This window comes from Cololabis saira, chromosome 5 (genome assembly GCF_033807715.1).
Source record: "Cololabis saira isolate AMF1-May2022 chromosome 5, fColSai1.1, whole genome shotgun sequence".
NCBI classification, from domain to species: Eukaryota; Metazoa; Chordata; class Actinopteri; order Beloniformes; family Belonidae; genus Cololabis; species Cololabis saira.
In genome coordinates, this window is record NC_084591.1 from 22,599,693 (window position 1) to 22,718,216 (window position 118,524).

The 118,524-nt window shown below is 41.0% G+C and overlaps 1 protein-coding gene across 2 annotated transcripts; it reads left to right on the plus strand.

Moving 5' to 3' along the window:
- The first annotated feature begins 30,187 nt into the window (after nucleotides 1–30,187).
- smpd3 (sphingomyelin phosphodiesterase 3) lies at nucleotides 30,188–115,628 on the plus strand. 2 transcript variants are annotated; one of them, XM_061721225.1, is made up of 11 exons: nucleotides 30,227–30,316; nucleotides 59,877–60,121; nucleotides 73,031–73,756; nucleotides 77,382–77,627; nucleotides 77,712–78,663; nucleotides 96,894–96,969; nucleotides 99,932–100,093; nucleotides 102,851–102,940; nucleotides 107,983–108,046; nucleotides 108,446–108,614; nucleotides 110,293–115,628. In XM_061721225.1, the coding sequence occupies exons 3-11, from the start codon at nucleotides 73,455–73,457 to the stop codon at nucleotides 110,392–110,394; spliced, it is 2,163 nt and encodes a 720-aa protein (XP_061577209.1). In that variant the 5' UTR covers nucleotides 30,227–30,316; nucleotides 59,877–60,121; nucleotides 73,031–73,454; the 3' UTR covers nucleotides 110,395–115,628. The 2 variants fall into 2 exon arrangements, with proteins under 2 accessions (XP_061577211.1, XP_061577209.1); XM_061721227.1 differs by lacking the exon at nucleotides 59,877–60,121 and having other exon boundaries at nucleotides 30,188–30,316.
- Nucleotides 115,629–118,524: the final 2,896 nt, after the last annotated feature.

Sequence of the window (118,524 nt, forward strand, 5' to 3'; positions counted from 1 at the left end):
AACTACTCTGCAGCCAGCTAGACACGTGGAGCAGACACACTTAACACCTGTCACTAACAAAACAGTTGAAGTGGAATCCGTAGTCTGAGTCCATCGACATGTTGCCTTGATGACTTGCCCACTAGATTTTTAAGGTCTGTGCTGAGAAGTTTGTTACCACAACTCGCTCATCTTGTCAACATCTCACTTCAGACTGGAACATTTCCAAGGGCCTTAAAAGTGCTGTCATTAAGCTTCTTCTAAAGAGCAGGCTTTAATGCACTACAGTACTGAAGAACTATTGGCCCCTATCAAACTTGCCATTCGTAGGTAAAGTCCTAGAAAAAGTTGTGTATCATCATCTTATTGACTTTCTCCTGCCTAACAATGCTTTTGATACTTACCAACCAGGCTTTAGGTCCCACAACAGCACTGAAACAGCTCTGATAAAGGTGACAAATGATATCCACCTGAAAACAGACACAGACAAAGCCTCTGTCCTAGTTCTTCTGGACCTGGGTGCTGCTTTTGACACGGCTGACGATGTGATCTCATTACAGAGGTGAGAAGACACGGTGGGAATCACTGGTACTACTTTAAGCCTGATTTAAGGCCGTGGGTGGCTTGTAGCTTGCATTACGGAGCACAAGTCTTTTCCTGACCCTGCACCCCAACCTGGGACTTGCTGATTGGGCCGGAGCTTCGGGAGCTGTGTGCTGGCCTGCGGTCCCCACCCCCGGTCATCCCGTTGCTGCTTCCACCTGCCTGCTGTGCTGTTGCCGTCCCTGACCCACCAGTCTGGCCCTCGGCAGGAGGGTCCCCCCTGATGAGCCTGGTCCTGCTCAAGGTTTCTTCCCTCCTAAAGGGGAGTTTTTCCTTGCCACTGTTTGGCTTAAGGTTTTTCTCCCACTAGGGGAGTTTTTACCTGCCATTGTTTATGTAATAACTGCTCGGGGGTCATGTTCTGGGTATGGGTCTCTGTAAAGCGTCTAGAGACAACTCTGTTGTATTAGACGCTATATAAATAAAATTGAATTGAATTGAATTGAATTTAAGGTTCTGCGTTAAACCAACGCAGAGCCTACGCCGTTGCTGTGACGCCGTCGTGAACCCTTCGGACTTCTCCGTCACTCCATTTCGCAGTGGTGCAATATCCCCCCAGAGCACTAGTTGATACTTTGTTTAGCTTCCGGCTTTTCCAGTCACAGTGAATCAAAGAGATAAGGACAACTATTGTGCAAAAAAAATCATACACACACGAAGAAAAGAGCGCTGAAAGTTCACTACTGCTTGACGAACAGGAACCGGAAATGCGTTGCTACCAAGCAAACCAATCACAGCCCTCTCAGTCTGCGTTGGGTCCGCATCGCTGCTACGCGTAGTTAACTTTTTTGGGTGGTGCACGTCAGGCTACGGCGTAGGCTACGGAGAGCCTACCCTACGGCGTAGGCTCCGCGTTGATTGAATGCAGAACCATAATTCAGCCTTTAAACTGGTGCAGGTCCTGGTACTTTGTTGAAATTGCTAACTGTGTAGTGTCCTCAGGTAGAAATGGTCGAGTCTTTTACTGATGTTCAGGACTGGAGTTTATTAAGTTCCTTTGCACCGTAAGAGCTGCAGTAAACAGCACATTTTACCACACACTTCAAACGAACATTTACAAACGCGTTGTTCATTGACAAAGTTACAGTTTTCCTCTCTAACTGAGGCACTACAACAAAAGATACGTTGCAAATCTCTCTCCGTATTCTTAGCAAAAGCACGTACACGCACGCAGCAGCTGCAGCAACAGAGGAAAAAAACAAGAGCTGCGATACAGGATATCCTGTCTGAAAATTCAAAATAATTCATTTTCAAAATAAAGTTCCTGTCATCCTTTAAATTAAAGACAATAGTGTAAACGATAAATATTTGTACAAAAGAAGTAACCAAGTAAAAAAATGACCAAATAAGGACAATTGGTCCTTTATTAACTGTGTCTCAGACCAAAAGGTGACCTGCGGGGTTCCCCAGGGGTCAATCCTGGGACCCCTATTGTTTAATCTGTAGATGCTTCCATTAGGCCAGCTAATATGCAGCTATAATGTGTCCCACCACAACTATGCAGATGACACTCAGATCTACTTGTCACTGACAGCAGGAGAACATGGGCCTGTAGATTAATTGTATCACTGCATCAAACAGATCAGTGTGCAGATGCAAAACATTTTTCTCCAGTTAAACTCAGACAAAACTGAAACCATTGTCTGTGGTCCACAGAAACAAAGAAAAAATGTTACCTTGGGATTCTCGAATACCTAAAAATCAGGTTAGAAATCTAGGGGACTCAGAACTAAACTTTAACAGTCACATGAATCAATGACATCAGCAGCTTTTTACCATCAGAACCAAAGGAATAGTGTCTAAACCAGATTTAGAAAGACTGATCCACGCGTTTGTCTGCAGCAGGTTAGACCACTGTAACAACCTGCTCACTGGGCTCTAAACGAGCTGGAAGACAGCTGCAGTACATCCAGAATGCTGTTGTTCGGGTCCTGACTAGAACCAGGAAATAGGACCATATTAGTCCAGTCCTCACGTCTCTGCACTGGCTCTCTGGGGCTCAGAGAATAGACTTTAAAACAGTTTTGCTTGTGTACAAGTCTCTTCATGGCTTAGCGCCAAAATACATCTCTGACATATAATTCAATTAAATTCAAAATAATGTATTAATCCCCAAAGGGAAACACATTTTCCAGTACAGCGCATCCAAGAGAAAACAAGCAAAAAAACAACATACCGTATTTTTGCGACCATTAGGCGCATATAAACGTCTTATTTTTTTTTTTTTAAATGTGCCGCGCGCCCAATGACGCAATGCGCCCATTGTATTATGGTAAAGGCTGATTTATGGTTCCGCGTTACACCAACACAGAGCCTACGGCGTAGGGCTGCGTCGACTTAACGTGGCTCCATAAGGCGGACGTAATTGAGGCCACCATGAGAACGTTAAAGGGGGAAGGGGTGGGGCGTGATTTGCGGACGTAGTAGGGACCACCATAAGAACGTTAAAGGGGGAAGGGGGGCGCGTGAATGGCCCGTGATTGCCCGGTGGCGGCTCTGTGGTGGGGCGTCTCCGGGGAGACTCTGGCTCCCTACCGAGAAGAAGACGCTGCTCCCGGGGGAGCTGCGCTGCATAGGCGGGCCGGAATGCTGGACGAACCACCGACCGAAGTCGGCGGGCTCCGTCGTTTATTGTTGAAGGATTGTAGATGCGTGGGCTGACGTGTCGGCTGGGTTGGACTGTTGTTCGGGCTTTTGCAAAAGCCGGCATCATCTCCGAGGGGCCGCACGGCACGGAAAATGACTCGGCTGCTCAGCGCGGCCAGAGAGCTGCGGGCTCTGCCGGTCTCAGCTGATCAGTTCTCCCTGTCTCAGCGTGATCAGGCTCGGATGAATGCAGAAACGGAGGATGAAGATTTCGATGGGTTTGATTAATGTAATAACTTAAATAAAGTACAATCAAACTAAGTTTTGCTCCCGCTTTATTTTAATTTTTTTTTTTTTTGGCTCTGTGTGTGTGTTGTGCGGGCGTGTGTGTGTGTTGTTGTAAGGCGGCGCTCCGTGTGTGTAGACAGCGCCTTTTCGGTCGGTGCACCGTGTGTGTGTTTTAAATCAAAAAATTATAAAAAACTGAGGGTGCGCCTTTCCACACGGCGCGCCGAATGGTCGCGAAAATACGGTAGGACATGGGTAGACAGGTGTGTGAGACTGCAGCCATGGGTCAGCGCTGCCCTTTCATTAGATAAGCAAAGGATGACACTAGGAAAGCTACGTGTGAGAGCCATATGAACCAACTCGGACCTTGAGACCATCAGGGAATGGTCTCCTGCTGGTGTCCAGAGTCAGGACTAAACAAGGTGACTCTGCGTTTCAGTTTTATGCTCCAAGAATCTGGAACAGTCTTCCAGAAGATGTGAGACAGGCTTCAACTCTGACAATGTTCACATGCAGGCAGAAAACAGTTCAATTTAGCTGTGAATATGACAACTGAGAGAATTGTATATGCACTCTTTTTTTTTTATTCGCCTTTCTTGTGATTTTATGTAGATGTAAACTTTAAAGCACTTTGAATTGCCTTGTGTATGAATTTAGCTCCACAAATAAACTTGCCTTATACCTTTTTTTACCCCTCTGTAACATCTTGCCCTTTTTCATGTTTCCAGGCTGGCATGTGGCCATTTGATACAGAGGCTTTTAGAGTTAAATACCAAAAAGTTGATGTGTCTTTCTGCAAAGACCAGCAAAAAAGTCTGCAAAGGCCTTAATATTGCATAATATCATAAAGTACAGAAGAGTAAAAGATATATCTAATGTATCCCATATCACTGTATGGTGCACAATAGAATCACCCTTTTATTTCTGTGTAAACATAGCAAACCTACAAAGTGGTTGACCAATCATTCAGACTGATCGCATATGAATTCTTGTTATTGATTGTCGCCAAACATCAAGCCCACCCACCACTGAGATCCAACACACGGAGTTGGTGTGAGTTCTGCCCCACAGCCAACATCCAAATTATTGCTGACCACATGCCCTTCTTTGCTGAAGGCCTTTCAAACCAGTGAGGGTTAATTATGTGTGATAAACTGAAGCAGGCGGAGGAGTGAAAGCACTTGGGGAGTGGATCAGCTCAAACACTCTTTAATCTCATAATCTTTAATGGAGTAGCTCTTGTTTGCTGGTTTCAGCTCCAGAGGAGAAGTCCACGCCGCGACTGCTCCTCTGTTTCTGCCAATTACGGTTCTGTTAACATGCATGCACATGATCAATCACAGCAACACACATTTAGTGTTAACACTTACAAATGCTGCAGGCTGATTAAAAACAAAAAAAAACCCAAGCAGCTAATACAGTTCAGCTGCGTGCCAGATCTAAAATGAAAAGTTTCACTTAATTGAATCAATCGATAGCTACAGGGCATGGTTTCTGTTTTTTTTTCCTCAATCCTCACATTTCTGTTAATCACCAGCATTGCGTCTTAAGAAAACTGTTCAATCCAATCCTTACTCCCCCGTCATCCCATGTCTACAGTACCTGTCCAATCATCAAATTAAACCCATACTTCAGTGCTGTTTAATGCCTGCAGCTTCCATAGGGCCAGTGCCATATCATTCATCTTACTGATGAGGACTTCAATCAGCCAATAGCTGGAGGCAGCACACAGATTACCACAGATGCATTATTCATTTAGAGACTCAGTCCCAGCGAGCTAGACATTTGGACAAGGGTGAGCTGGTTGGCCTATGTAGGTAAATCAAAAGAGTAAGGAAAAACAAAAAAAAACACCCGCCTTCTATAAAGGCAACATATCGTGGGAAAAAAATCATATTTCTTTTTAAAAAATCCAGCCTTTGAAGCCTTCGTACTTTTTTTTTTAATGGTAAATGAGCTGCATTTAACACTACAAGGGACATTAACCCATCCACACAGCACTCTTTGTCTTCATTAATCTAGTGTTGTCCATTTCCGTTATCCATGGCCCACTGCCCTGCATGTTTTAGATGTAGGCTACCTGCTCCATCAAAACATGGCTCAAATGAACGGGTCACTAACAGATTTGTGCTGACTTTGATGACAAACTGATGGTGATCCACACTGATCTTCAAGGATTTATTTTCTAAGGAGTCTACTTAGTATTATCTTTTCCTATCGTAAAACACAATCACACACCAATGAATGCATCAGAGCCAGTGTGTGATCTGGGCTAACGGCACTTTGGCATATAGATTATGTGGCCAGTAAACAAACCACTGGCTGACTGCCAGACAGCTACTCTACTTTAGCCACATTCTTTTACAGTATTTCCATTATCAGGGCCCGAGCACTGACAGTGCAATGTCCCTATTGTATCTGTAGGAATTGTTTTTTTTTTTCTCGTTTTTTTTTTATTTTCCCGACAAAATGAGGGCGTTTTCGCCCCCCTAAACGTGCCCCAAAAGTCACCAAATTTTGTACGCAAGCCAGGCCTGGCTAAACATTTGATATTTAATGGTTTGCATTAATGGGCGTGGCCTAATGGCTCAACAGCGCCCCCTAGAAAACTTTGTGACTCAAGCCCCACAATACGGTTTGACGTACGTGCACGAAAATCGGTACACACCTGTATCATGTCGCAACTTAAAGAAAAGTCTCTTGCACACCATGGCCGAAACCGAAAAGGAAGTCGGCCATTTTGAATTAATCGTCGTCATTTTGACGCAATTTATGCCATTTCTTCGGCCGTTAATGCGGCCCGAACCGTAACGTGCACCCAGGTGTGTTATACATCAAAATGTGTGTCTCGATCCTGCGACGACGGGCATTACTTTTCTCAGTCAAAAGCGCGCCCCCCCTTCATTTGATTGGTCCATATTTGATAGTTCCTACTTTCTGCCATAACTTTTAAATGTTTTGAACATAAAGACTCGTGGGTGGTGTCATCGGACTCGGTTTTGAGTCCTTGAACATAATTGGTGCAAATTAGCCCCGCCCCTTCTTCTGATTGGTCAATATTTGTTAGTCCCTATTTTCTGCAATAACTTTTCAATGGTTTGACATAAAGAGTCATGGGTGGTGTCATCGGACTCGGTTTTGTGTCCTTGACCATAATTGGTGAAAATTGCATGTGCGAGGGCCCGTTCATCGCTGCTTGCAGCTTTAATTAGGGCTCGAGCACTTACAGTGTGAAGGCCCTATTGTATCTGTAGGAATTGATTTCCACCTTCTTCCGATGAAATGAGGGTCTTTTTGCCCCCCTAAACGTGCCCAAAGAGTCACCAAATTTTGCACACAAGTCAGGCCTGGCGAAAAATTTGATATTTAATGGTTTGCATTAATGGGCATGGCCTAATGGCTCCCCCCTAGAAAACTTAGTGCCTCAAGCCCCACAATATGGTTTGACGTACATCCAGGAAAATCGGTACACACCTGTATCATGTCGCAACTTAAAGAAAAGTATCTTGGCGCCAGGGCCGAAACCGAACAGGAAGTCAGCTATTTTGAATTAATCGTGTAATTTTGGCGCAATTTATGCCTGTCACAAGGTGTGGTTTTTGAGGACCCAAACGCAGGAGAGCAGGAGGCAGGAGTTGGCAAAAAGCAGGATTTATTAAACTTGAGCAAAACCAAAGCGCTGCTAAGCAGGAGCAAAAACTGGTAGAACAAAACAGGGATCCAGAAACTAGAGGAGAACATGGAGGGAGCAATCAGTATGGACCGACAGGGAGCAGGGGAAAGACAAGACTAGATATACACAGGGGATAACGAGACACAGGTGCAGACGGGATGCGGGGAGCCGGCTTAGGGGCAGACGGGATGCGGGGAGCTGGCTTAGGGGCAGACCGGATGAGGCGAGCCGGCTTCGGGGTAGACGGGATGCGTGGAGCTGGCAGAGGGGGAACCCAGGTCCTTGGAGGTGGCAGAGGGTAAAACCCTGGTCCTTGGAGCTGGCTGAGGGGGAACCCGGGTCCTCGGCGCTGGCTGAGGGGGAACCTGTGTCCTTGGCGCTGGCTGCTGGGGGTCCGGGACCATCACCGGAGCAGGGGCTGATGCATCCGGGACCACTGCCGACACAGGAGACGATGCGCCCGGGACCACCGCCGGAACAGAGGCCGATGCATCCAGGACTACCGCTGGAACAGGAGCAACCTGGGGCTGGGGCTGGGGCTGGGGCTGGGGCTGGCGCCGACGCCGTCGTCGTCGTCTCCCCTGAGCCTGAAGGCTCCTGGGCCCACCCAGAACCAGGCGTGTTCCCCAGAAGGGGGACTCCTCCTCCTCGGCCCAGCGCATGCTCTTTGCCAATTCCCGGCAGAAGAACTCAAGCAGCGTGATGAGCTCTCCCGCTGGGTCCATCTGGTCGGTCCGTTCTGTCAAGGTGTGGTTGTGTTGAGGACCCAAATGAAGGAGAGCAGGAGGCAGGAGTTCACCAAAAACTGGGTTTATTGAACCAAAACCAAAAGCGCTGCTGTGCAGGATCAAAAAAGGCTGAACAAAAAACAGGAATCCGAAACTAGACGAGGAAACATGGAGGGGGTCGGTCCGTTCTGTCACAAGGTGTGGCTGTTGAGGACCCAAACCCAGGAGAGCAGGAGGCAGGAGTTGGCATAAAGCAGGATTTATTAAACTTGAGCAAAACCAAAGCGCCGCTAAGCAGGATCAAAAACTGGCAGAACAAAACAGGGATCCAGAAACTAGAGGAGAACATGGAGGGAGCAAACAGTACGGACCGACAGGGAGCAGGGGAAAGACAAGACTAGATATACACAGGGGATAACGAGACACAGGTGCGGACAATCAGGGCAGATGGGAAACAGGAGGGACATAACTGAAACTCAAAAACTTGGGGAAGTGTCAAACCCTGACAATGCCATTTCTTCGGCCGCTTCTTCGCCCGAACCGTAACGTGCACCTGTGTGTTATACATCAAAATGTGGATCTCCATCCTGCAATGACGTGCATTACCTTTCTCAGTCAAAAGCGTTATCGTGGCAATGATAGATGCCAAAAAGCGCGCCCCCACTTCATCTGGTTGGTCTGTATTTGATAGTTCCTACTTTCTGCCATAACTTTTGAATGGTGTGATATTACGAGTCATGGTTGGTGTCATCTGACTCGGTATTGAGTACTTGACCTTCATTGGCATGAATTAGCCCCGCCCCTTCTTCTGATTGGTCGATATGTGATAGTTCCTATTTTCTGCCATAACTTTTGAATGGTGTGACATAAAGAGTCGTGGGTGACACTGATGCAACGTGCTGTTAGATCTCAACGATGCCCGGCTTCCCCGTGTAGATTGATGTGCCGCTGATTTGACACTCATTTCAGATTTGCAACCACAAAAAATAGTCAAAACTCACCCTCAGTGAGAAATCTTTGTTTCTTGGTTACAGATTCTGGGCTTTGGTTCTCAGATTATGGGTTTTGAGTCACAATAGTTTTGGGCCACAGTCCTATGTGAACAGGGGAGGCCTTGATTTCAACTTTAAGGCCCAGCTCTGAGACCAGCCTCGATTTTATTACAACTGACCGCATGGTTTTGAAACAAAGAAATTAAGGAATGACTACAAAGCCCAGCGGGTTTTGTAGTTTAGGGGTTCCCAACCTTTTTTGTGCCAAGGACCAGCAGAAGTATAAACAAAAAGCTCAGGGACCGGTTGACAATTTATGTCAATTTTAATAAACATTTTAGAATTATTTTAAAATGCAGGCTATCAGCGACGTTAGCTGATGTTGTGGCCTTTAAAACTTGCTTCTGCAAATCTAACTCACGTTTTTTCCTTTTGAAAAAATCCACTGGTTTGTCTTTGAGAGAAGGATGTTTTGTATTTAAGTGTCTTTGGAGCTTGGATGGCTTCATTGCTTCGTTGGCGAGCGTTTCTCCACATATAATACATAGTGTGTTTGGTGCCTCCAAATCGCCCGTTGCAACAAATCCGTATTTTATATACATAATGTCGTATTTGCGATTAAAGCTTTTGCTTTTCTTTTTGGTAAGATTTTCCACTTGTTCATCACTATTTCTTTTACTCAAACAACTAGTAAAGAAACGGCTCATGGAGGTTTGCTGAGGTCCGCTCATCTCTGCAGCTGACTGTACCTAACCTGCATACAGCACCTGTGCATTGCGCTGTTCAGTCCGGTCGGGTACCAGAACTTATTGTCCGCCAAGCCATGACAGGGCTGCCACTCAAAGAAACACATTTCGATTTATACAAGTTTTGGATGAAATTATATGACAAAAAAATTCAAAAATTGTTTTCTTAAATTTAGTATGAGGTTGCTTTAATTATGTGGCAAATGATAATAAACACGAGAAAGATGGTTACTTCAATGAAAAACAAATATTTTATTCAACTTTGCTGCTGTTCATACAAAAAGTAAATAAAAAAACCAAGGACAGGCACAGTGATCAGTCAAGGACATGCCATGTTCGTGACAATGGACTTCTAATATATATACTGACTCTGTTTTTAATGACAGATGGCAGAACTTCGCCAAAACTCGCCTGCTGACTGAATGAATGTGGAAATCAAATGTGCGTGCGGCTCTGAAAGAGGCGGAGACACAGAGAAACTCCAGGTTCATTGACATAAACCTGGTCCCGACCAGGTTAGGTTCAGAGTCTGTTACTACGGTAACTGACCGAGAGCTTAAGTTACCTCTCTTTGTGAAACAGGCTAGAGTTACTCCTCTTTCTCTGGTTTGAGTTACCTCCCTTTGTGAAACGGAAAACTCAGAGTTTCCCTCATTTCAGGGTTAACAGACTCAGAGTTTTCACTAAACCTGCTTTGTGAAACGGACCCCTGCTCATATCACAGATCAGCTGCAGTATTGATCAGTGAGCGCAGTCGTCTGGTGCGGGGAACACGTCTGCTTCTTTTGCAGAAAGGGGTCCATGGTGGCTCTTCATCGGTCTGCATGCATTTAATTTAAAATACTTTTGTCAGGCACAGTCAGGCATAACGTTAAAGCTCTCTTTTAAAGCCAAAATACGCTTAATATCTTATCAAGGCGAGTCCGTTTCGTTCAACTGTCCGAGGTGTTTTTTCTCTTCAAATGCTCGTGCATTACAAACGTGCTCCGGTGATAAGCAAGGTCTCCTTTGCAAACCTTACAAGTCTTCTTTTTATTCGCCGTATCCAGGCTAAAATGCTCCCGAACTTTTGAAGTTTTGTTACATGCAGCTGCGCTGAGACGCAAAAAACGTCTGGTGAAAATTGCCGACAATTTCAATTATCGCTTTTTGTCGACAACGTTGATGAATCGTTGCAGCCCTAATTATGATCGGAACACAAGCCATTTCACGGCCCAGTAGTAACGGCTCTACGGCCCGGTACTGGTCCGGGGACCGGGGGTTGGGAATCACGGTTGTAGTTCATCGCCGGAGAGGTGTCAAAAGGGGGCGGGCCTGAAGTCACGCGTGTATAGCAAGGACAGTGAATTGGACCGCAGGCGCTGCTGATGAGAAGTGCGTCCTCTTGGAAAAAACATAGAAATTGAGAAATATAGTTTGTTCTATCATTCTAAGCCATGAATGAAGGCATAGAATCATAGAATTTTCAAATTGGGTCAATTCACCATTTAATTTGCAGATTACCTTTGTAATACTGTATTTGACTTGGATCATATGGAAATGTGATTCTTCACATTGTCAGCATGAGATGATATGATTGGGTTGACTGTTACATGAATGTGAAACAAATCAATCATTTGTCCTTTATTTTGTTTATAATCACTACTGATGATTTACAGCGTCAACAGGGTTGGGTTTCGTACAATGAAATTAGCGGCTGTGTTTTGGATACAGTGGAGTGAGGCTGTTCATGAGCCTACTGTCATTTGTATGTTAGTGATATTTTTACACAGAAAGGGTTGTATGGAGGAGAAACAAACCCGTTGAACAATCTTTTTAGAAAAGAAAAACTCTGAGTGCATACTAGCCTATTCACACTGAAAATGTGTACATTTGTGATCAGTGTTGCTACCATTTAGGTTGGGAGTTAAATTTGAAGTGCACCAATTGAGTTTGAATAGTTTAGTTTGAGGAGAAATAATTTACACATATGCACTGACACACGAATCCACATATAGATGATCTGAAGTGTGTGTTTAATGTTAGTGGGTTTTTGTCTATGTGTAGTTTACGCATGGGAATTTATCCCACAATTTTCTTAAGACTTCTATAAGTCTTCATAGAAGAGCATGCATTTGCGTTGCAGCATGCAACAATCTCAACAATCTCCTGAAGACTATATGATTGATCTGGAGACAATTTTCTGACAATTTTCTGGCATTCCTTTTGGACTTGCTACAATATAGCTTAACAACAGTTGAGAAGGCATTATTTGATAGGATGCTTCTTTCAGTCCGACGTTTTGTGACAATGACTTATTGTTTATATATATATATAAGTTCACTGAAGACTACTGTTTACGTTGCAGGAGAGTTGCTGCACTGACAGTTTTTGTGTGGTGTTACTTTAATAAGACCATAACGTTGAAGTAAGAAAGTTTTGAAATAGAAGAGTTCTGTGGTCCTTGGCTCAGATAGGAGACTGAATTTAACAGGTTTTTTGCCCCATCTATTCTGGTGATGGGAGGGGGGATCTGGGGGATCTGAGGGACATAGATATCCGACCCTAGAGAATCATTAAGTAAGACCTGCCGACCTGCCAGGATGCAGAGGTCAAGAAGTGGGAGGGCCACTTATCTGGGGAGGAGTCAGGACTCAGGCAGCCCTGACCCCCCTCTATCCCCTGTTGACATTCGAAACAATGCTCTTGCAAAGACAGAAAAGCATTTGGCTAAATGAAGGTGCTACTGCAACTAACTAACGTAACTTCAGAAGGCCTTTGTGTGGTGCGAAGCAAACTGGTGCTTCCAAGGAATCTGTTCTCCCTGGTGGCTAAGTTGAGCCATAAGGAGTTTCTATGGCTCAAACAGGAGGGAGTAAGAGTATGGAAGGGTACATATGATACATCATGAGGATTAAATACTAAATACCCTTTAAAAAATTTTTTTTGTAGGAGCTTTCCGACATGTTGCAGATACAACATGTAAGAAGTTAAGGCTCAGGAAAGCCATGGCCTGAATGACGGCCATTAGTCGGAATGTACATGACAATGTTCAAAAGTTCTTGTGGGCTGCTGTTTTCTTCCTCTCCCTCTCCTAAGCAGGAACTGCTGAAATGGGTGACCAGATCCTGGGTCGAGTGGTGAAACGTCATCACCCGTCAGGACGGGCCCTTTTGCTGCCCAGATGAGAACACCGGCAGCAGTAAAAGGTTGCTGAACGATCTACTGTGTTCACCAGTTGCAGTGAAAGCTAGCAGAGAAATTCCAGGCCCTGAGTAGTGCGGGAAGTCGGACGGTATTCAAACCTTTGTCCGCTGAAGAACTCAACTGATGCCTATCTCACCAGCCACGGCCTGAAGAAGATGACTAGCCAAACTGACTTGCGACAACAAGCTGGAGAGGAGTCCGAGAGAGATGGAATTAACTTTTTCATTACTGAGTCATGCTGACATAGTGACTGAAATTATGATTCTGTTCACAAATGTCTTTGTACTGTTCTGTGTTTTCATTACCTGTATGTTTACGATGACACTGGAGTGTTTTATTTTGGGTGCTGTGAAGTTTCAAAATGACAGGAGGAGGGAAATGTGAGGTTAATCAACTCTTTTGAATTAAGTTGTCATTATGAAACAATCAGAATCAAGTCAGTTTGGAGAGCTGACTGTGTTTTAGACAATTGCTTATCACATGTTACCAGTTACAACAGCCACTCCCTAAACTGCTCAGGGGTTTGGGCTGGTCCACAACTGTCTCATTTCAGTTGGACAATTCTGTTGGAACACCCTCAGCAGAAAGGATTTCTGTTTGCTATGCAGAACATAGATTAGTTGTTATTCAACTTAAATGTCCTGTTTATCTGTTTGTTGCCTCCCATTGTCCATCCACTGTCTACCATTGGTTGTCTTAACATAGCCGACGCCTGTCGGTTTCTCAAATAAATACCTCCGGCAAGCATTTCGTCGAGAGCCACAGAGAGAGAGCCATGTTGCTCGACAGGGCTCCGACTTTGCTTCACTTCTGCGCAGAAGGCCTTAAAAATCATTCCACAGTCTCTGTGTCTTTCCTAAGTTATTAATTTATGTATGTTGATTTAGGAACCTAACACTTTCGTGCTTAAAGAGCCTAAACAGCTGCTCTGCAGTGGTAGTCTGCAAGTACAAGAAACTGCCAATGTGGATTGTCCTCCTGATCACATCCATCCATTTTCTGTGCCCGATTAAATCCATCAGGGTTGGGGCCAGGGTTGTCCGCTGGAGGCTATCCCAGCTGTCTCCAGGCAACGGAGACATACATCTTCACATTCTCACTCTCCCTACTACAGCCAAGTCAGAATCACTGATAAGTCCGACATTCACATTTTTGAACTGCTGAAGAAAGCTTGAGTGCCTGGAGGAAACCTGTGCATGCTCCACAGAGAAGGACCCCAGCCAGCATTCGAACCAGGACCTTCTAGCTGTGAGGTTGGGAAAACAAATGGCCAAACATTTTCCAGCTACTTTGCAAATATCATCATACATCCAATATGACAATCTTCTTTAACACTGAACTAACACTGGTGAAGACTGGTTCCAGTTAGTTCCAATCTCAGATGAATGAATGTCAGTGTATTGTCCTCTGAATCGATGCAAACATGTCTGCATGTGTGTGCAGCAGAGGCTCTATGTAAGAGGATCAGCGTCCTCATTAATGAAAGCTGCCAGCACCCGGTAACAGAGTGGCTTTGTGCACTGAACGACTGCCTGGAGAGATAAGAGCACATCAGCTGGGCGGACATCACCTGGACAAAATCCTTTGTAACAACGGCTCAGGTTCAGGTGTTTGAAGACAAACACACTGTTCCTAACAGCAGAGAGCTGATCTGACTGTGAAGGGCTGAAAAGGGTGGAGCGGATGACTTCCTTTAACTCCAGCTGAGTTAGAGCTTTGTGCGGGGAGAATTGTCAAATCATCTTTATCTTATCCCAATATTGTGATTAAAGATTACTACTTGCAGTGGTCATGTGCATAATTTTGTTATGTAGAGAAATTGACTGGTATAGTAGGCTGAGGGCCCGATTTACTAAGATCCTAAATAAAGAGTACTAAATTGCGTGTGCACTGAAAAAGTTTGCGCGTGCTGTTTGCGTGTGGTTTGCGGGTGATCAACTAAGATTGCGTGCGCAATTGATAACAGGTGCAAACAGCAGTATTTAAATGAGGTGTTGCGCGTCTTAAGGTTTGCGAGCGCAAACTCTGCGCCATGGAGAGTCTGGATGGAATGCACAGTCACAAGTCACAAGCGCAAAATGAAATTGAACGAGTTGGAGTTAGAGATTTTAGTGGAAGAGGCAAATAAACACATTCATGAACTACAGCAAAGAAATTTAAACATTACCAAAAGAAACGCAATATCGGAGAAAACCTGCGATAGAATAAATGCAGTTGGTAACACAAAAAACGGAAAAACGTCTGGTTTTTCATATTTCAATTTTAGGCACAGATCAAAAATACGAAATAGAAAAACGGGCCACAGGACTGAATTTGATTTTAATATTGAATTGGTCGGGTTTGCGTGACCCGGCGGTGCTCGGCATGATCTGAGGAGAAAAAGACAATCAGACACAGAGCTGGAAAGCGCTTTGATTCATCTATTTATGAGTTAAGTTTTTATTCAGATGTCCACAGTATATTGCAAATATTATATATTATATAGCAAACACTGACAGTAAATGTGTGACAGACGGGACCATCATATGGCAAGAAGAGAAGAGACGTGTTCAGAACAGCGCACAGAGCGCACACTAAAGGCTGATTTATGGTTTCGCGTCACACCAACGCAGAACCGACGGCGTAGGGTACGCGGCGACGCACACCCCACCGCGACCCTACGCCGTCGATTTAACGCAGAAACATAATTCAGGCGAAGCTGCAGTCTCTGCGCTGATCCTGACACAGCGGGTCGGAGCGGATTTGGTCATGATGTTTAACCTGTGTTTTGTGATTAATAAGCACGGGTTTTAATTAAATGTAATTTACGAAGGATGATTTCACGTTCAATAAGATAAGTAATCAATAAAATACAAAGTTTTGGCACAAAGGCTTGGCCTGCTTGTGGGCGAGTGGAGGGGGGCACATTAAAAGAAGGTGGCAAGAAGGTGAAGAACTAAAGAAAAAGTGGCCTTTAATAAAACTTGTGCAACCATTTTTAAAATAGCATGCAGCAGAATAAAGACTCTCTCTCTGCGTATTCTTTGATTTTGGATGTCGCCTCCTTGCCACAATAACAGCAGCAGCAGATTAGCACCTTCCTTTCGAACGTATTAAATACAGACGCAATCACAATACGCGCAATTACTTTCAGGCTTGGTAAATCTCATTGCGCGTGGTAAATTAACCTATTTGCATCTTCCCCTCCCAGTATTTAGCGCTCTCTGGCGGTTACGCCCCATATTGATTATTCATCAGGGCAAAAGTACTAAATGAATTTCGTGTGCAATTTTGCTCATTTGAGAGGCGCAGTCCTCTTTGCACGCTGTTAGTAGATCAGCTCGCACATTGGTTTGCGGGTGCTGTCAAGTTTGCACGCGTTTTAACACACGCAAACCTTTAGTAAATCAGGCCCTATGTGTACTAAAATTATTCTGAAGTGTGCAGGGTCTGTTTTTTCCTACATTTTCGATGAAATAAGCTGTAGATGGTGTATTTCACTTCTCTCTCACTCGGTCTGTCTTCTCTGTCAAGAATATGTATATTATTGTCCTCAAGTGTCAAGTGTCCTTGAAATGCACATGGACCACTGAGTTTTGACTCTGCGTCACTGTTGTTGTTGTTGTTGTTGTTGTCATTTGTCTTTAAACTGAACCAGTTTTCTCCTGAGGTTTCTTAGCTACTCCCGTCACATATGGACTGCCAAATCTTACTTGTTGCAGCTTGTATCCTCTTTGATGCCATAGTATTGTTTCCAGATTTCTTATCCAATTTGACAAATCCCCAGATTTTGAGAGAAATCTAGATCTTTCAAGTGCTTTCTTGATGTGTTTATGCGTTGACTTGGTATGAATAGTCTCAGTCCCATGGTGCAGAGTTTTTAGTCCATAGTGTGAATGTTGGATTGGAGTAAACCTTTTGACATGGTGTCGGTGTAAGCAAGACTATTTACATAATCTTAATTTCCCTTCAGGGATTAATAAAGTATTATTTTAATTTGAATTATGCTTTGGGTCATTTATGCTAATGCTTCCCATTCACAGAAATAGTCAGTCTACAATCAGTGTATTTTTTTAATAAAGATTAATCCTGGCAAGAAAAATGTAGTGAGTGCCCTCGGTGCACACCGTCTGCAGCACAGGGACCTGTTGGGGCCTTGAGGACTGGTGCACGTGACGAGGTTCACTCCACACACGCTTCATGCATGGCCAGATGTGAAAACTATGAACTAGCTTGAAGCTTGGCAGGCACAGATCTGCAGGGTACCTTAAATTCAAGTCACATAATGCAGGCCTCTTACTCCCCGACTGAGCATCAGGAGTGCAGGGCAGAATCATGATGAGGGAGTCAAATTCAGCTGCCTGGGGAGTGCACCTCATTATAGTGGTTTGTTAGGGATTAACAATGTAAGGGTCTGGCTTTCAGCCCTTGGAATGATATGGACAGCCTTCACTCTCAGAGCACCTGAGCAGCACTGTTCAAGGGGAGTTCAATCTTTGTTGTTGAGATAAAAGATACATGCCAGAGAATGCATTTGTCAATAATGTTATCAGTGAAGACAAATGTATGTGTTTCTTGGATTCTGTCTGGTATCTTAAACAGCAAAATATTTTATGTCTAGTACCCTGTTTACCAGAACTCCAAACCTCATCATTTTTGTTGCTGCTTTCATCTGGATCTGTGATGTCACATTACCCTGAAAATCTACGCTGCTCACGGAATTAATGTTTTCACAAGGAAAAGGCTCAACAAAAGAAAAGAAAAGAATTGAATGTTGTGTCATGTTGGAAGTTTTGATTTGTTAGTCACTTTAGGCTCCCGACTGTATCCCTTCATGAACAGAACAAACTATTTTTTCCTACTATATTTCCTTTAATGGTCCATCCATTTTCACAGTTGAAATAATTGGAAAATTAGAAAATTACTTTTTTTTCCCCCCTTGACAAGATATGGAAATTTAAAGTGTCAATTTAACCTGGTTTCAGAGTAAAATAGCAATTTGTGTCAACGCATGTCAGGATAGATGGAATATTTTCACTTCTACTGGACTCTTTGGTTAATCGTTCCACCTGTCTCTTGTCAGTGTATGAGCTTTGTCTCCTCTATTCATTTCTGATGTGCCTCTGGTGCATCCCTGCCTTGCCAGTTTGCCTCATCTGCTCATTCTACCTCTTCCAGGACTGTGGCATGATTTTGTTTATTTCTATATTATTTAAAAAAATCCTATTTGCTATTCCTGTTCCTTTTCGCTTCCGAAACCTTCTCTTCCACCTTGATGGTGAGAAAACTGTAAGACGTGTTCATCGTAAAACGTGAGTACAGTAGTTCAAAGTGATTTGGGCAAGAGAACAGGACAAGTAGACAAAAATGTTCCCAAAGTCCTATATTTTCTTCTTAGTCTTACAGTTTTACATTTCTAAATTTGGGAAATTGGTGAAACTTTTTTCATGTTGATCATGTCTGAGCTTGTACTGCACCGTTTACAAAAGTATTATATGGGAATCAGAAGGCTTTCTCTGACAAAGGAGATTCAGTTGCAAATAAACCAGGTGCTGTTCACATACTCAATGGGAAAAGAAAAAAAAAAATCACCTTTGACACTATCTGACTCGCAGATCACCCAACCACAGTGATGTAAGCCCCCACAATCCCTCATGCCCCAAATTCATTGTTACAGCCCTTCTCGTCTGCCTTCACTAATCTCCCTCTGGTTCTGTCTGAGGACTGCTGAGGTCACATGCCGGGCTCACAGCGCAAATGTCGTGCAGAAAAAGCTGTCAAACGCTCCATCTTCTCTTTCACAATAAACGCTGATTTCAATCCGGAAATCGGCGTTTAATCTCTGAGAAAGAGATTCTCCAGTTTGAGTTCAGATCATTGAAATTTCACACACACACACATCCACAGCCAGTCAAAACACGTTGATGAATGTGTATTCATTTCCCTCGCCGCTCAATGAAAAAAGAGTAATTACGCCACATTCATGTGACAGTAGATGCACCTCAGATATGAACCATCAGCCTAATTTTGCATTCATTTTTGGAGGTACATATTAGCAGCATAGGATTATTAAACACAGCACGACTGAGCAATATCTGCTCCTGCACATAAGAGATTTTAAATATTTTATAGACAGTTAAATGTGCTTGCTGACAGACAGAACATTTTCTGCCTGTATCTGATCAAATGCAATATTTATTCAAAGTATTTCAGTCTTAATCTTCAGAGGATCCATGACAAACTGTAAGGTTGTCTCTGTATGCTTGAAATATGTGGTACCAGATACACATTTGGAAAATACCTGAAACATCACAGTCTGAAACAAAGCTAATAAAGACCATTTATGTCACTTGAGAATGAAAGACACTTTATGGGTTATTATGGGGTACATTCATGGCAGCTTTGTTTGGTCCAGAGATTAGGATTTCTTAATTTCGTTTGGATTAAAATTAGAGGTCTGAAACATCTCCTGGAAAACAACAAACTGTCAATCTTACACATAAAGCTTAAATTTGTCTACAGTAAAAAAGAAGACTTATAACTTTTGGGCCATTAGCAGTAGGTTTTTAGTATTTGGGGAAAGGTGTTTATCTTTTTTCCATCTTCTGAAAGTCACTTTAGCAGTTTGGCATCAAATAAAACCATTTCCAAGGGCTGCTCAGAGGACAGTAAAGCACATAGGTCCTGTCGACTACCAATGTGCCATCAAGTGTACTATATGGTGTTAATTTATTCAGTTCAAACTAGTTATTGAAACTTGCTACAAAAACAACATCATTATGTTGACAATGAGCAGATCCTATCCATTTGTTTCTCTTCTCATTAATGTAACTGGCAGGTTTCCTCTCCAGCAACAGACTCTAAACCAAGTGTGTTGCAGTATTTCACCTGGTTTATGAAAACAGTCACATAACAACGTTTGTATCAACACACACTTGTAGCAGTTACAAGCTGTTACTTTATGATGAAACTTCCTTTTCTTGGTGTACATTGAACCAAAAAACATGAATGAAAGTGATGTCAGTGTTTCTCATGAAATAGTTTTATTCAAAAAAAAGAGAAAAAAAGATTTAAAGACTAGAGGATACGAATGTGGGCATGTACTTTCTTTTTATTTGCCAATTACATTTACTTTATCGATTATGTTCACATAGCCAAATAATCTGGATGTGTTTAGGCATTAACCATGTAAAATGCCTTGAATAATATTAAATTATAAAAAAAAAAAACACTGAACCCATAATATACTACTTTGAAAGTCTTTTGAACTATTTATAAATTATAAAAACTGTAAAATTATAAAAATTATATTATTATAAAAAATAATAAAAAATTATATTATATATTATAAAATTATAAAATTATAAAAAATTATGAAAAAATAATAATCATTAATGAATAATAATAATAATATAATAATGTAGTTGAGCTAAAATTGGTTATCTTGTACTTTTAACTCAAGTCTGAGTTTTTCCATTTTTGGCCTTCATTTTGGTTTGCGGTGTGGTCATACCGCAAAAAAGACACTTCTGGGTCTACTCTCATTTGGCCAACGAGAATCTCCCAGCACCGTCGCCCATCAACCACGCCAGGCTAGACAATAGCCAAACCAGCCGAGACGAACCAGAGCGCAGTCGACCAACTGGCAGATCAACTGCAACATCCCCGAGGAGCTGCCATCGGGCCCGGATCATCCCACTGAGGCCGTCTGTTCGTCTGCTTGGCAGAATTCCACTTCGGTTCAACCGGTCTACGGCTCGTAAGGCAGGTCATCTGGCGTGCGTTGGTGTCTCCTACAACCGAACCAAGGAACTCAACCTTCATTCTTCTTTAAAGTTAAACATCACATTTTTGGTTAATTACCATCTTTACTCACTCATTTTATATACTTATTTTAGATTAGATTTTTGGTCAGGAAAACTCTTCATTTCCTATCCTTTAATGTCTGATGTTAACCAGATTAGTCTAATGGTCTTATAAGTCATTATCTATTCTCAGTAGTGTTCTCCTCCACTCCCACACTATATAGATATATATAAACAGCATTTATATGTCTGTTTATTTGAACTTGTAATAAATTTCCCTTGAATCGATCCATTGTTTGTTTATTAGATGTACTCAGACCAATCCAGATTAATACCCACTTTCAGATAAGAGATTGATAAATTCAATTTATTTTCTTTTGTAATCAAAGGTGGTGCCCCAACCAGTTTATTCAATTAAGTAGGAAAGCTACACATGACTTGTATTTAATATGTATCTATAAGAAAAGGTTGTGTCCATTAGGGCAAAAAAAGTGCAACACTCAACTTTTATCATTAGCATTAGGTAAGGTTTCTTCAAAAAATTATAAAAAAAATAGTAGGACAGGAACCTCTTCCTCCAACAGGTTGAGAGTTTCCAGCATCAGGAATAAACTGGGCTGAATAGAGATAAACTGAACTAAACTGGAATAAATTGGGTTGTTCTGAACTGAATGTTATTTCGCTGAAGTATTACAGTGTGCAATATTTGATACAGGCTGAAATCACAGCTTCAGATTCCCTCATTTCCCTCAATGTGATCATCATGCCATTACTTTTAATCATGTAACAATTATTGAAATCAAGAAAATGGACAAAAAAAAAGTACCTCATAATGGAGCAGACATAGATTTCTCCCAGAGTTCAAGACGCATCTGAACACCAACTGTTGGGGAGTAAACTGTAAAATAAGACCATTGCCAAACTGCTCCAAAGAAAAAGAGGAAGACAATTAAGATGAAGAGAACAGTGTGGAGCATCTATTTTAGCCTCCACAGCAGCGTAATGAGTTTACTGGAATGATCCAGGATCACTTGTTGAACGTATGCTATGGGGGGTTCATCATACACAGCAGCTGTCACACCCTTCTCTTTCCTTTCTCTCCTGTCAAATTAAAAGAAAATGCCCCCATGTGCAAATATTATAAACAAATGTGCTTTAATTAAATCACTTTTTAATACAGCACCCGCACAGTGACCCATACTGAATCAAGCACATTCATTGTGACTTACAGGTACATGCCGATCCATCAGAACCTTCCGGCTGTGACTAATGAGGAAGTTAGTCCTTAAGGGAGCCATGCAACGCTTTTTTTTATTATCTCTGCAAATCATCTTTCAGCTTCATGTAGTCATTTGTTTTGAATGACTTCGAGGAGCACAGTAACAGAGAGCCTGACTGGAATAATCACTTATGAATGAACAGGCGCACGAACGCAGAGCATCTCTGGTGAAAGCTTCCAGACAGGTGAGTACAGAAACTGGGATATAATTCACTCTACTGTATTTAGCTCTGTTTTTCAGGGATAAGCCGATCACTTCATTTACCTGAGTTCTGAAGCCCTCTTAGAAAACATAAATGTAAATCTTTCATCATTTGTGTCATCATGCTGCTCATTCTCCATCAGCTGTGGATCTTACTGTGTGATCATGCGTAGCGTACATATGAAGATATATCGGAGTCCATTAAATGTCTTGAAATATGTAATTGGGTTCGGCATTATCACTCCCTTCCATCTCCTGCTTGTCTTCCGCATCATGTTCCCATATCATATTTACATGGTAAATGTTTGTACTTTTGGAAGATTTGATATATATATTAGTTTGATTATTTTTTCCGTACAAATAATAAAAAAAGAAAACAAACAACAACAACCTCTGAAGTAGTTTCCACAGAGGCTATCCCTATGGCAAAATCAGGGATACATCAATATATAGAGACAAAAAAAATGAAATGTGATCTTTTCAAGAGGAACAGAACTGCTCCCTTTGTGAAACCCTTTTAGAAAATCAGGAGAAGGGAATGAAGATTTGAGTGACAGCAGGACATTTCCTACCTATGCCTATCAAATGATTTGAAATTCAATAAAAATCTCAATAAAATGGAACTGATGATCTTATAGGAATAAGAAAATCTATCATATAACTCTTACCAAAATATTTGCCCTGTGATCCAGGATCAAGTAATATAGGAAGGAACTGATCAGTGCTGAAGTAACATTTGTGACAGTTCAGGCTAAGATTTATGTATTATTTCATAGGTGGGAGGAGAATATTATTATGAACCGACCTCCACAATTAATTTAATTAACGGCAAGACTGGGCCCAACCTGAACCAGAGTTGTTCTCCACTTGTTGCATTTAAATCTGATCCCCATAACTCTCTCTCTAGATCTGTGCAAATCTGGTTTAAGACACTCTTTCAGCAACAGGGAATACCTTACAGGAATAAAAGGATGTGTTCTGCATTCATGTAATAATTTCTCCACATCTGAGTATTGCTTCCAAGAAAGGGCCTATAAAATGTATGTATATATAGTGGTGCTGTCAAAATTGAGTGATTAATTAATTAGGATGTGTAATTAATTCATGTAATGAATCGCTTTTTTAATCTCAGCTAAAAATTGCTGAGAAAGGCCCTCAACTTCAGGTGCTTTCCTTTAAATTGATTACATTATTGTGGCAGGTCAAAAGATTTATGTATTGTTGCTCTCCTAGAGTCTAGTTTGGGGCGTTGCTGTGGCAACATCGTTGCTGTGGTAACATCGTTGCTGCTAACGTGAGCTGCGGCTGCGCTAGCAACCGGGTGCTTTGCGTTTATGTGGCTAAACTTGAGCTGCTTCAGTGGGAAGCAAAGTCCTTTCCACAAAGACATACCACTACTACACTACTTTTATCAATGGTGCCGTTGGGCATTTTAGAAATGTAAATCCCCAATTCACTGGACCGACAACTTTCACATGCTGCTCCATTTTCACCTCTCTCCTCTGCTACTACTTAGGAAACGTAACATAACAGCAAAGATCCTCTATACACAAGATAGCGCATTGCCGTTACTGGCAATGGTTTGAAATGGTATACACTTCCGGTCTCCTAAGTGGGCGTGGCCGCCCCTCTCCCTACATCGTTTTGGAACATACAACACTAGATACAGTACAACTTTCTTCCAAAAAAGGCTTAAATAATAAAAATAACAGTATTATTAACCAAAGAAGCAAGTTTTATATTAGTTTTAAACTTCATTTTATCCGTTGGGAAAACGATGAGAGCCAAATCTCGCGAGAGTGTGTTGCTCAGACAGAGACAGGTCTCAAACAAAGTTCATTTTCTCCTAATCTGTCGGTCTGAAAATTTCCATTTTGGTGTCAGAATGTTCAGAAGGTTTGTGGCTTTTGAAAAATGGGTCCCATATTTACTTAGGTTACTATGGGGCGAAAGAATTGGTAATAATCTGTGCTCACGTTCACTTTTCCCATAGGACTCAATAGACTCAGGACCTACTTCCGGTCTCCTAAGGGGGCGTGGCAGTCACGTGACAGAGATACAAGAAACACAACCGTAGTGGGCTGTCTCGGTTTATAGAACGTCTCTGATAACAGTCCTTATTTAAATCCTATTGAATATCTGTGGAATTACCTGAAACATGAAGAAACCATTTAAACCTGCAACAGCTGAATCAGTATGTTCATGAGGAGTGGACCAAAACGCCTCTCTACAGGTGCAACAATCCTATTCAGAGTTACAGAAATCACTTGATTGTAGTCACCTCAAAAAATGTTGTGCAGCAAATTATTAAATTGAGGATATCAACTAATTTGTCAAGGCTACAGTAGTTTCATAAGTTTTGTTTTTTATTTCTCACAATTCAAAAGCAATCTCCACTTTTTTTAGTAAATTGTTATTTATTACTACTTTTGTCAGTTTCAAGGTATTTCCTCTTTAATATTTTCCAAGTAATGGATTCCTTTCATTTTCAGAGTCAAGTGAATTAGTTTTTGTTTCAACGATCATGGTGGTAGTAAAATTCAGAGTTTCATCAAATATTATTGGAAAGGATTGTTTTGTCTTTTGGGTTCTGGTGTTCTAGTTAAGGCTGGATTATGGTTCTGCGTTAAATCGACGCCGAGCGTGCGCCGCAGGTTGCGCCGCAATGAGCACCCCACGGCGCACGCCACGCCATGCCTGATGTGCACCTCCCAAAAATTGTAACTACGCGTCAAGAGGTCGCAGACCCAACGCAGACCGAGAGGGCTGTGATTGGTTCGCTTGGTAGCAACGCATTTCCGGTTCCGGTTCCGGTTGGCGAAGCAGTAGTGAACTTTCATCGCTCTTTTTCTTTGTGTGTGTGTGTGTAATTTTTTTTTGTTTTGTTTTTTTGCACAATAGTTGTCCTTATCTCTGATTCACTGTGACCGGAAAAGTCGGATAAACCATTCAGGAAAAGAACGCACCCCCCTAGCGCTCGTGGGGAGTATTGCACCGCGGCCAAATGGAGTAACAGAGAAGTCCGAAGGATTCACAACGTCGTCACGGCAGCGGCGTGTAGTGGTGTAGCGCAGAACCATAATCCAGGCTTTATTCCTAAAATCACAAATCATATTTTCTCCAAGGATTTTACCTCCTAAGGCCCAGTACATTTTTTTTCCTATTATGATATAGACAACACAACATTTGATGTCCATGTGTGTATGTCAGGTTTTAGGAGGATAAAGCAATTTAAACCCAATAGAGAGCAATATAAACCCCAAGCAATACAAAGCTGGGTAACTGATGACCTCCTCATCTATGGTCCTAAAACAAATAGTTTTTCCAAGAACACTACTTTATCATTTCACATGAATTCTTATTTTCAAGAGTTAAAAAAAAAGACAGATAATGGGATGTCCGGCGACTGGAAAAAACACTTTAGTCTTGAAAGAATCCTCACCTGATGCAGTCCAGTCTTTTAATCAAAGTCTTAGGCAGATCTGTACATGTATGTGAATAATCCTCGATTTTAAAGAGCAATGGGCTATAGTTGAGCCTGTAATTATTGCCAGCTGTTATTTTATGTCTGTTTTTGCCATTTTTAGAAAAAGAACATGAGCTCTTGTTGCTCCTCATCTCTGCTTGAGGCAAGTGACTACGAGCTGCTACTGACTTCCTGCTCTAGGCGATAAAAAAGGCAGTGTGGGTAATGCAAGTGTCACATTAGGTACAGATGAGTTGCGTAAAGAACGTTCCATTCATATTCCATTTATATGTTACAGGGAATATAGAGCAATGGTGACTCATGCCCGCATCACATCCCCCAACTACACTGCAATGCTTGCACTCATCCAAAGCTTTCATTATTTTCCTGTTTTTTAAAACAGAGCCTTACTCAGGTTTATCCTTCATGCTCAAATTGTGTCTTTGTACCCACAGCCATCATCTCTGTATTCACCTCAAACTTTTATTGTAATGCCGCTATTATTGTAAAGGGGCTGTGATGCTCTAATTCAACCCTCAGGTCATTCAGTCAGAGACTGAATGGTTCCCCTTATTTGATCTAAGACTAAAGTTATAAAGGATTTTAATGCTGTGCATTTGTCTGTCTTTTCTGCCTGCTATTGAATCTAATGTTCTTATTTCTCTTGCTGTATTTTATTGTGATGCAATTGTGCATTTGTATTTCTCTTGCTGCTTGATGCATTTGTGATTTTTTTTTAAATCTGCAAAAAACGTTGGTATATGATTGATTGTGACTTAAAAAAGTAATACCTTTCTGTGCAGTTAAACATACTCACTGAATAGACCTGAACCCAAACTGAGAGCTGGTTCTCAAACAGAGCCAGATAACTGGGAGCTCTGGGAAGTATGCCCATGTGAGAGCTCGATGTACTTTTTTAATTCGTCTTCATCCAGATTTTATGATCAATATTTTCATTTCAACATTCACTGCAGAATCTGAGTTTATATGAACTTCTTATAATTATTAGTATTTCAATTTCTATTTTATTATTTTTTATTTTGGCAATACAAAAAGGTGAAAAAAAGGGCTGGTCTGATGTATCTTGGTGTTTGTGGTGATCGCTGGAGGGTATATATCCTGGTAAAATACTACTACTACTAATAACAATAATATTTCAAAGCTTTCTGAATATAGAGAGAAAGAAAAAAATTGCTTTCAAGAGTTGGGATGTTTAGATCCAAAGATGACTTTTAATTTTGGCCAAAAATAATTAAGCGTGGCCTTTCTATATGTAAGATATCATGTAGAATTGCTTTAATCTCATTTTATCAGTTATATATTTCTGAGTACCATTTGTATAGCAATAGAACTTTGTGCAATGCTGTCTAATATCACCTGACTGGAAACAAATAAAGTACAACTAATTGGTCCAAGCACAGAACCGTGTGGAACACTGTGACTAACTCTACTGTAGCAAAATCACTATCAGACAAATATGACATAACCAGGCTAATCTTCAGGGGTGCACACAAGCCGGTACTCGAGGGCTGGTCTACTGCATGTTTTAGATGTTTCCCTGTCTTCAACACACCTGATTCTAATCACTGCTCGTCATCAACATGTCATCAAGGTCTACACACTCTGTTGGTGACACAGCCTTGTCTATCAGGGTTGTGTTGAGGCAGGGAAACATCTAAAACGTGCAGTAGACTGGCCCTCGAGTACCGGCTTGTGTGCAGCCCTGCTAATGTTGTACCTTTAACCCAGGGGTCACCAATCTTGGTCCTCGAGGGCCGGTGTCCTGCATGTTTTACTTTCTTTCGCTGCTTCATTGCACCATGATAAAAGTGACTGTGTCGTTAAGAGAATTGTGCAGACCTCAATGACAAGCTGATGACGATGATTAATTAGAATCAGGTGTGTTAAAGCAGAGAAAACTCTAAAACATGCAGGACACCGGCCCCTGAGGACCAGGATTGGTGACCCCTGCTTTAACCCTTTAATGGCCAGGGGTGCACACAAGCCGGTACTCGAGGGCCAGTCTACTGCATGTTTTAGATGTTTCTCTGTCTCAACACAACCCTGATAGACAAAGCTGTGTCACCAACAGAGTTGTGTAAACCTTGATGAAATGTTGATGACGACCAGTGATTAGAATCAGGTGTGTTGAAGACAGGGAAACATCTATAACATGCAGTAAACTAGCCCTCGAGTCCTGGCTTGTTTGCACCCCTGTTAATGGCCAACATATACAATACATAGATAGAGAAATCTTTTTTTTTTCTTTATTTCAAATTACATTGGGTAATTCTATTTTTTTTTTACATTTGAATAAAACCGTTGTTTATTTGATTATGGGGTGAGGTGGGGGGGGTTATGATCATTATTATGCAGAGGTATAAGAACTTCAAATATGATACATCCAGTATTATAGCGTTAAACACAAATAGAGCTCCACAGGCTGGCAACTCAGCTCAGCGGAGTCCAGAGCCTGCAGCATTGGCTTCTCTGCCTCGCTTCTGGTATACTAGTATAATTTATTCTCCTGCTAGGTCCGCGATTTGGCAATCGATACTATCAGCAGTGATATGTACTGTAGGAGGACCCAAATGCAGAAGACCAGGGAGGCAGCAGGAACAGTGATCAAAGCCATTTATTGAACTGAAATATAGAAGAAGAAAAAAAAGCCGAAAACCCAAAAACTGACAAACAGTGCAGCAAAACAGGGAAGCATGACAACCAGTCTGGCATGGCAATAAGGAGAGACACGAAGATAAACAGACGCCAGGGTTGATGAGACACAGGTGTGATCAATCAGGGTGGATCAATCAGGGAAGGGAACGAGGCAGAAGGAGATTCGTGAAAACACAAAACAGTTATCAAAGAAAGCTCTGGAAAAATGATTAACCACAACCATAACCGGTGATTATCCATCTTTTTTAAAGATATGTGTTTTTTATGAATCTTTCTCACTTTTATAGCCAACAAGTGCAGGGTCTGTACCAGTTCAAGCTCTATTAAAGAACGTATCATTCTGCAAGTTTTTCCACTATAATACATATTAAATTGTAACATGATTCTTATATTTCATGCAATTTTTTAGATAAGATATAGGGAATTAAATGAAACAAGAAGCTTACAAATGACAATTTCTTTCTCTTCAACACAAGCTGTTTTATATAAAGAAATCTTTTGTTTTTTCCTAAAGAACTTGAAGCATTTGTGTCATAACTTGATCCATCACTCAGATGAGTCGACATCACTTTAAATAACCACTTCAATCTGTCAGATTTCATCATGGCAGCCAAACAGCAGAGCGGGAAAGTCTGTACATTAAAAGAATTTGCACAAGTGTTCACATCTGATAACTAAGCTACAAAATCAGTTCACCTGCATGGTCTTCAAAGAAAATAGGAATCCTGACAGATTATTTACAAGACTGTATTACCGCTAATAAACAGCAGCCTGCAAAGGTTGTAGACAGCCCAGATTTTTCCATGGTGTATATTCAGAGGTGGACAGAGTACTCGACCCCAGTACTTGAGTAAGAGTACAAATACTACTGGTCAAAATTTACTCCGTTACAAGTAAAAGTAGCTCAGTCAAAATATTACTCGAGTAAGAGTAGAAAAGTACTTGCTTACTTGCTTACTTAAGTATCCAAAAGTAAATGCTTTTAAATTTACTTTAAGTAAGAGTAAGAGTAAGAGTAAATTTCTTATTTTCCACATCAGTAAATTACTATATTTTTTCTAAATTAATTTAAGGATCTTTTAACTCTTGTTTCTGAGAATTCGATGTTGAGTTGTTGAAAGCAGAGAGGTAGTTCTGCTTCGGCAGACACAATAAACATTTGAAAATAAATGTCTGTGGTTTGTCTGTGCCCTCGTTTTTTACTCGGTCGAACTCAAACATTGAGTTAAGATACGGCCAAGGATTTTGTGAAAGTCCCTGCTCCGAGTCCGGCTCATTATCAGACTCAGACGACTCAGCGGATTGTCTTTCTTCTCCTGACGCAGGCGTAGCCGTTGTTGCGGCTCTGTCTTGACAAACGCAGGCTACTTTGGCGGTATCGTTTTGAGGAAGCTTGACGTATTTCCGCTTTACGTACATCCCAGTGGAGAGCGTGCACTGTGATAGGTCTCCTCCTTTGACAAAAACAGCTTGTGTCCAATAGGATTTTAGGGAAGAAGAAAAAAGAGCAGACCTGAAAGTAACGAGTACTTTTTAGCCTTCCTAGAAATTTACTCGAGTAAAAGTAAAAATATTTGTCTTGGAAATGTATTAAAGTAAGAGTAATAAGTACCAAAGAAATCTTATACTCAATTAAAGTACAAATCCTCTGGATATGTACTTAAGTACAGTACTCAAGTAAATTTACTCCGTTACTGTCCACCACTGTGTATATTTCTTCAACAGTGTCTAGCCATTGTCTCAGCCCTGGGGAATTGCTTCTCATCCAGTCTTGTCAGGGCCTTTTTAGCAGCAACAGTCAATATTTTGAAGAGGTAGATGTCTCTCTTTTCAATTACTTCAATAGGGATAAGTCCCAGAAGTACTAATTTGATGTTGCTGAAAGGTCCAGAGGAGGAGGAGGAGGTCGCTAGGCAAGTGGGCGTGGCCTCGTATCTCGGCAGTGACGTCAGCGGGAGCTGTTCGGAGTGTTGGTGCTGAAGAGACAACTCCGCCGCCGCTGCGCCGCTCAGCCAGTGCTCGCTCTCCCGCTGCCCTGGGCTGCTCGCTGCGGGAACACTGGATTTCAGCATCCTCAAAACTGTTTGGCGAAACCGAAAAAGCCCATGTGGGGAGAGATTTCAAACAAGTAAGTGGCGTTTTTTTTTTTTTTGAAATACCTCAGTTTATGTGAGACGGAGCGGGAGGGGATGAATAGCCTCATCTAAACGTTTATCGGGTTAGAATTGATAATGAATAAGAAGTTAATGTTTTTTTTGTGGTTGAATCAGCCTTGGTTGTTGGGTGCTGTGTGAATAAACCCGCCGGTGTGTCTTCCAGCCGCGCCTAAATCTTACCTTGTGTTTGCTGGGGTAAAACATTTGACTCATATTTGCATGATCGAATAGTCAGACATGCTCTCTCCTCTCTCTCGCAGACATGCGCACGCACATGTGCGCACATGCTGTTGTTTTTGCATGAATGGCTAATATCTCTTAAAGTGCAACTGAATGAGAATAAAAACGCGGACATTTGGACAACGTTGTGACTTGTGTTAAACCGCCTCATGTAGCCTAGAGAAACGCTGATGTACACCAGGTGGCATCTTACTGGGAGGCCTGTCTGTTGGTGGCCAGGCTCGTTTTTTTCTGTTTCCCAATAGCTCTCACAGTATCAAAGCTTAGTGAAAAGTGCAGGGTCTGTTATGAAGTCTTCTTTTTTTATTTCTTTCCTTTCTTTCTAGTTGACCACATTTAGGTGTGGCTTCAATAGCATCTCCTCTCTTCTCCACTCCAAGTTTCTTTCCTTTCTCCTACTGTTTCCATATCCTGTCCCCTCCTTCCTATTGCATTTCCACCTCTCTTCTGCACATCTCCTCTTTCCTTCCTTCACTTTTCCTATTTTGTGTCTTCAATCTCTCTCTTTGTCCCATCCTCTTAACTATGTTGCTCTAACCTCAGCTTCCTCCCGTCTTCTCATTTCTCTAATTCACTACTCATGTTTTCCTTTCACCTCTTTTCTCTCCTCTATTTCTGCCTCTCACTTGTTTATACAATGCTTTCTCATCTTCCTCTGCTTCCTCCCATCCTTTCTGCTTCTCACTCCCCCCCCCTGCATTGTTTCTTATTTTCTCTCCTTATTTATCAAATGTTTAATCCTCCCTTTTCCCTCCCCTTATCCCGACTTGTTTCCGTTTTATTGGCTTGGCTGATGTGGTGGAAAAACAGTCCAGCCGGGCTGTAAAACTGTTGTCCGGTCATTCACACGCTTTGAAAGCAAAGCGACTGATAATCAATTTTATAGTCCCTTTGATTTTGTTATCTACTCAGCACTAATAACAGCACCACTAAAGATATTATGACTCAGTATAAACTGAGTCAAAAGTGGAAAAAAGTGAAATGTTTGGTTTGTTTATTTTTTGTAGTGACTACTTTGCTAATTGTTTAATAAAACAAAGAAGCACTTATGTTGATGTTTTGGTCTCAAGGCAGACTCAACTTCTTTCTCAGTCACATTGGTGAACATAGACACATAATTGACTGTGGGAAGCAGAAATTAAACTTAAATGTCCGAGATGCTTTAACTGGTCATTTCAAAGTTCCTTTTGACTTGGAGCATATTTTATTTGTTGTATTGAGGAAATGGGTGGCAAGGTGCAGGAAGTGAGCAAAAGTTTCTGTAAACCTTTCCAAGAAATTTCTGTGAATTTTCCTTTCCAGAGGACCTCTTTCTATCCCTACTGTTGCTGTGGAACAGGTTAAAAAAATAAATCTCTTCCATCACATCAATTGTTAAAAAGCCACAACCTTGCTTAGTGACATTGAAAGCTTCCAACTGCAGTAGGGTGTGGTAATGACATCCCCCTTTCCTTTTCCCGCAAGACATTATATTTGCAGTACTGTAGCTTTTATGAAGCTCTGCATAATGATAAATAATGAAATCCACAAGAGCACAAAGCCTGGTATCCTGTCAGGGCCACTACTGTACTGTACATCAAGCACTTTCAACTTCAATTCACATTCCCCAATTTATGTCTGTACTAAAGCGATCCTGTATATTTGGCCATATTGTGCATTTGACTCTGTAACTGGTTCTGTGAGTCGTTCTTGGCTTTATACCAGCACCCCGGAGAAACAGATGTCTTCACAATATGCCCACATCTTTAAACAAAATCTTGAGACCAAGCTTTTCAATCTGGCTAACATGACGTGTCCTCACTTACCAGTCTGATTGCTCAAATGTCTTTCTTTTTTTTTAATTAATTTTTTAATTGGAACTCTGTGATTCATATGTGTCTTTGGTGAGTGGTCGTTAATGATTGAGTGTGTGTGCGTGTGTGTGTGTGTGTGTGTTTAAGTGTGACTGTTCAAATGTTCAATTTCTCTCATAAGGGGCTTCGTTAAACTCAGTGAATGCTGAGAGCTCTCTGGTGATTAATATCTCATGAAAAGGCAGACGGTATATTGAGAGCTTTTTATTGACCGCTTGGTTTCTTGTTGTGCTAAATATCATCCGAGGAGATTGTTATATTTTTATCCTGATAAAAAAGAGGACCTCTTTTAGATTCAATTTCTGCTGGATGGGGACAGATATGAAGGCGAGCAGGTCAGCTCTAAGCTCTCCTCTACCTCCTCTTCTGCTCTGTCCCATCAACCCTCAGTAGAGTCCAGTAGACTAGACCCCGGACAAAGCTGGCAGGTGGCTGTGTGGAGCTGGCAGGTCAATGGGATGGCTAGATAAGGTGGTGGATGGGGTGCACCCAAGGGACGACAGTGACACCTGATGCCGCAGGATCTGGTTTCTCCACCTGCGAGAAGGTTAAGAACCATCAGTAATACTTAACTGTGTGTAATGTGGAGCAATGTTTGCTCCAAAATTATTCTTAGGAAAATGTATGACAGGTTTTTTTTCCCCTATCACCCATCTGAATTGGTCTTAAAGGAGCTTGAGGCAGGATTTATGAAAAAAATGCGTATACGTTTTAAGTTTTCTAGTAATAATGTCAGATGAAGCGTTCCAAACCAAAAAGAATGAGCCCTCTAGTGTATCTCTCCGTTGCCTTGAACAGGCTGTGTGCTGCAAAATGCGCTGCAATTCTGGGCCCGAATTTCCCGCGCTGTCCTGCGGATGTGACGTCACATGACGCTGCATGCGCGTTCTCCCGTGCCGGCTTCGCTGTTGGCTGCAGTAACCCCGACGGTCGTCGTGGCGCTAATGAGTCTCATTTCTTATTCTTGCCTCAAGCTCCTTTAAAGGTCCGTAAGCCTTTCCTGGTACAGCACAGTTTCAACTTTTTTGTTGTATTTATTCCTTAAACATATTTTTGTTTTCGTAGCGGATGCTTGGTAGTTGTCATTTGAAAATATTTCAAGGTTTTTCCAAATCAGTACATATTGAAAAGCTATCTGGTCATTTCCAGGTCCAAGGGACCCCCCTTTCCAATGCCTTCTTTTCTAGCTCTTCTGAGGGAATACTACGGTATTGTCTGACAGATGTAACCTCCTCAGGACCTGGTCCTCTGGGGCTTCGCCCAGTTGGACATACCCGGATTATACACCTTCCAAGGAGGTATCCTAACCGGGTTCCCAGACCACCTCAGAAGATTGGAACTTGCCTTTTAGCTCAACCCTCTCTTCACTGTTACAGGCCTGTGCAGATTCTGCATTACTGCAGGCGCCACAGTAGAGCAGACTCTAGACAGTTTCTTGTGGTGAGGATAGAATCAAATGCAGTGTGAAAAGAAAAATTAAATTAAAAAGAAATAACAAATGAACAACATCAGATGATTTGATGCAGCAAGAGCAAAAATTCTCCTTTACAGTTGTTTCAGTTCATTGAGCGTTGCAGGCATTCATTTATGCATCCCTTAGAATTATGCTAAAGCATTTTTAGTTGGCTTGAGGTCTGTATTTGCAACACTTTGGATCTTGTTTTTTTTGTTTGTTCGTTTGATTGTTTTCTAGCTGTTTTGTTGTAAATGTGCTCGATGATCTAATTTCAACCAGCCTTTAGCTGTCAGATGGATGGTGTCACATAAAGACTGACTTAATAACTGCAAGCGCAAATTTTACCTCCTCCACCACCATGCTTGGCAGAGCTGGTTTGAGTCATTTTTTTAAATTGAAAATCAACATTTAACATGAGGTCTATAGAGGCTAAGATGTAACTCAGATTTAGCTTCTTATTCATTCATTCATTCAATCATTCATTAATTCATTCATTCAGGAAATCCTGCTGTGATATGCACCTGTGGAGAGATTGTCATTTGTCTGGAAAGTTTTCTAGTTTTTAAATCATCTTTCTCGATGTAGAATGATGGATTCCAAATAGTTTAGAAATGGCATCGATCAATCAAGTGCATTAGACTAACAGTAGGCTACTGTGCTGGTACTTACTCTCTGAATTCCCTTGGAAGACGTTTATAGTGCACATAGATGTATACAAATGCAGCCACATTCTAGAAGCTCTGCCTTTGCATTGCTGAACGTTTGCGATTACTTTGTTTAGGACCTCAAAAGTTGGAGATGTACTTTAACATTACTGTAAAATGAATGAATGGGTCCACTAAAAACTAGTTCTGAGTACCGGTACAAAATGTGATGATAGTGCTTTTATTTATTGTTTATTAATTTATATAAAATCCTATACTTTATATTGTGGATATTTTAGGCACATGTGCAAAGTTGCAGAGAAATAAAAGATAAATGGACGGATAAGAAATCCATGTTCAACTTAGGAGTTTTTTTGTGATTGGGATGAAATTACAGTATATGTAAAAGACAACCAAGTAAAAGACAGCCAAGCAAAAAAAAAGAAACCAGAATGCATTGCATTCACTTCAGCCAGTTAAGAGTACAAAGGCAAAAGGGATTTTTCATTTTCAAAATCTTTGCTTTGGTAGTTCAGGAAGATAATGAGCAGATAAACTGATGATGAAAACATCTGGCAGTGGCTGTAATCCCCAGCCTTACTTAAGGAACACTTCTGCTTTCATGGCTGTACAACATCTGCAGATGCAGAGCCCTGTGAAGAGCAAGTGTCAACACTTTTTTGCCTTTCCATAATTTTCATCATTTTCTTCCTCTTTAAATGTAAGTTGTGAGTTCAAGTGCATCTCTCTTGTTTTGTCTCTCTTTGGTAGCTGCTCTCAGACAAATCTGAGCAGTTTGTCACAGCCACCACAGCCGGGAGCAGAATCTTGGTCAGAAAAGAAGCTTGAAGCAAAGTAGGCACATAAAAGTCATCCAGACAAATCCACCCTTCAAAGCTCATTGTAAAGCTGAAACTGAGTGTGTATCTTTCGTGTGCAACAGCGAGCAGTTTGCAGCCAATATTAGAATCTAGTTGCAGAAATTTGAGTGAAATGAATGAGAAACTGAAATTCTGCAATATATTATGTTATATATGATATTTGTGAACACGTGCTGCTAATTTCCACAAGTAAAAACACAAGAACGGATTGAAATGTTATTAATGGCTTGGTCGCTGTTAAACGAGACTAACTGTAAGCGGCACCAGAACAGATTATTGTTTAATAGGATATTAAAATGTAGCCTCCAATTATTGTCTCTCAATGATAATTTGACCATCATTAATGATGAAGCGTTAAACAGACTTAACTTCCATACAGTGGCAGTTGCGTGATAAGCTATCATTAATAAAAAATAACAAATAAAAGAAATTTGAACTATTTAACAGCTTTGGTCATGCACCGACAGACCATTATTTGAAGTTCTCAACTTCACAATCTGTACAGTAAATACTTCAGAGTGAGCGTAAAACAGTACTTCCTCCGCTGATGGAAAATGTAAATAAGAGCAGTTCTCCAGAGGACAAGGCACCTGAGCCTGACACTGGAGGGACTGGTTTTTGTGCCAATCGTTAATGAGATCATTTAAAAGTCAAGCCAGAGTTTTGGCTGAAGACAGATGACATGTAATTCTTTCAGCTACGTCAAATCTGCTGCTACAAACTTCTTCTCAGGGAGAAAATTATAACTCTTTCAGTGTCTGTGGCTGCTTCGAAAAGCTGATGGAGGCACTGAAACGTTTAAAGCTGAAGTGCTGCGCAGTGACTTTGATTACTGAGTTGACTGATTTGGGGGTTTGGTTGGCATCACAATAAGAGGGTCTCTTTGCCAAACATAAACTGTTTTAGTGTGTACTGTAGTTGGAAAATAACACTTATTTATTTATACAGATAAATCACAATAAAAATTCCGTACTCTCTCTGCCAATAGAACATCTTGATTTTCAGATTAGACTTCTCCTATTCTGGACACAAGGAACGATTTTTGCAGACTTATAAAATCAATGCAAGCCACACTGTACGACCTGGATCTGATTAATCCTGGGTAAGATGTCGAGAACAGTGTGTAAGAACTGTGTGATGATGCCCCCCTGTGGTGGGATGTAGGTTGCATCATCAGCTTGCAAAACAGTAAACAAAGAAAAATGTAAAATAAACCGCTCTGTTGTAGCTTTTATGTGTGACAAAATGTATCTAAAAAATAACAAAAGAATGTGTTCCCAGCTATGATTTGGGGAAAGAGACCAACTTTGGATGTCAGTTTTGCTTAGCGCTTGGTATACCGCCATGTGACCCAGGCTGCACATACAAGCGTAACGTGCTATAACTTGCAAGGCCCTTGTAGTGTTGACTTCTGTTGCTGCAACTCTACCAAATCTGATTCTTTCTCACAGTATCATAACGTTTCATTTAGCTTTTTCTCTAATCAATTGCGCTAGGTCGCATTGATACATTTCAAGTTGCATTTCAATTGGCTAGTTAGTAGACTGGGCCACACACGGCCAAAGTTCCGGGGGCCGTCCCCGGGGCCGAGCAGACCAGCGAGAGCGTTCCGGAGGACACCGATGGGGCCGGGCCAACCGGAGAGTCATTTTGGGGGGCGAACCCCGGAACCAGACTCGGGACCAGGCACAGCGGCCAGAGGGCCGTTCTCGGGGCTGGGCAGATCCATCCAGGATCGCCTCAGGAAGAGGAACAGAGATGGGCGGCAGGACCACCTCAGGAACAGAGCCTGGCGGCGGGACCGCCTCAGGAGCAGGGGCAGACAGGATGCGGGGAGCCGGAACAGGGGCAGACAGGATGCGGGGCGCCAGAACAGGGGCAGACAGGATGCGGGGCACCGGAACAGGGGCAGACAGGATGCGGGGCGCCGGAACAGGGGCAGACAGGATGCGGGGCACCGGAACAGGGGCAGACAGGATGCGGGGCGCCGGAACAGGGGCAGACAGGATGCGGGGAGCCGGAACAGGGGCAGACAGGATGCGCGGAGCTGCCTGAGTGGGGACCCGGATCCGAGGCGCTGGCTGCGGGGGGTCCGGGACCATCACCGGAGCAGGGGCCGATGCACTCTCTCCTGCTGGGTCCATGCTGGTCGGTCCGTTCTGTCACGTGTGGGTGTAAGGTGTGGACCCAAACGCAGGAGAGAGAGGGAGGCCGGAGGCAGGAGTTCTCAAAAACAAAAGGATTTATTCCACAACTGGTAAAAACAAAAGCACTGCTTGGCAGGATCTAAACTCAACAAAACAACAATTTCAGAAAGAGGGGGATTTGTGCAAAGAAATGTGGGATACTCTGGCCTTTCTGTTCAGAGTGTAGTAACTTAACTCCAAGAAAAAGCTCCAACTCCAGCCCATTTCAGAAACTTATGCAACTTATACTCTCAGTCTGTTACCATGGTAACTTACTCTGATAACCTGGTAGAAACCAGGTTTTGTTCCACAAATCCTGACTTCCTCTCTGTCTCCTGTCCTTCATGAAGTGGAAATGGGTTGAATATCATTGGGGCTTGAATCTTTTCTTATACACATTTTAGAGATGTCTTTTGCTTTAGGCTACAACTCAACACCAGCTTCAGTATCATCAGTGGTGTACAATAACACTTTTTAATGACATCCTGCTCACATCTCCCTGAGTAAAAGGACTTTTCCTTGAGGATTTCTCAATGTGATGAGATATATTGATGACATCTATATTCCCATTGAAGCTCCTTTAATTATTTTTGGTTTGCCGGGGTGTAATGTTACTATAGTGAGTTACAACTATGAGCCTGTCACATTCAAACTACTTGTCTGAATAATGTTTTATGCTTCATTTTCCACTGCTATGCAGCTGTTTTACTTACCTTTCTCCCCTTAGCAGGATTGCATTAAAAGTGAATTTATAATACATCTACATTCCACCACGTGCCACTCATGCAATATTGTAAAAGCCATTAAACATTTAAATTGTATGTACTCCCACACTGAGTCTTTCCTTTATCTCTTTTAGAGAGAAAGGTTACATATTACTTTTTTTCTGAAAGATGTGATTGAATTAATTAGACAAAGAAAAGTACTAGCTTTAATAAAGAAAAGTAGGAGGATCTCTTCCAATTGGTTGCCGTTGCTATGCTGAATCCTGGTAACGGAGCTCCATTGATGATGGAGCTTTTAATAGTCACTATTCACCTAGCTCAGGGTCAACCCCAGATTTGGAACCAGAACCTAGGGGTTTCTAATCTAAGGGTTTTTTGACTTCGAGTGAGAATTTTAACTCAATTTGTTAAACCTCTTTTCTGAAATTGGCACCAGAAAGCATCTGCACACATGTGCAAGGACACACCACTGAAACAGGGCTGTGAGAGCTGTCACCAATGAGTGGAAAAGAAAAGACCAAAGTTATGTTTTATTATCAAGCCAGTCATTTCGCCTCTGATATAAAATAAATAAAACATAATTGTGTCCTATTCACAAATGACTGTGTGACAAAACAACTTTTTGCTTCTTACATAACTTGCAGCAGATCTGCTGCCTATGATAAATAGAAAAATAGATGAATAAATCAATCTGCCAGCTTTTCAAGATGCAGGCTCTTAAAAGACGGGTTTTCATTGCCTGCAAATCCATGTGCACCGGCATGTACAAGTGATATGGCATCTGTCAACACCAGTGTGGGGCAGATCAGACAGGCAGGCACTGAAAGCCTTTAGGATTAGCTATTTCATGGGATTGTCACCCTGATCCTGTACGTTTGGTTGGGATGGCCTACTTAAAGCTACATCTGGTTCCCAGGATGCTGTATGGGCCTTGAAAAAGAAGACAGGAGTCTAAATAATAGATTAAATTTGTACTGTAGGATGTCTGAGCTCTTTTGTTTTGTCTCTGCTCTGCAAAAGTTCAGCAAGAAATGGGTAAAACATGAAGCAACTCATATGTATGATATACGTAAGCAAACAAAATCATTTTTTTAAGAGATGATTAAACCCAGTCAAGACTCCCTGCTGGATAAGTGATGTCAAAACGTTTTAGATGAAATAAATGTTTAACAGAAGGTCGATTGTCCTTCTGTCTGAGTGTGGCATGACGACACCGATGTCTATTTTGTGTCTCCTCTAGATTATTGCAACCACAAGAGCTGGACACCTTGCTGCCATTTAGCTGACCGTGAACTCTTTATACCAGATTATTCTGCTCACACGTGCGGCCATCTGTCTGACAGCTAAAGCCTGCCTGATGTTTGGTCATGCAAAAAGAAAATTATTGCAAACGGCACAACTAAAACAGGATGCCTAAAATAACTAAAAGGAATCAAAGTGGTTGGATGGCCCAGTCAAACCTCGGCCCGTGTAAAATGTTGTGGTGGGAATTAAACAGAGCTGTGCCTGAACACATGTCCACAAACGTCAATAAACCGCAGCAAAATTGTAAAAAACAGTGGATGCAAAATTCCTCCACAGTGATGTGAGAGACTGATATACACAACTTCTTCAAGTTCCTGCTGCTATCAAGGATTCTGTATAGGTCCGCTAACTTATCAAGCATGCCTTTTCATTTGGATCTTGCTACAGGTTCCCACAGTTGGACTAATTCATATTTTTTCTATTTTTGCACCACCATGGCTAAAGAAGATGCAGCATTGATATGTTTCACTTCTGCTGCATCACATTAGTTTGATTTGTTGATGACAGTTTTTAGATTGCCTCATTAACATCACTGTCTCTGTCACGAAGCGTTTTATGTTTTAATTTACCGTTTTGATTAGCCAGAAGTCACTCTTTCCGGGGATAATCTTGGGTGATGAACATGAGGAAACAGTGTTTTATGTTTTAAATTCTCTTCATTGTCTTTTTTCCATAGATTTATGGTTGTTCACTTTGCCCCATCGTTGTAGAGTTGCCATTGGCTGATTTTGTTTTCTCAGGCAGAAATGTTAAAAATATCTTAAGGCTATACAGTAGATGCTTCAAGATGGACCTCAGGGTTGGTGATGGGAACCACCCTGACTGAAAGCGTGTAGACTGTGTTTAACAGGCAGAATATTGGTATACTTATGGTACACGAGGATGGACTATATGATTGCAGCCCTTGTTACACCCTGCAAAGCTGATTAGAGACCAGATCAGTACCAGTCATTTCTCCACCCTGCTTTCCTCCACGCTATGATTATTTCAGAGCCTGAAATGGACTTCGCCTTTTCATCATGGCTTCATGTGGGTCCTCCCCTTTTATATCTGTCCCTCTTGTGTGTCTGCCATTCTCTCATGTTCCATCCATCCTCCATCTGTCTGTTCACTGCATCCATGCTGGCAGGTATGTGTGCCAGCATGGCAGCATGAATGCTGCACTCTACAACTTTTGATTGTATGTTGTACAGACAGGAGCAAAATATCCAATTCAGAAAGCTGGACACAGCCTGAAATTCTCTTCTCATTTCATTGCGTTCAGCAGAAAAATATTTAACATTTGAAATAGAAAATATCCACTCAGCAGCTCTACTTTGTGAATATTGTGTTTATGTAATAATATAATATACTACTGGCTGGATTATACCAATCTGTGGTGGTTAATAAATTAAAATGTTGCATTTACTTGATTTACAGACTTGTGCTGCTCAGGAAAGGTAATTAATTTTGCTGGATGACAGCCTCTTAGCTAATTTCAATTAGACTTTAACTACACAAATGTCACATTAGTGGTTTTATGTCTAAATGAGATGATCAAGCCTGGAAGACGACATTTTTTTTTCATCAGTGCACCCTTACTTCTAGGCTGGGATGTTGTCCTCCATATTGTCACCTGCATCTGAGGCAGAATCGAATATGTTATTAAATGGTGACGTCAGCATGACGCACCACTAGGTTTATATTCTCTCCCTTCATTTCCAGTGATAGTAGAAATGTCAAGAGTGGACAGTAGGCTGGGGTAGTTGGCTGTTATGCACATATGGTTTTTGCCTTTATTTTTATTTCACATGGTGTGAGGCATGTGTATGGAAGTAAATCTGTGTCATCAGATTTTGAAAGAAAAGTGATTGAATTTCTCGCACTGAATATTTATTCATTGAAATGATGTATCTGAATGTTTTTTAACGTTCAAATATTCAACTGCAAAAAAAGTTCCACCGCAACATCCGGGGAACCCAAGGAAGAGCAATGGATTCTAGATTCAAGACCGAGAACGTGGGTCAAGCAAAAGGAGCGAGCACGAGTCACCCCAGTAACTTCGGCTTGTCAGCTAGTATGGTGACCGGATTTTAGCCCTGTCCAAAAACGATGGGGCTTCATTGTGTTTTAACTCTTCTTTATGGCATCAGTGTGGTTTGTGTCCGTAATATTCAGTAATAGACAGCTGACATTTGTACATTAACAGACTGTATTGGAAATGAACTAAGCAGAAGTTAAACGAGAGATGTGAAAACACATTCAGATACATAATTTCAATGCATAAATCTTCAGAGAAATTCAATCACTTTTTTCTTTCAAAATCCGATGACAAAGTTTTACTTCCATATCCATACATGTGAGCTGTAAGATCTTGAACAAACATTAATAGTTAATGTAGTTGGACAGAGGAGGTTATTATTATGTGCAGAAACAATAATAATCATGTTTTGATCTGATTATAATCATTTTAACTGAACTGAACATCATTGTTTTTTGTAGATCATTGCAGTGAACTAAACAATCCCATTGGTGTCATTTATAATTAGCGCTCGCACTCTGTAGATGCCATTTTCCCTTTAGTTATTGCACTTTGGACTTCTTGCTCTGATTGTGTTCCTCTTTTTTGTAAGTGGCTTTGGCTAAAAGCACCTCCTTAGGGCCTTGTCTCACCATAATGATTTAGCCAGCGGATGTCGACATATGAAAACTTTGGCAAAGACTGGTTGTTGGATAAGTTGTGGGTAGAGTTTGCATAAATTAAGGGCAGGATGAAGCACACTGGCAACGTTGTACTACGGTGAGTCATCGAAGAATCTTGTGCAGCCACAAAATGTCTTGATATATGACAGCGTATGGCTCATAGTCCTACCATACGTTATGCAATCGTTGACGTACTGTCACGAACGTTCCTTGTAAGTTACTCATCAATCGAAATATGTCGAGATAATGTCTAGTGTACCCAGAACTTATGTCTAACCTATGAGTAGTGTACTACAGATGGTGCTAAATTAACATGGCTGTTTCACTCGCGGGATACAAGATTCACGCAATTATAATAATAATTCTGGCTCCCTGCTGCTGTGGGCTGAGAGGTGTCTTCCTGCTCACAGATGCCCCTGGTGGTTGTTTGGCTACACTGCAGCCTCTGGTGACCCCCCCTCCTCCTCCCCCCTCGAACAAGAGACGTGATTCTCACATGAGATCTCGTGAGAATCATGCATTAGTGGCTTCGCATGGAACTTTACCCATCTTGTATGTGTTATATTAAACTTAACTGCAACACATATTGAAATATGTGGATATATGTGACGTGTTCCGGACAACCACAGAACGCCTTGAACGCGTTTTCAGCTCACAGCTATGGCATAATGCTGTTTTAGCAGTGTTTAGGGGAATTGGTATATACAGGAGGAACCATTCAGTACTCGGTCAAGACAATATGATGGGCATACGTCCATCCGAGAGATGATCCAGCAAGGGTAAGGTGAGACTAGCTGTCCTTCAATGCCATCAATTTGACGATCTACCAGTTGCGTGCCAATATAACCAAGAGAAGAAGAGGTAAAAGGAGTAGCAGGAACTTGGTGAGACCATGCAATGGGAGGTGACGGAAGTTTGAAATATGACCAGCTTAAGGTGGAACTCTTTGGTCTGAGGAGGTGGAGACCACGGGTGCAGCTACAGATGCCTCTGATCCAAACCCACGGCCAGGAGACTCCTTGGCAGCGTTCTTCAACGCTTTTGGTATGACAATGTTGATGTTGACACTGTGACTGCTGCAATGCGGCAGCATTTTATAAGCTATGATAAGTGATTGTTGGTGATATGCTGCCTCCCTTGGATAATTTAGACTTTTGCTGGGCATAAGTTACGAATGGCAGCAACACGCAAAGCACTTGTTGATATAAGTCATCGATATATTATCGAAGCATTCCATATGTTTCCAATAAGTTGTGTACAGTATATGTTATGGATACGCCCAGGCCATTAATACACTGTATGTGCCTAAATTTGAAGAAGAAGAAAAGGCATACACCCGCTAAATCGTTAAGGTGTTACTGGGCTTTGAATGTAGTGTAATGCATGTGTGTTTTGTGTGATGTTCTTGATTCTGATACCTCTGTTATAACTTTTCCCGTATCAAACACTGTTGGATCCTTCAAGGAAGTACAAGTGTTCAATCATGGTGAAGAGACCTGAAACATTTGAAGCAGATGTTCTAGTTTATTTAGAATCCACAGTTAATTTGACTAATTTAAAAGAACCAACTGCTTAATAACAGCTTTGAAAAGGCATATGATTTAATTCCTGACATTCAGTCATCTTCTCCATGCTTGATACTGGTATGACATCACAAAAGAAAGCAAATTGCGGTACATGTACTTTGGATATGTAAATAATGTACCGGTATGTAGATTAGAATTTATGTAAAATATATTACATATATAGAAATGCTTATGAGGACTCCTTTAGATAAAACAGATTATTTTCTTTTTATCAAAAGTGATCATTTTTATATCTAATCAGCTCCTGATAGTAGCTCTGGGGTAACTTTTACTTCTTTTAGGACTTTCTACAAGTAATTCCAAGTTGGTCCAAACTAAGCCTTACAAAGTTAAGGAATTATTTAAAAAAAGTTACGTCTTTTGAAAGCAAGACTATAATTAATTCTGGCCTTATATCTTGAAAAAAATATTTTAAAAGAAGATACCTTTCTTTAGTAAACATCTTAAATCAAATCACATATTCATGGGATACTGCAAGAAAGTCAGATTTTTTTTTGCAAGAAAATCTGACTTTGTATCTCAAAATCTGGAAATGAATTAACTAATAATAATAATAATAATAATAATAATAATAATAATGATCAGAAAGTCAGAATTTTAGGGTGCCATCTCATTACCTGATTTTTTCTTTTTTTTGAAGATTGATAAATTTGCAGTGCAAACTCTTGAGTGTCCTATAAATAAATCTTTACTAAATCCTTGGCAGAGTTTAATGGAAAAGAATGAAACAAGCTTGCTTTGCAACAATGTAGGAAAGTGGTGGATTTAAAAAAACAAAAACATCTTCCGCATCTTCCACATCCCCCAACCTCACCCTCTTAAAGTGGGATCTTTCTTTTTAAATGTCTGGGTTCTTGCAGCTGCAGCATTTCTCATCAGTGAGTCAAATCCTGTTAACTTAAGTAACCTTGAATCAGAGAAACTGTTACTTGCTACAAAATTCATAAACTAAATACCAATTCCCATGTGCATGAAAATCCTGGGTTCATCCAGTGAACCTGGCTAGAACAGAACCAATCTCCACAGGCATCATTTGTTTGGGAAACTGATTTGTTTTTTTGTCTCCTGCTTTAAAGCAAGAGAAAGATTACAGTGGTTAGTAGACATCCAGAATGGAGGTGGGCGGCAGCTACAACACAACTCTCCAAATGCAAAAGTGTGAAAACCAGAATATGATCAGAGCAGTCTGCAAGGCGCCTCTATTCATCACAACAAGATTTTCTCCCAGAGCCTCCTTCCACTTATATGGGTTGACGTCACATCATGTCCTGCATTAGTGGAAATTTAAGTTCCATTAAAAAGGTTCTAAAGAGACATCTTGCCCAAGGTCATCGGTCCACTGCAGGGATGGTGATGCATTAATATGACACATGCAGGACATTAATTATAGAAATCCAGTCATGTGTCATGCACAGTTGCATAAACACTCAAAAGTAAAGTCCCCTGTTTGGACGACATCTGCAGCCTTTGTCATTTGTTTTAATTTTATTTCATTTTGTGGCTTTGGTGACCTTTATGGAGCTAGACAGGACATGGGTGCAGAAAGACAAGAGAAGGAGAAGAGGAAGACACACAGCAAGAGCCACTGTAGCCTCAGTACACGAGACATCTGCTCAGCCGGGTGAGATATACGGCACCATGAACCTCAGTCACTTTTGTTGGTGATATTTAACCACTGGAAGTCAACACCGATGTTCGATCTGCTTTGCAGGGAAACTCCAAAATTTGTCAATAAAATCTTATTGAAAACAGGTTACAACAATGTGAAACAGTATTTTTCATTTAAGGTTTTATTCTTTAAATAAAACACAATAATCCATATTCAGTAGTCATTTAAACTGGTACTGTCAATCACACAAAGAAGTTATGCCCAACCTTGTGTCCTAAAAAACAACCTCCAGTGTTTTCCTCTCAAGATTTAGTGAATTGTTTCTTAACCTGAATAAGCACATTTAAACCCATGAATCAATGAAGCAGACCCACTGAAACTAGTCAGTCACGTACCTGCCGGCACGGGGTCATAAAAAATGGAGTGCTTTGGTCACACAAAGCAAGCTTGAAACTTGGAGGTAGCTTGTAACCCTAGAGGATGAATTGGACGTATGGCTTACAGATTTCATACTCAGATTTCCCCGGACGCTGAGCCAGAGGAGGTTTTCAGTAACTTTTCAGGTTTTTGTTTCAGTAACTACAGACATGGCATCCATCTGCCGTCAACCAGTGGACTTAAATCCCACATTGTTCTGGAGAGACTTTTATTTGCCGACCTAAGTAAGAGAACAAGCAGCATTCAGAACCCCCTACAGTTTACTTCATCATCATGGGCTTAGAGGCGAAGGTGCCAGCATCTATCTACTTCAGTGAGCCCAAGCAGGTAGTACTAAAGGCTTGTGTCTCTCTGTTTATTCTTTTCATTCCTCTAATGTGTTAAAGTCAGTTCAGCACAATTGCACAAGAAACTAAATAAATAAATAACACGCAGGTGGTGGATGTCTCCACAATTGCCTGGGTAACTGACTACCAAGCATCCTGGGAGAAAAGGTGGACGAGTAAACCCACACGTCCATCTCAGCCACGTTCTTTACAGACTTCCCTAAAGAGGACTAATCTTTAACCAGAGGCATTGGTAACGTCACCTTCTATAAAGTAAACAGTTCAGGGATCACACAGAATCGATCAAAATGCTCAACTTGAGCCTTTCAGAAGCATTTAAAAGAAGATTTGGAAAGTAGAGCAGTTCCTCTTTGTAATCCATCTGAATGAGATTGGCTGACTGGTGTTTACTCTGGATTATACTTGTTTTTTTGAAATATGTCCATCTCACTGAAGCACCATTTAGCATGTAGGGTGGACAGCTGCGTAGTGGATCGTGAGTGCATGCTCGTGGCTGTAGAGGGGGTTGGTTGCATGCCTGTTGGCAGGTCAGTGTGAACAGACTGTGAACATGGGGAGATTATTTTCCCACCACTGGTCACCTCTGTTGAGAAGTTGAAGAGAGCAGGATTTAGGTTCGGTCCTGCTAATCTTTTTGCTCTGAGGTTTATATTTGGAAACTTTGCAAGTGCGTGGGTGCTGTCAGACACCAGTGCTGTTAAATGTTGAGATCCCAGACTCCCACATCATTCATAGGTTGGACCATGTTCCCTGAAAGTCCAGTTCTTCCAAACAACGAGAAATAGTCAGCTGCAGCCTGTAGTTGGGATGCCACTCTGTCTGCCCGAAGGCCCTCATCTGGTTCTTGTGTGAGGTCAGAAAGAGTTGCTCTGGGTGGAGTCGCGTGCGTTGGAGTTTCAGATGTGGTGGAACTTAATCACATGTTTTATAAATGCATGGAGAAGTGACAGCACATTTATAACCGGGGGAGCAAACCCAAATGAGTGCATCTGTGGCACAGTCTTTCATTACCTGCACAGACTACAGGCCATGTTCTGACCTCGATGAACGACTCCGTGCTTCTTACCGGGGTTGTGGGAGGGGTGGGGTCCACACGAGAGTTAGCCCTGCTTGCTAATTAGTGAGCTGATGAGGTTAAACATGACAGGCAGGCCGGCTGAGCTGCGGCTCTGTGCTGCAGGTTAACCTGATTTCCAACTTCCTCCACATTCTCTTTCTATTCTCAGCTCGCCATGCGGCAGGTTCAAAGTCATTATTTGGCTGCACGCGCTCAAAATACGACGCTGCAGATACAAGAACTGCATCTGGCAGCGCCAATGTGCTGGCTACAAATAGACCGAGTTAAAGTCATTAGAAAGAAATGAGACGTATCCGAGATGGATCTGGTTTAATTTGGCCCCGCCTTGTCTGTTGTTGATAATGCTCAGATGAAATGGGAAATTAAAGCATCAAAGGGACAAAGAAACCTTGGAGGAACATAGTTTATCCATCTACATTTCCATGTCATTTATTTTAATAACGGCTGTGAAAGTTGTCAGAGAGGAAAATAATCTTAGATTTGGTTGTTTAACATAAAAGAACTGAGCCGCAGAGGAAATGAAGCTCAGCACTAAAATCACACCCCAGTTTTCTGTCTCAATAAGACCATTACGTTGTAATGAATGATGAAGTTGTTCCTTTTTTTTTTTTTTACTTTTTTGTTTTTTTAATGAATGCTACGACCCCCGGGAGTTATTTCAGACAGGATATCTCTGCAGTGCGTGCACCTCCTTATTTACTCATCTCAATGGTTTGTTCCAATTACTCCATTTGTTCTTTGACCTATTTAAAGAGCAAGAAGTTTGCTTCTGAGATACCCTCGGATGTCTCAACCTAGCTTGCTGTCAATCTCACCTCCACCTGTGGGCTCCGATTAAAAGGGGGGGTTGGTCCTACACCCCTGTATTTATGTGTAAACCTGATAAACTATGCTTGAATGGAGCCTAAACGCCAAAGCCAAATATGTGCTACAATTAAAGTGTTTCAAACGTACTGCGTGAGTTGTCTGACTGAAATCACCAACTTATCAAACACTTATGTTGAAGGGACCTCTTACTTTCTTGCAGGATCTGGATATTGACCCTGGAAGCTAATATATTTGGGCATTTATTGTGGAAGGTTGACTTTGCTTGGAATATTTAACTCACTACTTAAACCCTAATGAAAAGACATTGATAAAAATGAGCACGTATTGGACCAAGTGAGTATTATGCAGCAATGAACCCGATGAAAATCCTTTTCTGATCCGGATCTGTTAAGAATTTGCCTTCCACCCCACTTTCAAATATTTGCTGCACAATAACAACAATAATACCTAAAACTTTATTGGCTTGGCATTTTTTTCATTTCAGTGTTAAGAAGTGTTTTTTTTTAGTTTTGCTTTAAATGATGGATGTTCAAATACAAATCCATATCTAAGTGTTTTCTGCTGGTTAAGAAAAAATTCCATGATATGCAACCATGGAGCACACATTTACAAAAAAAGTGACTTTAACCAGTGTTTAACATTATGTAATTGTTTATTAAACATCAATAGGATGTTTTCTTGAACTTAAATAAGCTGTTTCATGTCGGAACCTATAAAGAAACTTGTGAGAGTGAGTTAAGTAAAAGGAAGACATTTGAAGTCCTGCTGCAGAGGAAAAAAGCTATTTATCCTTCCCACCAGTTGCAAGCTTTGTTGGTCAGTCCTCATGCAGGAGGAAATTCTACCCTTCAAGTTGTGAGTTATAATGTGTTTATTTAGTCTCTTTAAGCACATTTAAAAAGTTTATTCAATTCAACTTGTTGCTATCAGTCAATTTTTCAGCAAACGTCATCCCAAGGACCGTTATACATTATGTTTTAATTCACTTGCTGTCATCAGAGTGAAAAACGATGCTGACTTTCACAAATCTCTGCAGCATTTTTAAGAGCAGATAAATAATGTTAGCTACCATTGTGTGAAGGGAATAACGAGATGAGGGTTATACCATCTGTGCGAGCTCTCAGCTTTAAGGAAAGAGGCCTGCTTGTCATACCTGCAGCGAGACCCAGATCAGGCAAAACAGCCTTTAGTTTTTCTATCATGACTTCAGACAGGACTGCTTTTACTTTGCAACATATAAACAGTTTTTTTCTTTTTTTCATGTGCTTTCATTTTCAATTTAAGATACATTCTTTTTTATAAGCTTGGGGCCGAAAGGATTTTCTCTCTGCTTAACTAATTAATTATTATGCTCTCTCTCTTTTTCTTTTTTTTTTCAATGGGCAAACAGAAATCCCTAAATGTAACCATTGTTTAATGGAAACCCAGCGTGGTTTGATGAACACACATAATCCCACTGGTCTTGAAAAAGTGAGGTTATAAGGGAAAAGTATCAACTGAGTTTGAAGGGAGTTAGTGGGGGTACAAAGGTGCTGAACCAAGGATTTCCAGTTGTTTTTATCTGTTTTACTGTACTGTATATTTGAGCTATAATTGCCCTGACGGAACCTGCCTTTTACAGAAGTCGCGATGTTACTTGGACATGTTCAACAAGAGTACAACTTAAAAGTCAGAACAGTTCACAAAATGAAAAAAAAGAGCATGTCATTAACCAAAAGAACTGCTATACGTCTCTCATGCCAAATGACAAGAAATATGAGCTTGCAGCCTGCACCGGCACTCAGCCTCGGTCTCTGTCAGCGTCTAAAGTCACACATATGCAAAGAATCATGTGGTGCCACAATAAATACAGGGCACCAAGCAGTAAATCACAGGCACAACCAACCGGATTATATGTTACATAAACTCAGCCTTTTATCCAAACCATTGAACTGGAGTTACCAAAACCAAAACACGCTGACATGTTCATCTCCTGAAAGCATAAGCATGAAATAAAACCCCTTTCAAGGGGAAATTGCTGTGCAACATTTCAAGCATTGTATTTTATGACAGACTATGGATTTAGAAAATCTGACGTTTCTTATAGTATCTTACAATCACAATAATAAAAGGTACATTTGAGTAAATGTATCTTTGTTTGCTATTGTATATCTACCACAATGACTTTAAAAAGGCCTTCAACGGCAGATTTAATCTTGATTTAAAACCATATACTGTTTTGTTACTGATTGTCCAATCAAGTTTTCTGTATTTTTACAAAGCTCCGAGCTAGAAATAAATTCCACTGAGCTGAGGCTTGCTGCAAACGTATTATGTTTTAGTCCATCTCATTAAAGCAACGGCATACATTAAATAATTCACAGCTCCTGAGAATATTGAAATGTGCACATGACTACCAGGGGAAAACTATGGAATACAGATTCACTCAAAAAATAAAAATTCATAAATAAATACTTAAATTATGAAATATTCAATATAATAAATTAATATGAAAATAAAATAACTACAAAATTAATAGAATTTTTATTCTTTTAAATGACGACTTATTTATTTCATGACAAATTTTTTCGTTTTGGAATATTTATTTATTTTGTGGCACTTTTCTTTTGTAATGCCACATTTATGTATTACATTTCATGAAACTTTTATTTTATTTCATGGCTCTTTTACATTTCATGTTCTTATATTCAAATGAAGGGGTGTGGTTTTATAATGTGGGTGTGGCCAGTCGTGAACTTGAGCTGATCTTCATGAGGGACAGGAAAACCACTATACATTTTGTAATTATTTATTTTTAATATTAATTTATTCAATTGAATATTTCATAATTTGAGTTTTTATTTATTTATGAAATTTAGATTGAAACGGCGCTCCATAGACACCAACCATGATGCAGTGCTGACTATAGTGTGCTAACAGAGTCTAAACAGGACAAAGCCGATAAAACTAACTGCTCATACGTGTTTAAAACAATAAAACCACCAACTGGTTCTCTTTACTAAAAAGACGCAGTTGGTGGTTTTATTGTTTTCCTCTGAGGCACACCACAATCAGTCTCATTATAAACCCATTAATTCTACAATTTATTGACTGTTTATTTGTATACTGTAGATGGGAGAGAATGTTACTGTTAGTGATGTTCTGATTAATATGTTGGTTGTGGTTGATGTTGTGCATGTCACGGTGTGGCTGTGTGGGTCCCAGATGCAGGAGACGAGGAGGCAGGAGTTCCAATAACACATGGTTTATTAACTTCAATTAAAGAAAAAAAGCGCTGCTTAACAGGATTGCGAAAAAAAAACAAAAAACACAAAAGCTTTAACATGACCAAGAATCCATAATCCTGACATGACACATGGAGCTAGGACCAGTACGGACCAGCAAGGAGTAAGGGAAACACAGGACAAGATATACGGAAAAGGCTTGACAAGACACAGGTGCAGAAAATAAAGACATAACTTAAACACAAGGACATGGGATTTCAAAATAAAACAGTAAATGTCTTAAACTTACAGTATATATAGCGCTTTCCAGCTGTGCTCCTCGAGCCCCAAAGAGCTTTACACTGTAGACATTCATCCACACACTGGTTGTCTGCCATACAACGGCGCTGGCCGACAACCGGGAGCAATTGGGGCTTCAGTGTCTTGCCCAAGGACACTTTGGTGGACACAGGAGGAACTAGGGGCTCGACCACTGACATTCAGGTTCATGAGCAAACGCTCTACCCACTGAGCCTCCTTCACCGCAAAACAGGATGTAAATACAAAAAGCTGACAAAAAATAGTGACAGTACAAAGCGATATGTTTTCTGTAACGTTTATAGGACGACCTGTCCAGGAATCATAAACTTTAAACTAAGGCTGCGTTCACACTGCAGCTCAATTCCGATTGTTTTGCCCACATGTGACTCATATCGGATTTTTTAATGATCAGGCCACTTTCATATGTGTCCATAAATCAGACACATATCCGATCTGTGTCGAACCGACTGCAATATCAACGGTCATGTCGCATTTCATCTGACTCACAGGAGTGACACCATCATTACAGTTCTGCACCGTGTGCACTTTTGTGCCCTCCTTCTTCTCAATCTCCTTCTTTCCTTCGTCAGTTGGGCATCGTTTTGTTGGTTCCGACTGTGCATGCACTTCCAAAGTGCTAGACAAACACGTGAAGCATCCATATCTACATCTGTAAACACCACGCACTACACAACGTGTTGCTTTCCTCTGAGCATGTGTGTCACTTCAGGGCCCAACTGTTCATACTTAAGTGTGATGAATCTGTGGACATTCACAAGGCACAAAAATAAATCAAATAAACACCTATTTGTTACAAACGTGTTAATAATGAGCTCCTCTGGTGGTTTTAGTTTCTGACCATCAATGTAGATCTTTCCAAATAAACGTTTTTTCTTTTTCAATTTCAGTCAATTTTAGTCCAAATGTGATTTTCATACCAAGTTCAATAGATGCGTCAAGTTTAAAATAAGTGAGAATCCCAGAAAACATTTAAACATCAATCTGTTGCATTTTATAAGTGAATCCCAGCTGGATGAAACATCTGTTTGGTTACGATGTAGATAATGCTCAGAGCCTTTGAAATACTGATCACCAATACCAGAACCAACTGTAACAAAGTCTTTCTTGTACCAATGGAATGCTAGTTTTGGTTAATCTCATAGATAACTTTAGTGTCGGCCACTTCCTGTGATCTTGAATTAGCAGTATAAAGACTTATCAACGTGAACTGGAGTCCACATTAAGCAGAATGATGGTGCACAGTTGCTGATCTCTGTGTGGCCCTGGGATGATGACACGTCCAAGGTGAACCCCGTTTTTTAAACCGGGTAACAGCTGGGTGACGGGACAGAAGACAGAGGGGTATGCACATCCCACTACCATGTAAAATGTGGTGAGACAGGTAATGTAATGGTGTAATTGAGGTTTGAGGTGAACATTAAATAAAATATGTTAGTACCTTTATCGGAAAGCAGGTTTAATCAGCTAAATCTGAGAACAAATATTAAATTAACACAGAATCAGGAACAGTTTTCTTTTGTGTGTAAAAGCACGACCCAGATCCATCACACTGACAACTCCCCGCTTTGACTCATTTCTAAATGATGGTCAGTATTACAGAAAAATAACTACATTCATTTCTCAACTGCACGCGTTGGTGATTTACAGATCAAGAATCTTCCCCTCGGCTCTCTTTTTCTGTTAACAGCTCAATAATTTCCTGCAAGGATTTCAAAGCATTCTGTGATGTAAAATTCAAGGAGACTTCACGGGTCCCACGTGGACGTTTTGTAATAGAAATAAATCAAGCAAATACAAATTAAACAACTGGAGTGCTCTAGCAATCTCAGCACAGCACGCGTTGGCGTATAAAACATTTTTAAAATGAATGTGTTTTCTGCATCCAGCAAGACGAGAGAACAATCTTTTCAGAAGTGTCTCCTCTTGCATTACATAATGTTCATAAAAACCACAGCTGGCTAAAAGGTCCTCAGGCCCGACATCGCTCTGAATAACATGAGCTGAACACTTTGATGAAGCTGACCAACACATTGTAGCAATCATTAATCTGCAGATCAGCCTCCAAACTGTTGTGTTCATCAGTAGAAATGTAATATTGAGCTGCTGTAGGGGTGAGTGATCTGACGATATTAGATCGTGAAGGATTATAACGTGAATACGATCTTTCAAACTGCAGAGATCGTCCCGGACACATTCTCTAAATTGCAGTTCTATGCTGATGCACTGACTGACGAGACGTATTGACGTCTTCAACCTGACCGACCAATCATATCGGATTACGGGCAGTGACACACTTTCCTATCTTTTCCTACCTACTTTCCTTGCACCGCAAGCAGCAGCTAGCAGCTAGCGTGAGACCAAAACAGACAACATAAACAGGCATTTGACAAGTCAAGCAAGCGATGGAAAGACGTTACCTTTTATCTCGCAAAGGACATGGTACCGTTAAAGACAGTACAAAAAGGAGGTGTTCAAACGCCTGCTTAAAGTAGCTGACCGGTGGTACGAGCTGCCCGTAAATACTTTTCTAAAAAGAAGATATTGGTAAAAATTCAGCACAAGGTTTAAAGTGAATTCAGCTGTCAGAGTGCAATTACATCTTTCACCTTAATGAGCGATTTTCTACACAAACAAGCTTTCTAGAAAGTTGGAACACTGAACAAAATGTAAATAAGAAAGAAAAAACTGGCAAAACATGAAAACTAATAGACAAAACGTCAGTTATTGAAACTGACAACTACAATCAGTCAAGATTTCTTTTTCTGGCCCCATTTCTGCATTGAGGACAACGGTACACTGCTATCTTAGTTTTTAATAATGGGTCGGACGAATCTAAACCCAGTTTAGTATTCTCTAAATTATTATCACCTTCAGCAACATGTATTGTATGTTTTTATTTTTTTAACTTTAGATCGTGATAAAATCTAAATTGTGATTTTATTTTTTTTAAATGGTGTTATGATATTTTTGCCATATCGCCCACGTCTAAAGCCGGGCATACACTGTGCGATATTTTGAATCGTATGAGACTGCCCCATCTCACACTGCACGACTAGATCGCGGAGTTCAAAAGTTCAGAGCCCACGATTTATGTTCTCACACTGTACGAGCCGATGCTCGGATGCGACCCGTCTGCTCACACTATAGGATCATTATCCTCCCGTCGGACCTCTGTGTACTGGAAATATAATATATAATAAAATATCTGTACCGTTTCTGATTGGGTGGGCACTGCGCATCATTTTTAGACATAACAATGAACGCATACCGCAAAAGTTGTGTCTCGCGAAGGAACCCGACGTCCCAGCAAAATGAGAAGAGAAAAAAGAGTTGTTCCGAACAGTACAGCACAATGATAAAAACGAAATCACATTATGGGCGATTTTTATTATTTCACTTTAGTTTATAATTCATCTTCATTGTTGCATCATATAACACTGTTTTAGTCATTTTTGTGCACTTTTCGGCTCATTATATTGTATTTTTCTACATATTTGGGAAGACGAGGTTGCGCCAACATTGTATGACGTCAGGTTTGTTTACATCAGGGGCCGCTGTTATTGGTCCAGCGCAATAACGTGACGCGTCCGAAGCGCTCCTCGACACAGGCGACGCTGGAAATAGTCCCGCTATTAAAATAACGATCTTGAAAATACTTCCCAAAAATCCGTGTTCAAACTTTTATCCTATGCTTAACATAAATAGCTCTTTTTTTAAAGTGAAAAGAATTTACACGCAGGAGGTGGGAACGAGATGAAACGAAAAGGTGGGTGACCTGACGGCCTACAGCAGACAGCGCACACACTGAAGGCTGATTTATGGTTCCGCGTTACACCAACGCAGAGCCTACGGCGTAGGGGTCAAAATTGGGCCCGATCAAAAAAAAGTTGCACGACTGGAAAATCGGCTCAAAACGAGCCGATAATCGCACAGTGTATGCCCGGCTTAACCTGCACTCTGGTAAAAAACTCCAAATCTTCAGGTGATGCAAAAAACTGTTTACAGCTTTAACTACAGTACATACAGGCGGCCAAGTTGATGGTTATTGGAGCTCTTTTTTGTGTTGAGAATAATTCAAAATACTTTTTAGCGTCCTTGCTTAGAGATGGATTAAAAAGATATATTTATTAAGTCTTTGCATTACGTTTGAAGGCAGCCTACTGAGCTTCACATAAGCCCTGAATCTAGAGGGAAACGCTGACCTCTCTAAAAGTAAACAACTATTATGAGCCTGAAAGCAAACTTGTTCATTTCTTCATGTGAGAACACAGAAAACATCCTCTAGTTTATACTCCAGGGTTCAACACACAGTGTAGAAGAATTCAGATTTAAAGGACAAATGTTCGTCATCTATGAGCAAATTTAAAAGGTAGAAAAAAAAACGACCACTCTTTTAAGGTGGTTTAGTAAATTCAGTCTTTCCAGAAAACTGCTGAAACCTCTGATGTTTGTTGGGGAATCATCCACCAGTTAAACATAAAGGGAGAAAATAGATGTACAGAAGAAAGAAAAGTCGCAGCAGCATGAGATCTCCAGGCAGTCGCGTATGTGCACCAATGCATATCCTGTATATCTGGATTCAGTTGGGAAATAAACAGCACATTTTATCAGTCTTCCATTAAAATGAATGACTTCAACAAGATTGTTTTCACTGTCTTTCCCTCACAAAGCACACTTACCTGTGTTTGCTGTCGCCTGAACTTTGGGCTGTTTCCATAGCAACATTCATCACACTTGGCGACGGCAACAGCGAGCAAGCGAACATTTGCTCCCGTCTTCTCTCTAAACTCGCAGACTGTCATCCTCTCTTTCCTTTTTTCATTCGTCTGCCAGCCCCCCTCAGCATTTCCAGAAAATGTAAACACCTCAGCTTTTTTTTCTGTTTGTCTTTACACTAATGAACAGAAAAGGCCACCCTGAAAAATAAATTCTGTTGATACCTGCACATTGCAGTCTAGAGGGACCGAAACACAGAATCTGACTTGACTTTGATATTTAGCATACATAATGCACGAGCAAGGAACTGCTGTCACAAGTGTGATGAATAATGAGTCAGACAGGAAGAGGTTTTGGTTGTCAAGCTCGATACTGGGAGTAAGGGAGGCAACTGGTCTTCCAGTCCTTGCTCAAGGGCTCTGGTGGTGATAAAAGTGGAGTCATGAAGTAGCACAGTCGCCAACCAAGCGCTGGACTGGGCGTAGGTTTGTGTTTTTCCCACATCTTTGGAAAAGATGTGTAAATTTGCAAAGCCCAGGGTTGATACAAAAAAGAAAACGTTTCCCCCTAAAGAAAACTGATTCTTTTGTATGTTAGACTTTTTTACTTTACGTAACATCACCACACTTAAAAAGAAAAATTAAGAAATCAGCATTATTCCAGTTTAGTGTGTGGACCGGCACTTTTCAAACAAACAATGAGCAGCTGCCTTCAACTCCAGTCAGATGATCCATGTCTGTGTGCAAAGATGTTCACTCTGTGCTTGACTGTAAACGTTGAATATTTAAGACATGTAAATAATGTAGAATAGTGTCTACGCATGGCTTCGGGGGAAGAAATTGTTACATCGATGAAATCCAAATGCAGCTTTGGAAACACACTAAATGATGCTCTTTTTTTTTTTTTTTTAAGGCAGCATTTAACATCCTGAAACCTTCAAAAACGTCAAATAGGAGCATCGCAATGACAAAATACTTTAAACTAAAAAGAAAATGTCTTATTATTCACATGTTGTCTATACCTATTTCTTTTTTTTCCTTTTTTTTTTTTTTTTATATTCTTATCCCTGATTTTTTTTCCCCCATTTTATCACCCAGTGCTCCTACCTAAGTCGTGAGCTCAAGTCTCCTTCTTGCTTGAAGAGTGAGCAGGCTGCTTCTTTTCACCAGACAGGGTGGGGTTTCTCCGGCTGGACGTAGCACATGGAAGGATCACGTTTTTCCGGCCCCGTTATTTGCGCCCCGGCTGGCCAGAGGGGGCAGTGGTCCATACCTATTTCCACCTCAGCTCTTCTTCTGTTGTGCATTTGTCAAGAATTGGCAATTATCAAAGATAATATCAGCGCAAGCAAAATGAACTGTGAATAACTACGGTCCTGAAACAAGACATTGGCTGCAGCCAAGTATTTTGGGGCAAGCGATGAAAGTGTTGTCGTTGTACAGCGTTGGGGATTTGTTGAGAAACTGCTGCGGTTTGAGCTGTGCACCAAAGTAGCTGCAGAACATTCTGGCTACATGTCTGTTTTGAGAAATTTGAGAACTGCCAGTTAAGTTGGTCACTACCGTCAGTCCAGCTCAGGGCGCAGTTACTGCCGTCATTCCACCAAAACAGAGAAAACGTTTGATATCAGTGTGGGAGGGGCTACATTTACATAGCAGTCCATCGAAGTGATTTACAGTGCTCATTTACACACTCATGCTCATTTACACACTCATGCAACATCCGTGATAAAAAGAAAGGAGCGCTTCGGGCCAGGGAATAACCATGGAACAAGCCAGTTGAGCCTCAAAGTGAATTTTTTATGCGTGTGCTCTGTTTCCTGCTAGCACAATTTTCTTCCTCTCTTCTGCCTCTTCTTCATCTAGTTCAAAGCCGTCAGGATGTTTTAAACTGAGTTCAGAGACAATGCAATTAGCTTTTCATTGGAGAAATCTGCATTTACAACAGCTGTGGAACCAGAAATGAAAAAGGGCCTGGTTTTCAGTGTGAAATGTACTCTTGCAAAGTTCACCAGCTGCATGGGTTTTACTGAGACATCAAAACATGACCCTGTTGCTGGGAACACGCTGGAAAACCACCACAGACAGTATGTTTTCTAAATTAGGCCACATAATGATAGGTTTTGCTCCGTTTTGTATATCTAGGTAACAGCCCAAACATAATTCCAGCCTGAGATCAGAAATTATAGTGGCATGGAAATGTTTGAGGACCAGCCCACATGGCAAGTGGATAGAAGGTGGATTTCCCCATGAATGAAAGGGGTTATGGATTTTGTGAGGCTGTGTTTATGACAGTGGATGAGCTTGCAGCTGTTTGCCATTTTGAGCTTATAAGAGTTTGCTGCTCAACAGTCTATACAGCTTGGTTTGCAGGAAGGTCAGGAACAGAGGCCAATGTGGGCGTATGTTTGTGACTAATGTACAGTATATGTGAAAGATTTTTTTTTATACTTACACAACGTGTGCTCATTTTTAGAGCACATCTCAATGTCGGGATGGATATTGATGACTTAATATACCAACGCTCATGTGAATCTGCCTCTGGATCTCCCTGCGTCTTAATGTCCTGTCTGTAGTTAATGTACGCAGGCTAAGACGTGGGTAAAGGACACAGCCAGAGTTCATTCGGACAGAAAAACAACAGATCGAATACAAAAGGAGAGAAAACAATGAAAATCGAAACCTAGTCTGCAGAGGCTAGTGTTTGTTTCTCCACATTTTTCCCTCGTCTGTGTTGCTGCCATCGCTATCTTTTTTGACACATCTAATATCTGCCATGTCTTTGTCTTAACTTCATTTGTTAATGCACATCTTTTCCTGCATCGCAGACCTTCAAAAGGTTCAATAAAAAGTTGGCACGGTCCTTAACTGCTTTGTAAGGTTGCCATTCCCTGTTATAACACTTAAATCAGGCTTTGATCAGACCAGGGGGCCTGGCCCTCGACAGCTACTGTCCTGCATGTTTTAGATGTTTCCCCGCTTCAACACAACCCTGATAGACAAGGCTGGGTCACCAACAGAGTTGTATAGACCTTGATGACAAGCTGATAATGATCATTTATTTAGAATCAGGTGTGTTGATGCAGGAAAACATCTAAAACTTGCAGGACAGTAGCTCTCAAGGACCAGGGTTGGAGGCCCCTGGTTCAGACCAACCAATAAGCAGGGTTGTTGCGGTTTTTATTTCCTAAGTCTCCTATTTTCCTTACATCTCCTCTTGCGAACAGGCCAGGACTGCAGGACCGCCAGTCCGGACCACTGCCATGCCCGTGTATCTCTCAATTGTTCCCTCCTAAACTTTTTGTGGGACATCCAATAGCAGGAGTGGATCTATATTCACAGTTTCTATTGAAGGTTTTCAGACTCATTTCAGGATCATTAAAAGATTGTATCTTTTTTTATCTTATTTTTCAGTGTTTGAAGCCTTCTTGTCCTGCTGTGTTGTATTGAGAGGACTCGTGCTACCCAGATACCCGTCAGTCTGCGGTATTGATCCACTACAAACTTGCTGACCTGGATTGCATGGAACAAACACGGCAGCAGCTGCTGCACACATTCATGCAAATGTACACACAGGCACAAAACACTCACAATGCTGGTCTGAGCTCCGCCGCTGCTCGCTCGGATCCCATGTGGATGGCTTCATAAATGACTTTCAGGTAATTGTGATTCATAATTTTCATCTGCTGAGTGTAAGCAGGTAGCACAGTGTATCGCAGTTGGGAAGGTCTGAATGGGTTGCATTATCTTATAATGGCTCTTAAGTGGCACTTGGGCATGAGACAATCATTTGCAGAAAAAAAAAAAGATACATAGAAGACACCAGAAAGTTGCTAGTTTACATCTGATTAAAGGTTCTGTGCTCAAATAGAATATGGAGATTAATTTTTAAAGCAGCAACTCACTTGACTATGATGCTCACTGATGGCAGGCAATCAGACTAAGCAAAAAAAAAAAAAAAAAAAAAAAAATATATATATATATATATTATAATTACTCTATCTTTAGGTTAACAAGGTCTTATTGTGAAAGACCGAAGTCAGGTGGATAATATAAATTAAAACATTCATTTAACATTACCAATCCAGAAATGCATTTGTGTTTCTGCAATTTCGTTGATATACTATACAATATATACAATTATATAATGCCGAAAATTTAGCTAGTACAGGTTTAACTGCTTGGCATCTCTGCCTGCCGCACCTCCTCCGGTGCACTTTGAGGTCAGCTGCAGGGTCTTCAGCTGGTGCCACCGTTCACTGATGTTTCGCCCCCTAGCCAGGACACCTCCCGGTGGGGGGGCAGTGGCTTTGTGGGGACGTCTCCCCACGCCACTCCCTGCAACTGACCTCACTGGGGTGTTGAGCCCCAACTGCTGTCCCTCCTCCGTAACCACATCCAGAAACTCGCTTTCTCTGCCTCCTCTGCCAATTCCTTGATGGCCTTCTTCAGGCTGTGACCGGTCATTCCCGCAGCACGAAGGAGCCGGATCGCAGACCCCCCCACAAAGCCCCTGCATCCGACCTCCACCGGGTGAATAGTCGCGGACCAGCCTCCTCCTCTGCACTCCTCCGCCAGATCGCTGTACTTCGACCGCTTGAACTCATGTGCTACTGGTATCCCCTCCTCCCAGGGCACAGTCAGTTCAATTATTAGGACTTTCTTGGCAGCTGTGGACCACATCACAGCGTCAGGCCTTAGCGTTGTCTGTGTGATCTCAGTTGGGAAGACCAGCTGCTTGTCCAGGTCGACGCGCATTTCCCAATTCTTTCCCGGGGTAAGCAGACGTCCCAATCTTCTGGTCACTGTCTTCTGTCCTGCCTCTCCTGGTTTAATGAAGGCAATGTTTTGCCGATGGGGATCGGAGGAGTTGTTTGCCCCGACTCTGCATCTCTCCAACTGCTCTGCCAACTTCCGCAGTACCTGATTGTGCCGCCACCGGAAGCGCCCCTGTGTCAGGGCGATGTTGCACCCTGACAGGATGTGTTGGAGACCTGCATTGTCCTTGCTGCACAGGGAGCACTTGCCCTCGCTTCCGAACCACTGGGCAAGGTTTCGGGGACATGGAAGGGTGTCATAGGCTGCCCTCACAAGGAAGCTGAGTCGTGACTGTGGGGTTCGCCAGATGTCAGCCCAGGTTATTACTCTGTTGATGGTGTCGTCCCAGCGAGTCCAAGCTCCTTGTTTACCCTGGGACACGGCCTTGATGAGGTAGCGGTCCTTCTCCACTTGTGAGACCTCTTCCACCACCATTGTCTTCCTCTGCTCCCTTGTGGCTTTGGACCAGAACTGGACAGGCTGCCCCCAGCCCAGCCCTGCCCGGCTGTCTTGGACTCTCCCCAGGACCTCCTTGTGTTGCAGCCTGGAAACAGCTTGCTCCACTTCATCCTGGGCTTTCCACTTCCGCCCGGTGCGAACAGTCACCTGTGCACCCTTCACTGCTTCGTCTCTGGATTCCCTCAGTTCGAGTACAAGGCGGGTTTTCTCTTGCTTGTATCCAAGGCTGATTGACTTCAGAGGAAGCTGCAGGATGTTCTTGCCGAAGAGGCCTGTGTCTGAGAAGCAGCGAGGGAGGCCCAACCACTTCCTGATGTACCTGTTGGCTGTGCCGTCCATCTTGCTGACCAGGGAAGATGGAATTTCCCCTACTTTCAGCGGCCACATCACACGCTGGAAAAGTGTGAAGTGGTAACACCACACCTTCAGTTTCCCAGGAAGTTGGCTGTTGTCGATCTTTGCGAGCCCCTCACTCAGCTGTTTCTGAACCGTCCGCCCCATCTGCCTGTCTGAGAGCTCTGCTGTATACTGCCTCCCGAGGCTGCGGATGGTCTGCTCTGCCAGGAGTGGTATGTTCTCTCCTCCAGCTGTGAACACCGTCCTGTCATCCCTCACCCCTTTTCTGATCGAAAGGCTCCTGGACTTGGCAGGCTTGACCTTCATCCTTGCCCAGGCTATCAGTTCGTCGAACCGCTGGAGGAGTCGTGCTGTACATGGGGCGGTTTGAAGGATGCTTGTCACATCATCCATGTAACCTCTCAGAGCGGGGAGTCTCCCTCCTGATGGCGATTTCAGGCCTCTGGCCATTTGCCTCGCTCCGATGAGTAACACTTCAAACGCTGCCACAAAGAGAATCGGTGATATAGAGCAGCCCATGGCGATTCCGACTTCCAGACGCTGCCAACCCGTCATGTAGTCATCTACTGAGAAGCACATGTGCAGGTTGTCAAAGTACTTGGCTATGATGTTACTGACGCACACAGGCACGTGGAAGAATTCCAAGGCAAACTCAACCAGCTTGTGTGGTACTGAGCCATAGGCATTTGCAAGGTCGAGCCATACCACGTGTAGGTCGCTTCTCTCCCATTACTAATTACATTACTAATGAATACATTTCTAATGTTTTCTGTCGTAATGTAAAGAGCAAAAACTGGTTCAGACTTTCCACATATATGACAAAAGACCAGGTTTAGCAGCTGATTAGTGTTCATCTTTTCCTTGATCTCTTGAATGAATGAATGAATGAATGAATGAATGAATGAATGAATGAATGAATTAATGAATTAATGATTAATAATTAATTAATTAATGTATTTATTTATTTCAGACGATTACCACAAAGTGATTGGTAAACAGTATTTACAAAAGAACCATCCCAAACAACATATACATACAGCATACACCAGTATCACTTCAGTTGACTGGCGGGTGTGGGTGAGGAAGTAGCAGGTGAACGTGTTAATCTGGTTCATCAGTCATCACTACAACTCATTCATGACCCATGTCCATGATAAACAACAAAAGGCTTCATCCCTTTTGACTGGCCGAGGGATACTAGGGCCCCACCCAGGGGAGGCCTGGAGTGGGGGCCATGTGATCCATGTGATCCAGCCGAGCCAGCTCTGACCAAATGAGCCTCGTGGGTTAACCGTTCTGCGGGCTCATCTGCAGGAAGGGCTTCATGGGGCAGGTGTGATGCATTCTGGGTAGCAGCCTAACGTGTGGGCCACATGCTGAGCCTCATTTTCTTAAACTAGCCCTTGGGACATGGAATACTTAATTTAACCATTTTTGTTTTGCTCATATTCTTTATAAGTAATTAATGTTCATTTATAATTGGATGTATTATTTTAGTATATAATTAATCAGAAAATGTGTTTTGAAAGCATCTTTATTTTCATTTTATCTATTAGGATATCTTAATAACTATCTTTAACTATGTATAGTTAAAGCCATGATGTCTTTGTTGTTGATTAAAACAGCTGCCTGAGCTGCCTGTCCACAAAGGCTATAGATACAACAAGTATAAGATTAAATACATGATAGGCACATGTGCTGAACGTCACAGAAAAGCTCATTTGACGACGCTGCAGTAGGACGCCTGCAGCCTGGTCCGGTCCTGGAACTCTGCGCATGTTACTGTAAACTCATTAAAATCAGAAAATGCCTCTAATGTCAGAGAATTAACTACCATGTGCAGGGCAGGAGCATGACCTGTGTGCATTCTGCGAGACAGACACGGCAGCTGGCTCATAGCTAACCGCAGCGACACGTCTGCGAAAGCCTCATTAAAGGCAGCAGTGGACCCGTAACCGCACTGGGAGGAGTTGCTGTACATTCACGGTGGATGTTCAACAGTATTACAGTATTTCATAATACTCCTGATAATTCTTATGTGCCTCTTCTGAAATCTGAGAGCCAATTCTCCTAATTAACAAGTAAGAGTCAGTAATAATAATTACCTACCTTTATCTACATAAAATAATATTTTCTGACAAATAGAAAGTGACATCATTAGTGATGCAGGTTGCAGATCTCATCACAGTCCTAGTTATAATGTTATTCTGAGCGAAAAGGAATTGTAGAGTGAAAGAAAGAGGTTATGTGAAGTAACTTGTGTGCACGTGCTGTAACCATCTTGTCACAATCTTTTTTACACAGAGTTTCCATCAGCAATACCCACTGAATTTTTTAGCATTTGAACCAGAATCATCACCAGGCTGTATGATATATCACTGGATGAGCTAAGAGGTATTCCATTTAACTAACAGGCCTTAGTGGCTGTCATACGCAGCCGATGAGGCTCCTAAATCAAAAGCAGGTTAATGGCTCTAACAGCAGCCTTTGTGTTATATAAAAGTGCAGAGGTGAGGCCGTGTTGCCCCGCAGAGCGATTTATTGGATCATGTCCTCCGGGAACAGGAGATGGTAAATGTAGGAAAGAGCCAGACTGAGACATGAAGGAAATGAAACAGAAAGGTCACAGGTTAGAATCATGTCAGACAATTAAAGGGGCATTGCAGTGATGTTCCATCCCATTTACTTCAAATTACATATATGTCACGTAACTGCAGTAGCATTACAATGAGAAGGAGGACTGGCGCTCTCCTGGATTTTTTTTTTATTTGTTTGGGGTTTTTTTCTGTCAATACAGTTACATTCCTTCTCATATGTTTCAATGTTTTCAGTCCCTGTTGTTTAGAAAAAGTATGTGAGTCAGACTTGCCCGGCACTTTTTTGAAATGTTTTATTGAGAGCAGCATTGTAGCAGCAGGTCCTTGCGTGCTGATTATATTGTTCCTCATAGAGATGGCCTTATGTGCCTCCACTAGCGGCATTACATAACGTCAATTACACTGATGAAGAGAGGACGTTGTGATTTATATATATATATATATATATATATATATATATATATATATATATATATATATAGGCCCTGTGATGGACTGGTGACCTGTCCAGGGTGTAACCCCGGCCTCTCGCCTGAAATGAGCTGGGATAGGCTCCAGCAGACCCCCGTGACCCTGTAAAGGATAAAGCGGGTATAGAAAATTGATGGATGGATAAGTGTTTCTCAATATACTTAGAAGAAAATATATTGTTGACTAACTTGGGCAGGATTCTCAAATATACAACTGGAATCAAAATGAACTTCATCAAACAACCAGAAGAAAATGATGACAGGCGGTTTGGCTCCCACAGAGCTCTGATCTAAGTATCAGAGAAGCTTCTGAGGGCGCTCAGAGCAGAGGAAGCAGGTGCATTCACAAAGTTGTCTTCCTGTACACGCACCACACATTTTAAAGGGAGCATTGAAGGGAGCAAAGTATTAATTCTTTCAAAGTGTGCTTTTCCATCTCTGATGTGAAGTAGAAGTCAAGGAAGCGACGGCACAAAAAAATCAATGAAAAGCCACCACGGAGGAGTTAAAATCACGTGTTTAGTTATGTATATTTCATCTAACCATTCACAAGTGAGTCCAAAGTAAAAAAAAGAAAAAAAAGAGAATTGTGAGGAAATCAGAAATGTGTGAAGGCCGTGAAATAATACAAAGTAATAGTTCCCCTGCAGGGGAGTCAGCAGGGGCCACGGCAGTGTTGTGGTCCTGTTCCTTCTTTTCCTTACAAGCAAAGATATAAAAGTGTGAAATGAGTGTGTCATTGTCACCCAGCAACATGTCACAGGTGACAGTCATCATCATGTAGGGACAGACTGCAGGTAAATGTCATCAGGATTGAACATCATAACACACCAAGGCTGACTTGAGCTTACAGTGTCACAGAAACTGTGTCTCTGTATTTAAAAAGGTAACTTTTTAGCCTTTTCGTTTTTTGTGAAACTGCAACATTTTGCACACTTGTGTGAAACAGCTATCCCATGTTCAGAGGTTAGGGGACGATCTTTCGGTATATGCATCACACAAACCTGTGACAAGCTCTGATGCTGCAGGAAAGCTTTGTGGGTAATCAACAGGCGGCTCTGCCCCGGTTGATGAATGTTTGACAGTTTATCCAGTCAAGAGGAAAAGTCTAGTCGCTCATGGCAATCGCTGGTCCACCCAGAAAGCTCCCCTAAGACCCACTTCCACATCGCTGCATTGTTGCTGACGGCAACATGCAGCCATCATTCTTAATTCATTGAAAAATACCCGTCCAGGTGTAGACACGCGGATCACTTGCATCTATTATAGCCCCCATTAGACCGTAAAACGTGAGCTACTGTAAACAACAAGCTATGTATACGTCCAAGTGTATAAGCGTGTGTTCCTTGTATGGTGACAAGCAGGCGCACTAGTACAGTTAGTATGTGCATGTGACTGGGTCACCATGACAACAGAAGTCCCTGGAGCATGCTGTGAACACAGTGACGTCACTGGCCTTTGCAGGTCCGTGTGTGTGTGTGTGTGTGTGTGTGTGTGTGTGTGTGTGAGGCAGAAGCTGCTGGAAACAGAAACAGACAAAATGACAAGACAATTAGAAGAAAGAAGAAGACAGAGATGAGAAAGGAATATTAAGAGATGTGTAGTTTCAGAGAGTTTGGATATGGTATTATGCCGTATGTTGTATCATCACATTTCTGAGCTGTTTCTGTGGTGGCTGTGTGGGCTGTATCTCTTTTTTGTTAGTTTTTTTTCCCTCCAAAATAACAAAGGGGTATTGATCTGTGTCACATTCAGCCACTGCTCTACATTGTGAGGTCTAACACTCACGAACAGATTATGTAACAATAACCCCTTGAGCACAGACGTGTGAAAGGCCTGCACTACTAGGTGGGACACAAATCAATGATAGACAGCACAGCTAATTCAGCGTAGGATAGGACGGTTTCCATTATGTTTGTAGCTAGCTTGCCATTTGTTTCCTTTATGTTATCGTTGGAGCCATGAGGGTCACTTTGGCCATTTTTGTTGCACAGTTTATTTTACTTTCCTATCGTGTTTCAGTATTATTTATTTTTAGCCTTTTTTTGTTTTCTTTTTCTTTAATGTTTAATGTTTTATGTCAAGCACATTTCTCATTTTACACTTGTTTGTTTGCATTGTTCTTGATGTATTTTGTATTCTATTTTGGTTCTTTTGTGTCACATTTTTGGCATTTCTTTTAATTATTTTGTTTTATTTGTGTTCCGTATCTTTGCAGTTCCTTATTTGCCTAAAAATGATCCTCTTTGTAGTGATTCTGTATTCTTTTGAGGAAACTGCATCACATTTCAGCTTTGTTTCTTTTTGTGGTCATTCCAAATTTTGTCATTTGCATCTTAATTTGTTTATATGGTTTATTTTCTTCATTAGGTTGTTACACCTGCGATTTACACAGTGTGTGTGTTTATGCACCTTGGCCGCAGTGTATATCCTGCGCTCTTTTTTTGGTCTGTCAGTGTGAACAAGTATACCTCAGACCTTAGAGCGTTGATGGTCTCGCAACAAGTGAACAATTTAACACAGTTCTATAGATTTGTTTGTCAAACTCACATTAAAACATTGTTGCGTACTTCGAGGGATTGTGCATAATTTTCTATTGTTTATCCAGACAGACAGTCTATATTGTAGCTGAGGTGGAAATTCCCTGAGGCGGATATATATATTGTATATATTGTAATGCAATTCCCAGGCAGACTCTGTCATTTATCGCAGATATCCTGGCTGTTAGTCACTGCTTCTTAATGAGCTCCCAGAGAGTCATATTTGTATCCTATTTTTTTTTTAGAGTGTTTTTATAAAGTATATGTAGTTACTAGTGCAGTCAAAGTAAACCTAGGGTTACATTTTTAACACAAATCTCACTTAAAACAATAGATGCAACGTTAACGGTACACAATCCCACCTATTTTACACTTCACCAGTTGTTTGCACACTGCTAAATGTTTATAGCCTGCACATTTTGCTGATAAGGCCAAGTATGTCAGCTTGTGTTGTCCAGCATATCTGTGATGATTGATGGCTGTTTGGGTGTTTTTCTGGGGTTTGTTGCAGATTTTGTCTGCATTCAAAAAAATCCTTGATAAAATCTGAGGATAACGGCTGTGCTGAAAGGTGGATACTTAGACCTTAAAAGAGTCGATGTGATTTAAGACGGTAGGGAGCTTTAAGCACGGAGGAGTGAGCAACAAGCGAAGCTTGTTATGCCATCTTCTTTCGCAGTCAACCAGCAGCACCTTGAAACACTTTGCTGAGCTGTATGCTTTGAAATGGTCTCTAGCTAAGATGAGAAATACATCAAACACACATCAGGCAGTCCTCAGAAATGGCATGAAAACCATCTCATTCTTAAGCTATACTGTGGATCAGGGTGACTCATTGATAAAGCAAAAAGGAACTGCAAATATCTTTGTGAGAAAATTCTTATTTGTATTGATGCATAAAATACCTGTTAACACATTGTAGTTGATGGTTAAATGAACATACTGAGTCAAACTGTAAAATGACAAAGACGCGAGTGGCATCAATCTCGTCTTTTCATTCAGCCAAGACAACAAATAAGTCTATTTCTCCAAACAAAAAATATTTTTCTTCATCTCTTTCTTCTCTTTTTATACTGAACTTAGCACTGACTGCATTTCACCAGACGGACCGATAATACAAAACGGCTTTCAATAGATCTTCCTTTACAACTTTCTTTAACAAATAATTCAGAGCTTAGAAACATTTGGAACGTCGTGAGGAAGGAAAAAAAAACACACTTAACTTTGGAATCATTTCCACCAAAATTATTGGTTATAATTGATTGATTTTTCCTGCAGTGAAATAAACAAATCTTTGTGAAAATCATCATTTCAAGATGATGCTTGAAAATGTACATGTTATTTATCTTCTCTTGGGAAAAATTAAAAAACTAAAAGTACTCGAGATTTGGTACAAGATGATCACTTTTGAGTCGTATATTTAAACAATACGTGTTTTCTCTTGAAATCTAAAACAGTGGGACATACAGCTTGATTTGAGGAGAATCTGAAGATGACATCTTAAATACGAAACTCCAGTGCACTTACTTTGCCTGGCTTGGAGTTTGTCTCACATCAGAGTCGCCATCACAGCCCCGACCTTAAATAACACTGACTTCGGATCTTAATCTCTGTCCAGTACATCAGCCTGCCATTTACCCAGCTGGAGGTACTCTCTGTTGATCTGTTAATCTGCCACACTGTCACACATCGGGTCAGACAGCAGAACAGTCCGACTGCATGAAAAATGGCGGTGACATCACTCGGGCCTAGGGATGAGTCAGCAGGTCACCGCTTCATCTGCTCGGCCGCTCTGGCGCACCACAGAGTAGCAGGTGGCAAGTCAGTCATTGAACAAAACCCGCATCGCTTTTTGTCACTAAAAGGAATCATTATTGTGCACAAAAAAGGTTTTTATTGTTCAGAAGAAGATTACTTGGATTTGGATTGATGAGATGACAGTTATTATTTCTGACAGAAATGTGCCACTCAAAGGAAAAGCCAGCGAGCAGAAAGCTCCTGACTTAGTCTGATAATTATATATTTGTCAGGGTGCGGTTGGAGTAGAACCCAGATGCAGGAGATCAGGAGTTCCCAAAAAACAGTGATTTATTGTACTTAAATTAAAGAAAAGCGTTCAATTCAATTCAATTACTTTATTTGTTGAACAGGGACTGTACATATTAATAAACACGAGTGTAAATACGCATGGTTGTAGCCAGAGGCTAATTTCCACCATTCGTCCCCGTGGCAATTTAATGCCAGACACAGAGTGCTGCTTAGCAGGATTGCAGAAATACCAGAACATGAACATTACAAAAACCAAAAACCAGACCTAAAACCAGTGGTGGACAGTAACGGAGTAAATTTACTTGAGTACTGTACTTAAGTACATATCCAGAGGATTTGTACTTTACTTGAGTATTAGATTTATTTGGTACTTATTACTCTTACTTGAATACATTTCCAAGACAAATATTTGTACTTTTACTCGAGTAAATTTCTAGGAAGGCTGAAAAGTACTCGTAACTTTCAGGTCTGCTCTTTTTTTTTCTTCCCTAAAATCCTATTGGACACAAGCTGTTTTTGTCAAAGGAGGAGACCTATCACAGTGCACGCTCTCCACTGGGATGTACGTAAAGCGGAAATACGTCAAGCCTCCTCAAAACGATACCGCCAAAGTAGCCTGCGTTTGTCAAGACAAGTCAAGACAGAGCCGCAACAATGGCTACGCCTGCGTCAGGAGAAGAAAGACAATCCGCTGAGTCGTCTGAGTCTGATAATGAGCCGGACTCGGAGCAGGGACTTTCACAAATCCTTGGCCGTATCTTAACTCAATGTTTGAGTTCGACCGAGGAAAAAACGAGGGCACAGACAAACCACAGACATTTATTTTCAAATGTTGTGAGTTAAAAGATCCTCAAATTAATTTAAAAATAAAAAAATATATAGTAATTTACTGATGTGGAAAATAAGAAATTTACTCTTACTCTTACTTTTACTTAAAGTAAATTTAAAAGCATTTACTTTTGGATACTTAAGTACCTTTAAAAACAAGTACTTTTCTACTCTTACTCGAGTAATATTTTGACTGAGCTACTTTTACTTGTAACGGAGTAAATTTTGACCAGTAGTATTTGTACTCTTACTCAAGTACTGGGGTCGAGTACTCTGTCCACCTCTGCCTAAAACATGGAGGAACAAAACAGTACGGACCAGCTGGGAGAAAGGGAAAGACAACACCAGATATACACAGAGGGATTAACGAGACATAGGTGCAGATGATCAGGGCAGATGGGAACAAGGGAAGTCAAGACATACCGTAACTGAAACAGAAAGACACGGGCTGTATCCGATATTGCATACTAACGTACTACATGCTACATACTGCATCAGTATGTACTGTATACTGCCTACTAAATGAACGAATCTTCATAGGGAGTTGATTGCAGAGACGTTCTCAAATGTCTGTAACTTTTAAAGCACGACCGGTGGACCAAAATCCAGGTTTGGCATCGGTTCAGGAAATCAGTCCAAACAGAGCTAACAAGCCCAAATGGCTCAGTACACAGCAAATAAGATTAACAATAGCAATCAAGTCATACAGAAGTTCACCAAAACGCAGCAACTGTACAACAGACAGGCTATATGGCAAGAATACAATCTGGCACTAGGAAATGGAGCTTATATGGAGAACAGGAATACTCAGTTGTGTGTAATCAGTGCAGCTAAAGCAGAAAAGCAATCAGGGGACATGTAGCAGGAGGAGATGGATGTGGTGGGGAAGCAGAACAGAGCCAGGAGAAGAAAGAAAGATCATGTGAAATTACGTATGGAAATGTTTCAGACATTTCAAACGACTCCATTGATACACAAAATGGAAACAGCAGATAAATATGTTTTAAAACCTGTTTTATTTGAATTTGAACATGTGGTTGAATATGGTTTGTTCTACAGTTGTTTTTTGTTGCTGTTGCTTTTACTTACATGACAGATGTCACATTTAAAGGAGACCTATTATGGCATTTAATGTATATTTTAAACAGGCCTTGAATGTCTTAAAAACAATCTAAAGCTTGTTTTTTCTACATAAATCAGAAATTCAGCGTCTGGGCCCTGTCTCTAGTTTTACCGCTTCTAACCCCTTTTTCTGTGCTTCATTCTAAGGGAAGGGGGGGGTATGATAATGAGGCTCTGTGCTGATTGGCTGCTTGAATGACGTGTAGCAGGGGAGGAGAATACAAAACCTCATCTTAACTGTCCCCTCGCTGTGGAAACAGCCACCGCTTCTAAACAATGGCTGAAGCTCCAGCCGGCGGAGAGAGTTGTGGGCGTGGTTTCAGCAGTGGAGGCCGAACCTCTGCGCCTAGGGTGACGTCACCATAGGCGCAGATTCAGACTGGCTCGTAAAAAAGTCACGTGACCCTGGAAGATTCAGCGGGCGGGGGTACAGACCTTGCAGATTTTCATGGGATTTCATCTTCCCTCTGCTGGCAGGCTGAGGGGAGACCCCTTTATATATGTTAAAACAAGAAAAAACGTGTTTTTCATAATAGGTCCCCTTTAAGCATCTATGGTAGTGTATTGTCAAGAATAATTCCATTTTAATTCAATTCAAGTCTTATTTATATAGCGTCTATTACAACAGAAGTTGTCTCTAGGATCTTTCCAGAGACCAGAACATGACCCCCGAGCAATTATTGCATAAACATAAACAATGGTAGGTAAAAACTCCCCTAGTGGGAGAAAAACCTTAAGCCAAACAATGGCAAGGAAAAACTCCCCTTAGGAGGGAAGAAACCTGGACCAGGACCTGGATCATAAGGGGGGACCCTCCTGCCGGAGGCCAGCTGGGCAGAGCAGGAAAAGAGAAAAACAGACAGAGAGAATGAAGAACAGAGAAAGGAGAGACACAGACACACTGTCAAAGGTACAAAAGGCAGGATGTCAGTAGATATCCAACAGAGACGTCTTTACAGACAGGTGAAAGCAAGCAGTGGGATGATCAGAGGGGGACTGCAGGGCAGCAAGCAGATCCTGAAGCTCTGGCCTACAATCATGTGCAGAAGAGAAACATTTAATTAAAGAAAATATATATATGTATAATATTTAATTTCCCTATCATTTTGGATTTTTTATAAATACAGTAAATATAGGATCAAGTTCCTTTTAAGCTTAGATTAAAATTTTACCTTGGGAGATTCTCATATTCATTATGTATTCACACATATTCTGAAATGTATGCATATTGTTCACTATGTTCATACATCAGAGTAAGTTAATAATTGATCGACCTCCTCTTTTTCCCCTCTTTCTTCCTTCCCCCATCATCTTCCCCCTTTCTCCAGGTCCAGAGGAGATTCTGATGCTTAATGGATGACATCTCCAGAGGTTGTGGGAGTTCTTGCGTACATAGATCCAGCATCAAGCAAAAGGCTTTCCTCATGGCAACTCCCTACCTCCAGACAGCTCTGCGTTACCCCTCCCGTGGGGCATATAATTGCTGAGGGAGGGGTAGCGAGACTCACATGAGCGTTCAACTGTAGATAAGAATCACCCAAACCATGTAACAGAGTTCCTTTCTCCAAGGAGGGGGGAGGGTCTGTGCTTGAGTCTGATTTCTTTTGGGGGGTTTTAAATCATTCCTGCTCATGTAATCTGTAAAACAAATTTGTTTTCACTTGTTTAAAGAGTGTATGTGGTTGTGGGCAGAGAGTGTGAGGTGAGGAGAAAGTTACAGCGAGGAAAAAAGAGAGAGAACGGAGGGGAGAGATGGTCCTCCACGTCACCCCTTACTCCGGTGCCTGTCTGCACTTCCTGGATGGTTTATCGTGGAGCCTGGTGTTTCCGTGCTACTGGCTCCTGGACCGACTCCTAGCCTCCTGCGTGGCCACGTCACTGGAAAAGCGCCAGCGATCCCAAGACCCTTGCTCCTTCCTCACTTTATGTGTCGTGATTTCTGCACCAATTTATCTGTTACTCTTCCTCGCCTCCTTGCCCTTTGCCCTGCTGGGCTTCATCATCTGGGCTCCCCTGCAGGCTGTCCGGCAGCCATATCTGTACACCTCCTACAGGTTAGTGCTGATCCAGCTAAGGTTTTTAACTTCTTTCTGTCAACTTACCTACTATTATTTTATTATCTTTAGCTTTGAATTGTAAGTGAAAGCTTTTTAACTAATCTCCTATTTCTACATCAGTTTTCGGGTCAACAGTTGTGTCAGGGTTTTGCCTCCCTCTTTCTCCATAGCAACAGAAATGACAGACACTTTCACGCAGCAGTTACACTATAAAGAGGCACAGAGCCCCCTTCATTGTGCCTCTCTCCAGCTGTGCATTCACAGTGAGGCCACTAAGGTGCAATATCCCCTCCCCGCTGTGCACTGTCACAAAGCATTATGGCATTCCAGAACTTAATGGTGCTATCAGATGCGCCACGTGGCCGCCTCACACTATCCCCATGACGCACTGATTTGTGGCCATCCTCGCAACCCAGTGACACTTTCCATATTGCCATTTCACACAGCAGTTGTTTGGCCCCCAGTACAGCTGTGTTATTACCACCCAAGTCAGGCCAGGAGATGACAGACCCAATGACAGAACACAATGTTATGCCTTTCAACCTCTCAGCAATCCACACAACACAATAGAGCAGAATAAAGGTGCAGAGGAGGTGCAAATAAAACTGAAATTGATCAAATTAGGAGCCACAGGATAAAACTGCATACAACCAAACTTCAGTAGATAAAATACTTATCTGGGATGCCATGGTCATAGATTTAAACCCAAACTTAATGGTCAGGGTGAGAAAAAGATACTGCTCTGGCTTAAATGCACTTGTTGAAAAGGTTAGCCCCACAGAGAAAAAGAGTTTTACATAAAATATCTGGGGGTCTCCTCTATTTATGACTTACCAAGTCAAAGGGGAGAAAGTCAGCCATAACTACATGCCATAAAAAATATTCTTAGACTGGACGCAGTTATGGTCACAGAAGCGACGAGCAGCCTCTTGTTAAACCCATATTCAAAACCACACATTTGCTAAAATGGTGCCATAGAAAAACAACACGGCCACTTCATTCACTGCTTCTGCGTTGGTCTGAATTCCATTGTCCTAGTCTGTGTTGTGGTCTTTCCTTAACGTTAACTGCAGCCTGCCTTATTTCTAGCTAAATGAGACTTTAACATGCATGCATTAATTACATTATCATCCAAGCAGTAAGTCAATTTCCATTAGCGGGAGTTCCGGGTAGATCGTTGGCGCATCTCCATTACCAGGAACGGCCCTGTAAAAGTGGTTTTCAGCAACGTTTACAGGGCGAAAAACATCCCTTGAAGTAAGAGAGGTACTCAGGTCTCAGCTAATCGAGGTTTCTAAATTACTTTTAGCACTCTCACTTGAACATAAATCGTTAACCACAAATCATTTAAACCATTTGGACCAGATACATTTTGTTACAAGTATATTTGATAAAGTTGGAGATTACAAAAAACGATAGATGGACCGGCGAGTCCCATCTTGTTGCCCTATTATGCCAATGTAGAGGTCCAGCAGGTGGTTTTCTTTTAATCTCAGTCCTTACCACCACGGTCTAAGTTTAAAAAAACAACAAATAAAAAGGCAATTGTTTATGTGTTTCCTCTTCTCTTTAGCTCCATTCTTCGTTTATGTCTCCTTGTATGCTGCTGGCAATTGGCAAAAAATGTGAATTACCGCCACCTGGTGGTCGGCTGTGATATTTTGTCAGTCAAGGGTTCTTGTGTGGCACGACAGCGTAATGGAGACACGCCAGCTGAGGGGGCCGAGGAGACAGTCGGCCCTGGTAGAGGTTTCTGTCTGTCTGGTTTACCCAGAACTCCTGCTAGTGGAAATTAATCTAGTATCTAAAATGGCTATAATGCCAACAGTGCTTGGCATATCATTCCTGCACCCGTGTAGTTGACATGGTCCCACATGCCTTTTTGGAAACCGCAAACTGTAATATATAGTATACAGTATGCAAATAATTACACGATTTGCAATTTGCGGGAAGTATTTGGATGGTTTGCTGCAACTGTGCATCTGACCAGTCTATCTCACGAGCTGCATCCCACAATGCAATGCACCCCATGGTGGGCGCTGGTCATTTGTGCCATAGCTAAGTTGGACCAGTAGACAGTTTTTACTCTATACTACATTATAAGTGCAGTATAGCCTGTTGTTCCTTCCAAACCAGCCTAACAGACCCCCTCCAGAGAGTTTCTGTACATGTGATGCCATCTCAGCCTACGCCGAAACATCATAACAACATTAATAATTTGAAAAGGTCTTGAACGATTATCCTTAACTCATGTTAACAAACAAACTGTCCAGGACGTGCTGGGGAACTACGCCCAACCAGCACCATAACAGCATTTCATGGGCTGTAACATTAGAGCCATTTTTCGAGCTTATATCTGTTTAAGTGAAAGGCTTGCTTTGCTAAGCTTGCTACTGGCCAAATCTTTTCCATCTGATTAGTTCTGTGTAAAGGACCAAATAGTATTTTTTTAATATATTATTATGTTTTTAAACTGTTAAAATAAAGGGGAGATTGCTGGTCTATAAAGCTAATACTACTAGGTTAAGAGTAGGGGTTGTTCTTTGTTTTGAAGAAAAGATTTAGTACAAGCCTTCAAAACTTTAAAGTTTATAACCTGTAGTCTACGATCTGCTAAAGATGTTTTGTGAGGTCAATGAGCCATTTTGAAAGAATCCATTAGCATTCCTGCTGAGGTGTGAATACTATTTGTCACTTATCTTTATTTCTTTCCCTTGTAAAGGTTACCATAAAGGATCAAACGGTCTGTCTCCTCCCGCCCTCCACCAGCCACCCACGTTGTCTTTCACACCCATCTAAATATTTTCTCTTGTTCAACCAGCTCCATTTAGTCTTGGTGTTTTCTATTGGAAATATAGCTGGTCACCAAGGGTGTCATTTATCAGTGACTACCACCAAAACAAGTCAAATTTAGGCCAGAATGAGGTCAAATGTGTTTCAACTTAGGTCAATTCATTAGAATTAGTTGCCCAATATAAAATGGCAAAAAGAAGAAGAGGAGAAATAAGATCAGGCAAAGAGGGTTGTCTCATATTATTTAATCATTATTTTTTTCTCTTTGGCTCTGGCTTTTTCTCTCCTTTTATCATTGTCACTCTCCGTACCAGAGCAAGTACATCCAAATACAATGTTAGCCAATTTGTTGCACTTTATTTAAAGGGGTGTGTGTGTGTGTGTGTGTGTGTGTGTGTGTGTGTGTGTGTGTGTGTGTGTGTGTGTGTGTGTGTGTGTGTGTGTGTGTGTGTGTGTGTGTGTGTGTGTGTGTGTGTGTGTGTGTGTGTGTGTGTGTGTGTGTGTGTGTGTGTAATGTTTCTGTTGTTGTCCATCTCAGTTCGAGATGTACATTCTAGAGAAGGGGCGAGTCTTGATTATATTTCTCTGGGAAATGAATGTTTTATCCATAGCTCAGTGTTTTTCAGTCTAGCTCCTCCACACTTGCTGTTTTTAATATTTCTATAATTCAGCACACCAAGCTCAAAGTGAGGGGTCATTGACAGACGTGTGTAGACCTTGATGACAAAAAAAAAGAAAAAGAAATATTGTATTTATTTATTTGTATTATATTTTCTTCCCAACATGTCTGTATGGGATTGACTTGACATGGCTTTTTCTTTTTGCACAGACCAGACAAGCACCACGCAGAGCAGGGCCAGGCTGGAGCCGGGGGTATTGGGGAATGGAGGCCACAGGGCAGGAGCTTCTGTTTCTGCAGTGCCAACGTTTGCCTCCTGCCAGACTCCCTCGCCAGGTTCAACAACTTGTCAGACACCCACAGGAGAGCTCTTGAGGTGGGCAAAAGAATCCGCAATGGTGCCAGTCGGCCTCAGATTAAAATCTACATCGACTCACCAACCAACACATCCATCAGGTTAGAAGAGTTTATTCCAGGCGTTTTTATGTTTTTTGCTGTTGTAATACATTCATTTTAAAACTTTTTTTTTATTCCACTTAGTGCGGCATCTTTCAGCAGTCTTGCCACAGGATTTCGCCGTACCTCGTCTCTGGACCAGCGTCCAGATCAAACACACACCACCAATGGCCCAGCCGAAACTGAAATCGAACCCATCACTGAGTGCCCGATTCACCCCTCAGGTGCCGCTGACTGCCCCGTTCACCCCTCTGCCGGAGACCACAACTCCACTGACTGCCCCGTTCATCACGATGGAGCAGACACCTCAGGAGACTGCCCCCTGCACCAAGAGGGAACTAACAGCAGCTCAGGGTGTCCCGTGCACACCTCAGGGGAGAGTGCAGGCTGTCCAGTGCACTCCAAAGCATGTCAAAGTGGACATGGCCATCATGACTGTCCCATGCATGGGGACGGTACGCAGCAAAAACCCGCCACAGACTGCCCCCTTCACACATCAGGGGTACAAATCAGCATCAGTGCTCCAGAGCCGGATCCCCAGGAGGAAGAGGCTGAGACGGGGAATCATCGGGAGCAGGGAGTGGGAGACACAGGCAGTATGACTGCGTCCCGTGAGTCCCTCGCTCGCTACCATGGATATGATGGTGGGGTAGGGATAACGTCCAATAATACTCTCTCACACGTCCCGCGCACGTCCATCTTCAAGCGGCCAGGAAGGAAACGTCGTCATGGAGATGAGACCTTCGATCATGAGATCTCTGCCTTTTTTCCTGCCAACTTGGATTTCCTCGCCCTTCAGGAAGTATTCGACCATGGAGCAACAACTAGACTGCGGCGGCAGTTGCACCGCTACTTCCCCTACGTGCTGAGTGATGTTGGGAGATATGGCTGGAAAGGCTGCTGCTCCAGGTTCAAATTCTTGAACAGTGGCCTGATGCTGGCCAGTCGCTACCCCATCTTGGATGCACGGTTTGAGTGCTACCCTAACGGGAAAGGAGAAGATGCATTGGCGGCTAAGGGAGCACTGTTTGCTAAGGTAAGAGGTTTTACTTTCCCTACCCACCACTCTACTTCAGTTTTTCTCAACTATTGTGGCAGTATAGAGATATAAGCGCAGTCAACTATAAATTCATACCATATTTGGTGGGACTATAAGGAATGTATTGATGGCGCTTTCATAACCGTACCCTTGACAGGTAGCTGAAGCTAGTAAAGTGTCAGCTCAGCTTTGTATAACACTGAAAACAAGATGAAACAGCTATTTTGTCCCTGTGATGACAAGAAGACTTACTGCATTTGACAAGACACAGTCAGGTCCTCAAACCTCCATAAAATATGCCCCAAGATGCCTATGTCTTCTGTAAACCAGAACAGAATGATCGCCATGTAGAGCACGTTCATGAGAGAACTTGCCCAGACCATGAGCCGCTGGGGGAAGTTTTCAACTCCACCCCAAGGAACCCATTTTACAGCGAGGACCATCTGCTGGTAGTACTTTTCACATAGGATTTTAGTTTATCTTTGAGTTTTTAGTGGCTTTCCATCTCATCTCCAGCACTCTGTTGAAGACCTGTGTTGTTGTTTACCCCATAAGGACATAGGCAGTGTTTGCTGTCTGTGAGCTGTATTGATTATATTATTCATCTCGCCTCATTCTTGACATACTGGGGTACGGAAAGTATTCAAACCCCTTTAAATGTTTCCCTCTTTGTTTCATTGCAGCCATTTGCAAATATCAAAAAAGGTAATTTTATTTCCAGTGGTGGACAGTAACGGAGTAAATTTACTTGAGTAGTGTACTTAAGTACATATCCAGAGGATTTGTACTTTACTTGAGTATTAGATTCATTTGGTACTTATTACTCTTACTTGAATACATTTCCAAGACAAATATTTTTACTTTTACTCCAGTAAATTTCTAGGAAGGCTGAAAAGTACTTGTTACTTTCAGGTCTGCTCTTTTTTCTTCTTCCCTAAAATCTTATTGGACACAAGCTGTTTTTGTCAAAGGAGGAGACCTATCACAGTGCACGCTATCCACTGGGATGATGTAAAGCAGAAATACGTCAAGCCTCCTCAAAACGATACCACCAAAGTAGCCTGCGTTTGTCAAGACATAGCCGCAACAAGTCAAGACATACCGCAACAATTAATTTAGAAAAAAATATAGTAATTTACTGATGTGGAAAATAAGAAATTTACTCTTACTCTTACTCTTACGTTTACTTAAAGTAAATTTAAAAGCATTTACTTTTGGATACTTAAGTACCTTTAAAAGCAAGTACTTGTCTACTCTTACTCGAGTAATATTTTGACTGAGCTACTTTTACTTGTAACGGAGTAAATTTTGACCAGTAGTATTTGTACTCTTACTCAAGTACTGGGGTCGAGTACTCTGTCCACCTCTGTTTATTTCTCATTAATGTAAACTCAGCACCCCATCTTGACAGAAAAAACAGAAATGTAGAATTTTTTGCAAATGTATTTAAAAAGAAAAACTGAGTTATCATGGTCATAAGTATTCAGACCCTTTGCTGTGACACTCATATTTAACTCACATGCTGTGCATTTCTTCTGATCCTCCTTGAGATGGTTTTGCTCCTTCATTGGGGTCCAGATGCGATTAATTAAACTGATTGGACTTGATTAGGAAAGGCACACACCTGTCTATATAAGACCTTACAGCGCATGTCAGAGCAAAAGAGAATAATGAGGTTGAAGGAGCTGCCTCATAGCTCAGGACAGAATTGTAGCAAGGCACAGATCTGGTCAAAATAATTTCTGCAGCACTCAAGGTTCCTAGTGTAAGAGCACAGTGGCCTCCATAATCCTTGAATGGAAGAAGTTTGGGATGACTAGAACTCTTCGTAGACCTGGCCGTCCAGACAAACTGAGCAATCTTGGTAGAAGGGGTGAGAGAGGTAAAGAAGAGCCCAAAGATCACTGTGGCTGAGCTCCAGAGATGCAGTAGGGGGGGTAGAGACAACTATCACTGCAGCCCTCCACCAGTCAGGGCTTTATGGCAGAGTGGTCCGGCGGAAGCCTTCCCTCAGTGCAAGACGGAAAGCCTGCATAGAGTTTGCCAAAAAACACATGAATGACTTCCAGACTATGAGGAATAAGATTCTCTGGTCTAATGAGACCAAGATTGAACTTTCTGGCATTAATTCTAAGCAGCATGTGTGGAGAAAAGCAGGCACTGCTCATCAACTGCCCAATACAATCCCAACAGTGAGACATGGCAGTGGCAGCATCATGCTATAGGGGTGTTTTTCAGCTGCAGGAACAGGATGACTGGCTGCAATTGAAGGAAAGATGAATGCAAACATGTACAGAGATATCCTTGTAGAAAACCTCTTCCAGAGTGCTCAGGACCTCAGACTGGGCAGAAGGTTCACCTTCCAACAAGACAATGACCCTAAGCACATCTAACATAACAAAGGAGTGGCTTCGGAACAATCCTGGGACCATTCTTGACTGCCCCAGCAAGAATACTGAGCAAACGGTCTCAATACTGAAGACCATGTGATATTTCAGTTTTTCTTTTTTAATAAATTTGCAAACATGTCTACATTTCTGTTTTTTTTTACCTCAGAGTCAGACATAGCTTCAGTGGTTATATGTGGATACTCTTTTTGTACACTCTTTAGTCATCTCAGACCCCCAACAGGTCGAGACAGACGTCTGCCCTCCCTCATTTTAACCAGGTTCCTATCGTCTCCACTGTTGCCTCATCCTTGCTCAGGATGGGAGATTGGGCCAAAGACAACATTGAATATATTATCAGCTTGGTTTCGTAGCTAGACTGCTTCTAGCTAAGAAATTACATGACATTAATTTTGAATTTGTAACTCAGTTGGATTATGCATGAATGGCAATAAACTGGACTGGACTAGACTATATAATTCATTTAATTGGATTATATTTATCCATGTAAACCATAAGTTGTGACGTCACACCATTCAAGTAAAGAAGAACTGAATTTAACTGAGCCTTGGAGGCTTTCATACAGTTTGAAATTAGCATATATGTTTCCTTGGGAAATCAGAAAATAAATCAAATTTTTCTTCAATTTAAATATGAGGAAGATTAATATGAATTTTAATGTAATTCAACCGTTTACCTTATTTCTAGCTTACTGGAGGACAAATGTGTTCATGCTTTGATTGTTTGGATATTTCATTTAAACATGGATCCCTGGCACTACTCCTAAAGTCTGTTTATCATAAATTAGAATATATGTTTAAAGCGAATAAAAGAGGGCTGGAGAGTGAGAGCTTCTATGATCTGCCATTTTCATGTGATTGCTGTAGGGCAGCAAAGGAGTCAAATCCGCTGCTGCACATTTCATCCTCCAAATTCTCCCTTAGATGTGATCATTATCAGGGCGTATTATCATAATGGCTATTCGCTCTACTTTATAACCCATTTCAATGCATGTATTCTATTCACTGACAGCACATCCTCAGTCGCTTTCCCCAGACGCTTGTTAGCAGCGGGGTGAAATGCTAATTTAGTTTCTCCTCATTATCACCAACTTAGCAACTCTCTCTAAAAACTTATTAGGAAAATCAACTACAATCAATGTGGCAACATGTTTGACAAACCGTTGCGTTGTTCATTAAAGGGGTGTGTGTATGTGTGTGTGTGGGGGGGGTCAGCAGAGCAGCACTCGCTTCGCTGCCATCATATGAGGTGACTACAGCATTGCAGGATAGAAGTAAAGGATTTCATGGAGAATTTACACCTTCTTCTACTTTAATATAAACATTTCTGTCATATCAAAGTTGTATTTTAATTTAGAAGCTTAGACGTTTAGTCGGACAAACCAACCCGATAATCAGCTGTCGGACGCCATCAGGCAAGGTCGGTGACTCAAGGTTGGGTTGTGTCCTATGCTGTCGTCCGTCTGCTTTCATTTTGGCCGATTCGACATGTAGAATGGTCCACTAGCCATCGGTCTCTATGACCAATCTGATTGGTGGAGTGCTAGCCCTCGAATAGCAAATCAGAGTTAACCAGAAATGACGATGGCTAACATACATAGATAGACATAGATAAACAGTGATGGCACCAGACGCTACACTACACTTCATCATGGCATCGGTTTGGATTGTGTTTGACTGTGTTGTGAACGCTAGTATATTTTCATTATTAGCATCGTATTTTCGATACTCCTTGACTTCTATCAGAAGTGAAAACACACAGCGGGCTCAGTTCAGAACTCTAGACGAGAGCGATCCGTCATTTCCAGTTGTTCGTCTTTCCTTTTCTTTCTGGGCGACATCACGTATTAGCGCCGCCTGCAGTTATGGGGACATATTACATCTCACACACGCGCCAGTCGGCGTCGAGTTGGTGTGTTCAGGTGTATTTTTCTGTCCGACTCGGGCAGACATAAAATACATAAAATACATAAAAAGGCAGTGTTAATAATTGTATGTATATACAGTATATATATATATATATATATATATATATATATATATATATATATATATATATATATATATATATATATATATATATAATCACATTCTGTCTGAAAATATCTGGACATAAATGTTTGGCGCTATGAGTCCACATTGTGTGGAAACCAAGAAAACTTGTCTTGACATCCTCACAGGATCTTCAGTTTCACACACTTGACAGTAAATTAGACAAACCTGTGCCTTTGCCAACTGTTTGTATGTGGTTGGTGTCTTTTCAGTGAGACTGCTGTGTGGGTTTTGTGTGCCAGTGTGGAATCTTGCTTTTGTTACTTGTTGCTTCACTAATGAATGTTTTCAAACTGCTACACATCAACTTGCTACTTAATAGTAACAAAGCACCATCCTGCTACGTAACCCTGTACTCTGTGATTAATGAATTAAGATATCAACCTGGCATTTCCAGGAGTAAAGGCTCCAACGCAGAGCACACGCCGCAGCCGTGACGCCGTATTGAACCCTTCAGACTTCTCCGTCTCTCCATTTGGTCGCGGTGCAGTAGCCTACCCCCCGCGACCGCTAGTTAGCGATCTTTTTCTGAATGGTTTATCCGACTTTTTCCAGTCACAGTGAATCAAAGAGATAAGGACAACTATTGTGCAAAAAACCAAAATAAAAAAAATCACACATAAACGAAGAAAAGAACCCTGAAAGTTCACGAAGTCTGCTTCAAACCGGAAACCGGAAATGCGTTGCTCCCAAGCAAACCAATCACAGCCCTCTCCGTCTGCGTGTGGTCTGCGTCGCTCGACGCGTAGTTACAATTTTCGGGAGGTGCACGTCAGTGACGGCGCAGGTGACGGCGTGTGGTCTGCGTGGACGAAAACCACACGCCGTAGGCACGGCGCAGTTTTGACGCAGAATCATATTTCGGCCTTAAGTCCATTTAGACATGTTGCTGTGCAGGTTTAAGCAAAGAAACCGGCCCATGTAACAGGATGCGTTTATAACATGGCTACTAATGTGCTATTTCGGGCTACATGCACAGTGATGGGATTTCCACTGCGGTAGGTTCTTTTGACAGCGTCTTCATAACTCTGCACAATCACCAAACGCTCTGTCAAAGAAGCAGCCGTGCAGAGTGGAAATCGTGTCAGTGCAATGACTCAGTGCTGAAGCAAGCCACAGTCTTATAAGTGCCATATTTTGTGTGTGTGTGTGTGTGTGTGTGTGTGTGTGTGTGTGTGTGTGTGTGTGTGTGTGTGTGTGTGTGTGTGTGTGTGTGTGTGTGTGTGTGTGTGTGTGTGTGTGTGTGTGTGTGTGTGTGTGTGTGTGTCATGTATTTCAGTGCTGTCTCAGTTCATGCATCAAGCACAGCTACAGTGGCTGTCGGGATATGAGTTTGGGTGAGATCCATCCCCCTCTGCGAGGGACGGGGGTTATGTGACACGATGGTAGAAAATTGCAGCTGTTTGTGTGTGAACATGCCTCTGCAAGCCCTCATGTATACCTGGTCTAATCAAGGTACCCTCCATCACAGCTTGCACACTGGCAGTCTCACCCTGTTTCCCTGCTTCCTGCTGATTTTCCCTGTCGCTTACAAGCTGTCTTCACATCCCTTTTTCACCACCTCCACGTGTGAGGTCGCTACACGTGACAAGCCGGTATGTGCCAGCTGGCAGGTACATATTTTAAAGCGAGCTGCTAATGCCCTCAGCTGACGGAAAGAAACCAAGCAATGTGTTTTTAACCAAATGTTTCTCCTTAAACTGTATTAGCTTGTGAGATGTGTGAGTACACATCAGGGGTACGGTGTCCATTAAAACACTGCAGGGAAACCAAGAAGTGTGTGCGGAGAACATAAAGCAGGTTAAAGAGTGACTCCCAGTATCAGTGTCCAGTTTAACTTTGTTATGTTGCTTGTCAGCAAACACTCAGCTGTTGGGAACATCTTTAAATGTCTGTCACTCCTCTAATGTACAATTGTGCAAAACAATTCAGAAGATGAATAAAGGTTTTTGAGTCTAAACACACTAAAGCACACACAGTGGCCGCTACGTTAGATACTGAAAAGGAATAAAAGACAGCTGAACTACTATAAACAGTGCTTTATATAAAAAACACTCAACTTTTTTTTACACGTATAACCATGGTTCCCTCTTGAACTGCACCATTATGGCCTTTTGAGAGTGTAGATGGATGTTATCTTTGCTGCGTGTTCAAGTGTTTTGTTTTTGGTTTGCTTTTTTCCTCAGCACCATCCCTTTGTGTGTCATGCTCGTCCGAGAGCGTCACCGGGGATCCTCACTGGCTCTGCTTTAGCTGAGAGAGGCTGCATCGGTAATATACGAGGAGATTTCAATCAGCAACATTGCCTGTTTCTTTGTTCAGAAAACAGATTGAAACCAAAAGGGCTCCAATGTGATTGGTTCAGAATTAAAGCTGGCAGAAACAATCAAAGCCAAAAAACAGGAACTAAAGACAGCAGCAAACAAAAGTCAGCTAAGCTGTACTATAGGGTACATCTGACTGTAGGGGCATAAATAAGAAGAAATGGCAAGACAACAAAGGAAACGAGAAGGCACATATCCAGAGAAAGAGTATCTACGCATCCAGCTGGTTATGAGGCCAAAAAGACTATTAGTAATTATTCATGCTGACTGTTCTGATCCATTCCTAAACAGCGAAAACAAGAACATAAAGGCAGCGGTCACATGGTGTGCCATATTCTTGACACCGATTTTGTAAATGAAAGCATGTTAACACCATAGGTGAAAATCATGTGAAGATCTTAAGCCCATTTCTGCAGACAGGTGGACGGACTTCTTGTATCTGACCCTGGCATTTCCAATTGTGCTGGCCTTTGCTTTGCTTTTGCCTGAGTCATAAAGATTAACTGCAAATCAATAATGTGATGAGGCTTGATTAAAGGCTTTGGTAGAATTAATAGGCGCTTTATAGGAAAGTAAAGATTCGGAAATGCCTCCCATGTGGTCCGTGAGATCTTTCTGTTCTCGCGGCTGCACATCCTGCACAAGCAGACTATGACCAGAGAACATGTCAGAACTCCCAGATTGGCTACGTCTCCTGTTCTCTGGAATCTGAGTCAGCTCGCCGGCTTTGTCTGAGGGTCCCGGTTGGCCTTTGTCGATGTGTCTGATGTGAATATTCTCTTTGATCTCCCTCTGCCTCTGCACTCACACCTGAGCCATTCGGGCCTCAGCACGGTGTTCACTGGCAGCTGATGCCGTCTTGCTGCACATAGTCCTTGTATGCTCTGACATGTTTCTGTGTTAGTGCCGAGTGATATTTGCTTCATCCCTGCATGCATGAGTCATTTCTGACACTGGCGACTTCTGATGACACCAGCTGTCAGATAAGATGTCTTCCTCTTCTTTTCTTCTGATTTTTTATTTCATTCTCTAACCCATCCTTATTAAAAAATCCTATGAATTCACCAGTTGACGAAGATATATGTTAATGTAGAAAACATATTCATAAGGAGTTTATTGTTTTGCTTTCATGACATCACAAACAAGATGTCTTCATTATTCATTTGTTTCTCATACACTTACTTTTCCATCCTCTTCTCAACAAGCTATTCAAGAGGTCATTTGAACACTGCAGTCATTGTTAAAAGCTACTTTCTGTGTTATTCTCTAAGCCACGAGTCCCTTTAGTCCCCTTCATCTTGACTGCATCTTGTTGTTCTCATTGATCAGCCCTGGCTTTTGTAGCCTCCCTCATAACCTCTCAGCCATCTGCAAGCTGTCACTCCTAACCTCTCTTCATCTTCAAGATGTCTTGGCAGCGTTCCAGGGCAGCAACCTCGCTTTCCATCCACGAGCGTCCGGCTGGCTCTCCGGCCAGCTGGGAAGCATCCTATTAGATGCAGTTCATTTGAAGTGCCTAGAGTTCACACTGTGCTTCTCTCTTTGCGTAACCGATAGCAGGAACGTTCTCCCATATAAGACCCACTGTTGTTTCAAGAAAAGGTTCAAACGTGTTTCAATCTATTTTGCTAGCAAATGTTTATTTGTGCTGATTCACATTTCAATGAACTAGATTTTGTAAACAACATAGTTAACTGACATCTTCAAGACAACAGTCTAACTTCAGTTGTGTTGAAACAACGTGTGGGGTATTTTGTGTGCAGGAAGTGGTGTAAAGAGAGAAGAGAGGGTGTGACTCCGCGCTGATGTGGAGTCGGTGGACATTTTTAATTGTCACTGAACATGAACGGCTCTGCATAATCAGCCAGTGTTGGCATTTGTAGTCTAGCAGGAGGGTTTGTCTCATTCCTGGGAAATTAGGCCATTAAGTCAGAAAATCTACCACACCCATCCTCTGCTCTTCTTTTTTTATCAGTTTATCCTAATTATGACGTATTTATATGGCTTTCTAGTCAGAATTAAGTCTCCCACAAACGCATTCAAGGGACACAAACATTATTCAATACTGTCTCCCTTGGATGCGTTTATCTGGAGAGCAGCAGGTCCTCAACATAAATTTAAACTGTTTCCAATGGAGAACTGGCAAGAGAGCGAAAGAGAGGGAGAATATTAATTAAAAACGATTCCCTGAAGAAAGAACGACACTGGCTCTGTAATTAAAGTTTCTCAGTTTCAACATTTATTTCCTCTTTTAGTTAATTCAGACAAAGTCCGAGATTGAAAGGTCACGTGTGTGTGTTTGTGTAAAAATACACAACTTGAATGCATTACAACGGATTAGCCCTCAAAATAGGGACACGCTCAAATTTAGATTGGATAATGGAAATCAGAATTCCCAAAATCCATCCCTGCCTCTAATGACGAGGACGTACTCCATTATTCTTGAGGTCAACTCAATATATTGGTACAAATGGCTTTTCTGTCACGATCTAAAAGGATTTTGTACCATGTCTCAATGAAAAACGCTGCCCTTTCTAACACCACCCAGGTTGGTTGGATGCCATGACAACTTAAAAAAGAAGACTCATCCATGTTATCTGTTTTTTTGGAAAGTCCCCATCTTACTTTTCATGTAAAAACCTCTATCACTACCACCAAACCTTTTAAAAATATGTATTTTCAGAATGTAGCCTTAAAAAAGGCCAGAATATAGATGCAATAACATCACACAAGTGGTCAGTTTCACAAGATTAGCCTTCATGTAATTATGCCACCCACATACTTTGCTTTTTATGTGGGTTTTAAAAACCTTTGCCGTTCACACTTGTGTTCAGACTTGTCATTAGTGGTGGAAGAGGCTTCATTAGGGTTTTATATTCCATAAAGAAGAAGAGCTGTAAGCCTGAGACCTAATTTGAATGTTCCACAACCAAACTAAAATGAACCTTAGACATGAACTCAAATTTTTTTTCGTACATCTCACATAATTGAAGCGTCCCCGTAAGAACTGATGATTTGAAATATTGTGTGAGTTATTGCCATATCACTTGAGCAATGACTTGATCTTGAATTGACTGAATCTAGAATGATCTTTAATGACCTGAGACGTGACTTGTCTCTACTGCCTCAAAACTTTATCAACGCCTTGTTGTGTGATGACTATTATCTCAGTATATTAAGCTCTCAGAGGAGGTCAACAGTAACAGCGAGGCACATTATTCATGCTTGTAAGAGGTTCTGTTAAATCTGAACATCCATCTAGTTTCTTGCCGATTCTTTAAAGCCAGCTTGAGTTGATTTGAAAATCATCAAACATGCAACAAGGAACCCTTAAACGGAAGAAATCTGTGCGTGATCTGCAATTATCAGCTGGCACGTATTTTGTTATGAATGAACCCCTCAAAGACGTTCACCAACATCACCGAGCCATCTCCGCCGGTAGATATGTGTGAAACGTTTAAATATCTGAAGCTGACGGTCGGAGACTCACAGTGGGGTTTTACCACCTCAGACGATTTATACTACAAACATTTAATGAACATGTCATTATTGCTAAGCCCATTATCAATAACATGCAGATGTTTTTTGTCTTTTTTTCTTATCCGAAAACAATACTGAAGCACATCTGTCATTCTGCTTTCTGTTCATTTCTGTCTGTCATCACAAGAAATTAGCTGCTTCATTTCTAAGTCAAGTAATCAAACTCAAGCACGTAATAGAAGGTGAAACCCGGGTTCATCGTCCACAGAGATGGTACAGTTCAAGCAATTATCTACAGCTGGCTTGGAGGTCTCATAATCGTGCTTGGGTGGCTTGGTTGGTGTAAAGTGTGAAATTGCTTCTAATAACACATTTCAGTTCCACTTTAATCACTCTCAATCCCAGAAAGGCAAAGAAGGAATTACCATCTTACTTCCTGCATTCTGAATCATTTGTTTGTCCTGTAATTATTAGGGCCTGAGCACTTACAGTGCGAAGGCCCTATTGTATCCGTAGGAATTTTTTTCCGTTTTTTTTTTTTTTTTTTTCCTTCTTCCGACAAAAATTACATATTCTAATTGTGTCAAAAAGGGGCGTGGCCCCACAATACGTTTTGACGTACATGCACGAAAATCGGTACACACCTGTATCATGTCGCAACTTAAAGAAAAGTCTCTTGGCGCCATGGCCGAAACCGAACAGGAAGTCGGCCATTTTGAATTAATCGTGTAATTTTGGCGCAATTTATGCCATTTCTTCGTCCGCTTCTTCGCCCGAACCGTAACGTGCACCGAGGTGTTTTATACATCAAAATGTGCATCTAGATCCTGCGACGATGGGGATTACTTTTCTCAGTCAAAAGCGTTACCGTGGCGACGATAGACACCAAAAAGCGTGCCCCCCCTTCATACGATTAGTCCATGTTTGATAGTTCCTACTTTCTGCTATAACTTTTGAATGGTTTAATATAGAGAGTCGTGGGTGGTGTCATCTGACTCGGTTTTGAGTCCTTGGACATAATTGGTGCAAATTAGCCCCGCCCCTTCTTCTGATTGGTCGATATTTGATAGTCCCTATTTTCTGCTATAACTTTTGAATGGTTTGATAGAGAGTCGTGGGTGTTGTCATCTGACTCGGTTTTGAGTACTTGACCTTCATTGGCATGAATTAGCCCCGCCCCTTCTTCTGATTGGTCGATATTTCATAGATCTTATTTTCTGCCATAACTTTTGAATGGTTGGACATACAGAGGTGTGGGTGTTGTCATCGGACTCGGTGTTGACTCCTTCACCTTAATTGGTGGAATTAGCCCCGCCCCTTCATCTGATTGGTCGATATCTGATAGTTCCTACTTTCTGCCATAACTTTTGAACGGTTTGATATAGAGAGTTGTGGGTGGTGTCATCCGCTAAATGTCCAGGCCTGAACGTGCACAAGGGTGTGAGGGCCCGTTCATTGCTGCTTGCAGCTTTAATTATTATTATAATTACAATATAAATTCTGATGTTATCTTCATGTTTTCTTGACTCATACAGGACAAAGTAAAGACAGAAAAATTCATTTGAGCAGAAACTTATTCCAGACCTTAGTTCATCACCAAACAGACCCTCTGTCAGCCTTGGCATTGTCCATGGATTATGTACCCATATTGGGAGTCCACTCTTTACTATGAGCGCAAGTGCACAGAAACACACAGAGAACAATTCCCTCGGGCCTCTTTCAGGGTGCACACACACCTACTGAAGCATACATAAGGTTCTGAATTATTAATACGGTGTTTCATGCAGATAGAAAGAAGAGAAGAAGGGAAGAAAAGGAGCAACAGAGGGGAAAGGGATGGGCACATGTTTGGAGAGTTGTGAGAGTATTAAAAAGTCAATGACTTATAGGTGAACTTTGGATTTCAAACAATCACACTAGCCGCCGCACTTCAGTTTTTATGCTAAGTTTAACAGAGCGATGATGGAAATAAATTGTCCCATCAAACTCCCACCAAAGCTGACGTTGATTGACATGTGATGGGTATGTTCCCGTCGGCCTGCTGAGCAACATGGCTGTGCCCCCCATACGAAGAAAGATGGGCTTCAAGAAACCAGTGGGTCACGTGACCAAATGCTTTGCATATATATAGAGTTTATTATTTTTTCTTCGTACAGCAGTGTTTCTCAGCAAGCTGAAGGGAATACACCCTTCAGCTAATCAATCAAAGTTCCCAGCTCCTTCAGCGGAACCCCAGCTAAATATCTGCAGGCTGCCGTCAGACATGTACAGCGGGATATACCGCTTCACAAAAATGACTGTTCACGTTTAGTTTGGGTCCATACAAACGGCAGGTTGCTTCACTTAGCATGGGAACATGATGAGGTATTGATCATGGGTAACCAACTGAGCCAGCTGAGCCAACTGTCAATCAATCATATACAGAAATACAGTTATTGCTTGGTATAAATATTCCTGGCGTGGTATAATAAAATTCACCCTCCTCAGAGCTGTCATGGATGTGAATGCAGACGACTGACATCAAAATGTTTCTTTGAACCAGGCTGTAAATGTGTTTATTTCTGCTCTAAAGTTGGACATTTTAACATGCGAGTCAGTGGAGAGTGACTCGCTTTTGGAGCTAGCCTCTAGTGGCCAGTCGAGGAAATGCAATGAATCCTAGTGATGCAGGAGTTTACGCCATACATCTAACTAAAATGTACAACTTCAAAAACGCTGTTCAGAAAGCAACAGGTCAAGTGACCTAATGCTTCATCCATTGTCTTATACAGTCTATTCCCCACCATTAGGGCAGTATTGTCAGTGGCACTTTTGTCAACACAGCAGGACACCGTGCCCCGATGTGGTCAGACATGGTATTACTGCGCTATAACATTTTTAAATAAAGAGAAATACATCTATATGTTAACCCTCTCCAAAGGTATCTGTGATTGTGCATCACACAGTAAAAAGATGTATTGTGATAAATCAGTCATTCAGATCCTTTAAGGATCAAATAAGTGCTTCCTTCCTGAGGCCAAAGACATAAAAACGCTTCAGACAGTTAACGAACAACTGACCAAAAGCTAGAGTCTCTGCTTATACTCACACATCCTTCAGACAGCATCAGCAGAAAAGGGGATTTTAGAGCCACATTTGATGCCTTTTCCAGAGATGTCCTTGCATCCTCCAACAAACCCATATTTAGCACAGATTATAAAGACATGACTGTGGAAGAAAAGGAAGGGTATTAGACTGAGGTGCCTGATGTTGTGACCTGGACTCAACAGAGAATGTGAGGAGAGAAGAGAATATGGGGTTTGAAGATTCAGCACACTGGAATCCCACATGGCGTAGATCTGTAGCATCGTGTGCCTGGTGTGGGTTTACTGCTTCCTCTGCATAGTTTCATAGCGCACTCGGAACGTTTTGGAAGCAGCCTCTTCACAAGAACCTAACCTTACAAGTTATATTCATTTTTTTTTTAAAGTAGACTCGTGCCTGGTCTCTAATTACAACACACACTGATTCACCTTAAAATCCTAAAACGTGCTCAATTAAAGTTCCCTGTCTATTCTTGTAATGGACATTTTGCATCTGAGGATGATATCCTCTGACTTTTAGGGCTGACGCCACCATTTATTTGGATGTGGTGATGTGATACAGCCAATCAGAGACATTTAAGATGAGGAGAAACAGGCAAATAGAAATACATAAATGACCCAATGATCATCAGTTTATTTTCACTTTTATTGTATTCCAGAGCCCAAGATATGGAATGTTTTTTCTTTTCAACTTAAATCAATGACGTAATTTCCTCCAAGAGCTATTTCAATGACAGATTTAAAAAAGAAAAGTATTTTCCAGGGAGAACGCCTCCCAGTTTAGCTCTGCCTCATAGTCGTCACTGTCAACAGGGATGTTTTCAGCACTCCAAACTAACCATCGCACAATCACCATCTCTCTGGCCTCTCAACCTTTTTTTTTTTTCCCTCCACATCAGTCTGCATCCACCCACCAACACTTTCGAGCTGCCAGTTGCAGCCTCGCTGTCCTTTGGGACTCTTCAATACTGATGCTGAAGGTGTCTGATTATATCTCGAGTGATGTTTTTTTGTAGTAGCTTTGTCCATTGTCTGCTGCATGCAGAATAGATCATTTAGGTCAGGAAAGAATGCTAAAGATCTATAAAGCATGCATAAATATAATGAAATAATACTATCCTCAGCATTGTGTTTAAGTCCCACTGATTGAATGAGCCCATTCAATTCAGTTAAGCTACTTAAAGCAAATTGCAACTGTCTCATCTGGCTTAGTTTCGTTGAAGAAACTTACAGTGATAAATCTTTCTAACTATAATATTAATGTGAAAGCATTTCTTTTCCAAAGTTGTTTTCTGCTGATGAAAATGTTGCAGGCTCCAGGCGGGAAATGGTCCATGGGAGACCATTCATAATGCTGCACAAAATGTCAGGACTGCTGCTGTTGGGGAGAGGGGGTGAAGATCAGCACGACAGAGTGATCAGCACGATTTTTCTGCGAGAAAATGCTTTCGCTGCAGCTTATTTTCTTACGTTAAGACGGTCTGTTCGGTATGAGACATCCAGAAAATTGCAGGATGATTTTTACAGTACAGCCTCTACTTATAGCACAGCTTTGCTATGAGCTAATGTTAATGTCTGGTTATTGGCATGCACACGGTGACAGCGCAAACATGCCGATAGTGTTACTACAGACAGAATTTCAACCAGATGATTATTTTCAAGTCAAGTGTGGCTTGCTCACATTTTTATTTTGGCAATCATTTTGCAGCATCGTGAGATTGATATATATATATATATATATATTTATATATATATATATATATATATATATATCTTTCTAGTGTCATTGTCTAAAAGGGAAAAACGAAAAACAAAACAGGCATGTACTGCAGGTTTTCTCTGGTCCTTGTAACATTGGGGGTGGGGGGTATGGAAGAGGTGAAATACAGAATAATTTGTGCATTCATCGATACAATAATAGCATTTACAGCAATAGCATGTTCCCCAAAGTCTGTAAATGTGTCATTAAGCATTGAACGAGCTGTTTAGAGGCCGATTCTGTCAAAGTGGCTATTTGGATTAGAATTGTTAAAACACCATTAAAAAGGATGTTTTTTTGTTTCCCTTTGGTATTTTGACCAAAGCATGGCACAGATACTTTTGGACTACTTTAGGAAACCATGTGAACTTTAGAAATATAGAATGCATATGTGTCCTTTTAAACAAAGAAAAATGGTAAATCACATGTTTCTAGTTTAGGGATTGTTGTGAAAAAACTAGGCTCAATAATGTTGATTTTGGGTGGCTGTAATGGGCACATTACAATTGGCTGTAAAAAGTCTCGTAGTAACAAAGAGGAAACAACATTTGACACAAAACCTCTCACCTCGGCACCATACAAGGGAAGAAATTAGGTCTGCAAGGGTTTTTGTTTCCAACTTGTGTTTATTATGTTAAGTAGGTATATTAACCATTTTTTTAAATCCAGAATATGTGATTTTTTTCATCAATTTCTGTATAAAAGAGCAGTTGTTTTTTTCATGATTTGAAACATCACTCATGTGAGCTACATGTTATAAACAGATGCACATCACAAACATTGATGTTTGACTGAATTCACATTCAGACAATGCATTTGAATCACTGTTTCCCCACATATTATTGCAATGTTACATTTAGCCTCGATTACTGCGTACCATTTTCGGACCTAACCAGAGAAAGCATATTAGTTTAACTGTTTAACAGGGTTCACATTTTTTATTTATGTATTTTCTTTTTTATTTTCATTCTGTCTGAAACTTTGAGATACATAGGGACAATCAGCAAAGTAGGCTGCAGGTTTCCAGTCATGCACTCAGCACTCTGAATCCTTCTTTCTTTTTTTTCTCCTATCATCAATCAACGGAAGCAAAATGCATGCTGATGTTCCAGCTGCAGCTGCCAGCAATTAGCTCAGCTCTCAGAGCACAATCAGTGCAGAAAACGAGCAGTGCAAACACACTGATTGAGACCATTTACATTAAAAATAGGTTGACGCTGCAGTATGCTCTGTATAAGGGAGTTTAATCGGACCTTAATGCTACAGGTGAGGGCGTTCATTCAAATTCGGATTGTTCGTTAACACCAGGCTGAAACTTTTCTGCATTCTCAGCTAACTAGCTGTTATGTAAAATAGATAAACCAAAGAATTAAAAGGGAATAGAAAACTGTGAAAGGGCATGAAAAACGTGTTTCCAATGAGTGCCGGAGCCTGATCTCACCTCTCTCAGCTGGTTTTTGTCGAAGCACGTGTTGTCAGTGAACTGTTTCCAACATCTAGAGATGATCCAGAAGGGCTTCATGTCAGAACTCAAATGTCTGCAAGTACATGTTCTGGACTTGTTTCAGATTACCAAGCCCGCTGCATTAGTATCAAAGCATGTTCAATGAGTGAAGTGATTTGTCAATCCTCCAGCTACTTCTCAGTAGCATTTATGGCAGTGGTTCTCACACTTTTCTGGTGGACCCCTCTTAGGATTATATGAAAACTTTTGAAATGTGTTTAAAACCATGAACAACTCCCCATCAAACACCCTGTCAAACACCTGATAATGCTCAGAGGCGGTTCTAGAGTCTCATTGGGCCCCAGGCAGAAATTCACAGGGAGGCCCTCCGACTAATTAATCAACATTATATAGCAAATAATCTGACAATAAAGAAAAATGTGAAAGATGTTTTTTTTTTTAGATAGTGCACATTTGTATTGTTTCAAAATAAAATATAAACACCACTGGAACACCACACAGAATTATTTCCATCTATGCACTTTTTTAGCACCTTTTCTAAATTTCTTGCCAATGAAGTCTATAACTTAGCATTATTAGCTTGACACTTGAGTTTAACTGGACACAACTTTGATTTGAAAACTGAAAAACATGTTTTGTCCAAGACAGCTATTTTATTTTCATCTTCATTTTGATACTGCTGAGTTAACAAGTTGGTTGCAAGTGTCTTTAATGTAACACACCACCAGGGCAGACTGAGCTGCTCTGAGCTAAATTAGCTTATGTATTATCTGCACTATAGCCTACTTACCACTCTCTTGATGCTTTTTTTGCTCCTGTTTAGTTTTTTATTGGGTATTTTTTTGCCTTTGGTTTCTTACTGCCGGATGGATAACGCCTCTTCATTTTGATAGACCTGCTCTCATAAAGTTTGTTTACGTAAGATGCAGCGAGAGCAAGAGGTGGAGGCGGGACCCCCTTCAGGGAGTTCTCCGCCGGCTGACCACTGTCATTGCAAATCTTCCTTTGAATCGCAAATTGTTGTGATTCAAAGTTGGTCGGCCCTCGGGGGCCCCCTACGGGCTCGGGGCTCCTAGCATTTGCCTGGTGCGCCAGTTGGCAAGCGGCATCTCTGATTACGTAGCAACGTCCAAGCATTCGTTTTTTCATTTATTCATGCATTTTTTATGACAGAGCTCATGAAAGTCTCACAACCTATATCTGAGTCAGAAATAACGATGCAATATTTTTTCTTTTTGACCAAAATGTAATAAAGAACTGGGTTTCATAGCCCAGAAGTTCCTGTAAATACAGCATAAACTAGATGCTGAAACGTGATCTCACACAATTGTTTAATAAGCGTATTGTGACATAACACATAGAGACTATTATTCCATTCAAAAATCACATACAAGATATTTATATCTGCTGGCTATTTAAGTCAATTTCAGCCCCCTGCTACTGTTACACTACACACTTTAAATGATGTAATTAACTCTGTAATGAGCTGTAATGATCAGAGCTGTAATGATCAGTTTTCCCACAATCAGCTGAGTTGTACGTCACTTGGATGGCTGGTGTTACGTGGCAAGCTTTATGCAAATAAACGTGTTAAATGGCCTTTCATGTTGGTCATCTGCAGCTGACATCATGTCACGTTTGTCTCTTTTCCCTGCAGGTTCATGTGGGCACCTCCCATCAGGAGCAAAGAGTTGTGGGATATCTCACATGCACACACCTCCACGCCATTGAAGGTATGGTTGCATGCTCTGCAGCTCCCATAACAGCCCATAATAACAGCATGTTTTGATGAATTAACCAGACTGTTTTGTGCTGAGAGTGGAAAATATTTATTTAATTATTATTTTTTTAGCGCCTGCCTTTTTGTCCAGATATTTCGATAAATGAGCTCGTCAGAGCCATGCGTACCTCCTCCTGCTGTTCCCATGGTGACTGCCTCAAGCTGTTTTAGGCGTCAGAGCCCTATTTAAAGCCTCTGGTCGATGCCACCCTCATTTTTTACCAAAGACACATCTACCCCCCTTTGCCTGCTATTCTGGGCCTCTCCTAAACTTGTACGAGCCTAAAAATAGCAGCGCCAGGGGTGTTTCTAAAGATACATCAAAGATAAGGCCCTTGGAGGTGAGATCACAGGCTGCATGTTCAAGTCAGGGAGAACAGGGAGCAACGCTGGGATGGGGGTGCAGAGACCTGATTCCTTTCCGAGAGGAGAAAGTTGTTTATGACAAATTTTCCTGGCTGGACTGCAAGACTCATGATGCAGAAGGAAGGACTGTACAACTGAAAATAACACTCGACAAAGTTCAATTTTAGCATAAATGCAACATGCAAGGGGAATTAGTGTGTCGTCATTTATCATTCTTCTTCTACACATCATCAATGTAGCTTCACAAGTGTGAAGAAGATGTCTGAACTTATAGTTTTGTACGCCAGCATTCTTCACATTTTGTTGTGTGTATTCTCAAATTTGGTCTCCACTACTGTTGTTATTTATCTCAAAATGAGCTAAACATTGTCATTTTAATATTTTGTTTCATTTTTATGCATCCTTGTCATTCAAAACACAGGCAGTAACGTTTACAAGCTCAACATGAGATTTATAGCCACTCTGTGAGGAAATACCACTTCTGACCACATGGGGGTGTGTAGATATGTTGTATTGACAAAGGAGCAGCTGACAATACTGTAATATTGAGTGTGAACTTTCCGACACGGCTTGTAATACCGCTAGAGCTGGACTTTGTTGTGACTAATGCTGCCCCCATGTTGTAAGAAGTGGTATTGCTAGCTAGCGCAGATTTAAGAATTTTTTTCGTTCATTTTATTAATTTATTTTAGTCTTTGGTTTTATTCGCTGCCAAATAACAGATCAGTAATTTATATCTCTTTTAGGATTTATTGAAGGGTAAAGCCCTTGTTAGCTTTTTAACACAAAACAAAAACATCTATAAATGTGAAACTTTTTTCTGTTATGAATTGATTCCCTCAGTTCTCTTGAATTTGCTTTTGATATATTACAATTAATCCAGCCAATTTATTAGGAATATTATGGCTTAGTGGATTACTTCACAATGCCACTAATTAAGAAATTACTACATAAAAATCTGAAGTGAAATAAACTGAAGACAATATAGAAGAAATCCAGACATAACAATAGCCTCAGATAAAAGTCGGTCCATCTCATTTTTTTTCTAATTATTCATTTTGTTTAGATGTAAGAATTAAAACGAAAATCAAAAACAAAAAAAAAACAACAGCTTTGGTTAACCACAACTTTAAAGAATTTAAGAATACACTTATATTGTGTGTGAAACACACAATATATGAAATAACTATAATCCACAAAAAATGAATTGATAATTCCACGGCCGTGGCTCCAATCGGAAGGTCACCGGATCAATCAAAAAGCAATATGTCAAAATGTGCAGGGAATATCACAGCTCTCATTAAAATATTACGCATATTAGCAATTACCAATTACCAATTGACTTTTCATGTGCACAATATGAAAAGTCCTATTTCCTATTGAACACTACAGAAATGTATGTTTTTACTGTTAGCGAGAAAGTATTTTTATTTCTTCCACATTATAAGCACCTTTTCATCCATCCATTTATCTATCTATTCCCACTTCTTCTCATTCAGGAGCACAAGGGTCTGCTGGCATGTATCCCAGTTGTCTTGCGGCAAAAGGAGGGGTCACCAGTTCCATGTAAAGTCAATAAAAGCAGAAGTTATGGAAGCAGGTTTTTTCCAGTAATGAGACTGTCGTGAGGAGATAAAGTACAGCTTTGTTACGATGTCTTCCCCGAAATGCAGTGTCAGTGGGTTTCAGTGGAATATCCTGTTTAGAGCTACAGGGAGCGTTAATGTCAAATTTCATCACATTTCCTATCACTTTTAACCCGTTTGTTGCCATTTCTAGAACGACTCCCTGCTTATAAATTTGGTAATTGCCAAAATGCAAATTCTGACAGAGCTACAAGTATTTTAGGTGCTGAGAAAAAGAAAGTTATAAGCATGAGAAGATGAGAAATAGTCATCTAGGTTGTGCTCCTATCAAAATACCTAAGTGCTATTTTGCTGAAGTCCCCCAAAAAAGGAAAAAAAGTTATCATACTTTCATAGTCAAACAGCAAACATGCCCGCTCAGTTTAGTCCATTTTCTGAGGGATCCAGTAACTCACACACACACACACACACACACACACACACACACACACACACACACACCTGCCTACACATACATGCACACAGAAACATTTCACATTTATTTGAGCTGCGGCCGAGAGTAATCAAAGCCAAAACCACCTACTCATCCTCCAATATCTTGACACCTCTTTGTTTCTCACATTCTCCGCTATTCATCTACTCTTATTTATGTTCTCACCCACCGCCTCTCTGCTCACCTCCCCCCTCCTCTGCTTAACTAACAGCGGTTTATCAATTTTACTGGCATCTGAGGACCGACGCAAACGCTGCTAAAACAGCGCTCCTTCAGAAGACGATGTTTCACCGGTATTAGTGCTGTGATATCTCAACTTAACTTTCTTTTTATGTGACAAAGACACTGAAGTTGTGACAGCTGCATAAAGAAGCAACAGTCCCAGCTCCTGGATGACCCTGTTTGATGAGCCCCGAATAGACCGCCATCGACATACTTTGGTATCATACGTATGTATGTTTTTTATCCAGGCGATGCGTCAGTCCGCTGCGAGCAGCTGGACCAGTTGCTTCAGTGGGGGGCCGAGTTTCGCCAATCCTCGTCTCAACCACCTGAGGGAGAGAAGGTGCTGGACGACCTGGTGGCCTTTGATGTCATCCTGGGAGACCTCAACTTTGACAACTGCTCTTCAGGTATGCGATCCTTCAAGGCTGCATCAAATCACATCCAAATCACATAATTTATAATTGATCCACATTAGTTCACTCTCTCACAGCACAGATAGAGGCTAGATGCACAGAGCTAATATTTATCAGTGAAAAATAATAAGATATTAAAGATATTAACTGTTTTTAAATTCAAATTCACTTCTTCTCCCATGATGGAAAAAATATTCAACTTAGTCCTGACTCTCCTAAAATCCACAACCATCTCCTTTGTCTGGTTCACAAGTTTTTGTATCTGAATGAACTTTGCAAAGTGTCTAAAAGTATGAACTGTATCGTTTTTGCAGATGATACAAATTTTTTTTGTTTTGGGGACCAGTTACCTGAAATTATAGCTACTGTTGAAAATGAGATGAAACTTGTAAAGAAATGGTTATCTTTAAATATAAGTAAAACAAAGTTTATGATTTTTGGGAACCGTAAAATAGATAAGGTAGTTAAATTGAGAATAGAAGATACAGAAATAGAAAGGGTGTTTGAGACAAAATTTTTAGGTGTCATCATGGACCATAAATTAAATTGGAAGATGCATATTAATCATGTCAAATCTAAATTAGCTAAATCAATAGCCATATTATACAAGGTAAAAGATATGTTGAACCAGCGTGCTTTATATATTTTGTATTGTACTATGTTTATTCCCTACATTACATACTGTTTAGAAATATGGGGGAGTGCATATATTACCCATACTAAACCGATCTTTATTCTTCAAAAAAGAGCGGTAAGGATTATCACAAAATCAAGTTATAGAGAACCATCAAATGAACTATTTATTAAATTAAGGGCATTTAAATTTATGGATTTAGTGGAATACAAAATAGCATTGATAATGTACAAAGTGTTCAACAGATTGTTACCTAGTAAAATTGTAAGCATGTTTAAAATAAGAGTAAGTAGATATGAGCTTCGAGGGAAACGTATGATTGAAAAACCAAAGTCTAGGACTAAAATTAAAGATCAATGTATTACTGTAAGGGGAGTAAATATATGGAATGCACTTGATGACAAATTGAAAATGTGCCAGTCGATTCATGCATTCAAACGTTTGTTTAAGTATAATGTGTTTGAAAAATATGAGGGATCCAGTAGATGATACTATTACGGAATTATGTTCGGGATTGTGTAAACAATATGATTTATTTTTTTTGTACTATGTTTTGTATGTTTGATCTGAATAAGTTGATCATGTGAGAAGGGTAGGCGTAAATAAGCAATAGCTTCAGCCTATTCCTTTTCGGTTAGGTCTCCTTTTTTTTTTATGTGAACTAATGCTTTCAGTTGGTGTCTACATTAAGAATGACCTGACCGAAATAAATATATTTTCATTCATTCATTCATTCACATTCAACATGAGATGATTGTTCCAACACCAGTGCCATAAAACGGTCCACCAGTTCTCTGGACTCAGTCTCTTGTCCATCATTGATACACATGACAACTGCAGGGTCATATGAGTATTTCTGCAGATGACAGGACTCTGACTTGTACTGGAATTCTGAGATGTACAAAGTGAAGAGAAGGGGTGAGAGTACAGTCCCCTGTGGTGCTCCTGTGCTGCTGGTCCCCTGGTCAGACACACAACCGTTCAGTCTCACAAACTGTGGTCTGATTGTCAGGTAGTCTGTAATCCAGATGATTGCGGAGGCGTCCACCTGTGTCTTCTGGAGTTCCTTACAAAGTCCTTCAGGCTGGATGGTGTTGAATGCACCGGAGATATTGAAGAACATGATCCTCACAGTACCACCTGTATCACCAAAATTCAAAATGTCTATTTCTTGTTGTGGCTGGACCTGTTCCGTCATGCCGACCTGTTCCTACCCAAAATCCATCCTATAAATTGCAAAATCCCTTTCATCATTCATACGTGTTAGAAAAATACCTTCTATAGTCATAGTTCCACACACTGGGTAAATATGCTGACATGGTTCACTTCCAAGTCAGTGTTTTATGTGCTGAATTAATGCAATAATGTAATATACCTCAGCCCAACCACCATAGGATGTGTCATCGATCTTTTGTCACACAAGTCATGGGACTTTCCACTTTGTTGATCATGAAATAAAAGTTGATGATCCTTAGGTTTGATTCCTGTTTTTGTATAAATTTGCTATCATCAGTGCACCCCCAACAAAAAAAGGACATTTGATGTATATCTCCCAGAAGCTTTGACAAAGACAACAGTATTTGACACCCTGAACAAGAGCACTATTTAGACATGCACTGATTCAATACTGGCATTGTTCGAGTGATGTGGTGTTACCCCTCCAGACAAAATGTGGTGTGTTTTAGGCTGAATATTTTCATAGATTCAGTGCTAGACTCTTGATGGTATGCACATTTCCCCCACTGTAATGATTTACTGTGACCTCATGCTAAAATGTACCCACCACTTTATTTACAAAGTGGCATCCCCGGAGGTTAGGCCATACAAATACAGAATAGTGTGAGCAAACAAATTATTCAAATGTATTTCTTTTTTTTCTTCATAAAGCCGCTTTAGGAATAGTTTGTCCTCATTCATCATTTTGTGTTGATAAAGACAGTAAATACTTCCACAGCTGGGTTAGAAAGACCTCCTAAAAGAAAACATGTAGCTCTGCTGACAACTTTTGCAAATATAGCAACATCCCCACAGGAAGAATTGTGAACGGATGACTGTTTTGCCATATTCTGACAAAATTGTGTCCGTGTGTGTGTCTGTGTGTGTGTTACTTTTTCCAGAGGACAAGCTGGAGCAGCAGCATGCACTTTTTACTCAATACAAGGACCCATGTCGCCTGGGGCCAGGGGAGGACAAACCATGGGCTCTGGGTAAGAGCACACATACGCACAAATACACACGTTTCCCAGACATCCTTCCCTGGTAGTAAAATATTGATGCATAAGCATATAACACCCTCTGAAACAACAATGCTGTTATGGTAAGAACATTCAGGAGTGATCCATATTAATACAGCAACAGCAGATGAGAGCAGACTATAATCTGGCTCTGTCCAGCTAAATCGGGAGGCATCCGCTGTGTGAATTAAAATGCAGCCAGTACAGCAGGCTGATACACGGCATTAGTGACGCAAATACTGCAGGGTTTTGGTCTGGATATGAAGCTTTATTTAGGCCAGCAGTATTTCAGGGTGTATGCACAGGACAGAGCGAAAGGGCTTGTTGAGAGGAGGGCTTATTCATCTGGACAGGGATATTTTTTGCGTGGCAAGCTGGAGGAGCAGCTCTGCACCTCCTGTGTCGTCACTAGGGACAGGAACTGATAAGATATTTTTACGGTTCCAATTCCATTTTCGATTGTGCTTATCGATTCGGTTCTTTATCGATTCTCATTTGGAAAAAAGGACAATAAAAGGTTGATTAGCGTCACCAATATAACATTTTTAATAATAATAAATTAAATATTCTTCTGTAGAAATTAACAAAATACATCATAAATTATTCTGTGGCAATTCCACGAGAATGTCTAACATTTTTCTGATAGAAATTAAAATTCTACTTCTTTTTTTTTCGGAATCACACGAGCATTACAGCAGCATAACATAAGCCTAACAACATTATATCTCTACTGCGATCCATTTCTTTTTCTTTTTCTTGCAAACAGAAAAAAGAACAAAAACATACACAAGGGGTGTTTTCATTAAGATGAAGAGAAAAAAAACAAGAACTTTATATAAAGACAAATGGGTAAATGAAATACATCTCAAACAAAAGCAGGGCATCTCAGGGAAATATAACTGTTATAGCTAGGAATGACATGCTCGAGCAAGCAAAGATCTTGAAATGGTGTTGTTATGATGTTGATTTTGCTCCTAATCAATTGGATGGCACCTATAAGAGATGGGCTAAACAGGGATTCTCCTCATACTGCACATTTTTCAACCAGGCAACACTAAAGAGCTTCCAGATGTTGAAAAGATTACATGGTTTAAATAATAAGGATTTTTTTAGATTTCTTCAGGTGCGCCATAAACAATATTATGGTAATAGGCCAGAAAGCAATTGAAAATAGCTTATTAAAAGTATTTATGAGTGCTTGCAGTGATGATTCAGGGCTTAAAGTCATATCTAGACTTTACAGAGGCCTTCAGGAGGCTAAAACAGTCAATATTAATTATGTTAAAATGGGACAGGGAAACCAACAGCTGCCTTTCAGAGGATGTTTGGATAAAATACTGTGAATTCCAATGGAGAATATCACAGTCAACTTCATGGAGATCTTTTGGCTGGAAGTCTCTTATTAGATATTTTATTCCTCCTGCTCAGAGCTGTCACCATTCAGGCTCCTCCAGCTGCTGGAGGTTATGTGGCTCCCAGGAGAACAACCACTACCACTTGTTTTGGGCCTGTCCAAAAGTAAATGCTTTCTGGCATAAAATCCATTCAGAGTTAGCGATGATTTTTGGGTCAGACGTTGCTTTTAATTGGGACAAACTTCTTTTTGGGTTTGTGTACACTATAGGTGCTTTCACACCTGTCCCGTTTGGAGCACTTGTTCCGGAACTCTTCTCCTTGGGCCGCGGTCGCACATACACATGAATGGAGTTGTGTCGGTTGCTGTGTCGATTATGTTCTCACTCCAAATAAAAAAAACGAACGGCTTCAGGTCTCAAATGGAATCGGGCCGAGACGACCTCTCCTAGGTGATCTCAGCTCGCTTGTTTTGTGCCGCTTCCGAGCGCGATTGCTGTGTTCATATATACCAAACGTTCCGATCTTTAGGGGGAAACGCTCCCTGTTCCCGAACAACTGCTCCAAACGGGACAGGTGTGAAAGCACTCTAAAAAATGTGCAATTCGGGCAGGGTTTGCGCAGCGCAAAAAGCAATCTGGGAAGATTGGAAAAGTTATAAAATTCTACTTTTTAAAAGGATATATGAGCTGAGCACTCAAAAATAAAACTGTCAGCCAGTGACAAATCAAAGTCAAATCAAATCAAACAGTGTATTTTGCAAACCTGCAACCCTAACCCTAACCCTTTGACGAAATATCCGCCATGTTTACTACGCAACGTGCGCAATAACGTTATTCATGCCCACTGGAATCGAAAAGGGAATTCCAAGGAATCGGTTCTGAACAAGAACCTGTTCTCGATTCCCATCCTTAGTAGCCACCATTACCCGTTAGTTTGGATCAATGAATCAGTAAAAGAAAGAGGGGGATAATACTTCCACAATAAACACAACTGCATGTCCAGAAAAGGAAAGACAAAGGTCGAAGCTACACATTGAGGAATCTACAGTCACCGTCCTGCAGATCTTTGTGCTGCGTTAAACATAAGAGCGATGGAAGGCTGAAGGGAGTTAAAGTGTCTGAAAGCTTCCACTCCCAACTGGCATGTCACCTCCCATCATGCATTTTAGTTTGAACAACCAAAAAGCAAGTAATTGTGGCTTGATGTTTTATGGGATGTTGGTGGAACTTCTGTGAGAGAAGATTCATTATGTTCATATTCAAGCCGAGAGGAGGTCGCATCAATCATCTGAATCAGGGCAAGCATGCGTACATGTGTATTTCTTCCGAGTTGGCCTGCGAACAGCAGCAGTTGTATGTAGCGCAGAATTCCTACCTGACACCTCGCCGTCTTTATTTAACTGATCTAAATCCTGCTTGTAGCCTAGCGGAGAATGTGCTCCGCACATCAGACGCCCACTTCTCATGAGAGCCCCGAGCACTCATGAATCAACTGGCGTAACGTCAGAGAGATGCGCTCTTCATCTGGAGTGTTTTAACCACATTTCCCAGCCTACAGCTTCACAGTTTCCATGTCTAAAGTATCTCTAAAGTGTTCATGTCTCTCTCTCTCGCCGTTATATTTCTCCCTGTATTACAAAAGCTTGTGGTCTGAGGGTTATAAAGGCAGATATGAGCTTTGAAGAATGCATGCTGATGCTGTAAGGAGCACTTTCAGAATAGCTCTACTGGAAGCAAGAAGCTGGTTGCCATAGTGAGGGGGGTTGTAAAGCATGCTCCAGATCGATAAATTGGGTGAATAAACAGTTTGCTTTTATGTAAGTGCAAATGAAAAACATGGACTTGAGACGGTTGGTAAGTGCACCTATATGACCGTTTGTTCCTCAAGCTGCTCAAAACCTGCCGTTTCATTTAAATTACAACACGCAGCCAAATGTTGTACTTTTCTAATCTCTTCACAAAAACATTGTATTATAAACCCTGGTCGGATTTCTTCTGTTTACCGGAGATTCAGTTGTTCATCAGAGGTTCTCTGATTGGCTACTGAGACAAGTTGAACTTCACATTACAGTTCATAAGTATTAGTTACATCAGAAACATCTTACAAGCAAACAGTTTCTTTTTTCCTCATTCTTTCCTTTCTTTCTTCTTGTGATCTTGAGATAAAGTACAAATACATCCAAATCATCCTCCAGATGCAGAATTAATTGTGTGGTGGTGATGCAAATTTTATCTACTTTACAACTTTGTTAAAAGAAAATAAAAGGAAGACACAAATATGTGGTATAACATGAACCTAGATTATAAAGCCTGAAAGTATTCAGAAGAGTTTGACCCCCTTTGCCATTCTCTTTCTGCACTCCTGTGTGTGCGTGCGTGCGTGCGTGCGTGCGTGCGTGCGTGCGTGCGTGCGTGCGTGCGTGCGTGCGTGCGTGCGTGCGTGCGTGCGTGCGTGCGTGCGTGCGTGAACTCACCGTTCTGCTGAAGGTGCAGGTTTCTGGCGGTGTGGGAGGAAACACACACAAGCACAGGGAGAACATTCAGATTCCACACAGAAAAAGATGGGATTTAAACCAGGAACCTTCTAGCTGCGAAGCAACAGCCCCGACAACCGAGTCACCAAACTGCCCGTTAGCATGTTTCCTAACAGAGAAACTGCATTCGGTCAGCGTTCAGCTCCTGATATTCAGTTACCACGTAGGTCTGCAGGTTATCTTTGTGGGAACTGATGTATCTTCCACAGACAGACATGTTAAACAGTTGGCCAGTGGGGTTCCTTTAGCTTTGCAGTGATCGGTATGTCCATGGGCTGGTTTACCCACAAACCTGCTCTGTCATGTGACACAAATGAATTATAGTGGCAAACCAGAGTGGAAACAAAAACAAGCAACCATCATAGATGAAGCAATTATAGATAAAAATGAGAATAAGGCTCAGCAATGTAGGTGCATCCATAACTCTTCAGAGAACACTATTTCATTTTTTCCTTTTCTGTGTCATGTTGTTTTCTCATTTATTATTTTTAACACTATTCCCGAATAAAAGAGTAAGGTTGCCCAAAAAGACCTGAAACGTAGCGTGTTTATTTAGTGAAACCATAGCTTTTCCTCACCCTTTCCAATATAAATGTAAAGAAATCTCTTTTAAATACGCTCTTTTATAGCTTTGCAATGAAATACATGTCCTGACTATAATGCAACACTCAATTACTCTTCAGGGGTTAAAAAAACTATTTGGAATTTTTCGTGGATCATTTGAATTTTTTTCTTTTTAGAAATCAAAATTAAAAGCAAAAACCCAAAATTCACCCCCTGGTGCTACTGTTCTGATAATTTGTAGATTCATGAAAATTGTCCCTGAGATGAACTACAGACACTCGCCAAAGACAATCTGTCCACAGCAAGAGGTCCCTGCCACAGCTGCCGTGTGGGCAGAGATGCCAACTCGATGATTTACAGTTTAAACAACCAGAATGACGCGGAGATAACTGTGAGGCGTCCAATCCAAGGGAAACCTCTGTGTGTCATTGAGCTGATGAATCCTGCTCCCACAGTGAATATCTGAGGGAAACACACACATACAGACACTGTGACGTTGTGGTGTTGATCCACTGTGTGTCTCTGCCACCACTTTAACACACGTTGCTGTGCCATTTCACAGGAACTCTGCTGGACCCCAGTGGCCTTTACGATGACGATGTCAGTTCACCTGAAAGTTTACAAAAGTGAGTAATGCATGCGTCGACAAACTTGTTCATCTCTTCACTGATGGAAATGAAAAGGTTCTGTAATTATGGTAAATTTAGATCCGACCCTTCTCTCACTGGCTGACTAAAACCTGAATCTGGGAGAGAACTGTTGTTGAATGTCAGAGATCTTTGCATTTAAAACACTCGTTTTGGTCTTATATATGCTCCAAGGCTCATGTCCACTCGGCTGATATGAAGCGAGCCCGGAGCTTTGGGAGCGTCTGCTCCATAAATTATGGTCTACCGCTCTCTGTTGATTTTACACAGCTTCTGTAAACAGAGACGTTCCCGTTTTATTACTTTTTATGACGTTATGTGTTTAACGCCCTCGGCTCTCTGGTGTGTCTGAACGTCCACCTGCTGTGTGCCTGTCAGGCTGATGGAGAACGAGGACGGGAGGAAGGAGTATCTGGTGTTTCCTCCCAGCAAGAACCAGTGCCCTGCCGGCGGTCAGAAGGGGAGGAAGATCCCCCTGAAGGGCAACGGGCGCAGGATCGACTACATCATGTACAGCGATGAGGGACTGCCGCAGGACTGGAAACTGGTATGTTTCAGGAGGGATTCCTGGAAAAAGATGAGAAATTTGAAACATGAACAGTGAACTGAAGGCGCAATCTAAAAGGAAGGGGGATGAGGTGCCCTGGTGATATAAAAACAAGAATAAATCTTGAAAGAAATGTGCATAGATCATGGCTACCCAATCTCTCCATGACTGTATTTTCTCTCAAACCACGGCCACCTGCCGCCACCTTGTGGCACAACACAGATACCAACCCACCGTTCCAGCTGAAGCCTCTCAATCATTTATAAATTCAGTTTTGGGCTTTTTTTTTCTTCCTTACAGTAAAAAAATGTCAGAACAGACATGTTTCCAACCATGTTTTCAAAGGTTTGATGATGACCAGATATTAAATATGAATACTGCTCTATGAATTAATGCCAATATTGTTGTAATAGGAGTGTTTATAAATCTTTTTATGGTTTTAAATGTTTGAGGGAGCAGCGATGGTATCAATATAATAGAAATGGCGGTGAACGCATTTTGGAAAGTACAATCGTGTTCTGTAGCCTCGAGTTGTTTGTGATTGTATTACAATGGATAAGTCCCCGCAGTTCCTAAAAAGAAATACCAGTGAAGTGACAGACAGCAGTTTTGGAAAGGCCCGACTCTAAATCTGTTTACATCAGACAGCAGGGTTGTGCTGATGGAGATCAAGCTCAGAAAGGCTTTTCTCGCGTCGGAGTAGGGGAAGTCTGCTGACACACAAAACAGAGATTCACTTCTGTACAAGTGTTTTTCTCTGTTTTGTTTCCTTCAAACAAAGAACAGTAACATTACTCCAAACTCAACAACAAGCAGCTCTGATTAAATCACTTCACTGAGGGTCAATTAATAAAACAAACTTTAAAACATCTTAAGTCATTGAAATATCTAAATTGAAATGTAGTTGAAGTGTAGAGTTATGTAAAAAAAAAAAAAAAAAAGGAAAGTACACAGTTGTAAAATGTATGTCCTTTTACAAGCTAATGAATAATGATATGTACTTATTTTGTCACACAATTTCTACATGTTGTCTTTGCTTGTGCTAAATACATGATATGGTAAATAACTAACCGATAAATACAAGCATAGTAGAACTAACAGGAATGTATAACAGATAAATGTGCAATCAATAGAAAACACTTGAAAAAGCTTTTCGTTTAAAATCTTGTCTGTTTGTATTTTATAAGTAGTCATAAAATATATTGAATGATGCAGTTATAAAGTAGTATTAAAGTCTCAATAAATGGTTGCAACGTTTTATATTTCTTTAAATGTAGAGGGCACTAATGCTCACATTTTATGCCAAAATGATAAAGGTTCGATTTGTATCAATCGAACATTTGAAATGGATTGAATCAGGGGAGGAGGGGTGGCAGTGGAAGTAAATGCCTCAAGTCGTGGATAGAAAAATGTGTTTTTAGCACCTTATCCTAAACTGTCATTAGCCCTTTTGTTTTCTGATATTTTTCATTTCTGATTGTTGACACCTGCTTCTTATTCAGGCCAGTGAAAACATAAAGTCACAGGAGAAATTGGTGACTCTCTGACATTTTTCTCTGACAAAATTACAATGTAGTAGTTTAAATATTAAAGACATGCTGGAGTTTTGAATGAACTGTCTTGAATGAAGCTGTGATGGCGTTCTGACGACGTCTCGCTTCTTGTCCTTGTCCTGCAGGATATCGAGGAGTTCAGCTTCGTCACCCAGCTGGCCGGCCTCACCGATCACCTGTCTGTCGCCATGCGACTGGCGGTCTCTACAGGGGAAGAGGAGCCTTAGTTTGAGCGCCTGAGTCTTCACTTTTGAATACTGCCATGGAGGAGCAGGTGACCAGGAAGAGAGGGAGACCTTATACGTTTACAGAACCTGAACAGCATGAGGGGAGCTTGAAGGGACAGCAAGTAGATGGGTGAATCGGTGGAGGAGCACTCAGAGGACTTTCAGGAGGACAAGGAGAGAGGAAGCAAAGGAGAGACACGAAAGAGAAGGACATCTGGATGGAGAGGAGATGTGAGCCAGGGAATTCAAATTAGGAAACCAGGAATAGATCCTTCTTCCTGGGTAAAACATCCACATTTACACAGACAGGAAAATCCAAAACTGTGCCGACCACTGGACACTGACTTGTTGACTGTTGAGTCTTGCCTGGCCTCTCCCCCGAAACTCCCTGTTGAATCAAATCCAGAAGGTTTTATTTATAGTAAGTGTTTTATGTAGCTAATACACAGTCTCCTTTTATCTGACCTGTTTTATCCCTAGTATAAGTAAGATTTTTAGCAGTAAAGTCAGATTATTTTTGATGATTCTAACTTCAGGGACAATTGGGAGGTCGCGTTTAAGGAAAACGCATAATTGAAGTGAAGAATACGGCTGTTGACTGGCCTTTACACTGACCGTCTGTGTCTTTGTGTCGTGCTCCTCCTTCCTGAACAGCTATTGGTCAGTTCTGCTGTCAGTCATTCACCTTACTGCCCCACATCAGTCCCAGGAACATCAACAAGTGTCTTTCTTTTCTAAAAAAAAAAAAGAAAAAAAATTAAAAAGATTATAAATGAAAAAAATTATAAAAAACTAAACACGTCTTTCTGAAAGGAGAAAAATGAAATACAATTTGTATTGTCGTCCACACCAATTTTTATAGGCCTGTTTAATACTAAATGGTATGTTTCTAAGAACATATGTTGTATAGGAGACAAGAAATCAACTGCTTGGAGCATGTTTTTGAGCCATGACTGGTGACATTTGGGAAATCCTTTTTTTGGAGAAGCTTTGCTGATGCAAAATGGGAAGAGATTTCAGTTTACAGCACTAATATAGCAGCTTGACATTAGATGCCTCAAAGAGCATTTTGCTCTGAAACACACTTGTGTATCTGAATACTGTTTTGGCATTTGTGCATGTGCAACACCCCATGATGACACACAAAGGCATGCACAGAAACTTGAGGATTTGTGTAACACAGGCACGCGGCTGTACCCATCTTGTACAGCGGGCTGCTGGGGGACCGAACAAACCCTTTGGTTGGTTGGATTTATTACCGATCATCATCACCACGTGTCTGTGAGAGTAGATATTATCAGCATGTTAGCAACAAATCACTGTAGGTTTCTGGTTAGAAAGCCATAGTTGTATTGTGAGCATGTCTTATTGGCGCACAGACGAACAGGAACAGTATGAAGCCCAGCTTTTGGTTTGAACACGAGTCGTCCGTCGCTGCAAAACCTCTTTTTTTCCCGTAACTTTTTAAACACGTACAAGTTTGAAAGAGTCCCAAAGATTAACACAGCCCACACACAAACATACACCCAGAACACAAATGCATAATGAAGTATGAAACTACTTAGCAACACAAACAAAGTGCAAACAAACGAACACAAAAGCGTGTTCAGACTGGGATCAAGGTGAACGTATGGTCTTGCTATGAGAAGGAAAATCTCGGAAATAATGTTTTACTTTCTTTAAAAATGACCATATATTTACAGTGCAATTAAAAGTATGTGAACATTTCAGAATTAACAGATTTTCTGCATTGATTTGCTGTAAAATGTCATCAGATCTTCATCTTGGTCACAGTAAACATGCGATTAGGCTGATAACACATTAATAACTACAACGTCTTTGCCTTCACTGAACACACTCATTAACCATTCACAGTGCTGAAGGACAAAGTAAGTGAACCCCTAGATAAAATACTTCAACAAATGCATTGTAATGCAAGTCTGTAGTCTTGATAAAACACTATCAAGTATTGAACGTGCTGGGGAGTCTACACGAGGGGTAACCATGGTTACACAGGACTTCAATGTGCTCCAAAACAACCAAAACAAAATGTTGCTACATCTGTTAATTTTGAGAAAGGGCACAGATGTTGATAAATGTTGTGTGATGCACCCTAAGCATCAAAGTAAACCCCCCAGAATGGCTTCACAAACAGAAAATCCTCCTTTTGGAGGACCCCAACCTCAAGAGAGCTGTTCACTTAAGAGATCCCACAAAAGTGTCCGAGATAAATCAGTTCATTAACATGAACTCTTGAACACTTTACTGCCAAAGGAAGTTCAGCCAGCTATAAACCACAAAAAGGATTAAGTGCTGATTTTTTGCTCACCCTTATGTGCTGTGTTTTTATGGTGTGTTCAGTAAATTACAAGAAATTCTACTTCTGGGTTCAACTGAAGCATATGTTGTTTGTCTATTATAGGCTTAGATGAAGATAGGGTCAAATTTTATGGCAAATCTGGAAATAAAATAGCTCCAAAGTTTTCACATAGTTTTTCTTGCCATCCTAAGTATTTTTGGTTCTTAAAAAAACTTGAACACTTGAAACTACTCTGTTTTTCTTTGAGGTCACATCAGTTTAAAGGTATCTTTTGAAGACTAGATTTCATATAAATTAAGGGTTTCAATTTCTTGAAATAAGATGGTCAAAACATTACATTTTGTAAAAAAGTTCACCTGGAAATCGCAAAAATTGCCTTGAAGCTGAAAAGAAAAACTTTGTGGCTTGGCTTTATTTTTTACATTTTTTTCTTTGTTTCTTTCTTTTTGTGTGTGTGACACTGACTTGTGTGTATGTCACGCTGGATGGGCATCATATATTGTGGCGGCAGATTCGTGAGTGTACAGAGATTAGCCTACAACTTTTTGAATATTAACCCAAGATAATTCTATTGTACTAACTGACAACATTCAAAACAACCACGCAGACCATGGTGTCAGACTGGAACTGGAACAGTGTAAAGGAGGGTGTGTAGAAACTGAAACCGTTCCCTTTTTCTGTTTGGAGAGCTTTCAAAATAATATAGTAGTGTCATTTATATATGAAAACCTAATTTTCTGACATTAGTCAGATAAGTGAAAGATGATATCATGTTGGTTTGGTTACTGTTTTTCCACCAGAACCATTTGTACAAACAGTGCTAAACTGTCATTTTGTAATTCCTAAACTTTATTTTTACTTTTTTATTTATTTTTTCAATAAATAGAAATCAGCATAAATAGCTAGAGACAATAACGTTCAATTGTAATAATTAATAAATTGGGACTTAGATCAATGAAAATGGCTGCACAGTTGAATTGTTTTCTAAGAATTCAGTGAAATTATATATTACTTTTCAGGCTACTTTCTAATGTACCCTTTTCTAACACTGACTAGTAATCTTTAAAAATGTAATTCTTAAACAGAATTTATTTCCAATGATAACTAACAAAGGACTAAACTTGAACTGTCAAATATAGACAACTTAGAAACAGACACATGATTGTGTCGTCTGCAGGGTCACTCCGTTTAAACAAGGAACAAATAAAGGCAGGTTTGCTTAAAAAAGGAATGTATTTCTGAGCAACAAGGGATTAAAACAATGTATCAAAGGTGAAGCAATGAAATCAGAGAAAAATGCTCCAGATTATCCACACCGGGCAGTTTTCTGATGCATCTCTGAATCTGTGACTGTATTAAAACTAAAGTAACTGCAGAGGAATTCTTTGAGAAATTACTAGCCAAGTCTTCACAAGCAATTGCTTGTTTAACAAAATGCATTAAAACAGCCAACTATCTCAGTTTAGCTGTTTTTGTAAGCATTTAATAGTGCATGGGAGAAGATCCACACCATTATTATTTCCACCTAAATCATCAGAGTACTATGGACACATTGTGGTTTTGTTTGAGCCATTCATTCTGTTTTCTCTAAGGAGTTCTGTGAAACAGTCATCAATTCAATCTAGTTCAGTCAGGTCAATTCAGTTCAGTTCAGTTCAGTTCAATTGAATCCAATTCAATTGTGTTCAATTCAATTGAGTTCAATTCGATCCAATTCAATATAATTCAGTTCAGTTCAATTAAGTCCAATCAGTTCAATTCAGTTCAGTTCAGGTTCAGTACAATTTAGTTTATTTAGAGCCAGTTTGTAATCTACTGATCACTTCCCACCTCCCGTTCTAATATGTCAGCATAAAAAATTCCAGTTTCATGGGAATCATGGATCGTCTTCGTGCTCTTTTCAGTCAACGTGTGGCAACAACCAAAACGCTGTTGCATATCTGTTTCAGAGATGTCTGTGAAACAATCTTTGATTTGTTTTTCTCTGAATAAAATGTGCAGTAGAGAGATAGTTTAACTTTCCAGATACTGTTGGATTTCCATGGTCTGCGTGGTGAACAATGTTTACAACTGTTTTGTGACTATCTGCTACTATCTGTTTATTGATGGCTTGAGGGGAGTGAATCGACATTTCTAACACCAAGATGTGTGTTCATTTGGGAAGCTCCTTGTGTTATATTTTTCAGTAGAAATACTGATCATAAGTACAGCTGAAAGACTGTGACTGTGAGTGTGTGTGTGTGAGTCGAGGCCAGAAACATACCTGCTGTTCCGATATGTATGTTCAGTTGTCTGTTTCAGTTCTTTTTTTTACATAGTTTGACTTCACGGGTCACCTGGCTGCTCAGTCACACTCTGTCTCTGTATGACTCATGTATTATGTTAATTATGACAAATATATTCTTCTTATTAATAAGATCTGTATCTTTTCTTCACGATGTCTTTCTTTTGTGCTATAAATCACAACTCATGTTTTTGATGTGAACAAATGAGAACAAATCCCAGAGTATTTGAAAACACAACAGTGAATGGTGCCAGTGTCCCTGAGAATCTGCTCAGCAGGTCAACAAGCTGTGGAAGTAGAGCTGAACCCAATGTAGAAGTTTAACAACCTTTACTTGTTTATTACACAAAACTTGAATACCACAAAACAGTTCATTTGTAGACACGAAGAGAAAAATATCAGGACTGTTGTTATGCGCCATATTTTGAAAAGCTTGAATGTGGATGCCAATATTTGTATAAACAAGATTGCTTTTTATCTAACAAATTGTTTTCTGCATATGTTTGATATAAAGTTGAGTTAAGATGTAAAATTAAAGTTCTGGCATAGACCTGGGACAGATTCACAAAGATAATGTGCATTTCAGCTGCTCCAGTGTTAAATTAGCAAATAAGTGGGTGAAGAATTAAAAAAGCTCAAGTGATATTTCATTAAAGCTGCATTCATTTCATGATGGGAGCCACTTTATACTATCAAGTATGTATTGCTTTTGTTACTGAGCATATGACTGCAGGTGAGTGATATGACAGCTCAACTTGAAACCACTTTTTGTTTTTTTAGAAATGCATGCTTTTATCTCAGGCTGGTGATATCTTTGTCACAATCAGTCTCAATACTGTCAAAGCATCTATTTATTTGGCTAAGATCATACACATTTGGTAGATGTTACTAGCAAAAGATTGCAAAAAAGTAAAAGAAGGCCTCCATCTATACACCATATTTTGGTTTCATTTTTGTTCAGTAGGAGGAAAGGCCGATGAGTTCTCAGTCGTCTATGCTATCATCAATATTAGCATCAGTATTCACTTTATACATTAACATGAAGTGTAAAAAGATGTGGAATTACACAGCAGCACCTTAACCCCTAAGGTGCTGTGAGGCATCATTGAAAGTAGAATTGTGGACCTTGTACCACCGGTTCAAGTCAATATGGGTCAGTCAGTGGAGGATCAACGAGGTATCCCTCCAACGAGTAGGCAGAAAGCTGTGCTCGTCCCAGCTTGTTTGGGAGAGTCATGCTTCTGAACAGAGACAAAATGAAAACAGACCGTACCAAACACCAAAAAAAATAAAAAATAATGGAAATGGTTCAGAACTCCAGTGGGATCAAAGCCCTTTGCCAAGAGCAGAAGAAGTCCAGTAAAAGTCCAGTAAAAGCCCAGTAAAAGGACCCACCGGGATCCAATAAGTTCCAAATGCACTAAAAGCCTCCCGTTTTCCCCTTTCTATTTCAAAATGCAAAACTCTGAGGCTGAGTCATAAGACTATCTCTTGTAACTAAACAGAACATCGTTTTATGGATCAACTAGTTCACATGTGCACATTTGCTTTTGCAAAAACATCTGGTTTCTTAGCAACATAAATATCTGGACATGCTGTTATTACTTGGAAGTGTGTAGATATCAGGTTTGGGGGAGTAGTGATCTTTTCATTTACTTTGACTCTTTTTCTTTGCAGATGAAATTACCCCAAAAAATTTAATGTTTCTTATTCTCTCTCATGAGCTTCATGCATTTCAGTGGTAACGTTCTTTCTTCAAACATTCTGTTTTGGGGACACATTGGGACAGCAGGCAGGCAGTCGCTTGCAAACTTCACCATTTGGAAATAAGATGTTTTGTTTAGTTTTGTTTTTATCACATCCTTAGTAGAGTTTTCCCTCCCCCAACTTTTTGGAAATATTCTGGGGTCCTTATATTTAATTTTCTGTTGGACAATGATGATGAACAAAACCCATTTCACATGTAAACAGAGAGAAGGGGACACTGTATTGGATAATTGAAATAGAACTCAAAGCTGATTTAAGAGTGAAAGTTTAATGCTTTGCGAAAGAAATGAAAACAGTACCAGTTTAGGTACCCCATAAATGAACAAATATTATCGAAAATACACTTGAGCTGTTGTAACCTATCAATCCAAAGTTCTGATGATTTGATATGCCTTTTTGAAGTGGACAGGACACGGTTTTAAAGTTCATTATCTGGTTTCCATTGATCTAAGAAGATTTTTAAAAACATGGCAGGCATTTCACAGGTTTCAAAACATACCTTGCCAAACAATCCTAATTGTTTTCCTCGTCAAAACAAGTAATTCATCTGGTCTCACATTGATTGCCAGGGACTATATAAACAGACGTAGACAGCAGACACCGATGTGGTCAGAAGGGGTGGGGGGTGAGGTGTGTGTGGGGGGGGGGGGTGGAGTTCAGGACGTCAGCAGGCATCTACCAGACATCCACACAGACAGGCGGAAGCAACAGTGGGATGATCAGAGGGGGGGACTGCAGGTCAGCATGCAGCTCCTGAAGCTCTGGCCTGCAAACGAAAGAAAAAACGGGTGGCAGACCACCACACAAACTACAAGAACAATGGACAGCAATTATGGTTATGAGATACTTATAATTAATAACTGAGAAAGGAAAGAGAAGGAGGGGTGATGGGCACCGGTGGATCATGTCGGTGCCCCCCTGCAGCATAGGCCTGTGAGCACCAAGCAGCATATCTACAACAAAGAAGATGTAACACACTAGAGTAACACTAACTATAGGCTTTACTAAACAGAAAGTTTTTAAGTTTGGTTTTAAAGGTGGAGGTGGTGTCAGCCTCCTTAACCCAGATTGGAAGTTGGTTCCATAGTAACGGTTCCTGATAGCAGAACGCCCGCCCTCCAATTCTACATTTGGATAATCTAGGAACTAGGACTAAAAGATGAGAGTAAAAATAATTACCTGCCATTTTCTAGCTGAAAAACATCAAGGAATATTTAAGTTTTTCATTTTATTTTATATTAATAGCTTTTGTCTTCAACAGAACACTTATTTTCCTCTGTCTCTCTAGGAAACACAAGGAAACTTTCTCTCTATAAATACATACATGTATGCGTGTATATGGTGTGAAATTAGTTAAGCATTCAGATTTCAGTTAAAATTCCATGCACCCAAAATACGTTGGTTACACCGTACGGAAGTAAATGGTCAGTGTGGAAACCGCTTGTGACGTTAAGGCTCCAACAAACTACTCTGTGGTCACAGCGGTTGTCCTCAAACTTGATGTCACTGTTAGCGACATATTGTCGCCAAGTATGGTTTTATTTCCTCTTCCTCCCTGCATATTACCAACGAAAATCTCTTTTTTTCAAGTTATTTTAGACTCTGTGTGATGAAATATCTCGAGACAAAAGAAAGTCTGTTTTTATCTCAAAGGACAAATTATACAGAAGTGAAAGAAGCCGGTAGGCGTTCTTCTGCTTCTGCTTAAAAGGGAAAGAGGCATAGCTCTTGAAATGTGCATGCCCTTTAAAGTGCGAAA

Coding starts and splice junctions, on each gene's coding strand:
- smpd3 (XM_061721227.1), top strand. CDS start 73,455: ATGGTCCTCCACGTCACCCCTTACTCCGGTGCCTGTCTGCACTTCCTG. Junction 73,757..77,381: donor TATCTGTACACCTCCTACAG/GTTAGTGCTGAT, acceptor CTTTTTGCACAG/ACCAGACAAGCACCACGCAG. Junction 78,664..96,893: donor AGGGAGCACTGTTTGCTAAG/GTAAGAGGTTTT, acceptor TTTTCCCTGCAG/GTTCATGTGGGCACCTCCCA.